The 120,115-nt window shown below is 42.5% G+C and overlaps 3 protein-coding genes across 9 annotated transcripts; 2 read left to right on the top strand and 1 right to left on the bottom strand.

Moving 5' to 3' along the window:
- Positions 1 to 40,080: 40,080 nt before the first annotated feature.
- Positions 40,081 to 54,131, top strand: AKIRIN2 (akirin 2). The gene is made up of 5 exons (XM_028722943.2): positions 40,081 to 40,791; positions 51,217 to 51,357; positions 52,074 to 52,223; positions 53,117 to 53,188; positions 53,452 to 54,131. The coding sequence occupies exons 1-5, from the start codon at positions 40,584 to 40,586 to the stop codon at positions 53,460 to 53,462; spliced, it is 582 nt and encodes a 193-aa protein (XP_028578776.1). The 5' UTR covers positions 40,081 to 40,583; the 3' UTR covers positions 53,463 to 54,131.
- Positions 54,132 to 56,200: 2,069 nt separating this feature from the next.
- Positions 56,201 to 91,745, bottom strand: ORC3 (origin recognition complex subunit 3). Of its 4 annotated transcripts, none has more exons than XM_028722939.2 (20): positions 91,622 to 91,739; positions 90,193 to 90,244; positions 88,144 to 88,241; positions 86,880 to 87,024; positions 82,925 to 83,029; positions 80,731 to 80,882; positions 79,927 to 80,063; positions 77,975 to 78,134; positions 77,669 to 77,782; positions 76,636 to 76,769; positions 74,563 to 74,626; positions 71,559 to 71,675; positions 68,666 to 68,745; positions 67,261 to 67,394; positions 64,548 to 64,627; positions 63,198 to 63,295; positions 61,842 to 61,983; positions 59,212 to 59,328; positions 57,633 to 57,706; positions 56,201 to 56,560 (listed from the first exon to the last, which is right to left on the bottom strand). In XM_028722939.2, the coding sequence occupies exons 1-20, from the start codon at positions 91,643 to 91,645 to the stop codon at positions 56,455 to 56,457; spliced, it is 2,133 nt and encodes a 710-aa protein (XP_028578772.2). In that variant the 5' UTR covers positions 91,646 to 91,739; the 3' UTR covers positions 56,201 to 56,454. The 4 variants fall into 4 exon arrangements, with proteins under 4 accessions (XP_028578772.2, XP_028578771.2, XP_077782295.1 ...); XM_028722938.2 differs by having other exon boundaries at positions 64,548 to 64,630; XM_077926169.1 differs by lacking the exon at positions 86,880 to 87,024 and having other exon boundaries at positions 64,548 to 64,630; positions 91,622 to 91,745.
- Positions 91,641 to 119,055, top strand: RARS2 (arginyl-tRNA synthetase 2, mitochondrial). 4 transcript variants are annotated; one of them, XM_077926170.1, is made up of 20 exons: positions 91,641 to 91,768; positions 92,338 to 92,411; positions 93,008 to 93,113; positions 95,219 to 95,302; positions 96,851 to 96,948; positions 97,991 to 98,046; positions 99,150 to 99,233; positions 100,170 to 100,246; positions 100,938 to 101,096; positions 101,309 to 101,415; positions 102,613 to 102,699; positions 103,951 to 104,011; positions 104,549 to 104,625; positions 106,849 to 106,973; positions 107,395 to 107,462; positions 107,550 to 107,659; positions 108,734 to 108,832; positions 109,828 to 109,902; positions 112,576 to 112,639; positions 118,502 to 119,055. In XM_077926170.1, the coding sequence occupies exons 1-20, from the start codon at positions 91,766 to 91,768 to the stop codon at positions 118,586 to 118,588; spliced, it is 1,701 nt and encodes a 566-aa protein (XP_077782296.1). In that variant the 5' UTR covers positions 91,641 to 91,765; the 3' UTR covers positions 118,589 to 119,055. The 4 variants fall into 4 exon arrangements, with proteins under 4 accessions (XP_077782296.1, XP_077782297.1, XP_028578775.2 ...); XM_028722942.2 differs by lacking the exon at positions 91,641 to 91,768 and adding an exon at positions 91,869 to 92,022; XM_077926171.1 differs by lacking the exons at positions 91,641 to 91,768; positions 92,338 to 92,411 and adding an exon at positions 91,850 to 92,022.
- Positions 119,056 to 120,115: the final 1,060 nt, after the last annotated feature.

Below are 120,115 nucleotides of genomic sequence, written 5' to 3' on the forward strand. Positions count from 1 at the left end.
TCTCAGCCAACAAAGCAGATTTTGCATTGTTATCTATTCCCCGAGAGACTCAGAGCAAAAGAACACCATTCCCAAGACTCAGAGTATAATATCTGAAATACAGGCTGGTTACTACTCTTGCCTCAGGGCAAACATATATTTCAAAGCTCCTGGGACTTCTGCAAGCCGAAAAAATCACTTCACTTCATAGCACTAGTAAGGGAATAATGCTGAGATAAGTGTGTGTGTTTGTGTGAGTATCATCAACAGGTTTTGTGGACTTGAACACTATTCACAGCCTTCGACAAAAGGATGTAACTGTTTCTTAATGATGGCAGGTGGTCATGTAAATGGACAACCCACTTATGGAGGTAGAATCTGAGCACTTTGGAGACAGTTTAGCAAAGTGCCGGTCTTGTGGCCCATGGATTGTATCCAGCCCCCTATATGCTTTTGTGAGCCCCCCCATGCCCCCCCAGTTGAAAGACTCCCTGCCTGAAACTCTGCAGAGCTGCTTCCAGTTAGTGCCAACATTACTAAGCTAGAAGCTTCCTGTATTTCTGTATATTAAAAGGGATCAACACCAGACAGTGTATTTGAAAACAAAACCCAAGCTATCTGTCTATTTGTGATTCACCACAGGAGGTGCCAACTCCCAGAGACTCTAGGGGGCACTGTTCGCCTATATCAGAAACATGAGCATGAGAGTCTTTCCATCAGAGATGCACAAATGCCTGCCAGATGTGGCTTTCAATAATAATAATAATAATAATAATAATAATAATAATAATAATAATAATAATTTATTGTTAAACCTCGCCCATCTGGCTGCGTATCCCCAGCCACTCTGGGCAGCTCCCAATTGAGTGTTAAAACCAATACAGCATTAAATATTAAAAAAATTCCCTAAACAGGGCTGCCTTCGGATGTCTGATATTTTTGCTTCTGTCTCCTCCTAGGAAAGCATTCTCAATACACAGCCCTGAAGCATAAGGATCTTCTAAACAAGAGGTTCCCAAAGTTATTTGGCCTACCACCCACTTTTCGGGGGGGGGGGGGAATACTCACCACCACCACCATCACCACCACCCCAGAAATCTACCTTTCTTAAGCGGGATAGTGGGAAATGTACACATCCTTCCCTATACCTGAATTACAGCTGTCAGCATTTAGACCAACATCTCTTCTGAGCCAACTGAGCAGAGAAACGAGACATTGAGAGCTCACTGTGTTGACCAGAGTGCATGCAGAGGTGTTTGCAACCTGCTTGCCAGCTGCCTGGGCTGAATTTACACAGACACCGTTTGGGCTGTGCAATTAATCACAGAACAAAGGGGCTGGCTGCACAGCTGTTACGGAAACGTGTGCTGTTCCACTTACTTTGCCTTGTGACTCTTTTTATTTTAAGCTTTGTCTGTCTGAGCACTTCCCAGCAGTTTGACCTAGCAAGCACACATGGGCAATGCCGTGTTGTGGGGAGATTTCGGGAGGGGCTGGGTTTTGCTGCTTCTTTTAATGCCAGGTAATGAGAAGATGGTGGTGTGGCACAATTACTCCAGATATGTTGATCCATCCAAATGATTTAGCGTTCAATATTGTTCAGAGCAGGGTGCGTTAGCCTGTGCCAAAGCAAACATCCCAACGTTGTGCCAAGGAAATCTTTATTGTGTTCCCAGAATAAATCACAAAAATGATCATGATTTTCATAAATTAGTCTGATTGCAGTGCTGGTATTTGAGCAGAATATGGGTAGCACTGTTACAAAGGCAGCATGTCAAACCCAAATCTGTGTTGAGCTGTAGACAAGATTCCAGGAGGTCCCATGTGCTCATCCAGGTACTTTCATTGAGAATCAAGATGCTTTAAGATGTTTCCTCTGAGAATCAAGACACTCTGGGAAGCCAAATTGGTTACCAATGCTATTTTTGCTATGTTTACAGTACTGGGACAGAAGAGGATGGAAGAAAAACAACACTAAATCTCTCTTGTGCTATTCCAGGAGAGGCTAACCTCTTTGGCAAAAGCACAGACAAATCCAGATTGTGATAATGAAAAAATCCCTCCTGAGTGCAAAACAAGGTAAACAAGTGGGGTCTGTGGTGTGCTCCAGTATTCCAGCCAGCCAAGCATAACCTCTTCCAGGATACTCCATTCCATTTTCCCTCCCCTACCTTCCCAGTCCCACCCTGTAAGGTAAAAAGGTAAAAGGTAAAGGACCCCTGGATGGTTAAATCCAGTCAAAGGTGACTTTGGGGTTGCGGTGCTCATCTCACTTTCAGGCCGAGGGAGCCAGTGTTTGTCCACAGACAGCTTTCTGGGTCATGTGGTCAGCATGACTAAACCGCTTCTGGCGCAACAGAACACCATGACGGAAACAAGAGTGCATGGAAATGCCGTTTACCTTCCCGCCACAGTGGTACCTATTTATCTACTTGCACTGTCATGCTTTCGAACTACTAGGTTGAAAGAAGCTGGGACAGAGCAATGGGAGCTCAACACTGTTCAAACCACTGACCTTCGAATTGGCAAGCCCAAGAGGCTCAATGATTTAGACCATGATGCCACCCACATCCCTAACCTCCACCCTGTAACAGTCAGCCAGCACTCTGTACTCACTGAAAATATTAGTCTTCATTGGGTTTTTGGGGGGCACATCCACCATTAGATATAATTTTTTTTGTACATGTGCAAACCCTTGGGGTTCCTCAAGCCTGCTGACACTTTCCTCTTGTACATGGGTGGCATAAACTGAGTGATGCAGAATGCAAAGTTTTTTGAACCTGTGGGCACATTGGCCGGCCAGAGAAACTGTTGTGGGCACTACACTCCAACATGCTGAAATCACCCCCATGCCTCAGTTACATCTTCTGTTGGCAAAAAGAAACTTATTTCAAACTACTATGAAAAGGTTGAGTGCCCTTGAGTGCCACACTGGTGACTCTTTGACTAATTCAATATGAATTTAAAGTACCTTGAAGCTACAATCCTAAACTCATTTACTAAAGTCAGTCCTTTTGAAGTCAGGAGGACTTAATTCTGAGCAGAGATTGTGTTACGTGTCACTTCAGGTCCTTAGCTGTCTGATCGTGAAAGTTGACGCACTTTAAATGCATGGTACATTGATCGCCAGAAGTTAGGTAATAGACGGTTGCAATTAACGCTATTAAACTCATTGCCTTTTGCGCGCTGTAAACCCCGCTGCCAGTTATTCTCAAAAAGGGTATGAACTTCTGTTCTCAGATGTGTCGTTAAAGAATACTGGCACAGGTTTGCTTTCAGGACGGGAGCTGGGAAGGAGATCAGCAAGGAAGCGGTTGAAAATGCCAAAGTCCCCATCTGTATATCTGATCTTGACAACTATCTCTCCCCCCCCCCCCATACAAGCTCATTTGGCACATGAAAGAGCTGTACCAACAGCATGACACACAGTGACAAGACAGGGACTTGAGCATAAGGCAGGTGAAACTCCAGTTTGATCACTGTGGGTTTTCAAAGGCTGACAAACATGTTAAAATCTTGCTGGTAATACTAATTGTCCACTCAGAGGTCCTTGAGGTTCTCTATGCAGTTTTACAACCATAAATAAAAGCAGGTCTGAGCCCTAATCATTATAAATATACCTTCATCACTGAATATTTTCAGATATTTTTCCACGGAGAACCAGTGGCGTAGCGTGGGGGGTGCAGGGGGGGCCGGCCGCACCGGGCGCAACATCTGGGGTTAGGGCAAATCCACAGGTTAGGGGGCGCAAATCCACGGGTTAGGGGGCGCAAATCCATGGGTTAGGGGGCGCAAATTACTTGCCTTGCCCTGGGTGCTGACAACCCACGCTACGCCACTGCGGAGAACCACTAGTTGTGGGAGAGGACCTTGATAAACATGACCTGTTTGGGGGGTTTAGAAGAAGGAAGTGTTAGAACAGAACCTAGTACGCCTCCATATTCTGAAAACTATACGCAAAGGCACACTTGTTTACTTTGCTCTTCTTTCTTTTGAAAACTAGACCACCCAATTTATAAACACACACAATTATTTTTTTCTAGGTCACCCACATGTACATTTCTCTATTTTAAAGACGTTTTCAAGCACGAAAGTATTGCACAAGTGCGTGCTCCATCTTCTCCTTTCGAGTATAAATCACAGCCTGATAGAAAGAAGAAGTTTGCTCTCTAGTGGTTGAATTAAAAACAGTCACGGAAAATAATTCATTTCCTTTTTAAAGAAATAATGGTGGGTGTTACCAAAGTTTGCGGCCTTCCTTCAGCATGGTCCTGGGATTCTCAGACACCCGCCTCCTTCAGTTATTACCATTTAAAAGACAGGGACTACTGTGAGGTCCGGGAGCAAAAACAATGGCTTTATATAGAGGTCTTTCTTCAAAACATAAGCTATATACTCAAGGTAACCTCACTGAGTGAACTTTAAGGCTACCCCTTTGGTTACTTGTTGGGAGCAGTGGCTGTGATGTCCTCCTTCCAGTGATGGTTGCATTTTGCTTGTCAGGATGAGGATGGGTTAGGGTTGTCACCTTTGGTTGGGCAGAATAAGGGACAGGTTGGGGGAGAGAATTGGGGGGCTGAGAAAGAAAGCACAAGAAGGAAAAAGGGGGAGGAGTGCTCTGAGAGTGTATTTAAAAGCAGTGCCACATTAAAAATGGAACTATTATTACGGACCAAATAAGTCTCATTTTCCAAAATATATCATAAATCCAATCAGGGAGCAAGAATTTGAGCTGTCTCACCAAAGGCACAGAAGCAGTTTTGGCTCCCCCTCCCCCTTCCCATGTATTTTTTGAGGGAGCCAGTCCCCCTAATTTTTCAGAGGGTGTTCAGCTCAGCCCCCTGGCTCCTCATGACATCACGTGACCTCATGTTGTCCACTCCCAATATGCTGGAGCAGCTAGTGCCTCTGTCACTCACCACCCCATTGCAAGGAAGGAGTTTTCAGGGCAAGTGCCCTTGCGTTTTAGCTGCTCTTACACACTTAGGCTGCAATCATGCACATTTATGTAGAGGGTAGTTCTGCAGAACATAATAGGGTCACTTCTGCATAAGACGGCACTGCTAAGCCCGAGTCTGCTGAATGGCAACCTGCGTATTGAAATAGCTTTCTCCGTGCAAAGAGATGGTTCGTATAAATCACAAGAGATGGTGGCAGGCATGAAAACCCCTGACTAGCTAGGAGGACTGTACACTGAAATTGGAGTGGCAAATGCAAGCAGGCTGCTGCCCTTATAGAGAGCTTCCACCTGGACTCTAAAAATTGTTAGATGGGGAGATCTGCAATGACAGGATTGGTCTGGCAGAATCCCGAGTCAACCGAGGTCAGAAAGGAATTGTTTCCCAACTCAGATTGTCTTGTAATTCTGGCACCTTCTGACCTTTTCATGTAGCACAGAGGCATGATCTGCTGGTAGAATCTCCCAGGCATGTTTTGCTTACTCTTACACACACGTCTCTCTTAGTCATTTGTGACCTTTGATCGCCCCATGCCAAAATCAGTGTAACAGGGTCTAATCGTAACTTGCTAGCAGAATTTGGGTATTGCCTATCCTGATGCAGTGTCTAAGGGTTCCAGGTTGAATCGGACCTCCTAGCTTATAGAACTGTGCAAGGCATGGAGAAGGTGCCTGGAGAGAAGTTTTTCTCACTCTCTTGTAACACTAGAATTCCTAGATGTCCAATGAAGCTGAATGTTGGAAGATTCAGGACAGATAAAATGAAGTATTTCTTCATGCAGCGCATGGTTAAACTATGGACCTGGCTCCCACAGGGGGCAGTGATGGCCACCAAGCCAGAAGGCTTTAAAAGAGGATTAGACAAAGTCATGTTGGAGAGGACTAGCAAAGGCTATGGTCTACCTGCACAGTTGGAGGCAGTAATGCTTCTAAGAGCCAGTTTCTGGAAGACACAGGAGGGGAGAGTGCTCTTGTGCTTGAATCCTGCATGCTGGTTTTCCACAGGCATCTGGTTGGCTCCTGTGAGAACAGGATGCTGGACCAGATGGGCCATTCGGGAGGTTCTTCTTGTGTTCTCAGGTACCTCCACATCTCTCTGAACCAGCCTGCCAACGTCAACACGGAGATGAATTCCTGAGACAGCCCTGTCAACCAGAACTGACCCAGCTAGTGTTGCATCCTCTAGTTCAGCTGCCAAGAGAAGAGAGTGCAAATCCTGGAGGATGTCCGTGGCATTTTCATTGTTGCCTGCAAGATGCTATAAGTTGCTGGGTTGGGGGAGAGAGTTTTCAGAAGGAACACTCTACACATTCAGAGACATTCTATTTTTTCGTCTATTTTTAAAATCAGAAATGTCTTCCTTTCACAATGGAGAGGCACTTTGCACATGTTTTAAAACATTATTATTATTATTATTATTATTATTATTATTATTATTATTATTAAATAAAAAATAAAAAATAAAGTGCTTTATTAAATAAAGCACATCAAAATGCAAGTAGATAAATAGGTACCACTCTGGCAGGAAGGTAAACGGTGTTTCCGTGCGCTGCTCTGGTTCTCCAGAAGCGGCTTAGTCATGCTGGCCACATGACCCAGAAGCTGTCTGCGGACAAACGCCAGCTCCCTCGGCCTATAGAGCGAGATGAGTGCTGCAACCCCAGAGTCGTACATGACTGGACCTAATTGTCAGAGGTCCCTTTACCTTTACTACTACTACTACTAATATTAACTACAATTACTACTATTATTTGCACCATGCCCATTTGACTGGGTTGTTCCAGCCACTCTGGGCAGTTTCCAACAAAATATAAAAACAATGTTTTTTGTTATAAACTTATAAAAAACAAAAGTTTTCATCCCTACTGATAAATCAAGGCTTCAGGCACGAAGTATAGGACCATTGTGAAAGAGAGTGTGGGCAAAAAAGCTGGGAAAGTGCTGAGGGCCACCTGTGTCAAAAAGACAAAGTCTGAATTTCTGGAATGTGGTGTTTTTAATAGGTTATCCTCGTAAGTTAGATGAGGTCAGGCACAGGCTATTCTTTTACTACTTCTGCTTTATTGCTTTTGATTATAGTGGATATGGCCAGATGAGCTGAGTTTAAAACAAGGCAGATGGGGTAATGGGGGTTAGCAGAGGTGCAGAAAAGAGGCAGACATTTAATATTAACAATTAGAGGGTGGGCAGCAGAGCACCAAGCAAGTCTGACCACACGCCACCCATTCTCCTGCTCTTTCGTTGATTTTAAATGGGAGAATTTGAAGCATTTAACAGCAAACATATAAAACAGAACAAAGCCAGTGAACAAAGACTCCTTTGTTCAGAATATTCTAAAATGCAATCATGAACCTTTTTAATTAAATGGTTTTTATTTTATTTTTTGAGCTGGATGTGGAGTGTGGGTGTAGGGGCAGTTGGTTCTCAATATATTAAAATGGGATTAGGCAGATCGGGATCTACTGATAGGTCTCTCTGGGTAACTTGCAGCAGATCACCCAGGATTTCCAACTCTCAGCTATTTAACAAGAACAATCACTTCTTTTTCAAATTCAGCTGCTGAAATGGGGTGGGGAGGAAAGTTTGTGGTAAAACCAGAAGTGGACTATGAGCTCATTTCTGGAACTGAAATCAAATTATTTGGGAGGGGGTGCACTCAAAAGCGTTCTCTTCCCCAATCCCGGGTGTGTTTCTGCCCCTCTTTCTAAGCCACTCTTTCATATTTGGCTCCATCTGGTGGACTTTGGAGTTCTCTTGAATGGAAGTGGTTTTCCTGAATGTGGCATCTGGGTGCCAGTTCCACATTCTCGGTGCTCTGGTCCCATTGCATACTTCTCACGGAAAAACTCTTCTCCCCAACCCCAGTGCTGATGCCACCCGCCCACCCACAAGAAATGCACAACCTGCTTTAAACAGTCCTTTGAAGCAGGATTTCTTCTCTGCTATCAGATGGTGAGCGAAAATTAAATCCTGCTGCCTCGGCTGTGCTGTCCTTTCCCAAGGACAGACAGCTGAGGCAGAATTAAACCATGTCATCCCGCCAGAGATATCAGCTGATGAGCAGGTGGGTGTGACTTGGGGGAAATGGCCTCACGGGCCACAATTGGCCTATGGGCCAGAGCTTCCCCACAGCTCTGCTTTTCAGGGTTGCCAGGCCAAAAGCTGGGGAACGTCTGCTGTTAAGTCTCTAGATAGAGCAAGATCCCTCCTTCCTTCCCTGGCCATGTTATATCCCAGCCATGTCCAAAGTCCGTTTTGGGGGCCTAATCCGGCCCACCGGTCGGTTTAATCCAGCCCCCATGGCAGTTTATTTCCTGGGGTAAAATCCTAAAATAAACCTCAACAACTTCAATCCTAAAAGGTCAACAACTTTGGTCGGCCCTCACAGCCCTTCACTTCCTCAAATCTGGCCCTCTTTCAACACCAACTACATGCCCTCTTAAACAACCCAACAGTAAAATCAGCAGCAACTAGGCCCCTGACAACCTTCGAAAACCTCCTCCTAACAACAAAGGGAAACGGTAAAGGGATGGTATCCGCAATATACAAAATACTACTCCAAAATCTCGCAAATCCCCTAGACGCAATCAAAAATCAATGGGAGAATGACATAGGCTATGAGATAAACCCCACTCAATGGACCAGAATGTGGTCTAAACCCCCCTTTAAATCCATATCAACGAAAAGAAAAGAACTCACACTGAAACTCACCTACAGGTGGTACCTAACACCAAGGAAACTAGCGCTAATACACCCAGGAACCTCACCAAAATGCTGGAGAGGGTGCACCTCCACAGGCACATACTTCCACATGTGGTGGGAGTGTCCCAAAATCCAACTATTCTGGACAACAGCCATACAAGAAATTTGTAAAATAACTAAGCAAGTAATAGACACCACCCCAGAATTGGCCCTACTAAACATCTTCCAAGACAACAATGCCCATTTACACCACAAAGAACTCATAACCCACCTGCTCTCAGCAGCCAGAAACACCATAACCAGACACTGGAGAGACCTGTCAGGAGTAAGCATGGACCAATGGTATCAAATAGTATGGGAAACAGCCCTACTAGAAAAATTAACTAATAAACTGAAACTGACACGGGGACAAACAGAAGAAGATGCCTTCACCCCGGTATGGCTCCCCTTTATCACACACACAGCCCAACAGGACAATGACAATAATCCACCAACAGCATACAAATCAATATGGCTAACCTGATCCAAAACACCCACCCACCTCACTCACACACGAAAACAAAGATCACCACAGCCAATCACAAGCAAACAATCACACCCTAGGCCAACCCCAACCTCTCTCACCACCAAAGGAACACAAGTGAACAACACAAGCACGCTGACACCAAACTCTACACACATTAAACATAATAGAAACACCGCCACCCAACCCCACCCTTATCCATCTTCCCTCTCTCCACCCCCCTTTCTCTTTTCTCTCCTTTTTTATTTTTATTTTTATTTTCTTCTCCCCCTAATGCCTCAACAAATGAAACGGATTTGTAAAAATGTTACATGGGGAAAAATATATATGAGGCACTACACTTCTGTAAAACAAGAAAATCCTTAATAAAATATATATATAAAAAAAAAAAAAAAAAAAATCTGGCCCTCTTTGAAAAAAGTTTGGACACCACTGTTATATCCCATACTTGCTGTGTTATGTGTCCACCTGGAGCCCTGATCACTTACTGCAGGTAGGAGAGGAGGCTAGACAGCAGAAATGGGGCAGGAGAAGTCACCATTGTTTCATCTCCTGCTGCACTAGGAGAGTTAAAATGTATTATGCATGTTCTTCTGTCTTCAACCAGGCAAGCCTTACACTTTCCCATTCACACACATTATTACTGACTGAATGCTAATTGGATGGAACTCTTGGAGCTGAGGCATCATCCATCAAGAGCAAGACTAGTTTAGCCTATGTTTCCTGTATCCTAATGAAGTAAAGAATTAATCTCTGGCCTAATGCAATTGCCTGTCAACCTTGCTGTTGTTCTTACAGCCTTTCTTTTGAGAGCTGTACTACTTTGTTCTGTTTCAGACACACAATATTTAACGCAGAACCTTTAGGTTTTCGGCTCTTTATCTTTACTGTAAATAACACAGTCTTACTGGAAAATGCAGAAGTAGATTTAGAAACTGTTTCTGGGATATTGTTTCATCACCACACTGGAAATAAAGGAAGTACGGTACTATTGCTTCCCTCACCCCTCTCTGCAACAGTCTTGTAGCATCATCTTGTGATTCATTACAGAGCAAGTTTGAAAAGTTTCAGCCTTACTTAAATTCCATGTCAATGATTCTGTTTCTATCAGAAGACAAAGCAACCTTTGCAGTGCTGACCGGCCTGGTGTGTACGTGCTTGTTCCATCATGTTGGAGGTATCCTGTCCTAGAAGGGACATTTTAAGGTTGTATCTAATGACCAGAAGTACCTGTGCTGAAGAAACTGGGGTGTTCCATGCCAAAAACACAGTTACCAGGTGGGGGGGGGGAGTTCCTTGTCAACACACAGCTATATTAAACATACTCTTCAGAATAAATTTGCCAGAAATGATCAGAGAGAGAGACCAATATCTCCTGAAATCAAAACTGATTTCTCTAATTTACTAAATGGGGAAAATGTTACAATGGGATGAGGGGTTAGGTAGCAGTGGGGTGGTGAGCAAACACTAGGGTGGTGAGTGTGACTGACAGATCAAGCTTGTAATCAGAGGAAATTTTCCTAGGAATCTTCAATCTTGGTGCATTTTGGAGAGGGCTGTTAAAGTAAATAAAGAGCTTTGGTCTCTTTTTCTTCTTGCTCTTGTGCAAGTTTGCTGTCTGAGAAACAGGAGCATTATTTGAAGAGTTCTGGTTTTTTAATCTTATGCTGCTTGTTTGTTCTTACTAGAGTCATTGGATCCACCCCACCCCACACCGCCTTTCCTCTTGGAATAGTTCTGGACCGAGGATTTGCTTTAAGTTCCACATAGTCTATTTCATTTAGTCTGTCACAAGTAATTATATTCAGTCATACTACGCCTTATATTGTTAAATTCTTAGTCTCTCTCTCAGACACACCCTCTCCCTCCCACCCACAAACTCCTTAGGCTGTCCCAAGTGATGTTTATTTATTGTATTATTTATCAGCCAAGCCATAGTCTGCCTTATTAAGCCATCATCATCATCATCATCATCATCATCATTGTTTATATTGCTAAACTCTTAGTGCCTGTTCTGGAAAATTTCATCCACTTTTGTCCAAAGTGTAATAGATTATAATAATTTTTTTAATTCCCATACTGAATGGAGAAAAATTAAGCCTCGTTTTTCCCAAAGCAGACTTTGACAGACTCTGAAGTACCTTAGGAACGAAGGGGACTGTTTTCCAAACTGCCATATTGGGGTACAAACCAAATTTATGGTTGGTGTCTACCTCTGGCTAACAGACACACACTATTCTGGGAGGAGCTTGTTTCTGAGAGCCAAGTTGTTCAGAAAAACAGGAATAAAGGCAAGGATTTAATGGTGAAGGAAATATAAAGAATAAGAATTAGTATTTCAGAATGGATTGCAAGAGGTGTCTGAAGGAATAAAGGGAAATGACTATTCCTGGAATTTACAGGGCTACAATAGGGCAGCTGTTTTCTAGAGAAAATCTCAGTCTCCAGGGATGTCGGCTCAGCACCTGGCTTTTAATACCAAAATAACACTCTGTCTGGTTTATCAGCTCTAATGATGTGCTTTTCAATTAACACTCTATCATGCCATCAAAAATAAATGTGTCCACATAATTAAAAAAAAAAAGTTTAGGCTAATATATACAGGAGCGGGAACAGAACCTTCATCTCTCTCTAATTGAAATACTTAATTAAAGAAAGCAATACACTGTCCCTTGAAAGGTTATGGTACAGAAATGCTCCCCAAATCAAATATTTTCCAAGCCAAGTCAGTCTGCTGGTGCAGACAGAGGCACGGCTAGGCTTGAGGGGGGACCCCGGACAAGGTGCCCCCCATTGCCCAATCTCCCCTCTGGCTCCCTTCTAGCTGCCATCTGCTAGGCAACGTGATGTCTTTGCCAATATTTTTTTAATCCCCTTTCTATCCTGGTGCCATGAGCTCAATGTTTGCTTTATTAGAAGGCTGTTCATGTGACAAGAACAAGGTTAAGCAGACCAAACTCTACACTTCATGCTAAACTGTACCCTTAATACAGCTACTCTGTGCTAGCTTTTTAAATTTTTGCATGCAAAAGCTCCTGTTTTCATCCCTGGCCTCCACAGCTAAAAGGACCAGGAAATAGGTGTTGCAAACTATCTGCCAAAGATTTTGCAGAGCTGGTGTCACCACCTAGTGGCAGAGGCCAAGACCTATGCCACTGCTTATATTGGATTGATTGAAAGCAGGGGCATAGGAAGGGGGCGGGGGGCTGTTCGCCCCAGGTGTCACCCTGAAGGGGGGTGACAAAATGGCGGTGGCCGAGGGCTACACTCACTGTAGGGTGGTCAAGGGCACATGCGTGCCGTTATTATGGGCGCCACTTGAGCGCCATCTGTATGGATGCAACGCATGCACCGGTTGTATTGGCACTGTGCATGCGCCATCCGTATCGGCGCCGCTCAAGTGCTGTCCGTATCAGCGCTGCATGCATGCCGTCAGTATCGGCGCCGCCCAAGCACCATCCGTACAGTGGTACTTCGGGTTAAGTACTTAATTCGTTCTGGAGGTCCGTTCTTAACCTGAAGCGCCACTTTAGCTAATAGGGCCTCCTGCTGCCACCACACCGCTGGAGCACAAATTCTGTTCTCATCCTGAAGCAAAGTTCTTAACCCGAGGTAATATTTCTGGGTTAGCGGAGTCTGTAACCTGAAGCGTATGTAACCTGAAGCATATGTAACCTGAAGCGTATGTAACCCGAGGTACCACTGTATCGGCGCCATGCATGCATCGCCTGGTGGTTTGCCCACCCCTCAACACCCCACAGCGGGTGCTGGAGAGTCTTCCTTCACCACTGGTTGGAAGGTTTAGGGACAAGGAGGTACAGAGGAGTCTACCCACCAGCCCCTTCAGCTCCAGGACCTGCCAAATGCTGAGAAAGCACATGTCAACACTGGGTCTCCTCCAGCGTGGATGCTCCTTTGCAGGCCACTGCAGTGCTTTTGACAGTGCTTGGTGGCAAGCCACCATTTTAATTTGCCACAATCTTCCTAATGCAGGAGCAGCCTAAGTCACTTTGCTGCCTGATGGGCCAGTATCCTCCTCTGCATCTGTGGGCAGACATCAGCTAGTGCCCAGATCCATTCTCCTACAGCTCCCTGCCACTTACGGTACCCACCTCAACCTCAGCCTCTGCATCCTGTGGTGGCTGCCTCACCCTGATTAAAAGCAAAATTAAAACCATAGAACTGTAGAGTGATATGGGTCGTCTAGACTAGGCTTCCAGACTAAGCAATCCAGTACGTATTATTATTATTATTTTAATGGTGCGTGGGAGCAGGGCAAGCATCAAGGTTGGGCTTTGCTCAGGTCCTGTCAACTTCCTGCTGGTGATAAGCCTGTTTTCAGTGCAGTGTTTAGGACTTTAGGGTTGCAAATTCAGGATATAGCCCAAAGTAAACCGGGATAAAGGGGTATGGACTATTCTGGAACCAAAGCATAATTTATCATAATCCTGACTGGACAAAATGAGGGAGGAGGAGGAGGAGGAGGAACGATGAAACTGGACAAAGGCCGAAGCAACTCCTTGGCCCTGAAGGCGCAATGTCTGAATTCTTCCATGTATCAACAGGGGAACATCACCAAATCTCCAGCTCCCCACAGGAAAGTACTTCCCACATTTTAACAGGTATAATACATATTAGCAACTCCTGTCCTCACACAACTACATTGTTTTTCTTCTTCAGGCCAGTCTGGTCATGCCAAAACCATCTGGCAGTGTCAGGAACAAATTTGTCAAATGGGATGACATGAAAAGATAGCCCTGAACTTACTCAGGAAGAATTCGAAAAGAAAACAATCACCATGGTTACATGCACGATAAAGAAGCGAGAGCACTGAAGTGTTTATTCTGTGTAGAGGGTTTTTTTTTTTTACTTTTGTTGGCGTGGACTTTTTATTCTCCCTCTGACCGCACTGTTGCAACACAAAGCATTAAAAAAAAAATCCTAATGAGAATACAGTACAAGCCTCAAGCAATCTTGTCAAAGATATTTACAATTATAATAGTTAGGATGTCCAAAGGAAATAGATGGGGTTATAGATTAACTGGCCATGTGAGTGAGCTGGAAGGGGAAAGGGTGATCAGATTCCAAACTCATCGTGTTTTGCATTAGCACTGCTTGTTTGAACAGTGGATGTTCTGTAATAAGTAAGTAAGTAATAAGTGTGAAAGCAAAAACCAATGAATGTCGTGCTTTAATTCCCACTTGACATTCCTCCAAACAGTTATTCTTACATAATTATTTACCATCAGCTGTGATGGCAGAGAAACTGCTTTGTATGCAAAAGATCCCAAGTTTGAACCCCATTGTCTCCACTTCAAGCTGGGAACTATCCCATGATTTTATTGGAGATGTAATGCAGATAATGCTTCTTTAAAACACATGTTTTACAATGCCCTGTACTTAGTAAGTTTTGGGAGAAAATAGTGTATTATATAAATATGACTGTGTGGAAAATGCTAAAATTTCCAGAGGATATTCTTCTTTTGAACTATATACCTACTACATGAAATTTGACAACTAGATAATGTAAATGGGGTCTCCATACCCTTACTGTGGCCGAAAGGCTGATATCACTGCACTGGAAAAATAAATGTACAGCTCCAATTATTCAGTGGATGGAAGACCTGACTCCACTTGCCACTAAAAGCTAATTGCTTATAGACAGAGACTGACTTTGCATGTACAGGTATAATGAATTGAACTCATTTAGATAAAATGCAGTAGGTTTTTTTTTTAATTGTTAACTGTGAACAATTGATGTATTAATATACTGTATTTCTTTTCTCTCTCTCTCTCTCTCTTCTTCACTTTTTTCTTTTTTAAAAAGAAGGCTCTGAGCTCACTTGCCTTCTCATGCTCCTCCCCACCCCCAGCGCACGATGCCAAAACTGTATATTCAAGCAGCATAGCAGAACACTGCATATAAAACTCCGAGGGAAGAGTCCAGTTGACTTTGATCAAGATTTACAAAGCATCCGCCATTTTGCCAAGAGCCTGTGTAAAGCTGAGATTAGAACAAAGGATACTGGGATAATATCATGAAGAAGTCAAAGTGATAACTCTTACAGATAAAGCCGGATCACAAAGCAGTATCAGTAATGTGCTTTGTCTTCTGTAAAACCCAAATTCCAAATCCTACTGATCAGTATTAAGATGTGCAAGAGCTGGTCATGGATCTTCAAGACGATCTGCAAATTAATAGCAGTCAAAGAAGAAAACTTATATTTGTATTCCACTCTTCCTTGAATGAGCTGGTGTCTGTGTCCATGGGGTTAGTTAGCCAATGGCAATTTTACTCCCACAGTAGTCCTGTGAATTAGTTAGGCTGAGAAGTAGGGAGCAACTCAAGGTTACTTACCACACAATCCCAGGCACACTTAGAAGCAAGTTCCGCTGAAGTAAATGCTTACTTCTAGTAAATGTTCATAGTAAAAGGTAAAGGACCCCTGGACAGTTAAGTCCAGTCAAAGGCAACTACAGTTGTACCTCAGGTTACATACGCTTCAGGTTACAGACTTTGCTAACCCAGAAATAGTGCTTCAGGTTAAGAACTTTGCTTCAGGATGAGAACAGAAACCCTGCTCCAGCGGCGTGGCGGCAGCAGGAGGCCCGATTAGCTAAAGTGGTGCTTCAGGTTAAGAACAGTTTCAGTTTCAGTACGGACCTCCGGAACGAATTAAGTACTTAACCTGAGGTACCACTGTATGCGGTTGCAGCACTCATCTCACTTTCAGGCCAAGGGAGCCGGCGTTTGTCCACAGACAGCTTTCCGGGTCATGTGGCCAGCCTGACTAAACCGCTTATGGCGCAACGGAACACCGTGAAGGAAACCAGAGTGCACGGAAATGCCGTTTACCTTCCTGCCACCTATTTATCTACTTGCACTGGTATGCTTTCGAACTGTTAGGTTGGCAGGAGCTGGGACAGGACAACGGGAGCACACCCCGTTCAGGGGATTCGAACTGCCAACCTTTTGATAGGCAAGCCCAAGAGGCTCAGTGGTTTAGACCACAGCGCCACCCGCATCCCCTAGTGTTCATAGTATTGCAGCTGTGGAAGATAGGAAGCTCTCAAGTCAGACCCGTGGGTCCATCTACCTCAGTATTGTCTATATTGACTGGCAGCTGCTTGCCAGTATTTCAGGTAGAAGACTCTCCTAGCCCTACCTGCACATGCTGAGATTTCATTGTGCTACGGCCCTCCCCCAAATTCAATCTTATGCATATTTACTCAGAAGCAAGTCTCACCATCTTCAATGGGGCTTTACTTCCCTTGTGTCCATACTGAGAACTGCAGAGTGGAGGATTTGCAGAGGGATTTCCACTCTTCAGACCCAAACACACTAAACACTATACCAGTCCAGCCACAGATGCTTTATGCAGATGGGGTATATGTGATAACACAGCCATTTAAAGGGCAACCTGCTGGCACACAGCTTTGGAGGCTGTTAGCACACCTGTTGATTCTCTCTTGATTTCACACGTAAAGTTCAAGCTTAGTTCACCAGCTTGTTTAGTTCCCTCAAGCTTCCCCCACCCCATTGCCCAGTTGATCACAAAACATTTCAGGAACAAAGGGACACAACATCATTAGCTTCCTCTCCTGTTTTTGTCAGCCAGTATTCATAAACAGGGCGAACAAAAGCGAAAACATCAATGTTTCCTTTTTAAATCTGATCTGGTTTGAATAGCCTGATCTACATATTCACAGCTTAAAACACAACAAGTTGGTTAACACACACACATACACACACACTTCAAATTGCATTTCCACTTGCTGTATGCACCAAGGAGCCGAATGGGTGTCTTCACCTGGTACACATTACCTGATTTGTTTCCTAAACCAGCAGCCCCCTTCCCAAACCCCTATTCAAGAATGTTTCCATCTTTGCACATTCTGTCAACAGTGGTGCGAGAGCACTAGACCCAGAGTGGTAATGTGTACATAGCCAAAGATAGGGACAGCAAATATGCTTTAAAAGAGTTTCCAGAGAGGTAGCCAGCCATGCTAGTCCATTGCAACAAAAACAAAGCAATTTGTGACACTTAAAGTCTCACACATCTGATGAGGGCATGAGACCCCCCACCCCTAAACCCTAGAAATTAATAAATGGTAGGATTTTGATTATTTGGGAAGGGAGGATACAAGCTACAGAGGAATTCCTGAGCTAGCCTAGCAAAGTGACCTGGCCAAGCTAGGGCCATTAAGAAACAATACAGGGCCACTGAGACCCACTGGCAATGCAATAGAAAGGTCTTCCCTCCTTGCCCTGATGTGTGAACAGAGACTGGGGTTTGGAAGATTGCCAGGGTAACTGGGTGTGAGGTGACAGGAAAAGAGAGTTTTTAGCAGGGTGTTCTGAGAAAAAGAAGGAAGAAGAAAGACAGGGATCCATCTTGGGCAGGTTGGCTGAAGGCTGGCTGCACTGTTGTGAGGGACAAGCCGCTCTTGAAATGGCCATGCTGTAAGGTCTGGACTCCCTCCATGCAGACTGAGGGTGTAAATAGGTGGATGAACCATGTTTCTTAAAGCAATGACAGTCTCCACCATGTCTCAGTTCTCCAGGAACACACACCCTGGGTGAGTGCCTGGAACCCCTTGTTATCTTTCTATTGCTCAGCAGAGAGTGGAGGTGGCACCTGACTTTTGTAAAAATATATTCAAGCTGACCAAGAGGAAATCCAGGTTCGGTTCTAACTAAGTTTTTAATTTAAATATTGAATAAGGCTATGAGATGAAGCAACGTGTCACAGAGTGCTTCCCCCAGCCAACATTAATACCAAACAGGAAGTACCTTGTACAAAAGATACCTGCTAGCACAGAGCTTTGAAGTTGAAGCCACTGATTGCGTGTCACATTTCCTGTTCCAGTTACGCTGGTCCTGCTAGCCCATTTGGCTGTTAGCAATCACAAAAGAGATTGGCACAGTTCCCATGTGGATTGACAGTATCAGATTCACTTACAACACCCAAGTCTTACAGAAGCCATTTGTCCGTTACCCTTGCCTATTTCTCTTGTTTTATACTAAGGAAAGGTGGATACCAGGTTGTTTAGTGGGGGAAATTTTAGTTAAAATTATAACCCCAGAGAGGGGAATTGTTATAAGACATCTAAGGTCATAAATAAAATGAACGTTCATGAGCGCACAAGGGGAAAACACATACATAAACCACATGTTTGAAATAGTATAGGAGAGCAATACTGAAGCCATCTTGACTCTTAATGACCCCAAATATTTCCTCTGCGGAAGGAAATATCTTGGAAACACTTTCCCCAATAGTTCTTTCCACATACAAATTCTTCAAATCCTGTCAAAAGGGAATATTTTGTGTATGAACAGAAGGCAGCTTGTGTGGTCTCCGTGTCTTTTGCCAGGGGAATGGAGAAACAGCTTGAGGGATAACTTTGAGCAGACTACTAGCAGTAAAGGAAAGGTTTATTACAGCCTCTCTTTTGGTATTCTCTATGGTAGTCCCCAAGGTATCTTTTCAATAACAAATAAATGGGACCAAAAAAAATGCAGTGTGTAACTAGCAGTCTGGCCTCAAAGAACATCACTTTTCTAAATAGCTCATTTTAACATACAAGTTTGTATTACCATTTTGAGCCGGGTAACTGTTTAGGCAACATGTGAGCAAGTGAGGCTGCTGCGAGATTAATTTTTATTACTGGTAAGTCTTTTTCACAATATCGGGACTGCTTAAGCTTATGTCAATTAAATTTATATCCAGATAATTAAACATTCATTTGGAACATCAACTGTGTCCTCAAAGGCTCAGGCAAGAGACACCTGGGTCATTTCATCTCTGCAGGCTGCAAAGCATTAATGGATGAAAGAAAGAAACCCTCAGCAGGCCTGTATTAATTATCTTTCCACCTCTCCTCATACTGCCCTCATGGAAGATAAGGGTCATTGCAAGTCAGAATGACCTAGCCTGAAGCTTCCCACTCGCTCCATTGTCGAATTACCCAATTTTTCACACTGAAAAGCCAGATCATTGCATTCACGTAGCGCAGACTCCTAAGCCAAGCCTCCACCTCCACTCACGAGCCAGTGCAAAGAAGTTCTTTGTACAGCTAACATCAATTCCATTTTCTGCCTAGCAGTATTTCAGTGTTAAAGAGTTTTACCATAGGAATAAATAATCATTCAATAGCTAGAATGCATAAAGGACAAGGTTACAGTCAGGAAAGTTATATTAACAGTTTGCTTTCTTCCCATTTCCACCTGAATCCACACACACTCAAACACACACACAGAGAGAGAGAGATTTAATGGTTTTTTATTGAACTAAGGTACCAAATGTGAAAATCAGACTGCATTTCAGAGCATTCTCAAGGCCAAACTAGAGGGCAGGTGATCCACATTTTTAAGCACAGATTTCTCCCAGCCATAAGGAAAGAGGGTACATATTTTTAAACAAATGAGACACACAGGTGAGGAGCACAGAGCCGTCCCGCTGCAGTTTCTTACGTCTGCCTGCTTGCCCGCCCCACAACATACACTAGCACTGGGCATTAGCATGGCCCGAGGGCAGGGAGGCAGCCACCCCGTAAATCAGGTAAATAAACAAAATTACTTAGCTAAGAGTAGAAGTGATCAGAATATTTGAAACTGAAATGCTTGCTGAGGTCACTTCGATGATGTTGTGGCACATTCTAGCGAAACAACTGGCAACCCAACTGAGCAATAGGCGTGGCTTCTGGGAACTAACCACCCGCGTGGGGGGGGTCAGAACCTCAGTTAGTTAAGTATTTTTTATTGATTTACTTGATATGGGGCTGCTGCCCTCCTGCTCCCCTCCACCCCACCCCACCCCCCCAGCTACTTCCATGGCTTCTGAACTCATTTTTCAGTTAAAAGTGGAAGCCTTGTCTTTCTACATGATTAGGGAAGGCACATTTTCAGTGCAAGGATCTGCCACCATTATGACTTGCCTCTGCCTTGTTAGGAGGGGAAATCTACAAACTCAGTGTGACAAGATCTGGTGGCTGAGCAGATATCAAATAATCAACTGGCTCAAAAAGGCAGAACGACGGGTTACGCAATACTCGCCCCTGACTTGAGCTGCCCTGTATAATGTGCAGCGAATGTTGGTGGTTTCAAGCTGAGCCAAAGGGACCAGCAGGAGGGGTAAGGGGATATGAAAAGGGAGGAGGTTATAATTAGAATGCATTGCATGCTTTACATGCAAAAGGTCTCGGGTTTGATCTCCAGCATCTCCAGGTAAGCCTAAAAAGGACTCCTGCGTGAAACTGTCGAAAACCACTGCCAGTCAAGTGTGCACAACTACTGAGCTGGGTGAACCAGTGGACTTGGTCTAAGGCAGCTTCGGCTGTTTCTCATAAGCCATATTACGAGTATGATCATCTCCCTTGCTCTATAGAATCTGTCCCATTTGATTACTAGTGATCTGACCATCTAAGCTGCCATGCGCCATGAAAATGTATACAAATGTGCCTAGAAAAGATGTTGGAGAATGCAAGGTGATTGCACTAGTATTGCATCAATCACACACTTGCCTGGACTGACTGCGGCATTTGAGGAAAATTGGCGGGGGAGCCTTATGACATATCTTCTTCCCACATGTCCCTGCGAATCTGGAAAGGTAGAACTGATACCTTGTTTTCTTGTGTTTTGCTCCTTTTATTGTGATATTTTGTAAGATTTTTACTGAGCTCTTTTCACAGAGATTCTCAGGGCGATATGGTGCATTTTGTGCTTTTTAAAAAATCTTTTTAAATCAGAATGCATCCGCATTTTCCAGTGTGGCTAAATATTGTGTTGCTGCATGTAAAGCTCACCAGGGACTGATTTTGGCAGAGTTATAATTTTGTTTTCCATCCCTGGTGTTTTATAATACAATACAGTTCCTACTAATTTCATTTTCGCGGTTCTCCATTTTGCTTCGTTTGGTATTATTTTACATATTTCTGCAATGTTTGTTTTCTCTTTAATACTAATGATTGACCATAATGAGGTTGACTGATGGATAGACTGATTTTTCACACACCTGGATTGGTCTACAACTATACCACTCATCAGAAAAGTGGAGCTACCTTTCCCCCTTCTCCAAAGGAGATTTATGGTGCAATCCTTTACATGTCTATTCAGGAATTAGTCCTACTAACTTCAGTGGGGCTTCAAAGTGGGAGCAAGTGCATACGACAGTGGTGGCTAACCCCTGTTTTGGAAGTCTGATCCAGTCCTCCAAGCAGATTTTACAAGCCCTTCAAGAACCGATTGATTTTGGTAGTGGTGGCGGAAACATATATAACAAAGCAGACACGGCAGAGTTCCATTTTTCCAATAGGGAGTCAAACTGTCCCCTTCCTGGCCGCTAGACCCATCACTGGATGAGGTGAGCAGAGAGGGAGCTTGTTGTCTTAACAGCTTCTTTGCACAGATAGCTGATGAGGGCAAGTGTCTGTGTGTGCCTGAGCGTGTGGGATGGATCCACCAAGTTTTAGCCACCCCTGCCCCTGGCCTGAAAAAAACAACAACTATACCACAAATGATGACAACGAAGTATCTGTGTGCGTTAACTTGGCAACATGCTTGCAAGAAGAGAGAACAGTGACATTTATGTTGCTTTCATACAGCGTGTAAACTCTTCATTCATTACTATAGTCTATCAGTGTACCATGAGCATCTATCTTTATGGGAGGAAGGGCCTCAGGAATTGTGAATTTCTCCTGCCTGATTTCATCCTGTTCTGATGACCTGAAAAATTAAAGGGGAAGTTGCTGATGACTATGGGGATGAGGCATGTCAATAAGGCAAGATCACTCATAGTTCTCTCCCTGCTTAAAGGCTGCAGTGAATGGAAGCTTGCCAGTATTCTATCTGCCACACCCAGCTTACCTGAGATGAAGGACATTTCAGCGTCACTGGCTTAAATAAAGGGTGTAGCCCACAGAAAGGACAGGCTGCAGCGTGCCGTCCTGACTTTATCTCAAAGCCTGATGGAAGGAAAGCCTCACTTTCCCCCCTTAGCCAGACTTATTTAATAGTCCATCACTGGATTAGCTGTAGCGCTCCATCTCCATGGATAAACCTTTTTGATTTTAGTTCTAGAACCACACGGAGTTCTCCTGCATTTGGGTGTTGCTGATTTTGCTGTTCTCCACCCCCTCCCCGCAGTGCCTGCTCGAAAGACGCGTATTAATGAGCCAAATTCCTTCTCCATCAAGTCAAACCTTGGGAGAAATTGAGATAATCAAGTCTGACAACACAGGAGAAGCTGAATCAATAGCAGGACATGTTCTGCAATCTTCCTGCCTGTCATTTCAGGAAAACAGAAAAGGTATTATTAGGTGGTTTGAAAATTCTTTCCCATTAGGTCTTTACTGTTTTGCAAGTATCCTCCTTCCGTGTGCGGGTTGTTGCCTGCAAGCCTAAGAGAGCTACCAATTACAGAATCTCCTAAATGCCTGGCATCTTTTTACAAAATCGTGTCAACATTTTTGACACCACCTTCCTTTCTCAACAAGCACCTTCACCAAGACATTTAACCTACTCCAGTTTTATTTAGTGCTAACGAGCACAACCAGGAATTAGAATATTGGTGAAATGCCAAAACTTTGGGGGAGTTTTTCAGATTGACCATAATTGATGCAAGGAGATAACATTTCCAGACGTTATGCAAGAACTCTGTAATAAAAATGAATCTTTCTTTCATTCTTTCTTTCTTTCAGCTGTGCAAAATTTGACCCTGACTCCACTCCCTGTTCACTTTTGCCATTGATGATTATTTTGGTCTAGAACAGTGTTTCTCAAAGAGTGTGGCATTCCAGTGGTCCTTGGTCCATTTTCACGTGGGCCTCAGTGCCACATCTTGCTCAAGGCCGCCTCAGCTGCCTGTCACTTGTCCCCTCACTGCTCCATAGCCCTTTAGCTAGACCAATGCCAGCGCCAGCAACTTCTCCCATGCTAAGTAACAGTGGCTGGGGGACAAGGAGGTTTGACTTCGTGTGTGTCCCTCCTCTGAGGGGAAATGGCCGGATGAGGTGATGGAGGAAACTAGAAAGCGAAATAAAAGGTGAGGGATAGCTCAGTCTGTAGAGCATGAGACTCATTTAATCTTGGGGTTGTGGGTTCGAGCCCCAGGTTAGATGAAAGATCCCTGCATTGAAGGGGGTTGGACTAGATGATGGTCATTGTTCCTTCCAACTCTAAGATTCTTAAATGTATGGAATTTGGCAACAACAAACCAAACAGACAGGGAATTGAAAAAGGAATAAGAGGAAAGCTGTTGTAGGAGAAAGAAGTGAATGTAGGAGGAAGTGAGGAAAGAAACTGGCATAGTGGTGGTGAGGAGAATAAGTATGAGCTGAATGTGAAGGGAGAAGAATTTACAGGAGATGGATAAAAATACTTTGAGACGCATGTGGGTTGAGAAAATAAAAAATATATAAAAGAAAAAGAGGCTGATACAATATCTACAGAAGAAATGTATGTCGTTCGCTTAAGGAAAACTCATTGCCACAAGGAAAGCTCTTCAGCAAAAAAATCTAGCAATTTCGAGTGTGACGTTTTAATTCCTCCCCTGGTGTCCCCATTCAGGATTGGGAGGGTTCCCTATTTGGAACCCTGGAGATCCACTGCCAGTGCATGTGGACAATATTGCACTCCTTGATGGACTAGTGGACCTGACTCAGCATAAGACAGCTTCCTCTGCTTCATCATGGATAAAACTAAAGATTTCTGCACCTTGCAAAATATTTTACCCCAAAACCAATACAGTACTTGCCAGCAAAAATGAATGGAAAAATAAAACAAGCAACACAGGGAATAAAAGTGCTGCCTTTCCTCCCCACATATAAACACATATAAACTTCAGCCCTTCATATCAAATTATTCCAACAGCCACAATTGAATGCAGGCTTTCAGCCTTTTATATGTAATCAAAATCTAAAGCACAATTTAATAATTCTTCAAGGTTTAAGGCAGGCATAGGGAAACTCGGCCCTCCAGATGTTCTGGGACTACAATTCCCATCATCCCTGACCACTTGTCCTGTTAGCTGAGTTCATGGGAGTTGTAGTCCCAAAACATCTGGAGGGCCAAGTTTGCCTATGCCTGGTCTAAGGCCTGTCAGACATCCTGTCATCTCTCTAGATTTAGCAGCCAACTTGGCATCACTTGGCAGTCCTGTACGAGACAGGACAAAGCTTTCCACACAGAGGTACCAGTTTGCTAAATACCACTGTGCCCTTATAAGTCTCATTTCTGGGTTCTTTTTCTAGTATGTAGGGACAGAGGTTGGTCACCTATGGCTCTTTCCTTATAGTAAACCTTCACTGCCATGAAGGAACATGAAGCAGCAGGGTTGAAGTCCCTCTTTTGGGGACCATTTCCAGTTTGCAGGGGGGCTGGCAATCTGTTTTGCTGCTTGCTCTTATTCTGGATCTATGATCCTTCTGAGTGACATCGGCTCTCCTCTGTCTTCCCTGTTCCTGGCACTGTTCAATACATACCCAGTCTCTCTGTGGCTTGGCTCTGCAATCAGTGACTACTATCCTTCCCAGTGGCATTGCCTAGACTGTGCAGTATACAGCCATCTGAAGGAAATCTGTAGCATTGTTTGTAACGGGTGCAGCTCTGGGGGAAACGTGTATTCCTGCACTGAATGTTCAATCCTTTAGCCAATCTAAAAATGCTCCCTTTTTTTGTTTCCCATTGTGTTTTGTTTTTCTTCGAGAGACCAAAACTCACAACATTTTCTGACTTTGAGAAGGGTTTTCAGTATTGGAAAAACTTGAATCCCTCTGTACAAATTCATTAAAATGCATCTCATCACAGACATTGATACACAACGTGGAAAGACTTTGAAAGATTACGAATTGGTAAAACTCTGGATGCTAAAAGCAGCCTTTAAGAAGAGACTGAGAAATGGCAAAACATTCTAAAATGTCAATGTTATCATTTTTGGTGCCCATGACAACTTGGTACTTCATGGAGGCAATTGGAGGGAAATTTCATGGGAGCCTGGTATATTCCTCAGCAATGTTTCCCCCCCCCCCCAAAAAAAATATGTTTAGAGGTACTCTCATTTTCCTATTCCTATTGAAATACTGCCCCTCAATGAGGCCAAACTTAGATTCACAAAATGTTTAGGGATATGCGTCTCCCTGCGTCGCGTCCCCCCCAGAAAAGAAAGCACTGTTCCTCAGTACCTTGGAATTGATAAGCCCTCAGCTAGCAGCTCACATGACCTATGTGAATGCAAATAAATGAGTTCTGTGTTATCCCCCCCCCCCCAAAAAAAGAAAGAAAATGAGTTGATTGAGTTGATAGTGGGGAAAGTAAAGGATGAGAGATATTGGGTAAAATTAAAGCAGCAAAATATTTTTATGTCATCTTCAACTGCACCCCAAATAGTGCTTAGATGGAGCAGACGAGCCAAGTTATATTGTAAACACAAATGAAAAAACCGGAAAGGGCCTTTCAAATGATATTTTATTAAAACTGCAGGCAGATGGTTTGAAAATTAATGGCTGCCATAGTCAAGCATATGATAATGGCAGCAGCATGGCTGGAAAATACAATGGCAAACAAGCAAGATTATCTCAGGTTTTTGATTTGGTGAGATATATACCCTGTGCTGCCCACAGTTTAAATCTTGTTAGATACCAGGCTGCAAATGTTTGAGCAATGATTGTAATGTTTTTTGGAACTGTACAACAACTCTTCAATTTTTTTCAGTGGTTCTACAGGAAAATAGCAAGTTTTAATGGACACACTTAGAGTTTCTTTAAAAGGTCACAGTGATATGAGGTGGTCATCCAAACAGAGAGCAATTAGTGCTTTTTGAAAGTCAGTAAATTGTGTTTTTTCAGTACTGCATGACATGGCAGATCACAGAAATTATAGCAATGGAACAGCTTTTGGAGCACAAGATTTGATCAGACAAATAGACTTCACATTTTGTTCTGCCTTCTTCAAAGATGGGGAAGAATACTGAGTTGCATCAAACAAGTGTATATAAGAGTACTCTCTGGATGAAATTTAGCCAAACATCAAGACTGTAACCTTACCAATGACTCTGGCATCTTGCGAACGCAGCTTTAGCAAGCTCAAGTTGATAAAGAATTATCTCTGTTGTACTGTGAACCAAGAAAGATTGACTAGCCTTGCCTTATTATCAATCAAACATGAAGTGGTTTCACAGATTATTGTAGATGCCATAGCAAATTTGCTTCAGTCAAAGCAAGAAAAGTGAAATTTTAACTTGTTCATACACATAGATCTATAAGTAATAAAATACTGTTTAAACACATTAGACCAGATGTTTCTTTTAATCCTGCATCTCCATACTATGCCAAAGTAGATAATGTAATTTTTTCAAAATAAATAGGAAGAGGAAAATAAGTATTTAAAAAAAGGTCATAAAAGAATATGATGAGTTAGTAATGTAAGTTTTAGTCAGGGTTAGTAATCCAGGGTTAAGGTAAATCAATGTATTATAGCATATTACTGATTTATGCATATAGTGTACATTGATCTACTGCTTATAGTGCATAACTGATTTATGTACTTTATTATTTGCACCATTAAATTACTTGGAGCATTTAATCGATGAAATTAAAGCATTCCCATCTAAACCAACAGTAGTTAATTTCATTTTAGCAGTAATTTTTAGACAAATAATGTGGCTATTGTGGTAAAGTAATTTTTTGGTGGGCGGGGGCACTGATACAGCTCCTTTCCAAGGGTGCGAGGGTCCCTAGGTATACCCCTGCCCAAACTCATAACAATACATTCCACGAAGTATCCTCTAAAGATACACAAGGACACACACATTTACCCATCAATGCAGAGCAGATCTTTAATGTGGCACAATTTGTTATCTAGAGAATTTCTTTTTAATACAGGCAGCTATTCCACTATCCTGCAGGCTACCTCGCATCTCCCAGAGAGGCAGCCACTAAAGGGTCTTTTCCAAAGCTACTGCTTCCATTCATTGCTTTTCTCTCTCCCAAACACACGCACTTTCAAAAGCTCTCCCCTCAGTCAGAGGTGTTGGCCTGAGAGGCCTGAGACTTTTCAAAATAAAAACCTAAAGACTGCTTTTCAGACAGCAGGCTTACAGCTATATGCAAACTGATGTCCTTCCTTCCATAATCCCCTACCATGCCACACCTGCCTACTGTATGTTCCAAGATGGCCTGGTCTCTGTGTTTAGCCCATAGCATTCTGGGATCATAGTCTGGTTCAAGAAATGGACCTGCCCTAAACATGACATGGGATCTTCTGAAAGCTAATAGCTTCCTGTGTTCAGAACATTCCAGAGAGGCCTCCATATCAAGAAACCATCTTGTGACAATTACCTCGCATAAAGAGACATTCACTAGCCATCTCGGAACATCAAACAGCCATTAATCTTCTTTTGCCTGACAAAGAATTTGGCCATTGGTCATGATAAGCTGTTGCGGAAGTAGTTCTGCTAATTCCCTTGCAAACAGAAGAAAATGTTTCTTGAGTTGGGGAGAGGGGCATGGTATTTGTCACAAACTTCTTTTTTTAATACTCCTGCAAGGCTGCAGATAAGAACATTTGCGATGTACAAAAGAGGACAGAATGTTCCACTTTCCCATTGCCTAAAAGTATACTTGTCTTGACATTACAATTAGAACATGCTGCAGTGCCTTGCATTTGAACGCTCCCCTCACCCCAGCAGGTACTGCTTGTACCCTTGATAAAATGCTGATCCGCTCCTTCTAGCTCTGCTAAATACTTTCAGCTAGCCAGGAACAATAATGGTGCATTATATTTTATCCCAATAGCCCTATTACTAAGCACAAAGATGCTGGTGGTGTGAGTGACAATATCTGCATCGCCTGGATTCTTGTTTCTTGCCGTCTCCAGAGTCTCCTACTTGCTCAGTTACATGGAAACAATTTATGAACATCCTTTAGCAACATGAATGTCTGCTTGTAAGAAACTTGTTTCTTTAATCACTACTGTCAGCCTCCCTCATCCCCACTCCCCTACCCCCCCCCCACCCCTGCCAAACCTACTGCAATTCACTCACTTCTTGCTTTTCTCCATGGGCAGTATATATTGATGGAGAGGTGGAAACAGCAATATGTGGAGTTTCACTTCATTGCTTTGGGCATAAAATCACACAAAAGGAACATGGATATAAGGGAGGACACAGTCATTTTCATGCCCAGAATATACTTTGAAAGACATTTATTACAATATAATTTTGCCTTCCCTTAAAATGCATTCATGGAAAAAATCATATTTGCATAGATTTCTTGTTAGTAAAGCCTTCTGCACCCTGATCTTAAAACATACTGGCCACTGTATGGAGGCCCACTGTAAGGCGTGTTCTGAGCCTTTGGGTGGGCCTAATGGCATGTGCAGAGCCATCCCTGCCTTTCACTTTTTTAAAATCTCCCTTCCAACAGCCAATTCTGCATAGCATCAAAAATAATAATAGAATCATGCTGCATTGGAAACTGCTTTCAAAACTTCCCCAATGTTTGGAATAGATTTGTGTCATGGTGGGGTGGGGGCTGCAACTGAGAGATGAAGAAAGTGGAGCCCTTCAAGGATTGATTTGGGGACATGTACTTTTTAACATATTCATAAATGATATGGAGTTAGGAATGAGCGGTAATGTAGCCAGGTTTGCTGATTAAGCCCAGTTGTTCAGAGAGGTTGAAACACATAAGAAGTGGCAAAAGCTTAATAATGATGATGATGATGATGATGATGATATATTATTGTTGTTGTTGTTTTGTTGTTGTTTTGTTGTTGTTGTTACCCCACCCATCTGGCTGGGTTTCTCCAGCCACTCTGGGCCGATTCCAACAAAATATTAAATCTCTCTCCAGGCTGCATAAATGGGCAGTAAAATGGCAGGTGCTGTTCAGCGTCAGTAAGTGTACACCAGTAGTAGTCAGCAGTGCTTATCTGACCTTCTCCCACTGCAGTCACTGCACCTTCCTAGGAGGGGTGAAATGGCAGTGAGGATGGTGTGGTGCAAACGCACCAATGGGAGCAGTGAAATGGCTCTGCTATTGTGTTTGCACCACACTGACCGACCTCCCGCCTTGTACCTCCCCATCCCAGTAAGCCGGTGACACTGGACCAAAAAAAAAATATTATCACACACACTAGTGTGATCTGAACTGACAGTGACTGACCTTGGGGTCCTAGCATACAGCTCAAGGATGGTGTTGATCCAGTGTGCAGTTGTTGTGAAAGGGCAATAAGTTCTACCTCCCTGTTCTGTCTTTGTGTGTCTCTGTGTGTTCATTTTTATGTACCGTTCTGGTCACCTATCTCAGAAAGGATATTGTAGAATTGGAAAAGGTAAAGGTCAAACAAAATGCTCAAGAGGCTACAGCAGCTCCCTATGAAGAAAGGCAACAACTATGGGGGTGTTTTAATTTAGAATAAAAGTGAGTTATGGCGGGGACATGTCAGACGCGTGGAGGATGTGGATAAAGATAGGTTTTTTTTTCATCCTCAAGCATAATACTTGAACTTAAACACTGGAAGATTCCAGACAGAGAAAATAAAGTTCTTCACATAGAAGAAGAGGAGTCTGGATTTGATATCCCACTTTATCACTACCTGAAGGAGTCTCAAAGCAGCTAACATTCTCCTTTCCCTTCCTCCCCCACAACAAACACTCTGTGAGGTGAGTGAGACTGAGAGACTTCAAAGAAGTGTGACTGGCCCAAGGTCACCCAGCAGCTGCCCGTGGAAGAGCGGGGAATTGAACCCGGTTCACCAGATTACGAGTCTACCGCTCTTAACCACTACACCACACTGGCCCTCACACACTGTAATTAATCTATGGAACTTGCTCTCACAGGAGCCAGTGATGGCCACAAACTAAAAGAGAACGAGACAAAGGTATGAATGCTGTCAATGGCTGTTTTCCCCATTTCATCAGAGAGCCCCAGCTTTGCCTGCCCCACACCTGATGTCCTAGATGATGACAAGCATAGGACAGATAAGCTTGGCTATAGGAAAATCAGCCTTGCAGGCCAGATTACACTGTAGAGTCAGGAAAGCTTCTCAGTGATGCAACTTCCCTCCCCAAGAAAGGGACCTGAAAACATATAAGGTGTAATTGACACCTTACTGATTCAGATTGTACATCTAGTCACTTAGCCACTGGGAAAACAGGAAGCTGGACTAGATGGGCCTTTGGCCTGATCCAGCAGGCTCTTATGTTCTAACATGAAGTAAATAGTACCTGTGAGGCAACTGGGTTTCCACACCCTTTTTTACCTGAATTATATCCATTCAAGTCATCAAAATGATGAGAAACAATACAGTGGTACCTCAGGTTAAGTATTTAATTCATTCCGGAGGTCCGTTCTTAACCTGAAACTGTTCTTAACCTGAAGCACCACTTTAGCTAATGGGGCCTCCTGCTGCTGCCGTGTTGCCGGAGCATGATTTCTGTTCTCATCTTGAAGCAAAGTTCTTAACCTGAAGCACTATTTCTGGGTTAGTGGAGTCTGTAACCTGAAGCGTATGTAACCTGAAGCGTATGTAACCCGAGGTACCACTGTACTTTGTTTTCTTTTTCTTTTTTCTACTGTATCCTAGGCAGAAATATACAAATGGGGAAACAAGTGAATATCAAATATGGGAACTCTTTATATGGCAAGACCTACAACCTACGCTTATTTTTAAAACTAGCTTAAACTGTCTATGCTTTCCTCCAAAGAATCCTAAGACGTGTGGCTCAGTTTCAGTGCTGAGAATGTTCTGCTAGACACATAATTATAATTTACAGAGTTTAAATGTGTGGTGTTGCTATACCCACATGCAAATTCTTTTCTTCAACAATAGAAATACCTTTGAAAAGCAGGTGTTCCTCAAGTAGACAGGCAACATAATTATCTCATTCACATCCTTTCCAGCCAGATTGCCTCAGGGCTTACCGCATGCTGGAGCCCTATAAACAGTGATGATTCATTGCAGATCAGCCAGGAAGTACTCTTCTGAGTCTGACAAGGTGTTTCTGAGCTCTTAAAAACTAAATTTCTTGTTGCCTGGTGAACGCAAGCTCTTCTTTCATTTTCTTCAACTCATTAAAAATGGGGAGCATTGTACCTTGTGGGGATTGTATTTTCCAGATGTGAAATGTGGAATCTCTGATAAATTCTATGATAAATTTTCACTTGTGAATCTTGAAGCTTTATCCCTTCTGCCCTTACAAACATATATCTGAAACTCCAGGACGGAGAAAGAAAACTCATTTGGGGGCAATTGGAGCAGGAAAATGGTATGGGGGGGGGGAGGATGAAGCATACCTTCTCCCAATCACTTCTCTGCTCTCAATTGCCACCTCCATAGATCTTTTCTTTTTTAAAAAATGACATCCACCTCTACCATACAGATTTGTGTGTAACATGTAGTTTAACCAATAGCCACCATGCTGTAAATACCAAGCTCTTGGTATTTATGGGAACTCAGATGTTCATGGAATTTACTTCCCCAGTAAACATATATGTGCATTATATAAAAACAGGTGTTCTTTCCCCCCATCTCTTCTGCTTGCATGTAATATACCGGTAGGTGTGGGAAGTGCTGCAAGAAAACTTCCTGCCTCTTTTTATACAAGAGTAATGTGGGGTGGATAAAATGCATACAAGTGTTACTCCTACCATGACACAGGCTGCCTCTGTCTACAGTGGAACAAATGACTCACGGACAGATGCACACTAGAGCTCATCTGATGACCCCTAGATTTGCCCTGTTACGTTCCAAGTATGCTTAAGGTCATCATAGCACACGTGCCCCCTTTAAAATTTTCTTAAATTAGAACCAGCCTTTACGCTCATTTCGCCAGACTTTCTGCCCTGCAAGCAACTTTAAGAGCCACCCGCTCCTCCTGCATCTCCCGTGCATTCTCCACAATTAGCCAAGCACAACCTCTTCACAGGGAGGCGCTTATCTCCCAAGCACAGATGGTTGACCCACATGATGGGGAGGCATTCCCAGCTGTGGATCTCTCTTTCCATCACAAAGTTCAGCTGAATGAAGGTCTCCTACTGCCTCCTCAGCATTCATTTGCATGCAGCTTAGAGCTGAATTTGAGATGCCTTGTCTCTTTCCTTCCAACATCTTAAAATGGAAAGTAGCCACAGGTGGAGGTGAGAAGCTATTCCTTCCTTTCCTTTGTTTGCCCCAAACAACCTCACGGAAGTGCCCACACCTGGAAAATAACTACTACTCTTTTTTCTTTCTTTTTTTAAAAAAGATAACATGCAGTGAACATTTTTCCTTTGGAACCTAGATCCTTTATTAAAAGTGTGAAGCATTTTGTGACTGCTTTGCTGGAGGGCAGATGAGTAGCTTGATCTCCCCAACAAATTTCCATAACCAAAACAGATAAGCAATATTTGACTGAAGAGAGGAAAACAGAGGAAAAGGAGACTGTTTCCCCCCTGTAACCTCTTGATTACTCCAAACATCTACCTGGGTGGTAGATGAGTTGTTTTACCATCTCTGCGCCATTTAAGCCACCAGATCCTCTCAAATGCACAAAAACAGGAAACCACTTTTAACAGTCAGATCATTGGTCTAGCTAGCTCAGTATAGGATGACTGACAGTGGTTCTCCAGGGCTTCAGATGGGGACTCTTTCTCTGTCCTCCTTGACTTCAGGACCTTCTGCCTGCAAAGCTGATGCTATACCTGTATGCTATCACCCTTCACCAAAGCTTCATGAAGTACTGGTAAATGGTTGGTATGTGGGAAAACTCTTGGAAGATTAATGCCTGGGGTTCCTATGAGCTTCAAGGTTCAAAAGCTAGCTATTTTTGTAAGCAATAGCCAAAATATTTGTGAAAAGAGCTATCTGTCTCTTAACACCTTTTTTTTAAAAAAAAATGAAAATTAGCACTTGAAAGAAGAATAGTGGTGGAGGAGGAAGACTTGCAGCTTCTGCTTAACTCTATCCCTTCCTGCCATTTGTCTACTCAAAATCACCACCATTTTGCTGTTGGTAAAAAAGCAGCTTGAGGGTAATCGCAGGTGGACAAGTTGCCGGAGGGTTAAGTAACTCCTCCATCTGTTCTTCAACTCCTGGTTGCAGCCTTCCAAGGATGCTTTTCATTTCAGAGCAAAAGTCCGTCGCAGAAAAGAGGCATGGAATCCTGTGTCTTGTCTACTTTGGGCCTAAGATTCACCAGGCTCTTGAGTTCTTTCAATGGCACACAGAACTGGGTTTAAGATGTTGGTGTCAAGGCTCTGTTGATCATGGGTGTTCAGATGCTAGGCCTTACCCCTAGCTGCAACATGCAAGTGCAATGATGGCCAATGTTACTGTAAACCAGACTCTTGAAGCCAAATTCACCTTTGGCTACCTCCAACTTGCAATGGGGAATCATGGGGAATTTCACAAGGCATATTTTGACCCTTTAGTCCTACTAGCTAGAAAAGATTTCCCAGCTGAATCCAGGATGTGCATGGTTATCTCTAACAAACAAATGATCAAGCAAAGGTTATAAGTTACCCATAAATAAATGACCCACAGAGGAAATTTATGCTTCGGATCTTAAACAAACATCCTTGGCATTTAGTAAGTTCCTCCTCTGCCTTTAACTTTTACATAAAATCTACCTGGTATAGGGGTGCTGTAAGGGAACATTTAATATACTGTATATACTGAATAGTCTGAGGCTTCTCACCACATACCACATACTCTGGAATATAATTAAATTGAAATAGTTAATTTGTAGATGGTGACTTTTTACTTTTAAAAAAAACTTTTTAAAATCCCACCTTTCTTCCAAGGAAAAGTACACTTCTTCATGGTAGAGTACATTGTTCTCTCCCTCTCCATACTGTTCTCACAACAACCCTGTGAGGTAGGTTAGGCTGAGAGATTGTAACTCGTCTAATGTTATCCAATGAGCTTCATGGCTGTGGGGATTTGAACCCTGGTCCCTGTTTGTAGCTCTTCTACTTTGTCCTACATAAATGCAATGGCTTGGTCCAGACATTAAAAGAGCCCTGCTGATCAGATCTTATTTCACACAGTAGCCAACCAAGCGCCTATGGGAAGACCATAATCAGGCAATAGCCCTCTCCCATTCTCGTACGCCATTCTCGTATTCGGAGGCATGTTGCTTCTGATAATAGAGGATAGTATATAACCATCTGGTTAGTTGCCACTAAAAGCTTTATCCACCATGCAGTTGCCATTGATTATAAAGCATTGTTTAGGATTACAGTACAGGGATGAGCAAGTGCAAATCTTAGACTTGCACAGTCTCCTCTCAAGATAAGGAAGCTTAAGGCTTCTGATGACTTTTAAAAACAAACAAACCACAGTGCTATATCTGAATATGAGAAGCTGATTTGTTTTTCTTCATTGGTTAACAAATCAGGATCTGAAACCACAGCTGAAAACGGGTTTATTTGAGCTGAGATTAGAACAAGCTACAGTTTCTTGTCTTCATAACTGGAAACTGTGGTTTGTCCAAAACAGCAACAACAAGCTTAATTTTATTACATGCAAGATAGAAGGGGGAACATGCAACCCAAACACTTGCACCTGCGTGTTCTTGCAGTGTTGGAAATAGAAATCTGAGCTGCTAAAGAGTCATTTCTTATTTGCAAAGGCCCATCTTGGGTTCTGTTACTTGGTCACAGTTGAGAGGTACAAGAAATAGGTTGGTACTCAACTATGTTTTACACAGGGTAGACCCACTGTAATTAATAAACATGCCAGGGGGAGGGAGAGAAAAATAAAAATAAATTTAAAAAACACACGACTAAGTTAGGTCCATTGATTTCAGTGGATGTACTCTGAGTTGAATAGATTTGATGCTTTACCTAAAGCTTGCCTAATGAATTAGTGGTATAAGTTTGTATTGATTTTAATGTTTGAATCAATGCCTATTTTGAAAATACCAACAAAGTAATCTTCACACCTCAAACTTTACCAATGTTTATTTTTCCTGAAGGTAACTTGCTGATATCTCAAAACATAGCTATGAAGTAGTGATTGCTAAAGCTAGCCACGTAGTCTTAGCCTCTCTTCGTTGTCCTCCCTGACATTTGTATACCAAGACTCTACTGACACTCTCAAGAGATCTTTCATACAGCATTTTCAGGCCACATCATCAAACCTTTCTTAATAGTAAGATTTCCTTAGGCATCTTAAGCAGTACTAAGCCTGCTCATAAAGGAGCCTGCATTGTTTGCTCATCCCATCTCTTTGAATTATATACTGTGTGTTTATAGTACTCCCTGAAGTCTCAAGCAGGGAGGCACCATATCTCCAAGAGCAATGACTCAACTATGGTTAGACAACAAGCCAGATCAACAAAGGAGTAAAGATGAGAATACATTGTGTCCCTTTCATGAGGGATACATTTGGGAGGGGGAAATCTAGTCAAGTAAAAGGGTTATAAGAAGGGGTAAGGAATATGGGAGCAGATGGGTCAACAAAGCTCTATGCAAGAGAGGCAGAAAGAGGAAATGACAGCACAGAAGACAAGAGTCTTATGAATTTAGGACTTAGTACTTGGGAAGGAGTGTTTCATGCCTTGTGATAATGCTCTGAAGGTGATGATAGTATTTTTAGGAAGCTTGTAAAATCAGTGTTCATCTGACTGAGTGGCTGATCCACTTTCTTGGCTTGCTTAGAATTGGGAGATAGATTTCCTGAGAGACTGGTATGGCTAAAAGAATAATAGGCGTCCAGACACAGACACATTTTCAAAGCACTACATAAAATTCATTAACAGTGCAGTCCTGCCCATGTCTATTCAGAAGTAAGTTCTGCTAAGTACAATGGGGGCTTGCTGCCAGGTTAAATGGCACATGATAGGAACCTAAAGCAAAAAAGCAATCCATAGCATCTTCCATCGGGCAAGATTAACAATGGAAAAATTGCTGCAATGCTCACTGGTTTTTAATTCTCAGCTTTAAATAGCACAATGTTGTGCATTTAAAGTCATTTTTCAATGTCTCTCTCCAAAGCACCTGTGTGAACAAAGACCAAGAACTCTGTGTTCTATCCTTGCCACTGTTATATTTTAAAATGCTGAGTTATGGTAAAGGTTGCCTTCGGTTGTCTCATTTTAATGGTAAGTCTGTTCTAGTCTAGAGAGCAGGCAGAGCTGATTAATGTATGATAACGGAAAGGGACACAGCTTTCTTCTTACAAGGCCATAAGTGAATCTGAAAGCTTTCCCCCACTTTTACAGTGCAATGCTGTGCATATGTACTCAGAAGAATTTGGTGGGATCTGTTCTCAGAAGTGTGCATAAGGCTGCAGTCCTTTTTATCCTTCCCAAAGGCCTGATTTCCATGTGAAAAAAATTGTGAAGGCTGTTTATACCAGTGCATCTTGTTGAACTTTGACAAGAAATATAATTGTCCACAACCACTATTCTACTATGCTTTCCAAGTATCACTGCTAGGTTTTTGCAAACATTACAGCTCTATATTGTAGTTGCAGCTCTATAGTGTGCTTATTAATTAAACAGACACCAATCGTATTATTATTAATTTGAATAGGTAGTTTCCAGAGCCCCATCAGGTTGAAGCTTTTAGTTCTAAATACTTTGCAAACAGAATTGGAAAATTATACAAATTTAAAGGCAGAAATTGCCTAATATGGTTTAACTACAGGCAACTCCCCATTTGTGCAGGGGTTGCGTTCAGCAGGATGAGCATAAACCCGCTCCAGGTGTCACTTATGCCTCAACTATGTGCAAATGGGGAGTTGGCTGCATACCTAATGGTTATTGACAACCTCTGATTTTGTATATGTGCTGCCGAAGTGAGCACGACCTCGTGATTTTGTTTCAACAAAGAATATCTTAGACATAACTTTAGAGTTACTTGTGGTGCCTTTGAGGTCACATGTGCATTATAAATGTGCCTTACATGGCTCAGGACCTCAATACCTTAAGGACTGCCTTTTCTCATATCAACCAACCCAGACCCTGTGCTTTTCACCAAAGGCCCTTCTCTATGTCTCCACACCCTGAGAGGTTCAGAGGGTGAGAACACAAGAACGAACCTTTTCTGTCATAATTCCCTGTCTGTGGAATGCTCTCCCCAGAGGGGCTCTCCTGGCACCATAATTACATGTTTTTAGGTGCCAGGCAAAAACATTCCTCTATACTCAGGCCTTTGGCCATTAAATAACCCATGCCCTATTAAAAGGGGGGGGGGGCTGTTATTATGATGCTTGACCTCACCCCCAAAGACTCACTCCTCCATTGCCTTCTGAAACAGATGCCAACCAATGTTGTCTATTCTTATGCTTTATGTTTTTATTATGCTCCTTTTCATGATGGCCTTTCATGGAAACAAATAAAGCAGTACAAAAATGCCTAAATAAAAAGTGTTGTTAGCACCCCAATGAAATTACACTTCGTCAGTGCATGGCCAAATCCTGGCCTTTAGCCAGAACCTGATACCTGGACATGTGTTGCTAGAACATGTCTTAACAATTCATTTGATTGAAGAACAAACCCATGTGAACAATACTTGGAACTCATCAGTTACAGCCAGACCTTCTTTGATTCAGACAGGCTTGTGCTTGTGTAAAGGGTAAATGGTAGCTGTGCTTCTTTGTGCAGAATCCTAGCCAGCATACTGGCAGGAAGATGGCTCGTGTATGTCACATTTCCATCTGGACTTTTGCCTCCCCTTGGGAGTTCTGTGGTAGTGGTGTGGGAAACCCCAGTAATGTGGAGATCTAATTATCACTGTCTGTGATTGTTTGACAGTGATCTCTGTACGGATATTTAATATTTATACAGGAAGCTAGGAAGGGGCATCTGCTGGCATCAGGGCTCCCTCCACTGGCATTAGATGCCAAAGGCCTAGCTTCCTGATCTCTAAACATGTTGTTAATATTGCTCATCTTCTGTATTCTTGCCATTAAATGATGAAATAAAATCAGCTGCTCAAGTATTGGTGCAATATTTAGTTGAGTATTAGACCTTGCGGCTCAAGCCTAATCATGACCTACTTACTGTTTCACCAATAATCAGTGCTTACACCATAAAATAAAAATCTGCTAGTTTGATAGCTCAGTTGGCCAGAGTGTGGTGCTGATAATGCGAAGGTTGCAAGTTCAGTTCCCATATGGGACAGATTCCTGCATTGCAGGTGGTTGGACTAGATGATCCTCAGGATCCCTTCCAACTCTACAATTCTATGAGTTCTAGTGGCATGGGAGAGGGAGAGAAAAAATGTTGAGTCTGGGGTGGGGACTGAGCTAGTATCTGCTGGATCTCGAGTCTGCTCCACGGTCACCTCTTGAAAGCATCAAGCCCGACTGCTGTGCCAGCTCCAGGCTTGCCACACTGCCTTCCAGCCTGGCTGGTATGATACAACTGCATTTGCACCCTATGTAGTTAGCTTGATTTGAGAAGATTAAGTGGCCCTTTCTATATTCCAGTTCAGAAAACCATAGCTCTTTCCTTGAATAGAATGGTGGGCAAGAACCAGGAAGTCCCTGACTTAAAATGTTTTCCCCAGCTTAAATTCACTACGTGACCATGGGGAAGCTTCCCACTCTCTCTCATAAAGTGGTATAGATATTAACTCTTCAAATCAAATATATTCACTTTTCAATTGCAATATGGGGACAATAATTTTGGCCTACTTTACAGGTTTGCTGTATTACTGAGAGAGCCTTTGTAAAATGTGATCAGTTGTTACATGCTATCATCTTTTCCGGGACGCAGGTGGCACTGTGGGTTAAACCACAGAGCCTAGGACTTGCTGATCAGAAGGTCAGTAGTTTGAATCCCCGCGACGGGGTGAGCTCCCGTTGCTCGGTCCCTGCTCCTGCCAACCTAGCAGTTCGAAAGCACCTCAAAGTGCAAGTAGATAAATAGGTACCGCTCTGGCGGGAAGGTAAACAGCATCTCCGTGCACTGCTCTGGTTTGCCAGAAGCGGCTTAGTCATGCTGGCCACATGACCCGGAAGCTGTACGCCGGCTCCCTTGGCCAATAAAGCGAGATGAGCATCGCAACCTCAGAGTCGGTCACAACTGGACCTAATGGTCAGGGGTCCCTTTACCTTTACCTTATCATCTTTTCCAGAGTAAGACTGTAGGTTCTATAATCACTCACTATAGCCCCCAGAGTGATGTATCTGGGGGGGGGGGGGATATGCTGCTCTTGGCTGGCCTTAAAAATAATGATACTGTATTGTTATCATCATTCAAAGAAATCAATTTACAGGCACACTATGTTTTTCTATCTGTACAATTATTAATGCTTTTGAGAATCAAATGTTTGTTTTCACAGATATTTGAATTTATTTCAGTCACTATTGGCATTTAAATTCAAACATTTTAAGAGCTGTATGTGTGATTTACGGTATTTCCTTTAATACAAAGTGTTGTCTAGAACGGTGAAGCCATCGGACAGTTGTTTTTTCTCCCCACCCCACTAGCTGGAGCACAGTCAAGAAGAGTATTATAAATGCGAATTTCTTCCTTTCGGGGATTTTTTCTTGTTCTTTCATTCATTCATCTTTTCCCACAATCTACTTCAGTGTTTCAGAGATAGCTGAACGAAACGCCATTTCTTCTGGACCAGATGTTATTATGGCTGATGTTATAATTAAGTACCACCAGCCATTTATAATTTCCGCAAACTAAGCTCCTTTCCCCGCTGCCCGGCTCCTTTCCTGCTACTCCCCATATTAAGAAGACCGCTTCCATTCCTTCACCCCGTTTCACTCGCATTCCTGAGGTACAGGGTTCTCTGCGGGGATTTAAATTCCACCCGGAAGTCATGTCCTTAGCGCCAAGAACGACGGGAAACGTAGTTCCCCGCTCCCCCCCTGCGCCCTTGCATCAAACGCCGGGAGGTGACCCTGAGAAAACCACAACTCCCCTGAACCTTTGCGGCGGGCGCCACCCCCGTGCCGCGCAGGCGCGTCGGCGAGGGATGGTTTTTTGAATCAGCGGCGTTGTTATTGACGCCATATTGCTGGTGTGGAAGAGTCACAGAGGCGCACGGCAGCTCCCGCCGCGGCTATCTCTCGTCATCGGCGGCCTCAGGCCGGGTAGCCTCCCGTCGTGCCGCTCCCACCGGCCTAGACACCCTCCCGGATTCGGCCCGGGGAGGATTTTCCGCGGGCGGAGCCAAGGAGTCCAGCCAAGCCGGGCCGAGAGCTCCGGGCCGCTCCCTGGAGACGCAGGCGGAGCCGGCGGCCGGCAGGCAGCAGAAAAGCCCAGGAGGCGCGTAGCAGTGGCGACCCCGAGCCTGACGCGGCGAGGCAGCGCCTGAAGCGCCTCCTCCGCCCCCCCCTTTCTCCTCCGTTCCCTCCTTCCCCCCCGGTCTCGTCAGCTCCTTCCGGCCCCGCTCGCTCGCTCTCTCGGTGGCGAAGGCCCAGCCGGCTCCGCTCCCTCAGCCTCTTCGTCGTCGTCGTCTTCCTCCACCTCCGCCATGGCCTGCGGCGCCACCCTAAAAAGGACTCTGGATTTCGACCCGCTCCTGAGCCCGGCCTCGCCGAAGCGGCGGCGCTGCGCCCCTTTGTCCGCTTCGGCGGCCGCCGCCTCCTCTTCCTCCGCGGCCTCCTTCGCCTCGTCCCCGCAGAAATACCTGCGCATGGAGCCTTCGCCCTTCGGGGAAGTGTCCACTCGCCTCACCACAGGTAAGCGGGGTCCCGAGGGGCGCCTAGGGCGGGGCACGGCGGGGGGGGGGGGGAAGAGACTAGGATAAGGGGCGAAGGCCGCCTCCCCCCTTTCTTGGCTTGCTTTTCATGAGTCCGCTTGGCTTCTCCCCCGTCGCCCCGCTTTCTCTTCCCAGCCACCTCCCTTCTCTGTCTCCCCCCCATTTTCCTCCCCCCCCCTCTTTTGGCTTCGCTTTCGCCGCGGAGTCGGCACAATGGAAATGGCCGCTCTCGCCGCGGTGGGGGCGGGGAAGTGGCAGCGATACGGGAGAGGCCGCAGAAAGGGGGTTGATAATGGGGCTGAGCCGGTGTAATGGGCGAAGAGGGGCGGGGAGACTCAGCCCCGCCGGGCTGCGTCTGGGAAAGGGGAATTTCTCTATTCAGCACCGCACCTTCCTCCCCCCCCCCCCCTTGGGGGAGAGAGGGCTGCTTGGCTCCTTGGCGTTTGACGGGGGTAATTGTATGTGTGCGGAGAGAAAGAGGAACCGAGAAATTATATCGCGAGGGAGGCGGGATCTTGGCCGGGAGAAATGTGTCTCTGTCTCTTTCTCCGTCTCTTTGCCCTTCTTTCTCTCCTCCCCGGTGCAGGCGATCGATTTGTTGCAGCCATTAAACTCTTGGGCGTATGTTGTCTGAGTCGAGGCGGCCGTGCCTCCGCCTTCCCGTTCAAACACCGGGGGAGGGCAGGGAGAGGGACGGAGCGGGGGCTGTCATCAATCACCCCAAGGTGGAGTGCTTGGGCGACGGCAGGGGCCGGTTCCACGATAAGAACTGCATTTCTCTTCCCCCACCAGTATTCTTCCCCCTTCCAGTATTGAGCCGGGTATTGTTCACGTCTCCGCGGGGGCTCAAATCAATAAAGGCGTTCTTGTAAGAAGAAGCTGTAATAAGGCACTGGCTGTTGAACATCTCTTAGTAAGGATGAGAATGCATTTCAGTGTCACTTCACCAGAAATGTTAAAGTGATAACCTGTCTCTTCTTCCTCCTGCACCCCAAGACCTAATGAATAAATTGCAGGATCAGGTTTCATTGAATTACACCTCTGAAGGTATTTACATGGTTGGCCCAGAGTGGATTCCACTAACTGGATCTATTCGAAATCTTATTCCATATATAGAGTTCATCCTCCCCCAATCATTTTGTCGTCTTCACCCCCTCCTCCAGTTCTCAATTAATGAATGTAGGGACCATTATCTTCAGTTTATTTTGCACATATGGATGTGGCATTTGAGTCTGAAGATTATCTGAGATAGCAGGCATAGTAATTTGCTGGTTTTTATTAAGCTTTCATTTCCCAAGAGCTTGTGTTTTCATATAGTAAGAAGTGGATCTGTGTAAGCCACATTAATTACAGAATGTTTGCTGTCACATGGAAATATGAATATTTAAATTAGCCCTTAAATCTTGCATCTTGGTATGTCTACAATAATTTGCTTCAAATTATGTTGGTCTTCCCATTGTATAGATAATCTCACTTGTGAGAGCTGATATGCTGAAATGTCTGGGGCCATAGCCATCTCCTGTTAAACCCTGGTGGACTACATTTGATTTGAATAGGGTTAACAAAGTGTGGTAGTTAAATTAACACCTTTCTCATTAGTAAATTATGTTAGTGGAGCATGTATTCAGGATTGCAGTTTAGTTTGAATCATAAAGTAGCTAAACATTGCTAAATGTGTAAGCAGGAACCAAGGCTATGTTAGTTAAATGCTACATTTATGATTGGTGACTTCACTGGAAGTAGAAGTATCCATGCAATGAATATTTAATGTAAATGTGGGTTTAAAATTGATTTAGTGATGTGAACAGCTGGGCATGTCAAGGAGCTGCAGTTTGAAGGCATTAGTGGTTAGGAGCACATATCCTCTTGAAAATTTCAGTGCCGCTGAAAAACCCAGAAAAAGTATAAAACTAGGTATTTAAACACTTAGATGAGGTGTGTCTCAAAATTATTTGGAGATTTGTCATTCAGAGGTATTTAGCTTTAAGTAAATCTTCACAATGTGGGGCTTCTGTGTAAATTCTTATGACTTTGTTCAAATTGTCCAATAATAACTTGGGGATGAAATAACCTAGATTTGTAATGTCTTACTCCACAAGAAATACAATGCTGTGTGAAATTTATTTATTGTATGTTTCCGGTATCAGAAACAGTCATGTGTTTAATCTAACTAGTCTGTAAATTAAAGCATGACAATAAGGGCCTCAGATATGTGCCTGTTTTTATTGATGAGTTACAGTAATTTAGCAAACCTTAGGTTATACTAATTTAGCAAAAGATTTAAAAGATCAGGTAGCACAACAAATATTCCTATATGTACAGTTCAAGAACATTGAACTGTTAAGCCAGTTAAGTAGCCTTTCTTACATAGGTGTGATGTAAGGCTTGGTTACAATGCTGTCATAATAGGTCGTGGGTTTGGTTGCTTTTAATAAGCATTGATAAGGGTACTAAATACCTTTACATTTAGGAGACACCCTGAATGACTTTTGTGTTCTGCAATGTTAGTTGTTGCTTGTTCCGTTAAGGGCAACAAAGTTTCATGGAATAGAGCTATTTTATACAAAACACAGGTACCACTTGTGTGTTGCCATCAGTAGTGGCAGTACTCAGTGATGTGGGTTTTATTGGTAATTTTGTTGTTGCCCTAATTGATTGAAAGCTAACTTTGTGTGTTTATTTGACTTAAGCTTTTAAAAATATTATTTTAGATCATTTCTACCCTGCCTTTGGGCTCCCAAGGAGGCATCTAGATCAGAAACATGACAACAAAAATACAGAATTTTAATTAAATAAGTTCAAACTGCAACATGAAAGGGCATCTAACAACTAGGGCAGTCTAAATACATCACTCAACAGGAAGGCTTGTTAGAACAGATTGAAATCATTACTGCTCTCCTAAAACTCAAACATCAACCTCTTTTAGAAGGGATTTCCATTATCTGAGTGCTGCCACCAAGAAGGCTCGCACACATGTCCCCAGCAAGTGCACTCCCAGAGTTAGTGGAACATAGTGCAGGTAGATTTATAAGACAAAATATAGAAGTAGAGATGGGGTGGCAGAAAGATAATGAAGTGCTAACTCCGTATCACTAGCAGTGGCCTCCATGGTTGGCTTTTCCCATGGGTCAGTGGCCCTTAATATGAAAAGGGTTTTCCACCCCTGGCTTACTTGGAAATTATTTTTACTTCAATTCTGGCATGATAGCTGAATGACATATAATTCCTTTGCATTATTTATATTTTAATAAATGAAATGAAAGCATTGTAAAGTATTAAGTTTCAGCGTGCATGAAGAATTATGCACATAAAATATTTTGTCTATGAATAGCCACATGAAAAAGTTAATTACAACTTAGATTTTAGATTTAAACTAGTATATCCATTCTAATTGGCAGATTTGAATTTGTATTCTATTCATTAGTTATGTTACTAACTAATTCTATGAATGCATTCTTAAAGTGGAGTTTTTTCCATTGAAAAATGTAACAATAGGTTTTTCATGTATAAAAATGTTACGACCCCACACCATCAACTGCATTGGACTGGGGTCGAGTTGCTGCATTAGCCCAGCAAGAGAAGTTTGGTCCTTACATCAGTTCTGTCATCTTCTGCTCATTTCTCAGAGTTGCTGTGTCAGCATATTAGCTCATGCATCAGACTGTAGACTGAGTAATCTAATTGGCTATAGGAATTGGTTTGTTAAAAGCAGTTCAATGTACAGCATTTCAGATCTCAATTTCCCCCTGAATTTAGGAGGTTGGATCTTGAGAAGAACAGTGGACTGGTGCAATGGGGTGTTCTGTCTCTCCCCTCCCCCCTCTCCCCATTCTTACCCCTTGCACACACCCAACCAAGCTGTTCCTGAGGGTTTACAGAGCCTCTTAGAATGGCTTGGAATGGGGCATATAGGCTTGTAACAGGATGAGGAAACAGAAGAATTACTGGGGTACATTGCACAAGCAGAAATACCTTTCTGTTCACACAAGGCATGTTTGGATTTATGCCAATGTAAACATTGATTTGGGCCAATCATGCTTAATTAAGGAAGAAAATCTAGTTTTGGAGTTGGTGGGTGTGTCACTAAAAAAAATGAGCCACCAGCTGTTTTGAATAGGTAAATAAGTGCTTTATTGGTAGGAGAGGAGAAGGGAAACATTCAGAGTAAATATTGTATCAAACAGTTTTAAACATTGTTTGGACAGCTGCTGTGTTGCTGAATTCATGCTGAATTGGCCTTTTCTCTACGATTTTTCTACTTGTACATGTCTGAAAGAAATTGCATATCTTAAAACCTGTATGACAAAGATGTAATTTTGGTGTGCAGTGTATTTACTTGGAACAATCATAGTGGGAAAAGTACTTTTTATCTTGGGGAGCTATAGAGCTTTTCCCATCTGGGAATTTCTAGCTACGTTTTGGTTAAATGATCTGTTTGTATATCTAGGTTTAATGCCAATGCAGACACCTGTAGCATTCCTGTTCATAGACTTTAATATAAAATCCAAATAACTAAAAAAGTATAAGATCACTTGCCATAGTAGCATCTTGATACTAAACTTCTGTTTGGGTTTTATCAGTAGAGATTAATGTTAAGGAATCACATGCCTGCTCCTTCAATCTTCTATATTTGAGTGGGAAACCTGTGGCCCTCCAACTGTTCCATCGTCCCCAGCCAGCATAGCCAGTGGTTGGTGTGATGGGATTTGTAGCTCAGCAACATTTGGAGGGTCATAGATTCCTCAGCTCTATATAGACACTTACCTGGGACTTGCCACACTTTGACTGAAGTCTGGTAAGTCTTGTCTGTCGAGATGTCCTAAGATTGCATCTCCATAGAAAAAAATGTCAATCAGTCATGCAGTCTAAAGAACTTACAGCCCAGACACAAATTTGTCACCTTAGTGAAAACTAAGTAAATAGATGCTTAAAACAATGCTATTGCAATTTCTTTTTTATAGTTGGGTCATCTGGTATGTAGTTTCTGACTTTGATCCGTGCTAATGCTCCTCCTCTTAAGATGGTTCACATGTAAGTGCAGGGGTCAGCAAACTGTCCCTCAGACCTTGTGGGGGGGCCGGACTGTATTTTTTTGGGGGGGGGGATGAACGAATTCCTATGCCCCACAAATAACCCAGAGATGCATTTTAAATAAAAGCACACATTCTATTCATGTAAAAACACACTGATTCCTGGACCATCCATGTGCTGGATTTAGAAGGCGATTGGGCTGGATCTGGCCCCCGGGCCTTAGTTTGCCTACCCATGTGTAAGTGCCTATCCCTCACTTGATGACCTTGCATGACAGAGCCATCCTAGACTGAGCAACACACATGCCCAGTCATCTTGAAAACATACTTCCTTAATGCTTATACATTTAGATGCTATTCACGAAGCCTTTGGAGTACATTTGGGGCATTTATCCGATAAGTTGCTAACCATAATATTTTTTATTTGAGCAAATTAAAATAAGACTTCATATGATATGATCCATGCTTATCCTGCTGTGTCCTTTTTGAACTGTCCTACATTTCAAACCACAAATACGAAGATGGCAGAGCTGGTACAGTTGAAGTTACAGGAAGAGGTAAAACTATGGAGAACTTGAAGCATGTGGATATATCAGTGGCAGCTTTCAGCCTTAACATTCCAAACATTTTAAGTATCATCTTTTATATCTCAGTGTACTAGCAAACCACAAGAACTATTTTAGTACTTTTTTTTGTCTCTCCTGTTTTTCCTCTTTCTCTGCTTAAAAGAAGAAAAAGTATCACTAACCCAAAAAGGATTTTTTTTGGTTTATGTTGCTAGTGTGACCAACTTGAGTTTGAGCCCACCAGTTAAAGATCAGTATTATGTAATAGGTTTTGCTACCATGTATCCAGTCCGTATTCTGTGGAATGCCCTTAGTGTAATAGAAGTAACAATTATTGTTGCACCATCTTCTATTGTTTAACAGATGTTATTGAGCCAGAGTGGAAATATGAATATGATCCGCATTATTCTTTTGGGAGATTAGGGGTGGAATCCAATGTGTGAGTGGACTTCCACTTGCACAATTGGGCTTTAGCTTCATCTGCTGCCCCCTGCACTCCCCCAACCCCCCTGAGCAGATTTTGAGGACATGTGGAGAACTGCAGGGGGAGGAAAGGAAAGTGAAGTCTTGTTGCGCAAGCAGAAGTCCATTTGGCTTGCACATGGACAGTTTTGGATTAAACCTTAGGATTTACTGCTTTTAGCAGAATCTTTGGTTGGGGATTTCCCAGTTCTGCTTGTTTTGGGGGGTTGGGGTGGATTTTTTTACTTCCTCCTCACCCTCTGGACTATTCTGTTCATATTACTGTATAATGGACAATAGACTTCTGTCTGTTTTCATTGGATCAACACAATTTGAAGTGACAAGACATTTAAGAACTTAAAGGAAGATGGAAAACTGTAATTTGCAATATTTCTTTCAACATAAAGTTGGTCACCTGAACCTTAATCCAACAAGGGCTGATCTGGATGCTCTGGATTGCTCCACTGAATGTGTGTGTGTGGAGACTCCTCCGTACACCCAGGACTCTCATCAGCACATAGTTTTCATTCCAGCACAGGTCTTTGAATGCACTGTCTACCTGCTGCTCCATTTGTGGATAATTTCTTTTTTCTTTGGGGCTCAGATCAGTGGCAGGTGGAGCCTCTGGATCATGGCTGTTGATATGAATACTTTTTTTGTTTTCTTGGCAGTACCTTGTTTAAAGTGACTAGCTTTGGAACTCCAGGTTTGTCAAACCCAGGAGTGGTGGTAAATCTAAACTCAAAGTTAATCATAATGGTTGTTCTCAGCATTTGAATGTAAATACTGTACTTTATAATTCCTTGACACTCAAATCCAATCTAAGATTTTTGGCAGTCCTGATTATTTGTCTTAGATTTATTTGTGGCTAGTTTGTGGTTGGTGAAGACAAAGATTGACCACAAGCCATGGTTCAGGCAACATGGTCAGGCAAACCTTGGTGAAGCTCAGCATGGTGGCAAAAAATAATAACAGAAAAACAAAGTGTTTGCAAGTTGGTGGGAGCCTGCAGGTTCCCACTAAGCTATAGTTTGGGGTAGTAGATGTGAACTAGACTCTGAGCTTCATGGCTAGGTGAGGGGTTATAAGACCTGGTCTCCTAGGTCTGACTCCCAACATTCTTATCTACTACCACTACCTTGGCTGTCAGTGACAATATCTTGGGTATTTTGGGCCTTGTGTCAGGAATGCTACCATGACATTGAAACTATGCTTACAGTATGACAAGAAAGTAAGTATGGAAATAGCTAACAATTTAAAAATTAGATTTAAATATTATTTAAACAACATTAGCTTAAATACAACATTGAAAGTGAATATGCTTCTTTAGTGATGATAGTTTCCTATATGAGAAGCATACTCCAAAGAAAGAAATAATGTACTATTGGTTGTTGAAAAGGACTAGACTACTGGGACCAGCCTCCTTTGGTTTCTCCCTCCAAGGCATGATTCAGGGATGCTTGTTAACTTAGATTACACCTTCTTTTATATCCTGTCTCCTGGGGTAAAATCCTAAAAAACTCAACAACTTCAATCCTAAAAAAAAAGGTCTGGTCGGCCCTCACGCATGCTCACTTCGTCAAATCTGGCCTGCTTTGGGGAAAAAATGGGCACCCCTGGATTGGACTAATGCAGCCTCTTGATATTTTCTGTGTAGTGTCCCAAAAAGTGAAAATAGACAGTTTCACTTCTTCTACATACAGGTATTAGCTGACATTTTTCAAAAGCAATATATGGATTTATTTATATTTTTAATGGGAACAAATACTGAATGCAAAAGGGGGGATAGTTTTCACAGTGTGGGATTAGGCATGGATTCAATCTATTGAAAGTTTAGAAGGAGTTAGGGATTCAGATGCTAAATGTAAAAAAAAAGGACGCTTCTTAATGCGAACAAAACAAGCATTCCATTATTTTATTTTAATTTTTTTCTAACTAGTAGATGCTTGATAGCTTGAACTTCTCAAATCCCGCTCTTATCAGGGTTTGGCTAACCCATGTTTCTCCAGATGTTGTTGGTTACAACTCCCATTTCTAACCACTGCCATGCTGGTGGGTTTGGGAGTCCCAACCTGTGGTGGGCCACAGGTTAGCAACTCTTGCTGTAGACTGGAATGACTATTCCAATGAATTGTTGAATATTACTTTATTTGATATAAGTTGCTTATTTTAAAGTTATTTTTTATTATCACATTTTTGTATTGGATTAGATTGTTACAAGGTGTACATACTTTGTTTCTTCAGCTTGTAAACAGCCGTGGGTATAGTAAAATAAAAAGGCGGTATACAAATTAGGAGAAATGGATCTGTATTGTACTGTATATCTTAAACTGGTGTGAATCCTGTGCAACTTCACTTATTAGCTGAGGTGTTGAAGATACTGTGCTGTCCTTTCCAAGAGAACAGATTTTGCTACTCTTTCATTGTTGCCTTAGCAAAGTGCCAGGTTTCATCTTACATGGGACCTTATAGCAGATCAGGAAGTTACTGTTACTCTATGATTTTTAGAGTGAAAGTTTTTTCAAAAAAAAGAAAAGAGATACAGTAATCATTTTTAAAAGTACCAGAATGAGACAACCATCTGGGAATGTTTCCAAGGTTGGACATGAGCAAACGCGCCCAAGTAATGGAAGTGACTCTGTATATTTACAGTGGTACCTCGGGTTAAGTACTTAATTCGTTCCTGAGGTCTGTTCTTAACCTGAAACTGTTCTTAACCTGAAGCACCACTTTAGCTAATGGGGTCTCCTGCTGCTGCCACGCCGCCGGAGCATGATTTCTGTTCTCATCCTGAAGCAAAGTTCTTAACTCGAGGTATTATTTCTGGGTTAGCGGAGTCTGTAACCTGAAGCGTATGTAACCTGAGGTACCACTGTACTCAGTTGGTATTTGCAAGCTGGCTAGATGAGGCAAAAGAGGCTATATTAACTGCCTTAAAGGAGATGGTAGTAGTATACCCCATGGTCTGGCATGCAGAGAATCTGGGCAATCTAGATTGGCTTTTGGTGGCAAGGAGATTATTCTACAGTCTAGTAGGATGAATTCTGGCAGATGTGGGGGAGGGGTGAAATTAAAGGTGCATCTTGGTGTTCTGAGTTTACATGTGGAAGTCTTCCCTGCAAGCTGAAATTGGAGGGGTGGGGAGAGAGAATCTGCACTCAGATTACTCCTCCCCCGCCAGCAGTGTTGGGGATGCATTTCTGTAGAAGTGCTTGCATGAGACTTAAGAAAGATGCTTCCTGGCAAACATTTGCTTCTTCTGTGGATACCCCTCCGCATGGGATAGAGGTGAAGAGAGGAGAAAGACACAATCAGTCTCACTACATTTGCCCCACAAAGCAAGTGCTGTAGATAGGGCTGATTGCTTTCCCCTTTTGTTTCTTTCTGGTGAAGTGCAGGGAAGAGTGCAGATCTGTAAGGGAGAGCATGCATTTTTGTCTACCAGGCAGCAGTCTAGAGAATATTATCATAAGATCGAGAGAAGCCATAATGGAAGGGGATGGTGCACATTTAAGCCAGTAGTGCATTCAATGTACAGCAGTATTTCAGAAATGAATTATAACTCATACAGTGATGTAGGTTTTTAATGGTAATACTTAGTTAAGTTTAATGAGATAATGTGATGCATAATTATTCAGATCTACTTTGGAAAAGCAGCACAGATTATTTTGCATATGTGGCCTAGTCACAGAGTCAGTATGCAGGAAATAAGGAGGTACTGACAACATGTTCATGGAACTTGTCCTTGATTGTCTAGTGCCTTTAAAGCCGGACTAAATCAGGGAGGTGGAATGAATGTAGCTGCCACCAAATCTATGTCATGGAACGATGGGTCGCAATTTAACGCTTGTGACCTGTCATTTTTCTCACTATTCTTTTAGGACAAAGTGGAGGTCATAGTAGGCTGGTAGTGGATCCACATTGGGTGGAGTGGAGTGCAACTACCGAGGGAGCTTTGATTCAGTGTTCCTCTCTGCTAACAAAAGGGGTGTGGAGGCAAGTTTTGCTGATTCCCTCCCTTGCATTCCACCTTGCTCCAATCTCCAATCATTTCCCTTTCTGTTACCAGAGACCTTTGCTAGAAGTAACCATTTAGGCCCCCTACCTGTTGCTGCTTAAGAATTTGTGTGGGAAAGAACATTGCTGGGGTTTATAATAAAAAATTTTATTTTTTGTGGTGCATAGTTTAGCTTCTTAAAAAGTGTAATTCATTGAAAATTACTTAAATGCTCTTAATGTTTTGACAGAACTGCATAGCCACACTTAGTCAATGTAACATGTTTGGGTTTTGAAATCTTTGCTAGACTAATAAGCAGAAACATAATGAATATGTTTTCCTTTTTCTAGAGCAAATTCTGTACAATATAAAACAGGAGTACAAACGCATGCAGAAGAGGAGACACCTAGAAAACTTTCAGCAAACAGATCCCTGTTGTTCTACTGATGCACAGTCACAAGCATTTCTCCTTACTGGACCAGCTTTGCCAGGTAAATTTTTTAAAGTAAACGCATAACATTTGATAATTTGGATCCTAGGTAAGTTATGCGTGTCACTATGAAAAAACTCTGTGGAAGGAAGAGTTTTATTTGAAGAGGAGATATACTCTGTTAGTATGAACAGTGGAAACAAATAAGAGCATATTCATAAGAAACTTTATCTGCTCTCTTCCAGATAATCATTGAGATAATATACTTTTAAATGGGCTGTTACCCACCCTTTTTGAAAAGGGTGCCAAAAGTTGAGTATAAAATAAGAGCGACATACTATATACCAGGGACGGGAATCTCATTCAGCTTGAGAGATTTTAGCAAAACAGGCCAACGTACATGCCGGCAAGCCAGCAGAGATTCCTCTGCCAGACTTTTAAGAGTAACTAGCAAATGGGACATCAAGCCATATTTTATATGTTTGCAGACAAATTACCTTGTGGATACTCTGAGATGTTGCCAATACATATTGTTGTAAATAATTGACAGGCACTTAGACTGTTGTCTTCAAAAGCCATCATACAGAGAAAGTTACACACTTAAATCTATGGAAACATAAAGCACAGTTGACTTCGCTTTGGATTGTGACAGAGGTTGCACTCACTGGTCAAAAATCTGATCCTCAAAACACCTACAAGTGTATACAGTGCACTCATCAGTAATTAGGAGGATCTCTAAAATATACCTTAATTACCTATGAAAATACTTTTTCATAGGTACTTCATCTGCAGCATCATCGCCACTGAAAAAAGAACAGCCCCTCTTTACTCTCAGACAAGTTGGAATGATATGTGAACGCTTGCTCAAAGAACGTGAAGAGAAAATCCGTGAAGAGTATGAAGAAATTTTGACCACAAAACTTGCAGGTATGACCAAAATAAACAGTGCATGAAACTTGCAGTAATTATACATTAGTCAGTAGTGAGCTGTTACAAATAAATCTCTGTCTCCTGAGTAATAATTGTAGCCGAGTTCTTGTGAGTTGGCTCTATCTGGAGGAGGTAGGGCTGATCCTGTTCCTTTTAATTTCCTGCAAGATATTTCTACTGTAGCATGGGAAGGGATCCTCCACATGTTGCTGGACAACAGCTCTTATCTGTGGCCATTGACCATGCTGGCCAGGACTGGTGGGAGTTTGTGTCCAGCACCTGGAGGACCACAGGTTGCCCACCCTTGCTGTAGGATGGCAGTCACAAAATGATTACTAACCAAGTTGTATTCCTGCACCATGATGCTGAGCAGGAAAAGTAGCTTGGCTTGGCTGAGCCACTTGAGTTCTCACATGTTGCCCTAAAAACATTCCCAACATAAATGCTCATCACAATTTGCTCTGGGCTTTAGGTTAACTGCCTGTGTAGAAAGCTGACTTTTGGATCTGATGACCCTTTGCCTGCTTTTAAATGACAATACTTAGACCTGATAATATGCCACTTTACTGGCAGATGATATCAGGGCATGAGTGTGCTGGATGCCGCCTGTTTAGTCCACAATATCTGTGCCCACATGTAATGATGAAAGGGTTAAGGGGAGGATGTGAGGCCTTCTCTGACTTCCTTTTATTACATCTAGACAGAGTGCTATAAGGGATAATAAGTCAGCAGGTGCTTAGGCACAGTGCAGAGAGCGCCAACTGACACACAAATAGAGTGTAGTGTGCTTAATGTGAAGTGCTTCCTTTTTCCTGTACTGGCTGTGTTCTGTAGAGTGTTCAAGCGATTGTTACATTTGATTATTCACTTGGAATATTCCTTGCTTATAGAACAGTATGACGCATTTGTGAAGTTCACGCATGACCAGATCATGCGACGATATGGAGAACAGCCTGCAAGTTGTAAGTATTTTGAGCTATCGCCCATGTTGTCACAGAGAGACCAACGCCCCATCCCTGAGCATATTGGGAGTGGGGAGCCACAGAAATTGCCTTCTTAGGTTGGGGGTAGGGGGAATCCTGTGAGCAGAACTCTGCTCAGTGGAATCTATGATCCACACATTGGCTTTCTCTATGCTGAGGCAAGTTGCAGTTTAGTGCTAGAGTTTGATTGTAGAATTTTGTGTGCTGTTCTCCCTAATGCAATTCTTTCTTTCTCTTTTCAGATGTTTCATGAATCATGTTTTCTGCATATGTGGGCAGCCCTGAAACCCTGTTCTATTGTTGCAAGCTGTCCTTTAAAGACTTGCAACAATGCCATATTCCCCCTTCCCCCCTCTGTATACACTGGTTATTTCAAGCTTTTGTCAGTGGCAACCACTCTTATGCAGCAACTGGTTTTGGAGTGCTCCCTGATGTCAGTACCACCTGGATGTGGACCTTTGCTACCTGTTAATACCAGTGGTCTCATTTGCTGTATCATTACAATTTGGCTTATGTTAATAAGTTTGAAAAGTAAAAGGATTAAAGCTGGTGTACTAGAACTCTGCCCTTCACTGGTTGTGTAAATAAAAGTGTAGAATGACACTTCTGACTGAAGTTAGTGTGGTTTTCATAACTGTGCACTGCAAAGCTATATTCACAGTTAAATTAGAATGTAATTCCTGGACAAATTTAAAGCAAATAGCCCACAGTACTGCCTGTGAAATAGTGAAGGAGGGCATTTCTGTATTCCATGACTTTTTGGGGGGTTAAGAATGGGTTTATATAATTTCTCATTTTTGTAGGTTTTATTTATTCTATCAGTCTTTAACAAATGTTTATTGCTGCAATTTTTCAGTGTATCATTGTTTTACTGCCCTTGTAGTACTGGAATTTAGTTGAAAGAATAAACATTTACTTCTAACCTGTGTGTTTGAATATATAGTCAGTTGGCCTGCTGACGACTGAGGCAGACTTTCAGAAGCTGTTAGCTTTGGGGATGACTCACTGAACCTCAGAAATCTGAGATGAGCCAAGGTTCCTTTCTATAAGGATTTTAGAAGAACCTGCCTTCATCTTTTTGGAAGGTTTCCCTGTCTGAAAAACTGCTCACAAGTACGTAGAAAGCACTGCCAAGAGGAATATATTCCCCCTTTAGAAGGTCTGCTATTCCTGTTTGTATCAATGGACCCTGACCATTAGGTCCAGTCGTGGCCGACTTGGGTTGTGGCGCTCATCTCGCTTTATTTGCCGAGGGAGCTGGCATACAGCTTCCAGGTCATGTGGCCAGCATGACTAAGCCACTTCTGGCAAACCAGAGCAGCGCACAGAAACGCAGTTTACCTTCCCGCTGGAGCGGTACCTATTTATCTACTTGCACTTTGACGTGCTTTCGAACTGCTAGGTTGGCAGGAGCAGGGACTGAGCAACGGGAGCTCACCCTGTCACAGGGATTTGAACAGCTGACCTTCTGATCGGCAAGTCCTAGGCTCTGTGGTTTAACCCACATCGCCACCCACATCCCTTAGTTTGTATCAATACTTGTATCTTAATTTTTTAAAAGCATATTTATAGCCATTGTGGGGGATTGGTCAGCTCTGAACTAAAATTTCAAGACAAATTGGTGTGACTTGAAGGTTTTTCATATTTTTGAGTCAAACTGCCATTAATATAGTGTTTCAGTGCGATCAGGAACTCTCAAGATTCCATATGGCTCTGTAGACTCAGAAGGGGTGATCATACTTGCAAAAGGTGTCCAGTTCTGGCATAAAATGAAAGTTAAACCATACTTTAAAGGTGTGCTGCACAAAAGTACTGCATGCATCTGCCTACAATTTACAAAGCTTAATTTGCTATGAATGAGCTGCTGTATCTGCAGATTTCAGGCACTTCTGTGAAAACATCTGGTGCACACTCTTAATAGCTACCACACGTAAATAGCTTTTTAACTTTTATGTATGGTCCAAGTCTTTGTATAAACTACTTTTTCTTGGAAGTAATCATTGCTTTTGCTACCACAGCTGCCGAGAATTAGCTTTTTCAAGCTGGGGGGGCGGGCAGTGAACGTTGCAGATTCTTAAGCTTCTGGATTAAAATCTCAGATTTTAACTTGAAAGACATGACTGCTCATTTGGCTTTCATTTCAATCTCTTTTTCTAGTATTGTTGATGCTGCTGAAATTGTTCAAAGCAATTTTACATTCTGGGAGCCTCTGTTATATTGCATTTGGATGGCCACACTGCAGCATTCTGAGCCTGAATTTTGCTAGTGTTCTTTCCTCCCTTTGTAATTTCAGCCAGGCTTCTGCTACAAGAGGGTTAGAGTTTTGCAATTCCCCACTCATGTTTGCTCCATAAGAACCTAAATTTAAATTTGAGGTTTGATTGCATTTTTTCCTCACTTTAAGGTTGCTGTTTTTTAAAGGAAATTGCAACTGTTTGAGTGTCATGCCAAGGGAAATGGAAAGATTAAAGAGAACTGTTTGAACACCAGCTAAAACAATGACGAACACCGTTATCCAAAGTGTCATACTGATTATTCAGTATGTCAGAGATTAAACAAGCATAAAGTCTTCAATATCTTCCTGGTCTCTTAGAAACAATGCATTAGACACAGCTTTGGTACCAAGCAGGCCAGTATTGATCAGTCTTCCTTTGATGATGAGCTTGCTTCAGACTTATAAGCAACCATTTTTTCACTTTCTTAGAAAATAACAAATACACTGCAAATACTGAAAATAAGGTAGCTTCTATAATTTTTTCTAAATAAAATTACTTAAGTACAGTGGTGCTGATCATCATTCTCTAAATAGTTTCGTTAACTCATCACATTAGAGTATAGCCTCCCACAGTAGGAAAGAAACATCAGCAGGGAGTCTCACATCCCACCTCAACAATCATGTCTAGTCTGCACTGTACAGTCATATTAATGTGCTCAGCTCAGAACAATATTAATATTTTCTTCAGCGTTTCTGTAGATAAGGACAGAGATCAGTGACGATAAGTTCTGTTTTATTTCACATGCATTGCAGAAAAGGCACAAAAATGTCAAAATGCTCAAACACAAACATCAACTGGATTCTCTAAAATGGATGGATTTAGCTTGTTCTTTAATGCAAAGAAACAAAACCCATGAAGCTACTTGTTCTTGTTAATGTTACAGTGGCAAAATAGCACTTCTCACTATGAAAGTGTTACCACAGTTGATCACAGTGTACAGAGCATTTCCTTCTCTCAGTAGAAAGTATACTAGCAGCTGCCCCATGTCAGTCTCGCCACATGATCAGTTTTCTGCTTGGAAGGCTTTATGAATCCCAAGAGTTCCAGTTCTGAGACTGCTCTAATGAAACGAGCACTTGGGAGTGGCAGTCAAGGAAAAATACATTTCACTCTACCAAAGGGATATTCACAGATGGGCTAAACATACAGAACGATATATTTTTTGCTAATAGGATAAGTATTCTGCATAGTTCACTGAAGCACTGCTTTCACATGCTTACAGATCACTCATATACACATACATTTGGGGCAACTACAAGTCTTTCAGCTGTGTGTACACTCTTCATCTAACACATGATATGGCTCATAGAATAACATGGAACAAATTTAGTCTAGTTGAGACATCTGCCTGAAAGATCAGGGTGAATAATGTATTCTCTACCCAAGGTATGGCTTCTTTTTCTAAAGACTAGGATATGCTGATGTTCTTCCAAAGACTTGTTATAAATTAACTTGTCACCTAAACATATCTAAGGTCTGTCCTAAACCACACAGCTCTGTCATAAGTGTTTTACAGCACAACCCTCTGCATGCAGAAATAAATCTCTTGTTCCACGAGGGCTTATCTCAACATATGCATAGAACCACAGCTTTTCACTGCAATCTTATACATGTCATCTCAGAAGTTTCATGGGTCTTGTTCCCAGATTAGTCAGTACAGGACCAACTCCAGACTCACTAAAATTTGATGGAGCTTAAACATACTGGGTGGTATTCAATTATGTTTTACTCAGTGTAGACCCACTGAAATTAATGAACAATTACTAAGGTTAATTTAGTTCAATGGGTCTACTCTGAGTGAAACTTAGTTGCATACCACCCACTGTTACTTGTTATGTAAAATAATTGCATCCTTTATTCTCTGGAAATAACATCAACAGCCTTTACAAGGCAGGCATGTTGATAGACAATGTTTTATAGAACAACGGTGTCTGGGGACAGCACACACAATTTACACAGGGAGATTATCAGTCTAAATTACATAAGTTCATTTTTCCTTTCTAATATCAGCCCTGTTTTAACGTGGATTGAAAAACACTCCAAAATATTCTGCTAGACCCTTTTAGATTTGTTCAGGTTATTTGTAAGAAGATAATATTTTGGTTTGCTAGCTGGTGCTAAATCAGAAGAGAATCAGAAAAGGATACTGGATAGCATCATCTATCTGGTCCTTGACACTGGAATTTGGATTTTCTGCAGCAACAACAACTGTAGCAAAAGCCTAGGAGGAAACACCGTATTGATTTATACCATTTTTTGTAAATGTAATAAATGTCACAAATTAATATATACGCTGAAAGAGTTTGATATCGACATGCTAACAAAGCACAGAGGAGAAATAAGATCCTTGTAAACTGAGGGTTTAATCCAATGATAGCTTTGCACTAGCAAAGAGCACTTCCACTTACAAACAACAAATTTTCACCAAAAAACCAAAAAGCTCCTGAAGACTTTGGGGGCCTCCTAAACAGTTTTGAATACAGCATGGAGAGTTGCAGTACTTAGGATCAGCACAAATGGCTTTTTGGTGGGGGGCAGGGGTGGTCTCAGCCAGTGGCCAACAAGTTTCTGTTCAGCTTGTTAGTAAAGACCATTTGTAGTGTTGCCAATGACCTCTCCTAGAATGCTGGAATTTTGCAGAAGGTACATGTGACACCTTGTTACTGCCACCTCCACATCAGTTTAATTTTGGTTTCATATCCTGTTTTGGAGAGATCACTTAAACCACACAGGAGGTAGCAGCAACAAGACCCAACAAAAGCCTGATTAGCAGAAGACACTTCCTTTTTCCGTAGTCTCGGAGGATGACATTAGATGCAATTTTGCATCCATGATTTGGGCTTTTGAAGAAAGGGGCAGCCACACCTAACTACTACAAAACAAAACAAAAACCCCAAAGATGACAAACAAGAAACAAGAAAGAAGTGAGTTCCCCTTCTTTCTCCCCCATCTTGGGCTTTTGCAGCGAGGCATGACTTACTTTCTGAAATAAATCCAATAAGTGGGAACAAAATCAGGACTGCTTTTGTCCACAGTGAAGGGGGAAGGAAGGAAAGGAGGCTTCTATCCTGAAAGCTGGACTTTGCATAATGTGCAATTCATGCCTCACTAGTTGGGGGTTGAAGAATCAGTAGTGAGGAATGAGAGGTGCTTCCTTCAAATGTTGCTTGCATGACAGAAGCTGCTTTCCATTCTCAGTGGAAGAAAAACAGGTTGGCTTTTACAATGCACCACCAGCACCCTGCTGCCATTAACTGAAAAACTGCAAGCAAGGGAATGGGATTACTTCTTTCCATTATGGGGAAGAAAAGGGGTGCTATTTCTCTCCCTGTTGGTTTGTGTAGAAAGCCATGGGAAGAAGGTGTAGGTGCTTTTTGTGACAGCTCAGCTTGCAGAAGAGAGCACACCTTTCACACTTAGAGAATAGGAGAGAAAAGGAGAGAAACTAATAAAAGCAAGGCTTGATGGGAACACTAGGATGCTTGTTCCTTGGGGGCCCTTGGCATTACCAAAGATGCAAGTGGTTCGACTGTATTTAACTCTGGTCCTAGTACAAGCTGGGAAGGCTATGTGGACTGATTTTGGGACCATGGAAAAATAAGAAAGAGGACTCTGAGTGTTATACAGCAGCAATTTAGCTGTCAAAACAAATGAAGCTTAGAAAGAAACAGCAGATTAAGTATTCAGCAAAGCACAGAAACAGTCAATCGATTCATGTTCACATACCTCTAACCAGTCAACAAGGTTAATTAATCTGCCACATTCCAAATGAAGCTTGTATGCTATACAGATATCGGGAGCTGTATTAGATATGCACCCTGCATCAGTTTTCAAGGATTCATTCTGATAAACAAAATTCATAGTGAGAGAGTTATGCATGTACATTTCATTTATATGCTAATAACGCCATCATCCCAGACCCACCAAGCAAAAGTTATGCTAAGCCACTTCCCAACCTCTGGACATCACAATCATAACGTATGCCACTATTTCAGAAAGCTGTTAACTTCATCCAGCCTTCTGAAATATTAATCTACTCATCTCTGCTCTTACACCAGGCATAGTAGCTGCAAGTGCAGTATGTAGCTGACACAGTTCACTTTTTTCTCAACTCAGCTCTGGATTTTCCTTGGGGCAAGTGTGATAAAGAGTAAATAGGGTCATTTGTGCCGGGTAGCAGCAGTCAGGAAAACGGAGCTGTTGGGAAGGGCAAGAGTCATGGCAACAGGTGCTAGGGAAAGGTTGCTAAGGAGGAGAAGGCAGTTAGGAAAAGGTCAGCTGGGAGAGAAGAGGGTTAGGGAGGAACCAAGCACAAAGAAAAAGCTTTTCTCTCTTAGCTGACAGACTGGTTTTGAAAACCACCTGATCATTCAGGAGGGCTGCAAGATGTCAGTGAGGGCCCTACTACTTGAAAGTCTAGTGCAACCAACAGCTGCAGTATATGATTCATCTTGACGTGAGACACAGCACACACAGCAAGACCCCAAAGAAGGGACATGACATTTTATATTGTCTAAGGTTTAAACACCTTTTTCACCTTATGACTTATACCATTGTTCTTGTTCTTTTTTGTAAAATGCCCTGAGACATTTTGGGGAAGGGTAGATAATGAACTAAAAGACCTAGAACAGCCTGACCAAAGATTAAAGGAGGACACCCAGGATGGTCAGAGAAGGGCTAGGTATGACAACGCTATGAACAAAGGCTAGGAAGGAGGCAGGCAGACAAACTGGACAAGACATCTAGTTTGGCCTCTAGCAGCATTCCAACCTGGGAGGAAACACAGTGGGAAATTCCACATATTGCTGTGCCTCTTACAGAATCAATACAATGATAAAAATGTGCAGAAATCATCTCCAATCATTATTGTTTTTACTTAATTAGCTGTCTTTTATTTAATTCCATAAAATATTGACTGTAAAAAACAAAACCCTAAAAATAAGGCTAATCTAATACAAGCAACATCCTGCAGCCCCATTAACCCTCAAGACAAGGTCCTGCTGTAGACATTACTTATGACACTGTCCTCTTGCACTCCAGGAGGAAAAATTTTGACTGTGAATTTAAACCTAGAATGAAAGATGAGGTGAGGCAAGTCATTTTTGGTTGATAGCCCCTTAAAGGGGTCATGCAGGTTCACTGTGGTGGGTAAAGCTGGGGATTTGCCCAGTTGATGCTTTAGCCACACATGTGGAAAGATGGAGAGATTAGCATAAACATGATCCTAACATTCTTCAAGGACTGGTACATAATATTACCAGGAGAAATAGTATCTATGTAATCGGTAATGTCTAGATTTTATACAGCCTACATCTTTTATAGTTATATTTATCAAGATAATTTTTTATCCTAGTTTTATAATTCATGAAAGAACAAAATGTACTGAATTCATACTATGAAAAGCTATTTCTTTCTGTCAAAACACAATTAAATACTAGTAGTGCACTGGAATAACAGAGATTACTACTCATAGATACCCGAAACAGTTGCCCAAAGCGCATAAGAAATTAATCAGATATGCCAGGCCAAAGACTTGGCTTTTTATCAAATATATTGGAACTTGAATTAAGCTTGTTTTTCCCATCTAAATTGTGTAACACTGCATAAAATCAGATAACTGATAAGATCAAATAAATAAAACAGGGACATAGACAATTTACATTCTTTTCCCAACCTGGCTCTTGTCAATTTATATTCCACGACTTAACTCAATGCAGCAAATAAAAATAGGTTGATTTTTATAATATATCTTAAAAAAAGGAAATGCTATCTGCCTGCAAAAGTCTCCTCCTTTTTCTTTGTCAGCATGTGGATACTTTTATTAAGGAACTGATAAAAAGTGCTTCAGTGGAAGAAGATCTGTCATTGAAAAATTCAATAACAACAGGCAACAGGGAACGGATATTTTAGCAGGTAGTTAAATATCTTGTAAGTTTTACCATTTTCAGTATCTCAGGAGGTTAAGAGAAAAATCTTGTGACAGGCTTGTCTATGGATCTTACAAAATCTAGGTTTTTATTAAATAAAAGCCATGGGAGTGATCATGGGACAGGATTACTCAATTCACAAAGTCAAAAAAATGATTCACAAGTATTTAAGAACAGCCACCTTGTGATCGTTTTGCATGATCCAAGCACAGTGCCACGATTTTCAAATGATTACATTATGGAACACACTCCATGACCCCTAACTGAGATTCTAAATGCCATTTAGCAACATTTCAAGCGATAAGATGCTGTGGGGCTCATCATGTTGAACCCAATGAAGGAAGCCAGGGGAGGACAGCATTAAACATAGTTAGGGATCGCCAAGTACACGGAGGGTGTGGGCACATTACTTAGCCGCCCATTTCTTACCTTCAGGTAGAAATATGGATTGTTGAGAGCAGTGTGAAGAGCAACACGTGGGGCAGCATTCAAATGTTCACGGAGGGTATTAGCTGCGCTGAAATACATCACCTCATGCAATGTCTGCATCTCTGCAGGCGCAAGGTAATTTCTGAAAAACCACCAATAAATAAAGGGCAGGAGAGAGACTAGTATTACACATGGATTTTTTTCTTAATTCCTACTACAATCACAGTGTTCATCAACCAACAAGGCATATACATTTTGCAATGAACTCTGATACCATGTAGACAAATGGTTAGATGCCATAAACAGAAATTATTGGGGGCTTTTCATTGTAATTTTGGCAATGAAAAGTTCTGACTCTGTCTCACAAGTTGTTACAAACAATCTGCACACACCACTGGCAATCTCACTTTATGGAAATGACCAGCAATTGAAGGACTACTAAAGCCATCAATTGTTACCAACAACATTTACCACATTTTGTCCCATTTTCAGATTCCTCCAAAATGTGATCTGTGCAGATTTAACTCCTCTACATATTTGCAGCAATTGTAAAACACACCTCAGTAGCTTTTAAAAAATGTGACTTAGGTACAATATCAGTTTGCTAATGTGTGCCCTATCAAATATAGGAGGATGAAAAGTCTCCTAGTCTGTAGTGACACGTTACTTAACAACTTCTCTGCCTGTTTTCTTTTTCTTCTGTATTTCAATCTTTCCTTTTGAGAGAGCTACTTAACACAACATTCTTTAGGTGATTTCCTTATTAAAGCTGTATTTCAAACTTAGTTGATTTTCCATGAACCAAAGTGAAACTGAAAAACATTCAAAGCAAATAAAAACCCTGATTTATTGAATAAGCCATGTTTATTAACTATTCAACCACAACCCCCATAGTTAATGCTACTGCACTCCACAGCTGTCTTATTATGACACCCATCAGATATCATAATGTGCTCCTCCCCCCTATTGCCCTTGACCCTCCATCCTGCCAGACTGCTATTTAGTTGACAACATTCTTTGTTCCTGATGCAATGTTGGGCCAGTTTCAAGTTCAAGTTAAGAACACAATGTATTGGCATGAAACAGAGTGGTTTTCTGCGGATACTTTTTACCCAATTTTATCATTTCCAATCTGGGCTTAGTTCAGATTTGTTGGATTGGGAATGAACTTTGTGTGTGCACCTCCCTCCCCTCCTATTGCACAGGGATGAGGGAATTAGAGGAAGGAAGCTGTGCAAATTTGCCTTGGTTGAACAAACCATGGTTCGTCACAGCTGAACCGCGCCTTTGTCTACCGTTGAACTAAATTTGTTACGCAAAGTTGTATAACCAAGTCAGGAAGAAAGCAAAGCTAACCTTACAAGGCCATCTACAAAGTCAACCACTTCAAAACGAAGCATTTCAAATTTTGTTAGTTTCTTAAGCTTTCTTGATTCCTTCATCTCCAGCAGGGTCTAAAGCAAAACAAAAGAGGAATTTCCAAGTAGTTATGTTGAGTAAATCACTTGGCAATGCTAATGAGGTTATTAGATTTTTTTAAATGAAAAAGAAAAAGCTTATTATTGTGGATTCAGTGATTAATAATAAAGAGGATTAGCTTGATGACAAAATAGTACTGTGTTCCTTAAATAGTACAGTTGCACTTTTACAAGTATTAACAACTATCATGTAAGTGAAATTTTATTGGACTAGAACTAACAGTTTCCACAAATTCATGACCACCTGATACAGAAATTCCAGGTAATTCTTTCCTTCTAAAATTCATCAGTTGTGATTCTATTACAGCAAACAGAAAGAATAATATACCGATCTAAGCAAGCAAGTGAAGCTCTTGGGTTTTCTTAAAATCTGCTTTACACTTCAATCCTGATTTGTAGATAGATTGACCAATCAAGCTGAGCCAAAGGGCTAGCTCTCCATGGCAGATCCTCAATTACTCAGGATCTGAGGTTACTGCTAGTGCTTATGTGACTGCTACATCTTTATAGCAAGATTTTTTCCATCAATTCCTTCCTTCCCAATGAATATGTAGTACCACATGCTTGAACAATAGAGATTGCTTATGTTGATGGGCCTCTCTCTCACTAGGTATTTCCTTTGAATTATACCTTTCATCCAAGGAGCTCAGCACATGGTTCCATGCTACTATGTCCTTACAACTAACCTGCAAAGTTGATTGGGCTGAGAAGCCCAAGGTCAGCTATTGCTATGATGTGAAGCAAGAGCCATAAGTTGCTGCCTCTTACTGGTATAACTTCAGATTATTCACTTTTAAAGGAAAAAAAATCGAGCCCTGGAGCACCTTGAGATTAAAACTTACCAATAATGCAAAATTCAATTAGCACCTGCACCCTGTGATATTTTGCACAAGGGAGAGGAAAACATTTGTGCCAAGCAAAACCCAACTCCTGCTCTCAGCATTAATCAAATCATATTATCATTCACTTCTGCACAAGTTGTAACATCTGGGTGTTCAGAGAATTCAGTATATTTTGACAAGATTGGGCATGGTAAAGAACAGACCAAGAAGGAAAACGCTGGGTTGGGGAGGACCCTGTCCCTTCGCTACATTGGACTGTGTCAGAATTTCAAGATCACACTGTGTTGAAGCTGAAACTGCTCTCTTTATCTGGTTTGAATTCCAAAGGTGCTTAAAATATGGCCATCAGTCTAGCTAATAATATTTTCATTCCTAGGTAGCCTGACCTTTTGCAGGTGATAAAGATCTGTCTTCTTCTGAAGTTCTTGTAGTGAGGAGATGGACTCCTGTTGACCACCATTGGCTTCTGCTATCAGAATAAGAACAGGGGGTCAGTCAGACAGAAAACTGTGTGGCTTATGTGAGCTGCTACTGCCTGTCCATGGAAGGAAGAGAAAGGTGCAAACAGTTAAGTGGAAAACAGATGACAATATGTTTTGAGAAACTTGCAATCCCTTTCTCTCCCTGCCCCCATCAATTTCCTGCATTTAAACAGGACAGCTTAAGAACTTCCTATTCAAAGAAGAATAAGAGATAAGATGCATCAAGACTGAAATCCCTGTGCACCACTTAATCCCATATTAAATCTTATTGGGCACATTCTCGGAAACTAAACTGCTCTGTTCCATTGCCTTCCAGAGCTTTCGTTTATTGTTAAACACACACATATATACTTTTAGGAGCTGCATTCAATTAAGTAATCTGCAGAGTAGACTCACTGATATTAATGGCTGCAACTGATTTAGCTACACTAATCTCAGTGGGTCTACTCTTAGTAAAACTTAGCTGGATACAACGTTTTGTATCTCATTCCGCTCCACTGCCCCTATGTAAAATATTTAGAAAGAAAAGAGGCTTATTTTCTACTGCCTCAAGCACCAAAGATTTACGGAATTAAAAGTACACAAAAATAAAGCACAGAGCTCAATTACAGCTTTCTGATTCATATTTGGATGATTTCCACCTATTCCTATTGACGGCACGCATAAGATGGTTCTCCTCAAAATCTTCACATATTCCTATATTTGCAATTCTATTCTCACATCTATTGAGCCCTTGATTATGAGGTTTCAGCATTAAGCTCTTTAACAGATTTAAACCTCATGTTTGCCAATTGCCTAATACATGTAGTCTTCACACAAAACTTCTATTTCTTACAAATCAAAATAATCCTCGCCTCTGTTTATGTATTTCCCTTTGATGAGCTTACAGGTGGAAAAGAGTCACTGGTTGATTTGCACACACACACCTGTTTTCTGGACTTCAAGTTGGCAGAGTGGAAAACGATGGATTTGCAGGCAAAGGAAGGGTTTACTCACACCTTTTCAACTTCTGATTCTCTCCCCCAAGTTAGCATAATGAGGAAAAAGTGAGTTTGGGACCCTCACGCTTGCCTTGTAATTAGTGCCTTGCACAATTCCCCTATATTTCTCTCAGAGTCAGAAAGAAATGCTCTCATTCACTTTCTGATCTAGCATTTATATTTCTGTCTTGTAAGTAGTTTGAGGTTTTATAAGCAACATGTGTTGAACTGATCAGCATCAGAAAGAAATTTGTTCACAATGAAGCCAAAGGTTATTGTATTTCTTCCAAATGCAGCGTATTAAATATCTGGGGTTTTTTTTTTCAGAACATCGAAAACAGCAAATAATGCTTCCAAGAATAATACATTTTAATAACATCTGCAGACTGCTAATTTTAAGCAGTCTTGCTAGCCCCTATTTGTATCTTGCCTTTCCTCTGAGGAACTCAGTGGCATACATAGTTCTCCCTCAAACTTGTGAGGTAGTTTAGGCTGAGAAAGAGTGACTGGACCAAGGTCTTTGTGAGCTTCATGGCTGGGTGAAAATTTGAACCCAGGTCTCCCAAGTCCTAATCTGACACTAACCACTTCACCACACAACTCTCATTTAAAGAAGAGCTATAAACACTTTGAGGATACTGAGGTGAACCGATTCAGTCAGCAGCTGAATTGTGGTGTGCTGACTCCAACTAAGTCATATTCCAAGGAGGCCCACTGAAAACCATGAACAGAAGTAACCTAACTCCATTGATTTCAAGGTGTCCTCTTAAAGTATTAAGAGTGGGTTGGCTACAACCTACACTGGACAGTCAGAGTAAACATTACTGAAGTTAAAGTTCTCTTTATTCAAGTTGTATCATTTAATAAATGTATAAAATCTTTTGCTAAGGAACGGGCCAGAAATCCAAAAATAAGCCTGTATTTGGCCATTTTTGTTACTCTGGTTATCAATGTGGGTAGGCAGACAAGCAAAACCTTTGTAAATGGGCATAGGTCAAAAACCACATAAATGAAACCACTGCTTCGTAAACACCGGATTCTTTTTTTTATTCAGCAACAGTTATGGAGTAGGTGGCCAAATGCAGGGGCAGTGCAAGGCCTGAAAACTAACATTTCTCCTATTTAGTTTAAGCTGTGTACGATAAGGGCAGATCTAATTGGAGTAATGCTCAGCAAATGGCAGTCTGCCTTATCTTAACAAGCAGTGCTGGTCTGTGGTATTATCACAGGCTGTCTAGAAATCGTGTAGTACAGTAAAATAAATGAGGCTACCCCTATGAAGAAAAAGGACAATGACAATGACCTGTTGCTGCAGGTCTGCATGTTAGCTGTACACAAAAAAACCCCACAGCCACTTTCTTATTTGCATTACTACTTCAGGAATTCATTTTCTAAAATTAAACAGGCCTGCTGCTGACTTATTTCAGAAAAGTTGGGAAGCCTACAGACTTCATGACTATCTACTTTCCTCGGCTGCTGTAACTGTGACAAACATTTCAATAATTCTTTTGTCTGCCAATAGTTTCTTCTTATAACGGTGCCCAGTATACTGAAGCTATTTTCCAAGTTTTCAGTGAGAATGGTGACTGATGCTGGGAATGGACTTTAAATTTCTAACACAAACTGCTACAAAATACCTTCAAGATTCCTAAATTGGTCCAGGTACTGCTTCAGTTTCTCTGAAGGGATTTTAAGATGTTCTGAAGGAGAGGAAGTAATAATCTCCACACATTTTTCAAGAATCACCACCAACTCATCCTTGGCCATCATCCTGAAAAAACAGCCCAACAATGTTAGTAACTTATTATAGACACAGTAAACTGCTTGAAGCATTTAGCAGAATGCCTGGCCTTTTGTCTAGCATTTTTGCAAAAGCATGGAAAACTCATAACGGTTTTCAAGCTACCAGTTTTATTGTTTAAGAATGTGGACTATTAAGAAGCAAAGCTAAAACCATTTAAGTATCTGGGTTGTATTCAATGCTGCTGTTCCATTTGCTTGTGGAATAGAATTTCTTCTTCCTCTCCTGTGGAGCCTCAAAATCTGTTCCAGAGGGTGCAGATTTTGGGGGCCCACAGGGAGAGGAGAGAAAAGGAACATCCTGTTGTGAGAGTGGAATGTCATTTGTTGAGCATTGGCTATAACCCACTATTCCCTACTTGGCTAGTTACAAAACTGTGCACTATATATGATGCAACTCATATATAGAGCTCACAGATACTCTTAACTTAGCCATTACTTAGTTCCTAGTGATTTCAAAGGTAACTACATTCAATTAACTTAATCTGGATTCCACTCTTTATAATCTACAAATCTCAAATAGTTTTATTCTGAATCTTCTCCATTAGTAAAAATCCTTTCATTCAAACTCAAGATATTTCAACACAGCGCATTCAGGGCTACTGTAAGAACATTGTGAAGATGGGGAATTACACAGAAATGTCACCAGGGATAGATAGATGCAATAAGAGCCCTGATGGGAAGGCTCATAGCAAAAACTTCTAAATCAAAACCATATCCTCAAAATCCTCACATCTATAGCTGAAAGTACGTATATACATATGCACACACCAATGACAACCAGAGTGATGTAGTGAGAATAGAGTGTCAGGCTTGAAACAGGAAGTTCTAGGTTCAAAATCTCAGTATTTTAATCCAATTACTCATTTTTACTTGCTTCACTGGCTTGTTCACATAATAAAATGGGGGAGGGAGCCATGTTTGTTGTCCCAAAATCCTTGGAGAAAACGGGTGGGGATGAAATGTAATAGGATACAGTGAACAGAACTAAGAGCTCAATGGTTTTCCTCACAGCGTTACTAAGCATGAATGAAAAATTAGAGTTTGGCTCTGTATCCCTGCTGGCAACCCCACTATAAAGGATAGAAATGTAAATTAAAAACATCCACTTTATCAAAGAGAAACAATGCGGTCAGTTACAAAAAAGCTTCCTGTTTGGCAACATTCTTGAGTTCTTCTTGAATAGCAGATGGAGGCATTTAAAATATCTAAAACACAAGAAGAAAATGGAAAGAAGGCTACCTCACCAGCTGAATAGCTGACTCATATTCTTCTGTTTCCCACACTTTCTTTTCCAAACATGTGCAATATAACTCTCTGATCTGTTAAATAGAAGAGAACGTTTTACAAGCATGGAATAGACTAAATTTAGCATTTAAAAAAAATCTAAAACACAAAGGGCTAAGTTGTCACTGTTTTCATGAAAAGCTGGAAGTCCTCAGGACTCACTGACCTCAAATGTGGATGACTCAACACCATTCAGATCTTTAAAATGGGGTAGGGGGCACTGGTGGAGGAAGAGGTGTGCGGGGGGAGCGCACCACCCCTGGCAGCGCGATCCTGGCAGCATGCCATCGCGGCTGCCCCCCGCCCCCTCAGGCAGAGCACCACGCCCCCAGGATGTGTTTCACTCCCCTGTGGGCTGCGTGCCACGCCCCAGGACGTGTATCAGCCCCGCCCCCGTCTGCTCTCTGCCCCCCAGTGCCGGAGCATGAAGCTCCACCACTGGCAGGGAGAGTGTTTGTAGCCTAAGACCCAGATTACAAAGAAAACCAATTCAGTTGAAAATGATGGTAAGGAAAAGGAAAATGATGAATATCATACCCTCAAAAATCCTGGGAGTGCAAATTAGGACATGACCTCCCTTCTGCCGCACCATTCTGCTGGCCTCCCCCCCCCACCCCCTGACCATTCCGCCCCTGCCTGCCTGTGTGCACCACTGCTGCTTCCCTCTCCACATCATCCCACCGCACTTACACACTGCCTCCTCGCCGCATCTTGCCAACAGCAGCCCTTTACCCACCACCGCCCACTGCCACACACACACTTCCGGAAGCAGTGCCGGAGGAATAGGAGAATGCAGCACCAACAAACTTGCGTCTTTTGGTTTGGCACTCTTTTGGTTCCCAGGCGAGTGTGGCACTGGCTTCCAGAAGTACACTGGTGGCTGTGGCAGCAACAGTGGTGAGAACCAAAATGGGACTTCGGGACTGGCACCAGAAGCCAAGTGGCTTCTGTAAATCTAGGGTGTCCTGCCCCAAACAGGACACTTGTGTGATATGGGATATGCATAAATCTACACTACAGACTGGGACGCGGGTGGCGCTGTGGGTTAAAGCCTCAGCGCCTAGGACTTGCCGATCGAAAGGTTGGCGGTTCGAATCCCTGCGGCGGGGTGCGCTCCCGTCGTTCGGTCCCAGCGCCTGCCAACCTAGCAGTTCGAAAGCACCTTCGGGTGCAAGTAGATAAATAGGGACCGCTTATCAGCGGGAAGGTAAACGGCGTTCCGTGTGCTGCACTGGCTCGCCAGATGCAGCTTGTCATGCTGGCCACGTGCCCCGGAAGTGTCTGCAGACAGCGCTGCCTCCCGGCCTATAGAGTGAGATGAGCGCACAACCCTAGAGTCTGGCAAGACTGGCCCGTTCGGGCAGGGGTACCTTTACCTTTACACTACAGACTTAAGCTACTTTAACTGTCCCTTGGGAAATGTACCGTATTTTTTGCTCTATAAGACACACCAGACCACAAGATGCACCTAGTTTTTGGAGGAGGAAAACAAGAAAAAAAATATTCTGATTGATATATTCTGATAAATAAAATATTCTGATTCCATAATGATTACATTATGGAACACACTCCACGACCCATTACTGAAATTCTAAATACCATTTACCAGATTTTTCACTCTATAAGACGCACCAGATCACAAGACGCACCTAGTTTTTGGAGGAGGAAAACAAGAAAAAAAATAGTCTGAATCTCAGAAGCCAGAACAGCAAGAGGGATCGCTGTGCAGTGAAAGCAGCAATCCCTCTTGCTGTTCTGGCTTCTGGGATAGCTGCACAGCCTGCATGCGCTCCATAGGACGCACACACATTTCCCCTTACTTTTTAGGAGGGAAAAAGTGAGCTATAGAGCAAAAAATACGGTATCTTTTATTATTTCCTAGCCCTTTAACTAGAGTGCAGTTTCAATAATAATAATAATTATTATTATTATTATTATTATTATTATTATTATTATTATTATTATTATTATTATTTATACCCCGCCCATCTGGCTGGGTTTCCCCAGCCATTCTGGGCGGCTTCCAACAAAATATTAAAATACAATAGTCTGTTAAACATTAAAAGCTTCCGTAAACAGGGCTGCCTCCAGATGTCTTCTAACAGTCTGGTAGTTGTTTTTCTCTTTGACATCTGGTGGGAGGGCGTTCCACAGGACAGGTGCCACTACTGAGAAGGCTCTCTGCCTGGTTTCCTGTAACTTGGCTTCTCGCAGCGAGGGAACTGCCAGAAGGCCCTCGGCGCTGGAGCTCAATGTCCAGGCAGAACGATGGGGGTGGAGATGCTCCTTCAAGTACTGTACTGACTTCCAGAAGGATGCCAAAGCAATTAGATGGCTCCAAATCTTTGATCCTCCAGAGTTACGCAGAACAGAACTCCATGAACTGAACGCTTTCCTGCATGGGTAATGATTTTTGCTAAATCTCCTCTCTCTGAAAATCTGCTTGAGACACTTGGGAGATCATCCTGAACAGTTTAGGAGGTAGCTCTGGGGGACAGGAGGTAGGAAAAAGATAAGCAGAAGTCACCTCTTCCTCCCACCATGTAAGCATCCGGTTCACAGAGGACTCTCTGCAGGTCCAACTGCAGCCTTTCCATTTGTGGCCAGCAGGTTAAGATGCAACCCAATACAACTAGGCCTAAAAACCTAAGTGTTTGCTTCAGAGTCAAGAAGACACTGAGATGGATGTACATGCACGGATATTGGGTGATACTAACAGTAAAAAGAAAGAAAAATAAACTCAATGGTGCTTGGGTTCTATTGCAGAGACAGTGAAGCAGCAGGACTGCAAAATGAATTCAAACTCCTCAAGATGTGAAAACATGAAGCAGAAAAGATTTGTACATACTTGTTTGCCTAATGGATACTTGGGAAGAGAAGATGTGAAAGCATGAAGACAACACAGAATTGGAAAATAATTTTCATGGTAAGTATGTAGGTCTTGCAGCAATTCTTGTGTTGTTTCCTAAATTGAGAAAGGAAAATGTCTGATTAGCCTACTACTTGCTACAGCAAGCAACTGGGAGCCTATAGTCCAACTGTAGAAGTTATAGCACAATTTGATACATGTCTACTCAAAGTTCAATGAAATTTACTCCTAGATAAGTGTGTATAGGGTTACAGTCTTAGGAGTTGTGCTGGAATGCCAAGAATCAGTTAAAAAAAAAAGTTTCTTGTCCTCAAGAAAATAATCTTGAAAATGTCCACCCACCCTATTGCTGACTGGATCAAAGTAAGATAAAGTTTTGTTCCCTAAGGCTGAAAAGAAAAGACCACCATCTACATTTAAACACAGACTCAGCCTAGCATTTTCAATCTACTAAAAAAACCAAACCCCCTCCCAAAACCCCACCTTACAAACGGTTTTTACTTCTGATGCGTGCCTTTTTATTCCGAAAATGGTTTATAAAATTTAACTTGTTGCACAGAAAGGGTTGGGGGAGAAAGCTAGCTGAAACATCTTTCGTATCGACCACCATCACAACTATTTTGCGTATTCAATACCAAATTAATTCAAAATAATAATTCTATAGTGACAAATCAGAAAAAGGCTGCTTTAATACCTATGAAAAAGAGGCACATAAAGTAGAAAAAACTGTTATTTATATTCCACAAATGGAGTACAATGAACTCTATTCATACGTGCTAGCTAGCTTATAATGAACAAATAATAGTAACCATCTGTAACAGAAGTAAAGCAACTGTGCAGGCAGGAGAAAGACTGGCTGTAGGGTGAAAGTGAGAGGTGCTTCCTAGACCAATCCCTGGGCAAATTTTCTTCAAAGAATCTGCCTCCTAGTGGTTGTAAAGGAGTACACCCACAATATCCAGGGCAGTGGGTGGCAACTATCAGAGAGAAAGCAATGACCTTTTCTATTCTCCCCATTTTACTACTATTATTTTACACCAGTTTGGTATAGAGCTGAATAACTGACTCTCTTCCCTTAAAAGAAATCCACTACTGTAGCAGAAAATAAAAAGTCTTCAATAAAGCAACTACTTCTTAAACAGTGAATCTTCAAAATTATATGATAAGCAACTTAATGGTTTGGATTGTTTCATGGTTTGGATCGAGACTTAATTATACCTAGGAGCAGACCCATTGAAATCAATGTGTCTTAAATTAGTTGTGACTAAAGATCTCCTGTAGGAAGTTCATTTGTGTTTGAGATTGCCCTACAACTCCAACAAGCTGTGCCCCTGTGTGTCTGAAGCTGAAACTTCTTATCTCTTGGCTAAAATGAACCTCAATGTTTTTTCTATAAAAGCCAACACTTAATGCCTGCCTTTATATAGGGAATAGCAGACTACATAAATTTTTGGCAAAGACTGAAAACTTAGTGCCATAACAAAGCCTGACAAATTTTCTTATAATTTACAGATGGAAGAAGTCAGTATTTTGAGAAGTTAGTCCATTTGTTCTATTCTAGCAGAATTATTTGATCTGAGATTATATCTTCCTATCACACAAAATTTACTTTAGAGATCTTCAGCCCCTTACAGATATACAGAGGAAATCCATTTGTGTGCCAGTTCTGCTAAATTTATTGGATGCATCTGACAGATAATTGTGTGCTATGGCCTTCTATTTGATGGTATTGGGTTGTTTTTGGCAGGTTTTTCTATTAAGTTCAACTGTTGTTATAACTTTGAAATAAAGTCTGACAATTCCCAAAGGAGGAAGATTTAATTTCAGTTTTATGAAAGCCTTATCTAAGCTGGAAAGACGCAGCACTGAATCACTGGAGCTTTCACTGCCCTTGTTTGCCACTCTGTCTCTCATTTGATGAATGATTTCTAGCAGATAAAGATGACTTGAGGAGGGTGATCTTCCAAACAGAATCTTTCACTTCCAAGACAACAGAGCAGCATTTTAATGCATTATCAGGTATAAATCTTTCTGGACATTCTGCATTATAAAAAAAACTGTATAAAAAAACTGGACCTCAGTTGACTTTTCTAAGACTCATGAATTTCTGTATATAAACACCTGAAGCTGTAATTCATTCCGTACTCAACAGTAAGCCTCACTAAACTGTATGGGATTGACTTCTGAATACATAAAAGTAGAACAGTGCTGTTGGAAGGATATAATCCTATGCATGCTCAGGTCGAAGAGACAAGCCGTACTTAGTGAATGGGCTGGTTACACATAACACATGAAAATATGGGTTTGGCTCACATTATCTTATGTGTAATATGAAAGACTTCAATGGAATGTAATTCTGCAACATCCGGGGGCTTTATATCAGGGCTGGGGACCAAACACAACCCTCTAGGTTTCTCCATATCCTCACTGGCCCTGCTTTTCACCCTCCTTGAGTGTTTCTGCACAGCTGGAAGGTGTCCTCAAACTCCAATGCTTCTTCTTACTTGGCCAGGTGGAGGATAAAAAGTGTGTGTGTGTGTGTGTGCCCACGCACATGTGTGTAGAAACTTGTCTACTGTACCAAAGCAACATTCACATTCATTGCTCTGCCTACTTTTGCCTCTTACCACCATGCAGCTCTCCACGGAGACAGGTTCCCCACTCCTGCTTTACACAGAAATGCATGTTATCCAAAAGATTTGTCATGCATTTTGCTGACCGCCTGTTCATCAAACCCTGAACAATCACCAGATTCTAGGGAAAACCTTTGCATGTCCAACTACATGTGAAGAGGCCCCTCTCCCTACAAACATACATGCTGTATGCATGGATACTGCAGGAGGGCTTAGATGGAGCAAGCCGTGCTGGGAGCAGGGCTGCTCCTTGGTTCCACTGCTCACTCTATGCTGTTTAGCACAGTAGGAAAGAATGCTTGAACTCAGGGGTTTTAAAGCTTAAGGGGGTTTTTCAGCCTACATTTTACCTTTAAACATTCATCATCAGTCAGCAGAACTGTCTGCTTGTTTGATACTTGGTTTTCAACAAACCTGAAGAGAAAAGAAAAGTGTGCTTCAAAAAAGGAAAAGCCAAACCAAACCAAACCATACAATATAATTTCTTTCATTTTTTTTAAGGAAGTGACTTCATTACAGTATTTTGGAACCTTGGGAATCTACCAGTTTATACTAGATGAGCTGTTGTTATTGTCCTATCTGGAATACGCATGTTCTAGATTATAATAATAATGATGATGATGAAGAAGGATATTACATATTATCTTCCTAAACATAAGAGAAACTAACTATGGCTTGGATCTAGACTTTGGCACTTGCTGGTGTAAGGGGTGGAAAAACTACCTTCTGCAAATTCTCCCTTCTCTCTTGTACCCTACAAAAATCTGCTCCATAGAGTTGGGGGATCCTCTGGAAGAGTGTTGGAGATGGAGTGGGGGACTGCAGGTGGAGAGGAGACCATCAAAGTTGTATAGTTAAACTACAGAGTTTGCTCTCACAAGAGGCAGCAATGGTCACCAACTTGGATGGCTTTGAAAAAGGAATAAACAAACTCATAGAGGATAAGGCTCTCAGTGGCTACTAGCCATGATGGCTATGCTCTGCCTCCATAGTCAGCGGCAGTATGCTTTTGGATACCAGTTGCTGGAAACCAAAGGAGGTCTTATTTGCAGGCTTCCCATAGGCATCTGGTTGGCCACTGGGACAACAGAATGTTGGACTTAAGTGGGCCATTGGCCTGATGCGGTAGGTTTTTCTTACGTTCTTATCCCTCCCGCTTTCCACTATGGCATTTCCCAGCTACAGTGAGGGGGGGAAAGTATTTGATCCCCTGCTAAATTTGCCCGCTTGCCCTCTGACGAAGAAATGACCAGTCCATAATTTTAATGGTAGGTTTATTGTAGCGGTGAGAGACAGAATAACAACAGGGAAAACCCCAGAAACCCAGAAGACAGAATTATAATGAGTGAAATAAGTATTTGATCCCTTTGCAAATGACTTAGTACTTGGTGGCAAAACCCTTGCTGGCAATTATAGAGGTCAGACGTTTCTTGTAGGTGGCCACCAGGTTTGCACACACCTCAGGAGGTATTTTGTCCCACTCCTCTTTGCAGATCCTCTCCAAGTCAGTAAGATTACAAGGCTGATGTGTAGCTACTCAAACCTTCAGCTCCCGCCACAGATTTTTGATGGGATTAAGGTCTGTAGACTGGCTAGGCTACTCCTGGACCTTAATTGTTGTATTGTTGTTATTCTGTCTCTCATAACTACAATAAACCTACCATTAAAATTATGGACTGGTCATTTCTTCGTCAGAGGGCAAACAGGCAAATTTAGCAGAGGATCAAATACTTTCCCCCCTCACTGTAGATCAAAAGCCTTTTATGGACAGAAGGAGCTGTTTCATTCAAAAAAGTTGAGATTTGGATCTAACACAGTACTTTCCAGGCTATGTGTACCAGGTGGCAAATCAGACTGGCAGACAGATAGTACTCGGGGGGGGGGGGGGATATATCCATGTGCAATTTTGTGTTCACTTAATTCATTTCAATCAGAATTTCCATTAGAATTCCATTCATTTAGAATCTCTTAGATAAAGGTCTGGATCGTTAATAGCAACAACAGGAAGCTCAGTCTTGGAAATGAAGTAAAAAAAAATGGAGCTAAAGCAAGTTGATAGAGGGAAAGGCACAGGAAGATCAACTTTTTGACTATCGGAAATCCTGCTAAAGGTATGCTGCTATCAAGGAAAGTTGATTTTCAGTTTAAAATGGAGCCTGCACATTCAGCACAGCAAGTGGCTGCAGCAAAAATACCAAAAGTACACTCTAGCTGCAAACGCAGTTTGTCTCCCATGCATGCATAGATCCATTGTAATATGGTCATTTTCAAGGCCAGGTTCTAGAGTCCTCTCTGCACAACATGCACGCAGTCTCATATGAAATTACACACAACTATACGAGCCATATATAACCACATGTGAAAGGCTAAACTTGAAAAGAAATTCACTTAAAGGCAGACAGTGATTTATTTTCATCTTTTACCTTCTAAAAGACGGCAGTCTTCGAATGTTTTCACACTGACTGTGTGATAACGTTTCTGTTCTCTTCCTAGCTTCTTGGAGCTCACAGCACAGCACACTGAGTGGGTGGGAATAACAATGCTCCAAGAGAGAGAGCTGCCGGCAACAAGGTAATCACAGTGCATATTGATGCTGAGATTTCAAAATTTTATTTTTCAAAATATGAGAACTATTGTTAGCAATTGGAAAAATATATCTATTTTGTTAAATAATTAGCATCAAGCTGAAACCATGTGCAATGCATTTTTAAAAATATGGCAGTAAATCAGGTTACAGAAATCACTTGCTTCCCTAAAAGGCAAAAGAATTATCCACAGAGACCAATAATCAACCACTTTGCTTTTTTCATTCCACCCTGCTCTGCAACCGCAACCAACACCACTGCTGCTCAGTATTATATACTCTGAACAAATAGCAATTATGCCAATTGTAGAGTACATTTTCAAAATGCAACCAGATGGATTAGTTATGAAACCAGCCCATTAATGTATACATAACTGATCTGATAGATTTATTCACTGGGACAGCAGTGTTACAGAAAGTTATCATGCTGACTCCGTGTATTTTCTTGAAGGAATAGCTCAATAGATTTTGCTAAAGTTTACAAATTTTATCTTCCCACCCATTCATTTCCTATTTCCTTTTTCTTCTGAGTGAAATCAATCAGCCAAACCACTGTTGTTTCATTTCAATGTTGTAAGACACATGCGTGATCCCCAGCTAAATGAGTGATTGTAACCTATCAATCTGTTCTAGATGAAACAGCGCCATTACATATGTGGGGATTTTGTACACAGAAAGCAGACATCAAAGAGAAGGGTTTTTCTCCTCTCCATGCCAGTTCTGTTTGTGCAGGGAAGTAAGTAGAAGTACTCAATAATATGAAACCCAGTTGCAGTCTGCAGTGTTATTTGCCTTAATTTTCACAGTGAAGTAGTAAACCTAAGTTTGCTAGAAATGTAACATCTAAAGTTCATCAACTGTGTTGTTCTTACCTGAAATCCCTTGATGAAGTTCTGCACAGAGAAATCATGGTATAAAAATATATTTATTAGCACCTGCAGAACTTTCTCACTAAGTTTAAAGGGAAACTGGCTTGTCAGGAGTAGCTGAAGTAAAAAAGAAGTAAAGAACATTTATTAAAACCTTGCTCCTTTCAATTTATTACATAATTTGGCGGGTTCTCCCAACATATACAAGACACATTTAAAAGGGTGTTGCCTTGCATTCAAAAATCTACATTAACTTTTACCTTATTGTTTAAAGAAACTACTTTTTCCTTTGTAGTTAAAGGCAATTACCTTGTCAATTACTTTTGTCAAATGCTCTTTGCATGAAAGAGACTGGAAGAGCTCTATGCATAACGAAGAGGAAACTGTGTGAGGAAGTAACTTATGGATGATCATTGGAGAGGTGGCAATTCCAAAAATAAGTACCAGTGGAAATTCTTGTATACAATGACTATGGCACATAAGAGAAAAAGACAGGAAGGGAAAATTAAATTTGTATATCGTGATCAGAGGGCAATACATTCCACCACCACCCACCCCGGCATTAAACAATACAGTGGTGTCAATATTAATGAGGCAAGGAAGCAAAAACATAATTTTACAATTCACACCCTCTATTCATGTGGAATGTGGCCTTTAAATCCTTCTGGCCATCCTAGTTTTGGCATGTACAACTTGATACATACCAAAGAGAATGGAGCTAATCAGCTGCATATTGTGGCCTGTCAGGGGCTGACATTCCCAGGAAGACATCAGAAAGAGGAGTTTTGTCAAGTCCTGTGTTGGCTAGTGTAACACAGCTATTACACTGTGCTCAGTTTAATAGGTACATGTTGTGCTGTGCCATTTATCACAGAATCATGGGGTTTTGATTGGAGGCCACTTAGTCCAACTCCCTGCTCAGTGCACTATCTGTAGTTCAAGACCGCAGGCAGAATGGAGAACCAGCAGCCTTGAACTACATCATCTATGAGGATTGATCATGCTGGCTAGGGCCGATGGGAGTTGGGAGTCCAGCAACATCTGGACAGCCAGAGCTGCAGCTGAAATATAGGTTTGAAAGTAGATTAAAAATAAATAAATCTGAAGCTTTCCTTTTAACTATATCTCAAGTTCAAATTATAACTGAAAGTGATATATAGGACAAAGGAAACACACATGTTTGTGTGCAGCAAAAATTAAGTACAGTGGTACCTTGGGTTAAGTACTTAATTCGCTCCGGAGATCCGTTCTTAACCTGAAACTGTTCTTAACCTGAAACACCACTTTAGCTAATGGGGCCTCCTGCTGCCGGAGCACGATTTCTGTTCTTATCCTGAAGCAAAGTTCTTAACCTGAAGCACTATTTCTGGGTTGGGGAGTCTGTAACCTGAAGCGTATGTAACCCGAGGTACCACTGTACTACACAGCAAGAAAGGCTGGATTCTTTGTAAACTATGCAGACAAAGACAACTTTCACATGTTTATCTGCATGATTTATTCTACCTCTGCTGGTGCAAAGACAGGTAAAGTGTGGTGCAGGGCACAAACACAGTCCTTGCTCCTGAAGATGCTGCTCAGAGACCTCCTGGCTTTGAGATTCCACCCACTAATGTACTCATACTTTCAAGCCTACCTTCACAGAATTAGGAGGTTGACTTTTGTGCCTAATCACTATTTTATATTTAAAACAAACAAGTGCCCCTGGCTTTGTTACTGTCATGCTTGTGTCAATAAAAAAAAAAAAGAAAGTGTAAAACTATGCTGAGGCTCTTATTTGATTTCTAGACCACTTCTCAGCTAGCTCTTTACGTCAGGCCAGTGTTTGTTCAGAAATCCCAGAGATTTTTCCTGTTTTGTTCTCTAAATATCTTTTGGCTATTATTCTATGCACACTTCCTGGAATTCTTTTTAAAAACTAAATCCACCATGCAATTTCATTTGTGACTACTCAAACAAAAGTCCCATTGAGTTACGGTAAATGAGATATATTACTCACAGGTAAGCATGCACTGCTTATTGGCTTACTTTGGGGGGGGATGCATAGGAGTGGGCTGCAAGTCTGCTTCCACATTTGAATTGTACACATCACTGTGCCCCCAGCCTATAATTTAACCATCAAATGACACAACAGAGTAACCCGAACCTACATTTGTACTTACTATGAAGCAGAAAAATAATAATAATGCAGGCACAAGTCAAGATTATCAGTTGATTTCATGAATTAGAACAGACCCCGCCCCTTATGTAATCTATCATATTACCTGCTAATAAATATGAAATCTTGCAGAACTTTGGTTGTGAAACTTTCCAAGTCTTTGAAAATAACTACAACTGGAGGAGATTCCAGATGTCTGGAAGAGAACATCCTTTTTCTGCATGGAGATTCGGTATCAGTTTCCTTCAAGTCATAGTGCATGTTGGGGGGGGGAGTACAAAAAGAAAATTAAACCTCTCGTCGAACATAATGCCCCAGGGGCATGGTTTGAAGGCAACATGATGCAGCACCCTTGCTGAAGCTAAATAGGGTTAAAATCAGTGCCTGGATAGGAGATTTTGTTGAGTTCATGGTGAATGAGAGATGGAATGTACATGTAATTAACACACACACACATATATATATATGTGAATGAATGAAGTGGAGTGGAGGACAAACAAAAACCCTCACTTGTATTATCTTAGCTTGTGTTAAGACTGACAGTGCAAATAACAATTAGACTGACAGTGCAAATACCTTAGCAAGACCAAGGCACCATCTGCGCTATTGATTTAAAGCATCATCATAAAACTTTGAACAATCACAGCTTCCCCCACAGCTTCCTGGGGAATGTGCTGTGAGTTGTTAGGATACCCCTATTCCTCACACAGCTACAATTCCCAGAATTCCCTAGGAAGAGGGATTATCCATTAAAGTACTTTGCATCTATCCCAACACAGGATTTATCTTCGTGTAATCTACACTTCACCAATAAAGCTATTTAACTAGATGGGGCAAATCAGGGAAAATTCTGGTGGGAACTAAGTGTGGAAAACAGTGACACGTTACAAGAGGCAATTCTGAAGCTTACCTTGGTTATGTTCCTATACCAATCAATAAGAGATGCCACGGAGCAGCGTATCCGATTTGAGGAAGGCTTGGAATATTCTTCTTCGGATGAGTCCACATCTACATGACAGCCCATCAGCTGAATCATCAGCTTTTGCAGGAGCTGTTTTATGCCTTGACAATACAAATATACATACACAAACATTTAAAATAATAATGAAAATGCTAGATTTCTCAGCAATCTTGTTAAAAAATATGAATAACTGTATTTTTCAAGGAATTGTGTGACTAAGACTTGTTCACTTCACTAATTTTCATTCAGGGACTAAACTAACCAACCAAATCCTGTATCAAATTTACATCAAAGGTAAACCAAGTTCTTCAGCCTAGATTCTTAAAATATAGAAAACTGAATAAAGTGTGCTTATTTTGCATAGTTTAAATCAGCACCACTCAGTATAGAATTCATGCTTTGCACATAAAAATTTCCTGATTCAGTTTGTGACACCTCCAGTTAAAGGTCTCAAGCTGGCAATAGGAGAAGCACTGAATATGCACTGACCACTTGCATCTCTATAAAAGACAATCACACAGTGCAGGAGGTCAGGCAAATTTCAGTTTTTTGTTTGGAATGTTACCAAACCTGTAATGTGTTTATATACAACACATAATACATACAAAAGTCATTCGACTCTCTTATGTGTAAGTACATGAAATAAATAACTCTTCTCTATGCTGGCCCCCTTGCAAAAAAAAAACAAAAAACACTTTGTCCTTTGTACTCAAGATACCCCCACAGCTTCTTGTGTTCTGTATTATTTGAACAGCATCTTTACCAACTTGTCTGAACAGAAAGAACTAGGAGTCAGTTTGCTGATCTGTTTGGAATAAGCCATTCACTACCATTCAACCATCAGATTGTCCTTCTGGCCCAGTTCCAACTTAAGCAAAATATTTTATTTCACTTCTAGAAAGGAATTGAAGGTAAGTCTACCAGTTATAATTTTTTTGAAAGAAATGGATCTTTCCCTTTGCCTTCCATATTTAAAAATAGTAGAAGCATATACTTGAAACTGCAAAACGTGTGAAATTTCACTTGTGCAAAATGACTGAATTCTAGGCTATCATCTCTTGACACTTGGAAGAAAGCAAGAGAGCCTAGATTGCATTTTAAGTCATGGTTTCAACGGGCCTACTCTGTAGCTTGTGATTTTATCCACTACAACAATGCCTCAAAGTTAATAAATGCTTTTGAACTTTTAAAACTAAAGATAGATCTCTGCACTTAGTGTGTATATTCCAGAGATAAGAAATGCCCAGTCAAAACCAATTTTGTAAGCTATATATACAAAAGCTTTGTTACAAATTGATACCCAGTATAGAATGAAAGGATTTGAACCCACTGAACTAGTCGTGTTAGAATATTAATGCTCCCAGTGTGTTTCCAAGCACAATTCAAAGTGTTGGTGCTGACCTTTAAAGCCCTAAACTGCCTCGGCCCAGTATACCTGAAGGAGCGTCTCCATCCCCATCGCTGAGCCCAGACACTGAGTTCCTCCTCCAAGGGTTTTCTGGTGCTTCCCTCACTGCGAGAAGCGAAGTTACAGGGAACCAGGCAGAGGGCCTTCTCCGCAGTGGCGCCCTCCCTATGGAACACCCTCCCTTCAGATGTCAAGGAGATAAAGAACTGTACAGTTGTACCTTGGAAGCCGAATGGAATCCATTCCAGAAGTCCGTTCAACTTCCAAGGTGCGGCTTCCGATTGGCTGCAGGAGCTTCCTGCAGCCAATTGGAAGCCGCAGAATCCTTACTGGACGTTCAGCTTCCAAAAGAACGTTCGCAAACCGGAACACCCATTTCCGGATTTACGGTGTTCGGGAACCCAAACGTTCGACGCTAAGATGTTCGTCAACCAAGGTACGACTGTACGACTTTTAGAAGATATCTAAAGGCAGCCCTATATTGAAAAGTTTTTTATGTTTGATGCTTTCTTCTGCTTTACATTTTCTGTAAGCCACCCAGAGTGGCTGGGGAAACCCAGCCAGATGGGTGGGAATAATAATAATAATAATAATAATAATCACTTTGATGAAAGCAAACATTGACTGCCAAGGCTAATGATGGAAAGGTCTAAATATACTGTATTTCTAGGGATACTTCCCATATTCCGCATGCTACTTAACTAAAAAGCCTCTTCAAGTTATTACAGTATTTACCTGGACATTCTTTGGACCTTAGGGACACTACAAAAGGAGTAACATCATCATGAAGAACTTCTGAGAGGCTTTTAAATGTCAGATCATGGTCCATAACATTGACACCTAGGAGTAAGACAAGTCAGAATTGTGCTGTTTGCATTTAAACATGACAAAATATACTTTTCTATCATGCTTACCATATAGTCATTTTACATTTGTAGAAGTAAAACAGTAGCAATGTGGATGACTATCTTGAACTATATCTACATTGTACTAGTTAAATATATCTTTTAATATATACAGTCATACCTCGGGTTGAAGTAGCTTCAGGTTAAGTATTTTCAAGTTGTGCTCCGCAGTGACCCAGAAGTAACAGAGCGTGTTACTTCCGGGTTTCGCCGATCCCGCATGCGCAGACGCTCAAAATGACGTCACGTGCATGTGCGGAAGCGGTGAAACGTCTTACGTTCTACTCAGGATGCGAACGGGGCTCTGAAACGGATCCCGTTCGCATCCAGAGGTACCACTGTACAGCAAGTCTCAACTAGAACTTGCTTCTAGGAAATTCATCCATAGGATTGCAGCCTGAATTAGAAAAAAGTGATTAACAAAAACATTTTTAATTTAAGGGAAGGCTCCATATATAAGCTCAGGAACAACCACTTTATCTGCCTTGCATATCGTAATTTATTTTAAAGGTCAATATATTCTCCTCTTCTCTAGTGACAGAAGGGAAAGGAAAATTTACAAGTACATCAGAAGTAGGAGGAAGGATAAACAAACTGTGGGCTGACTGATCAATAAAGCAATCAACTTTTGTCAGAAGATGCAATCTTAACTGCTCAGTGCCTATTTCCCTTCCAAAACTTCTGAAGAAATTAATCGTGGCCAAGTAATAAGCAAAGTCACCATTTATAATATGGGAAGGACAGAAGTCAGGATTTTTTAAAAGAGCTGTTTAAATAGTATTTCACTACTTTTAATTAAACTAGGATATACTTTCTCTGTGACAAAGAACTGGCTGTAGACATTTAAGCCACTAGCTATTACCATAAAACAGGAGATGTCCAAACTGATCAGACACAACAATATAATGCTTAACCTCACAGAATATCAGGAACAATAGGCCTGCTAGCTTAAAAATCTATATCCAGGATGTTATTTGGGGTGGGTGGGTGGAAAATATAAGGAAACCCATTTTTAAAAAATATAAAGATCTCATTTTTTAAGAAAGAACACTACCATTAGCCAATTTGGATTTTTTTTTTATTGCATTTAATTTCAACACAGACTTAAATTGCTGCAGTTCCAGCATTCTCATTTGCCCTTTTTCATGTCCTGCTCTCGAGGAGAAAACAGATGCTGACAGACTGAATGAGACAATGGGAGGGGGGAGGGTGCATTAGAATCTACAACCATTTGTGGTGTTGGAAGTAGATTGCTCAGACAGAGGGGGAGCTTCTGTACTTGTTATGCCTCATTATGAGGCTGACATGAGAACTGGCTCTTAGACAAAGGAACTGAGGACATACTGTTAAATCTACACATACATGCAAAAATGCAAAGAGCTAAAAATCCAAAAGGACATCCTCCCCTCACACCGGCTATGATCCAAAGGTCATGCAACTAGTAATGCATGCCCAAGGGAGGTTTGGGCCTTTGTTTTAGCTCTCCATATTAAAACTGAGACGAAGTTCAAAGGCAGTTAGCAATATAACAAACGGATCTGCAGCTTGAGTGAAGAAGCAACAAAACAACTAAAGGCACAGAAAAGCAAAGGCAAAAGAAATAATTTACACACTAGAAGGAATGTGTAGACTGAAAACTGAAATAACTAGGCTCTGGCAATGAAGGTGGCACATATCCAATAATTTGCCAACACATTAAATGTCATGAATCAGTAAAGGAAAGATGAGTCCTATCCTTCCCTCTTTCCCAGCTCAGAAGCTTGGGAGGAGAGCAAGGCCTCACAGTTGCCATGAGCTTCAATCACAGGGTGGTATCCAATGAGTCCTGGCCCCTCCACCAGCCGGTTGTGGCAAACACAAGTCTCTGCTAGCTACCAACGTGAGCCAAAATGTTTAAACTATTTTACTCAGACAACAAACTCTGGTCTGGGATGACACCAAAGTTAATTTAATAGCAGTTTCATCAGTTTGAATACATAATCTGGTCTGTATATTCTGGGATGACACCAAAGTTAATTTAATAGCAGTTTCATCAGTTTGAATACATAATCTGGTCTGTATATTCTATACCTTCCCCACCATCTTCAAGAAAATATATTTTCCTCACTCATGCTTTTAGAGAATTGCTAGGACATCTCTACTGAGAAATATCTGAGAATTATTGGAAATAAATCTAGGAATGCAACTCTATGGAAAAAGTGATCCTCTCAGATATAAGCAGTATCTCTTACCAGAGGAAGGGAGTTGTGTAATCCTAACCAAGTCTGCTCAGAAGTAAGTCCTACTGACTTACTTCCATGTTAGCATTGCATACTTGACGAGTACTGGATGGAGCTCAGCTGAGGAGAAAAGCTCTTTGTGGTTTGTCTCTCTGCAATGTGCATCTGCCTGTGTGCCCTTTTCTTGTTAAAAGTGAATGATTCACCTTATGTGACCGGGGCAGATCCCGTTTCCGACATACTGATCTAAAAAAAGTAGAACAAACAACTCTGCTCTGTATGAAATTACTGAAAGACCAAATACCCCTCAATTGCTTGGTACAGGCATTAAGATCAACAAATGGAACTCATTAGTCTTGTTACGGCCTGATAATTAATGCCTTATGGTAACACAGACATGAGTTTTCACTGGCAACACCAGTGTTATAACTCCCTGATGAAACCCAAGGACCCATCTGTACTGGCAATCAACCAGCTGTAGAAGATGCACCTGTTTATACAGATATTCTTTTCATCTTTTGACCCAGGCCTTCTGGATTGTGGGTTGTATCTAACACTGGAAATGGACACATTAGTGCAATTTCCTTTCCTCTCCTCCCCGTATATGCCTGCCAAATCTGCTCCACAGTCCCCCAACTCTCTGCAGCAGGTGGGGCTTGGAAAGGGGCTGCAGGTGGAAGGAGAGGAAGTGGAAGTTCTGTTGCACATGCAGAAATATTTTGCATGCATGGAACTGCGACGTTGGATACAAAATTGCATTTTAATAGGATTGCATTATTGTCTATGTTAATTATAGCTGTTTACCGTATTTTTCGCCATATAGGACGCACCTTTTTTTGGGGGGGGGAATGAATAAAAAAAATTATTCCCCCCCCCAGCCATGGGGCTGGGGGGGGGGGAGCCCGAGCTTCCCCCGACCCCAACCCACAGAACAAGCTGCTGCCCACAAGCCTTGCGAGCAAGGCTTGCGGACAGCTGCGCGAAGCACGGGGCCTCCTCCGGAGGGCGCCCCGTGCTTCGGGCTGCAGGCTCCCGCCCGCAAGCCTTGCGAGCTCGCGGGAACTCCCCCCGGGGGCGCGAGGATTGCGGGCACCTGCGCGAAGCACGGGGCACCCTCCGGAGGGCGCCCCATGCTTCGGGCTGCAGGCTTGCGGATAGCTTCCTGAAGCCTGGAGAGCGAGAGGGGTCGGTGTGCACCGACGCCTCTTGCTCTCCAGGCTTCAGCGAAAGCCTGCATTCGCCCCATAGGACACACAAACATTTCCCCTTCATTTTTGGAGGGGGAAAAGTGCGCCCTATAGCGTGAAAAATACGGTATATTTAAATGTTTGTGTAATTGGCTTTAACACTTTGCAAACTGCTGAAAAGCCTGCGTTAGCATTAAGCTGTTGCCAGTTTGGCAAATACGTTGCCAACATGTCTAATCTGCCCATTAACAATTCTTAATGTTATGATCCTTGCCTATATTAAGTCTTCTACCCAGTCTCTCTTTTTTCTTAATTTTAGGATTCATACCAAGTTACGGCAGTTATTATAAATAAATAAAAATGCCAGATAAAACGTTACCTAGAACAACAGCTGCAGTGGGAATTTCACTGGACTTCATTCGACAAGCCCATTTTGTTTTCTTCTTTTGGAAGTCTGAATGAGATTGTCTCAAAAATGTTATGAGGTTATCAAACAATTTTTTATTCAAGTCCTCTTGTAGTTGCTGTTAAAAAGATAACATGCACAGAACTTTGTTAGTTGCCTGAATGAAGAGACGTATTGTTATTCTGTGTATTTTTAAAGAACAGTCCCCAAAGGTTAATCAAGATACAACAACACATAATTATTTAGGTTTCCTGGTAATTGTTTATAGACACTGTTTCTGTGGTTTCCATAGCTGTTTCAGTCAACTCATGATTCCAATTTAAATGTTCTCTTTGAGTACGGGGTTCTTAAAGCCATTTAGACGAATATGGGGGATGGGGAATTAGTTGTAGGAAAAATTCAATACCTTACTTGTTGCTGCTTAAGACAGATATGACCCTAAAAAGTCAAAGATCTGATACCTTTAGCAGTTCAAAGACAACAGAAATTCCACAGAGTAGCTTTTATGTTCAAATGCTCCTCAGCAAAAAAGGAACAAATTAAGTAGTAACTGAGACAGTGACATTGTTGAATTCATGCTGAGGCCATACACAAGATGTACAAGCAGAATCCAACTTGTTTCTGTCAGCCATAAGCAGGTGCGCCAACTCTAAGGGGCCACGGTGTCTTCGACCCCTTCAATATCTGTTGGAAGGGGGGGTGTTCAAGCCTAAATATGTTTAGGTCAACTGCTACATATTTACAGATAGAAACAGGGCGAAAGACTGAAGTCTTAATAAGAGCACAACATGAACGGTCTAAAAGGTAAAATAAAACCCTCTTTCAGTTTACAAAACCTTCTCTACCAGGTTATCCATGGGGAATTTACATGCATATTGATGACCAAGAATGTGGAATTCATTCTCGACAGGAAAAAGCATATGCATGGTTTGCTCTAGGGATGTCCAATCTGTCTCATTGTACAAGCTCATTCCTAACAGCTCACACATTGTAGAAAGATACCCACAATATATACAGGTAGTCTGCAAAAAGTACCTTAAGAGGTTAAGGAGTAGTTTGGGTATAAAATATTGCTCAAAGTCTTGCTGTTTCACCCATCAAACAGGCTAAGTAAAAGAAAAGACTGCATATCACATTATTTCTTCACTGAAAGCATTTTCAAAGCTTCCTTCCCCCACCCAAGACACAACTGACTTAAGTAAATCTCATGGTTAATGTTAAAAGCAGCAACACTCACCTCTGTTTCACATTTAATCTGTTTCCATAACAACTGACAAGTATCAAATCGTAGCTCACTATCCTCTGAGTCAGTATTGCCTTTACTAAAATAGTCAGCTACAAAAACAAGGAGGAAAATGACATTCACACTCAATATTTATAAAACAAAATTCCTCTCAAGCAAAAAACTTAAGTGTAACAGAATACTGAAGATTTCTTTTCACAGGAGAGGTATAAATTAACTGAGAGTTGCAACTGGTGTCAGGATAAAGCTCAGGAAGAAAGAAACCCCCAATAGCTATGAAAGATGTAAGATTTATACAGCCTCTGTATGGAATGCTGTATCCATAAATGTCAACCCAAATGAAGTCCCGCTGAGTTCATTTGGATTTATTACCAGCTAAGTAGGTATAAAATTGTAGCCAGAATCCCTAATTACATTTCACCACCATGCTCCTTTAAGTCAGGGATGGGAAATATTTGGCCCTCCAGATGCTACTGACTACAACTCCCATAATCTCTCACCCTCATTTTATGTTTTCTGTGTCACTCCGACTTTCGTGTAGAAGAAGAGAAAGAGGATCCAAGTATTTAGGTTTGCCCATAAAAATCTTGAGCAATGTTGTATCATATTTACTTGAATAAGCTCTCTACAGAGGATAGATTCACACGACAATTTTTCCGAAGACAAGGTGATTCTTGTCAGTTGCTCAATGGTGAAGAGCCAAATTGAGCCCAAGCTTCATGAACTGGTCAATAAGTCTCTGGGGTTGAGATGTCTGTGGTCAGTATAATTGGGTTCTTTGCTGCTGTACTTTAGTGATCCGTTGATAATATATCATTTTAAATAGAACGGCTTTATATTTTAAATATATTTTAGTTTGATAATTTTTGTTTTATTTTTTGTAAACTTAATGAAGAAGGAAGGGTAGCTTAAAATTTGAAGAAAAATAAATAATATATTCAGTAAACCCTATCCCTCCCTGCAAAATATTTTTGGGGCAAATAGTAATATACATGGAAAACATATGCAGAACTGGTTTCCTTGCATATTATTCAATGCATGCTACAGAAAAGCACTCAACTTGGAAATACATTGCTTTTTATTTCCTGGTATGATGGAGGGCAATTTTAAAAAATCTAGTCTAGCAGGATATGGATAAGGTAAAAATAATCAATACAAGAATGGTGATAATCCTTTGAATTATTTTAGCAACGACTCAATTTTTAAAAGACTTTTCCTAGTTAAAAATACATAGTCCAAGTATAGCTGCACCATAGATGTGAATATTGGCATTATGATATTGGCTATTTTATTTTCAATTCCTTTCCTAATGCTTCCTAGCACAGAATTCACCTTTTTACTGCTGCTGCACATCTATCCTTGTGTGCTTGCCTTTGCTCCTGAGGCGTAGCCACTGCATTATTTCCATTTAGAGATGGGGAACTGAGACTCACAGAAAATGACTTGCCAAGGATGAGACTATACATATGTTGGCTAAAAATCCTTCAACACCCATCCATGAGCCCAAGGCTCATTTCAAGTTTATGATGGGAAGCTGAAGATGAACAATGGACTTGACCATGGTCAGACAAGAGAGGAAGGTCAAAGGCTGAGATGCAGCTGATTGAACTGAACAAGAAAGGAGCAAAATGACATCTAAGAAGCCCTCATATACTCAAAAGAACACTATTTCACTTTTACTTACCTTGAAAACAGATAGACATACTGTCCTACTATCCTTGCCTTTAAAAATACAAAGGACCTTCATAGCAGTCAATAAATTCACAGTGTAAAGCTAGGAGAGTGGCTGTTTTTCAATATTATACCAGCACTGGAAACAATGAAAATGTCAAGTGCAGAATTTTAAATCTGGAATTTACACTATGACCTGATCCTTTAAAAAAGAATCCCTCAAGACCTTGATTTTGTAGATACTGGGGGAAATGTTATATCTACTACAAAAGCTGTCCAGAACAGATGGGAAAATAAAGATGGCATTGTCTGAATTTCCGTCTGAATTTACTGTTAGGAAGTGGAGTTTCATAACACATATTGTGTACTAACCTGCTGAAGATGCCTTCGCCTTCTTAGAATCTGGCTTGAACACAAAGCAGCCCTAAAGAGTAACAAGGAAGGAAGGAAGACTAAAACTACTGAATATTTTACCATAATTCCAGATTGGCAGGAAAATATAACCGCTTGGTTTGCACATCATGATAAACTATGGGTTATTAGCATTGGCCAAACTTCCTGGCTATCAGATAGGAGCTCACATTGCTGTGGTCCTCCCTATCCTTTTAACTCAGCATGGCATAGCAGCAAAGTCAAGGTTTGATTTAACATGTCATCTGAATCTAGGTTCATGGTTAAGGTTTCTCCTCCTTAACCATGGCCTGTAACCATAGGACAAACCTTGGGTACAGATCATGGTTAACAACAACCCTGGCTTCAAACGATAGGTTAATTTTTGCAGTGTACATCAGTTTGTATGTGGAAAATCACATTTATCCTGATCTTTTTATTTCCTCCCTTTATCCAAGCCAAACTTCTTTGCATCCATATGCAGAGTGAAGTGGTAAGTGCTAACCCTTACTAGGGTAAATTTATGAAAAACATAAAAAGGTGGGGACGATTCAGACAGGATTCCATGCCAGCACCTGGCTGTCAAGTGGTTGGTTTTGCTAGAGCAGGCATAGTCTATTCTGCGAACTGGCTTGCCATCTTTCCTCACCCCCACCATGGAGAGGATCTGCTGCTTTTAATTGGCTAATTAAACAATCTAGGGCCTTTTTAAGCTGGGGGGGGGGTGGTTTATTATTTTTGCTTGCTACTATGTTATGCATTTTTGTGCTTCTATATTATAAACCACCAAGTGATCATCAGGGGAAGAGCAGGATATAAATTTATAATTAATAATTATAATAAATACTTGACGTAGGCCTGTCAGATAGTCAACAGGCGGAAATTCCCATCCCTTCACTGCATCTCCAGATGAGAAAATGCTGCACCTTTCAAATATTCCACCTGCTGGGCGTATTAGAGCATGTGCAATGTGTGCGCTTTTGACAACAGCCACATTTCTGGATAAGGCTCTAGAGGGAGAGGAATTTCTGTCCCTCCTCCCGGTTTTCTCCTTCCACATTTTGGTGGTCAAAAGAGACTCAGAATCTCCTGCGCTTCTCTTTCTTCATTACAGCCGAGAAGGAAAGGGGAAGAAGCGTCTCTGACAACCACCATGGCAGTCCAGCCCCTTCTGAGGCGTTACAACCGCGACGTATGGACTGGCAAAGCGCGAGGATACGGCTTCAGGGGTCCTCTACGCGCATGCTCCGAGGAACGGGGGCCGAACCACGCGCGGCCGCCGTTGCCGTCGATGGGGCTCAGCGAACCCTCCGCGTGGCAACGCGATAGCCAGGCGCGCGCGGGTGGGGTGGGGGGGCTTCTTTGAAGCGGAGGGCGGGCGGGGCGGCGCACCCTCCTCCTCCTGACTCACCTTGGAGACTGAGCACGTGCTCATAGCTGCGGCTCCAGCCCGCTCAACATGCAGCGGCCAAACTCCACGAACGGGACTCGAGCCTCCCTTCCCGCCACTTCCGGGACCTGATTTGTAGTCTTCCTTTCCCCCCTCTCTCTGAGAATGGTACGAGCCGGTCTGGTTTGTGCCCCTCCCAGTCATGTGACTCCCTCACTCCGCCATAGCCGGGCTAGAGATAGAGAGGAAGGGAGGGGGCGGGGACGAATCTTTCGCGCCTGCCCTGCCGGACAGAAAGTGGTACAATCCGATTGGCGGCGGGAGCCGAGTGGCTCCTCCCCCTCCCAAGAGCCGCGTCCACGGCAGCGGGTGGAGGGCGCGCTATGGCGGCGTGTCGATTTCGGAGGAGCATTGCTGCTCAGGTACCACTCCCCCTTCATTCTGCAGCCAGGGGGTGTCGGCTTTCGCCCTGCCCCGGCTCCTCGCCTTGGTTCCTGGTTCCTCCTTGCTACAGTGTTCCTGGAAAGGTTGCTGGGATGGAAGAATGCAGCGGTTGCATAAGATTGACTGCAGAGAGCAGTTAGCTATAAGGGTAGCAGCTCGCTAACTCCCCCCCCCCCCACACACACACACACTCTGGTGAAAGATGGACAAGTTGGGGGGCGGGACACTTGGTCTCAGAAGTCGTGCGCCTTGACTTTGTCCTAACTAATACGGATCATTTGTTTTCAATCTAGCTTTCACATATTCTGGAGACGCCGCCAGAAAACTTGATTAAGTCAATATATGCTGTTCCAGTGTCAAGAAAAGGGTAGTTATTTCTAATTTATATTCTAATTATTTTAATTTCTTAAAATCTCTTTGCCATGGTAAGACAAGATGATGACTAAAAGTCAGGATGCTGCTAATATTTCAGTTAGCCATTGTTTATAATTTAGGAATTTTTAAATAGAATTGTTATAATTCTTTTAGTATTCAAAAGAAATCCAGTACAAATAAACATTAGCTATTTTGATACAAAGGGTGATAAGAGGAATGACAAAGACGGGTTTGACTCCGTATGGTCTCAATTTATCATTTATTAACACTAGCACATTATTCTCCCTTTCATCACAGTTGCAGCAGCCACTATGGAGAAATTATCTTAATGCTTTAGATTAATGTATAGCTTGTAGATGTGAGCTGAATCTGTAATGTAAAAGGTTTTCCAAGTTTTCTTGGATACCATGTGGATGGTGGCATACAATGCCTAACATCTGTACGTGTATTTGTCTTGGAAGACCACTCCCTGTGTTTGGTAATTGTATTGTAAAGTGTGCAAATAAATAAAGGTCTTTATGCCAGAATGCAGTAATAAAATAAAAGCTTCCCCCCTTAATTTCTTGCTTCTTTTTATTCATCCCCTAGGCAGGCGTGTGATTTCCAACTCTCTGTGAGTTCTGTGCTGGATGCTAGCTCCAGCAATTACTCAAAGTCAGATATTCAGCTTGAAGCCCAGAAGCTGGCAAAGAAGGTATGCGGAGATCTACTTACTGTAATGTGTTTATTCAATTAAAAACAGGGCAGCATAGCCCCAGGGTGGGAAGCTTGTGGTCCTTCAAATGTTGCTACATAACAACATCCATCATTCCTCACCATACAGACCGGGGCTGATGGGAGGTGGAGTCCAACCATCTGGTGGGCCTAAGGTTTTCTTTTTTTAAAAAAAGCAATTTGTATTAATTTCCCCACAAAAGGCTATACAAAATCCTGTACAATATAGTATTACCAAAACAGGATCTAATGACAATACAGTGGTACCTCGGGTTACATACGCTTCAGGTTACATACGCTTCAGGTTACAGACTCCGCTAACCCAGAAATATTACTTCGGGTTAAGAACTTTGCTTCAGGATGAGAACAGAAATCGTCCTGTGGCGGTGCGGCAGCAGCAGGAGGCCCCATTAGCTAAAGTGGTGCTTCAGGATAAGAACAGTTTCAGGTTAAGTACAGACCTCCGGAACGAATTAAGTACTTAACCTGAGGTACCACTGTATAAAGGTAAGGGACCCCTGACCATTAGGTCCAGTCATGACCGACTCTGGGGTTGCGGCACTCATCTCGCTTTATTGGCCGAGGGAGCCGGCGTACAGCTTCCGAGTCATGACTGGACCTAATGGTAAACGCCGTTTACCATTAGTAAGTCCATATGCAGCTATAGATCACGGTTGAACAAAAGCAGACATAAAACCAAAATAAATAAATCATAGGTATGTGAATGCATAGAAGGTAGAGACTGGGATTATTTATATAGCATAGACATAATGGTTAAACAGGCACAGAGGTTGTTCGTCCCTGATATAGCCTAAAGCAGTGGTTTTCAACCAGTGTGCCGAGGCACCCTGGGGTGCCTTGAATGATGGTCAGGAGTGCTGCAGGCAACACTGGCATTCATCCTTCTTTCCTTGCCCCCCCCTCCTTTGATGCCCTCTCACTTCTCTGCCTCCCAAAGGCTTGCACGGCTGTTTGTTGCAGCAGCTCTGGCTATAAGCTCCCCAGGCGAATGGTGCCTCTGGGGCAGGTCAGGGGGTGCTGGTTGTCAGGAGCTGAGGTGGCCTTGGAGTAAGCGGGCGAGGGAGTCCAGTCATCCAGTCCTTGCTGTTGGGAATGGAGTCTGGACAGACAAGTCCCAGGTGGCTGTGGGGCAGTGTGAGGAGGCACCTCTCTTTGGGGCAGGGGCAGTAGCAGCAGCGGCTGCCTGGCGGACTCCCGAGGAGAAGAGAGAGGAGAGGAGACTGACGGAACACTCCACAAGGGAGAGTGTTCGAAAAAGGGTGAGAGGCTGCCAGCTCTGCAGGCAAGGGGTGACATAACAGGGCTCCTGAGCCCCACTGGGGTGCCGCAGAAAGAATATAGTTGGTCAACGGAGCCATGGACTCAAAAAGGTAGGAAACCTCTGGCCTAAAGGCTGATTCCTGTGTTCTCTTTTCCTCCCTGTGCTTCTACTGCACATATGGGGAGTGGGCAGGAAAATGGTTGCTTGCCTTCACCTTTGTAGGTTGCAAATGATCAGGTGTTGGATACTGCAGCCCCACAAGTCATGCACCTCAGATTATCTCTGCCTCCTCCATGTTAACATCAGTGACTGTCTTCTGGACGGCGCTCTACAAAGGTTTTAAGATCACCAATTTCTATATAAAATTGTAATCTGGAAAGCAGTCGCTTTACTAATGCTCTACTCCTGAACATTCTTGTACTGTGTGTGTTAACTGTGGGGGCCCTAAGCTGTTAAGTGTGTGTGTGTGTTACATGTTTAAACGTACTGTATAGCTTAAGCAACTTATACAAATTCTATGTCGGGTTGGAAGTCTAAACTTTTAATTGTAAGGCTCATTAGCAAATGACATGTAATGGGTGCTAAAAAGCACCATCTGCTGGTAGTGTTCGCAGTGTTAATTGTGTAAAGGACATGCCATTCTCATCATTCAGCAGCTGTGAAAGACAACATAAAGTAGTTCTGAAATCTCTCAAAATAGAATTAAGATCTACCTGTATGGGATAATACTGATAACAAAGCAGCGTCAGCTGTGCCACTCATTGATTGTGTAATCCACTGTTGTCAATGTGTTTTCATTTTAGTTAAAATGTGATCCAGTGGTGAGTGAAATCAGCGCAGGTGAAGGAACGGTAAACTTCACAATAAATCGAGAGTTATTAGCAAAGGTAAGACCCAATATATATAAGCAGTGAAAATGCTATTGGATATAAATGGGGGGGGGGAATCTAAGTCAAGTCTTATGGTTGCTGTGTGGATACTACTCTAGAGCATATAGATTGTAAACGTATACATGTATTCTTAGAAGTAAGTCCCATTATGAGAGACAGTGTGGTGTAGCAGTTAGTGTTGATCTAAGACCTGGGAGACCAGAGTTCTAATCCCCACTCAGCCATGAAGCTCACTTGGTAATTTTGGGTCAATCACTGTACCTTCAGCTTAGCCTACTTCACAAGGTTGTTGTGAGGATAAAATGAGGAGAACATTTGTGTAAATAAAGACTGTAGCCGTCAACATACAACATACAACTTTCCTTGAGGAAAGTTGGGATATAAATGTAAATTTTTATTATTATTTTCAATGGGGCTAAATACCTTGTATGTTGACAGTTACAGTCTTTATTTACACAAATGTTTGTTCCAAGGCAGGTAACAAAATAAAAACAACTGAAATACAATAAAAATGGGGGTGGGGAGTGAAGCATACAACTAACACAGCAAACTTAAAACCACAACAGTCCATTTGGTTTTCATTTTACTAAGCTAAAAGCTGGGGAAACAGAAATTTAGTTAGCGTTTATTTGAATGAGGTGTTTAATGCCCGCAGCACTGAAATATGCTGCAAAACAAACTGCCTTTCCCAGTTCACCAAGGGAGGGCACAGGAAACTAAACTGGAAGGCAGAATCCGAAGTAAGCTCTGGCTGCTGCCAATCTTCCAAGCCCACCACAGATATTTGATAGCATTGTGTGGTGTCACAGATGCTTGGAGATTCAAAGCTGCTGGAGCTCTGGCCTCTTAAAATGAGCAGGCTTGATTTCAAAGCAAAGCTTTAGTATAGATAGGGGTGTGGTAAAATTCTGAGAATCAGCAGTTCTCTGGGTAGCGGATCACACACTCGGTGAAACACTTCTCAAGTGAGAACCAACCGCTCCTTTTATTGTGCAATCCTGTATGTGTCTGCTTGAAAGTATGGCCCATCGAGTTCCAAGGTAAGCGTGTGATCTTAACTTGGCTACTGCCCAGCAGAGCTTTACAGAACAGCAGGGTCTCAGCCACATGCACAGCCCTGTTGAGACTGCTGGCCAGGGGCAGGACGACACTTTCCCAGCCTGGGGTTGGTGCAGCAATTGGGCCTGGATTCCATTTTCAGACAAGTATTGTCTTCCAAAGCACCCCACATCAATCCTACTAAATTGATGCAAACCTCGGGCTTACAAGCCAAGAAGACGATACATGAGGGGAGACAAATGGCAGGAAAAGGACAGTTTGACAGTCCTAGTGTCAAGTGGTGAGTTGAAGTTCTGAAGGTAGCTGCTGTTGAGGTTAGACCTGTAAGTGGGAGATGTGTGCTTGATGGTTTATAGTTTTAACATGCTTGAAGTTTACTTTCAGGTGGAACTGATTGCTTTTTTTGTGAAAGGGATATCAACCTGTTTCTGAAATTATTTATTATTGATGAATGCCTTTCTTTGTATACATATTTTGCCTTCCAAGACAGTGTTGCAGCAAGTGTTTGAGGATGGCTCCAAGTATGGGATAAAGAGTGAACTTTTCTCAGGATTGCCAAAAAGAAAAATTCTGATTGAGTTTAGGTGAGTTCATAGGCACAATCATGCACATGTTTACTCAATGCAGATTACAGCTTATTTTGAAGCATATTTCTAAAATGCCTTGGGAGTCTGCAGTCTGGTTACACAAATATATTTGGCTATGGATCAACATAGATTCATTGGACTGAGTCTGGTTTTGTTTGCTTCTTTCGTTTCCATGCACTATGATGCTTGACTCAGTTTTTTTAGTCATCTTCTTGCTCCTTTCTCCAAAGTGACTGCTCTGGTTTGTGTCCCACTGTGGCCTGGGAAATATCTAGCTTGATCTATGTAGACTGGTAGCTTGGTGGTCTTACCGCATCAAAGATGACAGCTGATAGTTTAAATTCTATTAGGGGATTGTGTGCTTCCATGCTTACAGGTTTTCAAACATATTAAACACTCTCCTGTAGCATACCTGCTACATCCTCCCTTCCTCTCAACTCAGCTATGACACTAACCTTTTCCCATTCAGTAAAATATATGAAAGAATACGCGCATGAAGAGTATATGAATGAGCTATGGATTAGCATATAAATCTCTGAAGGTAATGGGTTGTAGCCATTGCAGTGCTATCAGTTTTCTATTTGCACAGTGAGAATTCTTCCTCTCCTCCCTTTGTGTGTCTCTAAAATATGCTCTTGTGGGTCCCCCAACTCTCTGGAGCACATTTTGAGGCTGTGTGGGGAGCTGCAGGTGGCAGGAGAGGAAGGGGAAGTTCTGTCACACGCATAAGAAGTCTGTCGTGCAAAGGGAACTGCTAAAGTACATTTAGTTCTCGAGTAACAAAAAAGCTGCCAGTGCATTTTGGAATGGGGTTTTCTCTCAGGATCCTACTCTGTGGCTTTGCTTTTACTTTAATAGGTTGTTTTTGGGTATTACCATGCCAGTTGTATTTTCATTTTTCATTGTGTGGGGTAAACATTGAAACCGTTTTGTTTGGGAGATGGTGCCGTGAGGACTGAGCATGTGTGTCTGCACATACGCCTTTGGCGGACAAGGGGGAAAAGAAACTTCAAATGGTAACTGTTGTTGTTTCTTGCAGTTCACCCAACATTGCAAAGAAGTTTCACGTGGGTCATTTGCGCTCTACAATAATAGGTAAGGTAGCTGATGCTCTATGTTCTATGCTCATGTGGCTGGCCTGCTTGCCGGGGGTGTTTCCACCCCATCCTCCCAACTTGTGGTGTCACAGTATGGATGGTTTGCCTTTGGCACCATAATAGGCTCCCAACACTGCTCTGGCTTATATGATGTGGGTGTTAATTTTGTTTAAACCTATCTTCGGGGTGGGTGGGTGTGTATAATTGTAAGCACTTCTTAGCTCTTTTAATGGTCTGCTTATGAATTGCCTTGAGACAGGTAATAGGCAATCAATTAATCAATAATCCTGATGTTGCACTATGCGGTTCTCTCCCTTTGTAATGTAGGCATTCATAAGGAATTTGAGTCTCTCTGCAATAGCGAAATCAAAGGTCAGCCGTAGGAAAAGTCAGTCAAGTCAGGATTGAGACAGGCACTTAACAAAACAAGTTAAGACATTTATCCTAAAAAAAACGTTGTGACCTAGACCAGAGAGAATTTCTGTATCATGTGGGGAATAGGCTGAATTAGAATGACTTTTCCCAGCTTTGAGTTCCCATACGCAAAACAGGGGAGGGGACAAATTCACAGAGGATGCAGTAACAGGTGGGTCACAACTTCGAGATACGGATACATGACCTCCTTTTGAGTGCAGCTAGGGAAGAATTGCAACTCTGGATGGAGTCCAGTGAGATCACACTGAGATTGCATGTTTAATGAGAAACCGTTGCTGCACAAGGATGGCATGCTTGAGATTCTCTTTCAGCTGTTATGTTCATTGCCTTCCAAGTTTAACCTCTTTGTGCCTTTTTTACCTACTTGTAACATGGGAGTAATAACATTTACACAGATTAGAGGCGTCAAGTTACTGTGTTTCTGGGATGAATGGAACACAATGAAAATAGGGAGGCTCTTTTAACATTGAATTAAATGTGTAGAAGAAATAGTGTTTCTGGAACAGCGCATTCAGACTATTTAGAGATCCAGCAGGAAACTGTCCTTATAGAGTCATTATTTTTGTTGCCTGTCACGGAGAAAAGCAGAATGTGGGTTACATATAACTGAATGTTTGGGGATGAAGTGTGCTGCAGGGATCAATAATTGTCACGTTCTGTTTTCAGGAAATTTCATAGCAAATATCAAAGAAGCAACGGGACATCATGTTACAAGAGTAAATTACCTTGGAGATTGGGGCATGCAGTTTGGTAAGTAATTCTCCCCCCTTTTCTCATTCAGGATATGTATAGTGCAGGGGTGGGGAACCCTTTTCAGTTCATGTGTTGCATTCCCTTGTGGGCAACCTTTGCGGGAGTGGGCAGGCGCATGCCAGTCTTGGTGAGAGCCAGAGGCAAAAGTCAGTGGAGCCATGAACATGGCGCTTCACTTGACACAATAGGCTGTATTCCAGCCATGCAAAAATTCGGAAGATTTTACATTCACAAACCTCCAGCCTCTAGTCAGGCAGGAAAAAGGCACTGGAGCAGTCCAGGGACATGTTCCATCTTGGAAAACACAAAACAAACAAACAAAAAACACCTGAAAGGAGGTTTTAGAGCAGGAGCAGTGAGGGATGTGGCCTTGGGAGAGAGTTCTAGGAGCCTGAAAGAGAGTCCTGGAAGGTTATACATCTGTACCTTGGTTTTCAAACAGCTTAATTCTTGAACATTTTGGCTCCCGAACTCCGCAAACCCAGAAGTGAGTGTTGCAGTTTGCGGTGAACTATTTTTGGAAGCCAAATGTCTGGCGGGGCTTCCAATTGGCTGCAGGATCTTCCTGCAGCCAATCAGAAGCTGTGCTTTGGTTTCCAAACATTATGGAAGTCGAATGGACTTCCGGAACAGATTCTGTTCGACTTCCAAGGTACAACTGTATTCAAACTCTAAGCCTGAGGATCTCTGCTATAGTACAGTGGTAGCTGGTGAGGAGGAGCACTGTGACCTGGCCTCCCACCAGCAGTGTGACATAGGGATTTATTGTGAGGTGCAACACAGGTGCTGGCTACCACTATGCTCTTGGCTATTCTACCCTTGATATTTGGTAAGAGTCTATGGCAGAAAAGTAGTCAAAAAATACTGTGTCATTAATTTGCAGTTCATGCAGTTATTTTGTTAACAAATACTGTATTCGCTACAATAACACAGGTTTGTTGGGAGCTGGCTTCCAGCAGTTTGGCTCTGAAGAAAAACTAAAATCTAATCCTTTGCAGCATCTTTTTGAGGTACGTTAATCCACAGTTAAATAGTCTGAAAGAGCTTGAATCTGAAAGAGTGAGGTTAATCAGAGTGCATGCTCCAAAGTGAAGATGAAATGTGGTTTTTGAATTGTGTATGTGTGCGTTTGCTTGTTGTACACTGCTTATTTTTAAGTGAAATTGCAGTATATAAGTATTTTATTTATAAAAAAGTAATTGAGCCTTAAAATACTGTTTATTTTCACATTACGTTTATTTAATTTTATACCACCATTCCTCGGGAGGCATACATAACTAGGGTTTCTGGAAAGATGGAATGACTATTAACAAGTCTCTAGCACAGACATGCCCTCTTTTAACTCAGCACCTGTGTGGAATGAATGCTACAAGCATCTGATAGCTTTTTAATAGTGGTACTGTTTATTTGACAGTGTTTTAGATAACCTTGTTGGACAATTCAGACTCTGTTTTATCTTGAAGCTTGCTTTATACTGACTCGAACCATTCATTCCTTTAGCATGGCAGTTCTCCAAGGTCTCATGCCAGATATATTTCCCTGCTTCCTGAGATCATTGGCACCGAGTCGTGATCACCAGGGATTGAACTTGGGACCATCTCTGTACAAAGCTGTGCTTCACCACTGCCTTATGTCCCTTTCCTAGTTGGAGAGAGTTCTCCGAGTTAATACTGACCCATATTTTTCACTCGTTTCCTTTAGGTTTATGTACAGGCCAATAAAGCATCAGAAGAGGAGGAAAACATTAAAAAGCTGGCGCAAGATTTCTTTAGAAAATTGGAGGCACGTGAAGAACAAGCCGTGTCATTGTGGCAACATTTTAGAGACATTAGCATTGACAACTATGCCCGGATGTACAAGGTGCTAACTCGGGTCCATTTTTTTCGGTATTTATATATCACTAACAGCCTCACATCTGGCATTGCTTGGGAATTCTAAGAAGCACACAAAATCACTATGGTTTCAAAAGTTCAGTTCGCCACCTTGATTCAGAATGACGCACATACAGAAATTAAGGTCGTCTTTGTCTCATGGTAACACTGTTTTCCTTTTGTCCTGGTGGGGCCATTCAGCGCCTGGGCGTGTGCTTTGATGAATATTCTGGAGAATCATTCTACCAGGAGAAAAGCCAAGAAGTCTTAAAGATGCTGGACGCGAAAGGACTTCTTAAGAAAACTCAGTACGAACAGGTTCTTCTGTTTACAGCTTTTGAAACATCTGCCATCCTCACCTCTCCTGCTTATCTGAACTTTGGGTTTTTGGGGCAGAACAACTAATGTAAATTTTACCTTTGTACAGTAGGCTGATTTCTACACCCATTCACACACCCCTCTGTGTCCTCCATCCAGACAAGCAAAAGGTGTTATCATGGTTCAAGAGCACATTCTAGCCAGGCACAAGCAGTTAGCAAAACAGGGCCAGAGAGGGATGTGGCCTGGGGAGAGTTTTGAGGGCCAGATGGAGAGGTGTAGAGGGCTGCATTTGGCCCCTGGCCTCAGTTTCCCTACCCGTGCTTTGTGCAGGGAAGGACCATGTATTGAATTGATACTGATATTCATAACAAAGTGAAAAGTTCACTCTAGGTTGTTAGGGTTGGCAGTCTGCAGGCAGGTGAGAATGGGAAGGGTGAAGGTAATGTAAACGTGATGGATTCATTATTATTTTTATTTAATTTATCAGTCTCTTATAAAAAATGCAGCTTCTAAAAACAATTTAAAACCAGAGATTTTGTTTTTTTTAAAGCCAACAATACAAAAGGCATAGAATGCTCATCTAACAAATTAATGAGAACAAAGTCCTAAAGATCAGCACCACCACAGAGGGCAGTATTAATTAATTGAAGACCTGAGTAAACAGAAAAGTCTCATCCTGGTGCCTAAAAACTGACAGAGTGCGCCAAGCATATCTCCCTGGGAATAGCATTCCGTAGAAAAGGCCCATTCTCATGTGACCACCCTCCATACTTCTCTTGTGTGGGGTGTACAGGATCTGGCCTGGTTCGTAGAGAGAGAAGCATAGACATTTGCCATATAGGTGATCAGTGAGGTGTGAGAGTGAGCTGGAGGGTACAGTAAAGTTGCTGAGGAAAGGGAGTAATCGCCTTCTTTTTGTCCCTCTTGCCCCAATCATCCTTGTTTGAAAAGAACCTTAATTCTGGATAGTGGGGGGAGAGAGAATTACTGAGAAATAAGTGTGATTGTAGAATTGTGATCACAAGCTGCAGTCCTAACCCATGCACCTAGGAGGAAGCCTCGTTGATTTAAAGAGGACTTACTTTTGAGTACACTATGGTTAGAAGTGTGCTGTGAGATTATGACTATTCATCTGTGTATCTCATATGGTTGCTTCATTGTTTTCTGTTTCTCCATTTTTCTAGAGAAGGAACAGGGGTAGTTTACCTGTCGGAAAAGGAGGACCGTTCTGCTGTGATGCGGAGTGATGGAACCTCGCTATACCTAACAAGGCAAGTATTACTCTTTTTGCCTGATTGTTTAGCAGTAACTTTAATACAATAAAAGCATAAAAGAATTTGGGGGGAAAAACAAAACCCACCCAGAACTGTCACCCATACTAAAAGCTCTGTGAAAGAAATAAAATAATGAAGAAGTTCTATAACCTAGGTGCTGCCGTAGAAATGGCCCAGCATTCTGATTCTATTACAGAGCAATCCTATACGTATCTACTTAAAAGTAAGACCTGTTGAGTTAAATGGGGCTCCAGCCTACATGGTGATATGCTTCTCAGTATAGAGTTGCAGCCAGCCTCATCCTCTGTTAGACGGACATGACAAAATATTGACCAGTGGTAAATCATAATCACAAAAGGATTAACAATGAGTTACCGTATTTTTCGCCGTATAGGGTGCACCGGCCCATAGGGCGCACCTAGTTATCAGGGGGGGAAATCAAGGGGAAAAATATGATCCCCCCCCTGCAGCTCTGGGACCAGCGGACAGGCTGCACGCAGCCTGTACACTACTCCAAGACCTTCTCCCTGCTTTTGCGGGAGGTGGCGGAATTCCCCCATCTCCTGCAAAAGCCCACAGGAGAGAGAAGGGACTGACTCCGCCAGTCAGTCCCTTCTCCCTCCTTGGGGGAAAGCCCCCAAGAGCGGTGCGCTCTTTAAAGGCTGCGCGGCTCCTGCGGGCTTTTCTAGGAGGTGGGGGAATTCCAGCTGCCCCCCCCCCAGCTTGTGGGACTGGCGATGGGGGGAAGCGCTGCTTTCCCCCACCGCCAGCCTCAAAGAGCAGACTCTCCTGGCTTCAGCGAAAGCAACGCGAAGCCTCCGGAGTGCAGGCTTCGGAGGCTTCGCATTGCTATCGCTGAAGCCAAGGAGCCTGCATTCGCCTCATAGGATGCACACACATTTCCCCTTCGTTTTTGGAGGGGAAAAAGTGTGTCCTATAGGGCGAAAAATACGGTAAGTTAAAGTTTGTTTAATTTTGGAAAGTTTTGTTTGGTCTTATAGTCGTACCTTGGTTTTCAAACAGCTTAGTTCTCGAACATTTTGGCTCCCGAACGCCACAAACCCAGAAGTGAGTGTCCCGGTTTGCGAACTATTTTTGGAAGCTGAACATCTGACGGGGCTTCTGTGGCTTCCAGAAGCCAATCAGAAGCCGTGCTTTGGTTTCCGGATGTTTTGGAAGTCGAACGGACTTCCGGAATGGATTCCGTTCGACTACCGAGGTACGACTGTATTTGTATTTCTTTTCCAGAGATCTTGCTGCTGCTATAGACAGAGTGGAAAAAAGGAATCCTGACACTATGATATATGTGGTAAGTCTGGCTGTCCTGCAGACTGGTGGGTGTACAGCAGGGCTGGCTAGCTCCCCAGCCCGTCAAACACATAATTCTGATTCGGCCCTCAAACCCCACTGACTTTGACAGCAGCAAAAGGAAAGATAAATGAAAGTAGATATAGTGCTGGGGTGAGATTAGCTTGCAGGGCAGGGATGGAAGCTTCTGCTGGATCAGAGCTTTCCATCAATGGAGGGACGCCATTGGCTACTGCCCAGAATCTCTGTAGCCTGAACAAATAAAAGGTGACAAGCTTTCAAAGTTGTGAGGGTGGAGTTTTTCTGACACTTTTTTGGGGATGGGTGGTGGTCTCAAGACTGGATCTTTCCGTCAAGTTTGAGTTCGCATACCTGAGTGCTTTTCCAAAGGTTAAGTTAGAAGATCATGTTCTCAGATACACAAGTTTCATCCTCGCTTTATCTCCATTATTTGTCCCACCTTGGATATGAACATTTCCACTTGTGTGTCTGTTTGAATGTACATTTAATGATTCTTTCTTTTTTCCCCTTCTCCAAGACAGATAAAAGCCAGATCCCTCATTTTCAACAGGTCTTCCAGATACTAAAATTAATGGGTTACCAATGGGCAGAAAGGTAAATGTGTACTTGCCTATCTATATCTATATATCTATAGCAGGGTTGCCATACGTCCTATATTCAACCCCCTTAAGCAGCGTTAAGCAGAGGAACTATACCAGAAAGAAATGGATGCCTCGTACACCCTAGGTAGTGTGGTTGCTGACCTTGAGCCAGACATCCTGGAAAGTGAAGTCAAATGGGCCTTAGAAAGCACTGCAAATAACAAGGCCAGTGGAAGTGATGGTATTCCAGCTGAACTATTTAAAATTTTAAAAGATGATGCTGTTAAGGTGCTACACTCAATATGCCAGCAAATTTGGAAAACTCAGCAGTGGCCAGAAGATTGGAGAAGATCAGTCTACATCCCAATCCCAAAGAAGGGCAGTGCCAAAGAATGCTCCAACTACCGCACAATTGCACTCATTTCACACGCTAGCAAGGTTATGCTTAAAATTCTACAAGGAAGGCTCAAGCAGTATGTGGATCGAGAACTCCCAGAAGTACAAGCTGGATTTAGAAGAGGCAGAGGAACCAGAGACCAAATTGCAAACATGCGCTGGATTATGGAGAAAGCTAGAGAGTTCCAGAAAGACATATACTTCTGCTTCATTGACTATGCAAAAGCCTTTGACTGTGTCGACCACAGCAAACTATGGCAAGTTCTTAAAGAAATGGGAGTGCCTGATCACCTCATCTGTCTCCTGAGAAATCTCTATGTGGGACAAGAAGCTACAGTTAGAACTGGATATGGAACAACTGATTGGTTCAAAATTGGGAAAGGAGTACGACAAGGCTGTATTTTGTCTCCCTGCTTATTTAATTTATATGCAGAATACATCATGCGAAAGGCTGGGCTGGATGAATCCCAAGCTGGAATTAAGATTGCCGGAAGAAATATCAACAACCTCAGATATGCAGATGACACAACCTTGATGGCAGAAAGTGAGGAGGAATTAAAGAACCTTTTAATGAGGGTGAAAGAGGAGAGCGCAAAATATGGTCTGAAGCTCAACATCAAAAAAACGAAGATCATGGCCACTGGTCCCATCACCTCCTGGCAAATAGAAGGGGAAGAAATGGAGGCAGTGAGAGATTTTACTTTCTTGGGCGCCATGATCACTGCAGATGGTGACAGCAGCCACGAAATTAAAAGACGCCTGCTTCTTGGGAGAAGGGCAATGACAGGCCTAGACAGCATCTTGAGAAGTAGAGATGTCACCTTGCCAACAAAGGTCCGTATAGTTAAAGCCATGGTCTTCCCAGTAGTGATGTATGGAAGTGAGAGCTGGACCATAAAGAAGGCTGATCGCCGAAGAATTGATGCTTTTGAATTATGGTGCTGGAGAAGACTCTTGAGAGTCCCATGGACGGCAAGAAGATCAAATGCATCCATTCTTAAGGAAATCAGACCTGAGTGCTCACTGGAAGGACAGATCGTGAAGCTGAGGCTCCAGTACTTTGGCCACCTCATGAGAAGAGAAGACTCCCTGGAGAAGACACTGATGCTGGGAAAGATGGAGGGCACAAGGAGAAGGGGGCGACAGAGGACGAGATGGTTGGATAGTGTTTTTGAGGTTACCAGCATGAGTTTGACCAAACTGCGGGAGGTAGTGGAGGACAGAGGTGCCTGGCGTGCTCTGGTCCATGGGGTCACGAAGAGTCGGACACGACTAAACGACTAAACAACAACAACAACAACAACAAGCAGCGTCCAGGCAGAAATTGCTGAAATGCCCAGGGAAATCTGGACATATGGTATACAGTCCATGTCGCTAGTAAAAGCTCAACAACTTTTCTATCCAGATTTTTGATTTTTGAAATATATGGCAACACACACACACACACACACATATATATATATGTGTGTGTGTGTGTGTGTGTGTGTGTGTGTGTGTGTGTGTATACTGTATATATGCACCTTCATGGCATACTAAGGCTTTGAAGGTGCCCTATTGGAGGAATTCAGTGTTGATTTCTTCTGATTGCTCAGTCATTTATGTTTGCCAGAAAGAATGATCTCCCTTCTCCTCCACCTTATGTTTGTACATGTGCCCAGATATTAAGAACTACAAAGTAATTTGTTTCTGGGCACAGTTGTGAATCCCAAAATACGCTGACATTATTTCTGTTCAGAAGGAATAACATTTTTAGTTTATGCACTTTGGAAAATGCCACTTTTTTCCCTTTAAGGTGATAAAATAAAACAGCTGAAGTTTCTGGTCCCCTGTCTTCCTGCAGGTGCCAGCATGTGCCCTTTGGAAGAGTTCAAGGAATGAGGACACGGAAAGGAGAAGTGGTTTTCCTTGACGATGTTTTGGACGAAGCTCGCTCCATGGTGATAGAACAAAGTGCTTCTGCAAAAAGTTAGCCGATCAGTCTCTCTTATTAACGTAATGCTTGTGCAAATGGAAACGCCTGCCTGGCCTTAGCATTTTTGTTGTGTCCTCCAAGTCCAACAAATGGTGCTTAACATTAGCTACAATTAGTTTCAAACAAGACAACTTCAAACCTTGGTTTCTAAGCTGACTTGTTAAAATTCCCCATAGGCATTGACCAGTGTGCCAGTTCAGATGGCACAGTGGCCTGCAGTTAACCAAAAACAGATGTGAAAACTTGTGAACTCCTTCTGCTACTTAAGCAGGAGGAGCATAAGGGAGTTCGCAAGGAATCTGCAAGCCCAGGAGAATGCTAGGCTCATATATGCTTCACCAATCCACAGTTTAGTGTGACATTGAAATGCAGTCATTGACACTCTCCCCACCTCCCCTTTTGTTATCTACTTAGCAACCAAAGAACTGGACAACCCTCTTGAGACAGCTGAGAGGATTGGGCTCGCAGCACTTATCCTTCAGGTCTGTTGATGCTGTCATCCTTTCATGAGAAAATGTAAAGTGATGCTGTCAGGGTTTACAAACTGCTTGAATAACTTACCATTTCAGGACTTCAGGGGCCTCCTATTATCTGATTATCAGTTCAGCTGGGATCGTATTCTCCAGAGCCGAGGTGATACTGGTGTCTTCCTGCAGTACACACACGCCAGACTGCACAGGTAAGAGGTGCAGTTGAAAATGGGTCAGGGTCTGTTGTTCCAAGAAAACCTCAGGGGGCCAACCCAAAGCCTTGGACACAACTAAAACAACTCTTTTCCATCTCCGCCAAGCTAAGCAGTTGGCTCCTTACCTCTCTCGCCCTGACCTAGCCACTGTGATCCATGCGACGGTCACCTCCAGACTGGATTATTGTAACTCGCTTTACGTAGGGCTGCCCTTGAGACTGACCCAGAAACTCCAGCCGGTGCAGAATGCTGCAGCGAGACTCCTTACAGGGTCCTCGCTGCGAGATCACATTCACCCGGTGCTATACCAGCTGCACTGGCTCCCGGTGGAGTACAGGATCAGGTTTAAGGTGCTGGTTTTAACCTTTAAAGCCCTATATGGCCTAGGACCCTCGTACCTACGGGACCGCCTCTCCTGGTATGTACCACAGAGAAACTTACGGTCTTCAAATAAAAACATCTTGAAGGTCCCAGGCCACAGAGAGGTTAGGCTGGCCTCAACTAGAGCCAGGGCTATTTCGGCTGTGGCTCCGATCTGGTGGAACACTGTCACAAGAGACTAGGGCCCTGCGGGACTTGACATCTTTCCGCAGGGCCTGCAAGACAGAGCTGTTCCACCAGGCCTTTGGCCAGGGCACAGCCTGACTCCCTCCTTCGGCAATCTTCGCGGAGCTCCGGCCCAATGGCTGCCATTGATTCGACTTGAATTAATTTTATAATGAATGATTTTAGAGTGTTGTGTTGTGTTGTACTGTTGTACTGTTTTATTGTTGTTAGCCGCCCTGAGCCCGGCTTCGGCTGGGGAGTGCGGGATATAAATAAAATAAATAAATAAAATAAAATTTATTATTATTATTATTAATTTATTTAGATCCCAGCCACTGTTTCTTAATCTTGGGATGTAGGATTCCCAATCTCCTCAAGTGCTTTTTGTTTGGTTTTAGCAAAACTGTTCCATTGAGTACAATGAAAATATTCATGAAAAGGCAATGTGGCTCTTTTCCATTCAGTAAAATTGCGTAGACGTTTTGGATGTTTAATATTTCTGTTGTCTTTTTCTCCACCCAGTTTAGAAGATATGTGTGGAGCAGTCAATCAGGCGTCTCACATTAACGCTGCATGCCTACAAGATCCACAGGCTATTTCGCTAATTCAGCACCTTCTCAGGTATTCAGAATATAAGTTGCAAACTTAATTGAGAGCTGAAGTCCCATTAGATACAATGGCTCCATTGTTTTATTAAACCAAAGCTTCTTGTTATATGTGAACCCTGCCCAGCATCTTAAGTATGATTTCTTTACTGCCATAATCGGGAGTAATTATTGTTGGCATATAAACTTTAGTTTAATTAAGGCCTTCTGTTTTGTGTAAACCCAACAGCTGGAAAACAAAACATACTTTTTTCTGTGAGAAACAAGACATGGTTTCCTTGATGACTCATGATTAACTTGTGATTTGCCGTGACTGCAAACCAAGTTTTGGAGATATTTTTAAATTTTATATAACCTCAGGCATTTTTGACTGGAGAGGCAATTCATAAATAACATCAGAAAGAGGCAAATTGGCCTCAGAGAGACACCGCTCTCCAACTCAGGGGGATATAGCTTGGTGGCCAGTATAGGAAAGTGATAGAAGGACCTATACTATACTATACTATACTATACTATACTATACTATACTATACTATACAGTGGTACCTCGGGTTAAGTACTTAATTCGTTCAGGAGGTCCGTTCTTAACCGGAAACTGTTCTTAACCTGAAGCACCACTTTAGCTAATGGGGCCTCCTGGTGCCGCCTGAGCCCGATTTCTGTCCTTATCCTGAAGCAAAGTTCTTAACCTGAAACACTATTTCTGGGTTAGTGGAGTGTGTAACTTGAAGCATATGTAATCTGAAGCATATGTAACCCAAGGTACTGTACTATACTATACTATACTATACTATACTATACTGCTCAGACTGCACATCATGTCTATTAGATTGTGAGACTCCAGGCACAGGCTACCTCATCCTTTAATATACCTACATTGCTTAGAAAATCACATGTGTTCCATTAGTGTTAAATGAGAATAAGTATGGGAATATAGATGTGACCTGGGCGTATCCTAGCTATGATCAGATTCTGAAGTATGTGTCAGCTATTCTATTTATTTCTCTTCAGGTATGATGAGATTCTTTACAAGTCTTCTCAAGATCTCCAGCCCAAGCATATTGTTGCCTATCTCCTTAAACTAAGGTAGGTGAGTGGGTGAGAGAAACGTCTTGCCCTTTGACAAGAATTCAGCCTACTTAAAAAATAAAATAAAAAATCAGGCTTGATAAGGAGTAGTTTGATGTAATTAGATTCACAGACCCTCATTCCAAACTGGAGGAAGTTTAGGCTTTATTTAGAGCCAAATCTATACTTAGAACCTAAACTTGTAGTTCACTGAAGAATGAACTTCTTTAGATTGAACATTTGAGCATTGCTTCACATGTTAATACTTCATTTCCATTAATAATAATAATAATAATAATAATAAGCCTCATAAGAGAATGCATTCTGTGAATCAGGCTTGAAAACTTTGAAATGGGCCTTCTGTCAAGTGTTATTTCATTTCCCAGCCTTAATGAGCCACCCCTTTCTTTCTGGCACACTGTCCAGGAAACCCTGTACATATTCATAGAATTTGAATCTGCCTCAACTAGAAAAACCAGTTACTTTTAATGGTCTGTTAAGTCCATCATCTGAGTCTGATAAAGACATTTTGCCCCGAGGCACCTCATGAGCTGATTTCAGTCCAGTGACTGAGGCCAACAGTGCATAGTGTCAACAGAATTGAAATGTACATGACATTTCGAGCTTATTTGCTTTTATGGGGGTGAGGGGAAGACTCTGCAGAAGCCTCTTCAATATATTGCACAAGTATTAGCCGGCTCTTCGTGTAAAACTTCCGCAGGAGGACTAGAACGATGCATTAGTGATTGTTTCGTGCCATTGTATAAGTAATAACTGTGGGATCTGCAAACAAATGTGTGGTGGTGTCCTTCCATTTCCCAGAATGCTCCTCCAGTGTCTGGTTTTCCTATTCCCTCCCTGAAACAGTATTTTATGGCCGCTGAGCATGTTCAGTCAATGGTGGCTGTGTTGAGGTGCTCCCACCCCGGTTTTGTGCCTCCTAAAGTTGTGGGTTTGTTTTTGTTTTTACTTCAGCAAAGGTTTCCCTCCTTTAAAAACAAGGGCAAAGATTTTTCCAAGCCTGCTGATTATTCCTTGTGGATTCAGAGAGCCACAAGTATAATAATAAAAAAAAGTATTGGTGGTATTATTTGAGTGCATTTCTGTGCAAGTGTGGCAAGGCAATAGTTCTTCCAGTGAAGGATTGCAGTGCCCTGGGGACGGCATTAAATCAGGGCTGAGGAACCTGTGGCCTTCCAGATGTTTCTGGACTCCCAACATCTCTGGCCATTAGCCATGCTGCCTGGACCTTTATGTGAGCTTTAGGAGTCAAGCAACCTCTGGGAAGCCACAGGTTCTTCCTGCTCCCTCCGTATTACAGTATGAGAAACATAGTGAGTAAATTATCAAATTCCAGTGGGCTATAAAAAGGTATTGAGGAAAATGTGTGCAAACGGAAGAAACTCTTCCGGTATGGGAGGAGTCGCTTCTCACGTAATGCTCATCTTAAGAGGTCAGAAAATGACTGTTCCATTGGCAGAAGGATCCAAACTGTGGTGGTTTCTCTGTTGGTAACCCTTGTGTTATAGAACTGTGGTTACTCAACCTGCTCTTAAGTAAATTTCATTGGTAATAAAGCTGAATGGCAAGGTAAATAGGGGTGATCTTTCACATCACCAAGTTGGTTTCACACAATTGACAAGGCCTATTGTGATGGTGCAGGGAGTGCCCAACCTTCTGAGCAACTCTGTTGCTTTCGTTTTCCCATTCATTAATTAAACGCTCATCCCTTCCCCCACCCGCAACCCCTTTTATTTTCAGAGAAACAGAAACCAACCTGACTGGGGAAATGCCCAGAGCTCGAATGGACAGGTCTAGCTTTTAAAACAGAGTAGATTATTTTCACAGTGGACTCCAACCACCGTGATTTGAGGGAGGGATGTTGAAGTAAATACCTAGGTCATGTTTTCTCTTGAGTTTGGGCTACGAGAGCAGCATGCAAGTGCCAGAGTTAGGCAAATTGGGGTGGTTTGCAAAAGTCAGATCACCTAGCAGAATAGCCCCTGGATCTGTATGTTTGAACTCTGACAAGTTTCTTACCCAGGGGACCTTCCTCATGTACCCAGTTTTCAAACTAATTGCTTCCTCCACAAAAAGAAAGAAAGAAGGGATTGTGATGTCTATTTTTCCACTCCAAAATGGTTACTTCCACCTTTACAGGAGAACTGCTTTATCTCTCTCTCTTGGAAATTTGGCAGGCTTCATCCCTCTCAAGTAGGAGCAACTAGGTTTGAAATTTGCATCCAATTCTGGCAGAGAATGAAAAAGTTTCACACTTTTTAAAAAAAGTAACATCAAAGGTTCCCTGCATGGAAATGCATTAATTTCCATGATGCCTGATCCATTTGGTAGGTTTAATCCACTCCGAGGGGTCATTTGCTTGCAAATGTCATTCACTTATATGTGAGGAGTAAATAAAGTTATAGCAGTTTATAGATTTCCCCATGAGAGTGAATGGGGAGGTGGATAAAACACAGTTTCATATCCAACGGATCAGATTTGGGTCCCCAAAATGGAATTGAATCAGAATAACACACAGCTGATCCAAACAGATTGGGTTGTTTAAAAACACTAGATGCAATGCAAATCTTGGGTTCACTGGACATCCCTAGCAAATGGCACTAAATTTAGATGCGTACTGAGGGTTGCAGCTTTTAAAGAGTTTGTTTCATATCACTGTTTCTGTTTCAGTCACTTAGCAGCTGTGGCTCACAAAATGCTACCTGTGAAAGGCAGTGTTCCGGAACTAGCAGAGGTAAAGTAGAAGAGATGCTATTTGAATAGAATGCATTGCTCGTGAGATGTGTAACATACAAAGAAGTACATTCTGGCAGTCTGTTGAAGGGTGGGGTATATATCAAATAAGCACTATATTTTTCGCTCTATAAGAGCACCAGACCATAAGACGCACCTAGTTTTTGGAGGAGGAAAACAAGAAAAAAAATATTCTGAATCCCAGAAGCCAGAACAGCAAGAGGGATCTGGCTTCTGGGATAGCCTCTTGCTGTCCTGGCTTATGGGATATGAAGGGAATGAAGGCTCTCCCTGCCCGGAAGAGGCTGCACGCGGCTATCCCATAAGCCAGGACAGCAAGCAAGATCGCAGCGCAGCCTCTCCTGGGCAGCGGGAGGAAGGCTCCCTCAAGAGCCACGCTCCCTTTAAAGAGCGCACGGAGTGTGTTTGCAGCTCTTGGGGGCTTTTCCCCGAGGAGGGAGAAGGGACTGACAGGCCGTGTCACGCTCCACGTGGCTCTTTAAAGGGAGCACTGAGCAGAGCCTCCCGCCTGCATTCGCTCCATAAGACACACACACACATATTTCCCCTTTTTAGGAGGGAAAAAGTGCGTCTTACAGAGCGAAAAATACGGTACATAATTTTTTTAGTTTAGTTTAAAATGTTTTCCTGCCCCATACTAATAATTGTGGGGGTGAGGAGATACATTTCTGAAATAAGCCATTTTCTGCAATTGCCACGTGTTTCTTTAAGCCTTCTCCTTAGCGTGGAGAATCTTTCCCATTTTGGTTAGACTTCAGCTTTCTCAGGCTTTTTGTAGCCAGAGACAATAAATCTACCCACTTCCCCCCTTATAAGGTAAAGGTACCCCTGCCCATACGGGCCAGTCTTGACAGACTCTAGGGTTGTGCGCCCATCTCACTCAAGAGGCTGGGGGCCAGCGCTGTCCGGAGACACTTCCGGGTCACGTGGCCAGCGTGACATCGCTGCTCTGGCGAGCCAGAGCCGCACACGGAAACGCCTTTTACCTTCCCGCTAGTAAGCGGTCCCTATTTATCTACTTGCACCCGGTGGTGCTTTCGAACTGCTAGGTTGGCAGGCGCTGGGACCGAGCAACGGGAGCGCACCCCGCCGCGGGGATTCGAACCGCCGACCTTTCGATCGGCAAGCCCTAGGTGCTGAGGCTTTTACCCACAGCGCCACCCGCGTCCCTTTCCCCCCTTATAGTGCCACTCAAAATACTATCAATACTATAGATATGTGAACTGTTCTAAACAGAGGCAGAGTGAAAAGCGGTTTGGTTTGGTGTGGTTTTGTTTTTCCTTTTGAGATAATAATAATAATAATAATAATTTATTATTTATACCCCGCCCATCTGGCTGGGCCTCCCCAGCCACTCTGGGCGGCTTCCATAAAAACCAAAAATACAATAAAATATCACATGTTAAAAACTTCCCTGAACAGGGCTGCCTTAAGATGTCTCTTGAATGTCAGGTAGTTATTTATCACTTTGACATCTGCTGGAAGGGCGTTCCACAGGGTGGGCGCCACTACCGAGAAGGCCCTCTGCCTGGTTCCCTGTAGCTTTGCTTCTCGCAATGAGGGAACCGCCAGAAGGCCCTCGGCGCTGGATCTCAGCGTCCGGGCAGAATGATGGGGGTGGAGACGCTCCTTCAGGTATACTGGACCGAGGCCGTTTAGGGCTTTAAAGGTCAGCACCAACACTTTGAATTGTGCTCGGAAACGTACTGGGAGCCAATGCAAGTCTTTCAAGACCGGTGTTATATGGTCTCGGCGGCCGCTCCCAGTCACCAGTCTAGCTGCCGCATTCTGGATTAGTTGTAGTTTCCGAGTCACCTTCAAAGGTAGCCCCACGTAGAGTGCATTGCAGTAGTCCAAGCGGGAGATAACCAGAGCATGTACCACTCTGGCGAGACAGTCCGCAGGCAGATAGGGTCTCAGCCTACGTACCAGATGGAGCTGGTAAACAGCTGCCCTGGACACGGATTTGACCTGTGCCTCCATGGACAGCTGTGAGTCCAAAATGACTCCCAGGCTGCGCACCTGGTCCTTCAGGGGCACAGTTACCCCATTCAGGACCAGGGAATCCTCCACACCTGCCCGCCTCCTGTCCCCCAAAAACAGTACTTCTGTCTTGTCAGGATTCAACCTCAATCTGTTAGCCGCCATCCATCCTCCAACCGCCTCCAGACACTCACACAGGACCTTCACCGCCTTCACTGGTTCTGATTTAAAAGAGAGGTAGAGCTGGGTATCATCCGCATACTGATGAACACCCAGCCCAAACCTCCTGATGATCTCTCCCAGCGGCTGCATGTAAATGTTGAAAAGCATGGGGGAGAGGACAGAACCCTGAGGCACCCCACAAGTGAGAGCCCAGGGGTCTGAACACTCATCCCCCACCACCACTTTCTGAACACGGCCCAGGAGGAAGGAGCGGAACCACTGTATAACAGTGCCCCCAGCTCCCAGCCCCTCAAGACGGTCCAGAAGGATGCTATGGTCGATGGTATCAAACGCCGCTGAGAGATCCAGCAGAACTAGGAAACAGCTCTCACCTTTGTCCCTAGCCCGCCGGAGATCATCAACCAGTGCGACCAAGGCAGTTTCAGTCCCATGATGAGGCCTGAATCCCGACTGGAAGGGATCCAAATGGTCCGCTTCTTCCAGGCGTGCCTGGAGTTGTTTGGCAACCGCTCGCTCAATCACCTTGCCCAGGAATGGAAGATTTGAGACTGGGCGATAGTTGGCCATCGTGGCCGCATCTAAAGATGGTTTTTTAAGAAGCGGTTTAATAACCGCCTCTTTCAGCGGGTCTGGGAAGGCTCCCTCACGGAGGGAAGCATTCACCACCCCACGAAGCCCATTGCCCAGTCCTTCCCGGCTAGCTTTTATAAGCCAGGATGGGCAAGGATCCAGGAGACAGGTGGTTGGTTTCACTCGTCCAAGCAGCCTGTCCACATCCTCGGAGGTAACAGATTGGAATTGATCCCACTCAACTTGACTAGACAGAACTCTAGCACTCTCCCGCCCCGGCCCTGCTCCCACGGTGGAGTCTACTTCTTCCCGAATCTGAGCGATTTTATCTGCAAAAAACTTTGCAAAATCATTGCAGGAGAACATGTGGCCCGTACTGGGCCCCGATGTTGCAGGTGGTTCCGCTAAATTGTGAACCACCTGAAAAAGTCTCCTGCTGCTGTTTTCTGCAGATGCAATAGAGGCGGTGAAGAAATTCTTCTTCGCCGTCGCTATCGCCACTTGGTAGGCTCGACGTTGAGCTCTAACCTGTGTCCGGTCAGATTCGGAATGAGTTCTCCGCCACCGGCGCTCTAGCCGTCTCAACGATTGTTTCATTGCCCTCAGATCCGTGGAAAACCACGGGGCTGTCCGGGCTCCATGCAATCGGAGAGGGCGCTTCGGAGCCAAACAGTCAATAGCCCTGGTTAACTCCACATTCCAGCGGGCCACCAGGGAATCAGCTGAAAGGCCATCAACATGGGATAAAGCATCCCCTACCACTCTCTGGAAACCATTTGGATCCATTAAGTGGCGGGGGCGGACCATCCGAATTGGTCCCACCTCCCTGCAGAGGGGGTGGGTCGCAGAGAAGTCCAGTTGCACCAGGAAGTGATCTGACCATGGCACTTCTTTCGTTTCGCTTTTACTTAGTGTCAGATCACCAACATCCATAGAGGTAAACACCAGGTCCAAGGCATGTCCACGGCTATGGGTTGGGCCAGACTTATTCAGGGACAGCCCCATGGAGGCCATGCTTTCCACGAAGTCCCGAGCGGCCCCTTGTAAGGTCGTGTCGGCATGGATGTTAAAATCCCCTAGGACGACCAAGCTAGGTGTCTCCAGGAGAACATCCGCCACGACCTGAAGCAGCTCGGGCAGGGAATCCTTGGTGCAGCGGGGAGGTCGGTACACCAAAAGGAATCCTGTACTGCCCCTATTGCCCAACTTCCAGAACATGCACTCAGAAAACTGGGTCTTCCCAACAGGACGCCTGGTGCAAACTAATGACTTCCTAAAAATCACTGCAACCCCCCCTCCCCGCCCACATGACCTGGGTTGCTGTGCGTAAGAGAAACCTGGTGGACAAGCAGCGGCAAGGACAGGCCCATCTGCTTCATCCAACCAGGTCTCTGTTATACAAGCCAGGTCAAATCCTCCATCCATGATCAAGTCATGGATGGCAGTGGTCTTATGAATCATTGACCTGGCATTGCACAGCAGCACCTTCAGGTCATGTGGGTATCCCTTGCTGATTCCAGTATCCATCCGGTCAGGACCAGACCCGGAGGCAGGGATAGTCCTCAGACAACGACTAAACCTGCCTCCTCTGTAATGATAGGGTCTGGTCTTAGCGTAACTCCTCCTCCTACCCGTGATCACTGAGATCGGTTGTCCCAGTGCATCCCGCCCTGTGGAACATGCCCCAGCCATTTTATGGGCTGGGGCCCACTCCCCGGCAGCCCTGAACCCTCCCCCTAAAAACAAAAACAAAATAACACCTTAAACAAACAACCAAAACCAATAAAACAATACAAGCGAAAAATGTAAAAATTACATGATACAAACGGGGTTAGCGAGGTAATAAACTCTACCAATCCTTGTTGGAAAAGACTATTTTCTGCTTGTCTTTATTCCCTATTTTGGCAGCACACCAAGGTAGTGCACCAAATCAAAACAGCGTTAAGACAAAAAACGTGTGGCACTAATGATTGAGTTTACCCGATTTTAAAATAAGCTCTGGCTACTTAATCAACTAAAAATACAGCTGCAGGCTTAACAGTGCAACCTTATATACCTACTCAGAAGCTTCAGTGAGCTCAGTAGGACTTACTCCCAAATAAGGTTGCAGTCTAAATAAATCCGTTTAGGCCGCAGTACTACACACGACTGCTGGCAGTACGTCCCATTGTACTCAAAAGACGTGAGTGGACACATAATAGCGTTTGCACTGTTACTCGGGGCAAATTAATTAATCACAAACTTGAGCAGATTTAACCTACCAGGTAGATTTCTTGCAACTGTGCTGAAAAGAAACTGCTCCAATATATGTGGTCAATTCTCCCCTTCATCTGTCTTCAACTTGACAGCACCCACCAGAGCCTTCTGTCCACCTTTATTTGTGAAACATAAAAGCACATTGCCTTTGGTATATTTACTGATGTAGGCGAGGCAGGATGTAGGATATCCTTGTATTTCATCAAGAGGCAATTGTCCTGAAACAAGTATTTTCACTTTTTTCTTCCTGGTGTCATAGACCGCGTAGATCACTGGCTGGAGTAGCCTTCTGTACAGGCTGGGGTGCATAGAAGCGATAGTCCAAAACACCTGCAAGGCACTAGCTTGGGGAAGGCTGAGCTAGGTGTATTAGAACTGCTTCATGTATTGTAATTTTAGATTAAGACTTCATCACTATGCACGAGCATGTCTTCCATGCAGCATTTCCATCGTCAGGGTGTGTGCATGCATATGTACTTCACATCATACGGTTCATAGTGTATTCGCTGCCCTAAAAATACATTCACTGCAGAGAGGTAGGTAACGTTCAGCTGAAATAGCGTTCAACCTACTTCTCATTATGCATGGGGAACAAGGATACAATATAGGTGTGTGTCTGTGAAACAGATAATAGCAGACTTTCTGCATTACTAGGATTAAACTCTGGAAGAAACGGCTGTTGGTGCAAAGTGGGCATCTTAACATTTATTGTTATTCTTTAGTAGTTTGTAATTCTGCTATGGTTGAACATGCACAAAACATTCAAGATTTACTGAATTCATTCTGTTTAAGGGAGCTATGGATAAAAATTGATTCGTGTCCTCCTCTGCCCCACCTTTTATTTTTCCAGGCAAGGCTCTGTTTGTTCCAGGCTGTTCGCTCCGTTCTGGCTAATGGAATGAAGCTTCTAGGAATCACACCTGTCAATAAAATGTAAAGAGAAGGTCTCCTTCACTGCGTATTCTAAACTATAGGAATGCTGAAGACTAGCTGTTATTCTGTCCTTGCCTCTATATTGCCTGGACCAGAGGTGGGAAATGTGTGGACTTTTATGATGTCTTTGGACTCTCGCCAACCCCAGACAATGGATCAGAGATTAAAGGAGTTGCAGTCTGGCAGTACCTAGAGACGAGATCATTGGACACTCACAGCATTACCCACTGAAGAACAGATCCCATTCCCTTTTGCCCATTGTATTTTGTCTGTATTATTCTTATGAGAAGAGCTAGTCCTTTCAGTCTCACCCCTTTCTTCAAAATATGTCGTGGGGAGGAGGTTGCTGCCCTTGTAAAACAAATACCGCAGTAAAATGCAAACAAACAAAACAAAAACCCCACAGCAATGCAAATGCAGCTACAGCAAGTTCAGTGCACTGTGCACAATAAAGCAGTCTTAAAATCTAAAGACCTTTCCATCTTTTTTGTTTTAAGTGCCCAACAGAGCCAAGAAATGAAGTGAGTGCCTAGCCACTCATAGGACATTGATTCAAGCAGAGCAGAGTTGGGCAGTCTGCCACAGAGAAGGTCTAGGAGCAGCCCTCATGTCCCTGTACAATCCATCTTGCATAACTGGACAAGAACTACCGTGTTAAGACTAATGGCGTAGAACAAAAAGGATTTATAGCATAACCCAAGGAACACAAAGTTTGCTGTATGAATGTCAAGGTAAAAATTAAGATTCTAGCCCCATGTCTAGAATTTAGGACCTCCTTTCCAGTCTTACACACTCCTAATTGTTTAATTATCAACTTTACATCTTTACAAAGCTGCAGAAAAGCTAAATCAAAACACTTGTCCTTCATGAATTTCAGTGTTGGATTAAGTTGACAAAAATGAAAAACTACATCTAAGTAGCATTAAATACTGTCCCACCCCCATTAAGTTTTATTTGATGCAAGAACAAAGGGTTCAAACCCAAATTGCCTCTGCACTACCTAACTTGCACAAAAAAATATTTAGCACTTTCAGAATATTAGATGTGCAACAAAAGCATAAATATTATACAAAATGGTGTTAAAAACCCCAATCACAATAGTAAAAAATCCTCTTACGAGCAGCAGCTTCATTTTTTTTTCTTCCTGCTTTTGCAGGGTGGATTCAGCAGATCAAAATCTTAAAAGACATAGAATCCATTTCAGCTACACCTATGTTCACTTCAACAATCAGATGACAGCATTCTGTTCCCACACACCCCACTTCCCCTCACAACAATCATCTTGGTTTCATTTTGGCTACGACAGCTAGCTGATTATCAGAGTGGTTCAGCAAACGACAATATGAAAGCCGAGGCACAAGCAGATACAGTGGTACCTCGGGTTAAGTACTTAATTCGTTCCGGAGGTCCGTACTTAACCTGAAACTGTTCTTAACCTGAAGCACCACTTTAGCTAATGGGGCCTCCTACTGCTGCTGCGCCGCCGGAGCACAATTTCTGTTCTCATCCTGAAGCAAAGTTCTTAACCTGA

The sequence above is a fragment of the Podarcis muralis genome, chromosome 3 (assembly GCF_964188315.1).
Source record: "Podarcis muralis chromosome 3, rPodMur119.hap1.1, whole genome shotgun sequence".
In the NCBI taxonomy this organism is placed as follows: Eukaryota; Metazoa; Chordata; class Lepidosauria; order Squamata; family Lacertidae; genus Podarcis; species Podarcis muralis.

Excerpts from the sequence above, each read along its gene's own strand:
- ORC3 (XM_028722938.2), bottom strand. The coding sequence starts at position 91,645 with ATGAGCACGTGCTCAGTCTCCAAG. Across the intron at positions 87,025-88,143 it reads AGATTAAATGTGAAACAGAG|CAACTACAAGAGGACTTGAA; the intron begins GTGAGTGTTGCT and ends TCTTTTTAACAG. Across the intron at positions 68,746-71,558 it reads AGTATCCATTAGGCAAACAA|ATCAGAGAGTTATATTGCAC; the intron begins GTATGTACAAAT and ends TCTATTTAACAG.
- RARS2 (XM_028722942.2), top strand. The coding sequence starts at position 91,984 with ATGGCGGCGTGTCGATTTCGGAGGAGCATTGCTGCTCAG. Across the intron at positions 92,412-93,007 it reads GTTCCAGTGTCAAGAAAAGG|GCAGGCGTGTGATTTCCAAC; the intron begins GTAGTTATTTCT and ends TTCATCCCCTAG. Across the intron at positions 101,416-102,612 it reads GGACTTCTTAAGAAAACTCA|AGAAGGAACAGGGGTAGTTT; the intron begins GTACGAACAGGT and ends CCATTTTTCTAG.
- AKIRIN2 (XM_028722943.2), top strand. The coding sequence starts at position 40,584 with ATGGCCTGCGGCGCCACCCTAAAAAGGACTCTGGATTTCGACCCGCTC. Across the intron at positions 40,792-51,216 it reads GTCCACTCGCCTCACCACAG|AGCAAATTCTGTACAATATA; the intron begins GTAAGCGGGGTC and ends TCCTTTTTCTAG. Across the intron at positions 52,224-53,116 it reads TTTGACCACAAAACTTGCAG|AACAGTATGACGCATTTGTG; the intron begins GTATGACCAAAA and ends CCTTGCTTATAG.